The sequence below is a fragment of the Culex quinquefasciatus genome, chromosome 3 (genome assembly GCF_015732765.1).
Source record: "Culex quinquefasciatus strain JHB chromosome 3, VPISU_Cqui_1.0_pri_paternal, whole genome shotgun sequence".
Lineage (NCBI taxonomy): Eukaryota > Metazoa > Arthropoda > Insecta > Diptera > Culicidae > Culex > Culex quinquefasciatus.
The window spans coordinates 30,995,713-31,115,424 of NC_051863.1; the positions used below are offsets into that span (position 1 = coordinate 30,995,713).

Below are 119,712 nucleotides of genomic sequence, written 5' to 3' on the forward strand. Positions count from 1 at the left end.
CGGTGGCCACTGGGGGACAATTCGGGAGTATGCAAGGAAGCATATGATGCGACATATCAAACGTCATGAAATAGAAAATTATGACTATCTAAGGTCATGCCAATATCCTTTGACCCAACCTGGTCACGCCAGAACCGGTTACCGGTGGCCACTGGGGGACACTTCCGGAGTATGCAAAGAACCCTACCATGCGACGTATCAAACTTCATGAAATTGAAAATTATGACCATCTGAGGTCATGCCAATACCCTCTGACCCAACCTGGTCACTCCGGAACCGGTTACCGGTGGCCACTGGGGGACACTTCCGGAGTATGCAGGGAAGCATATCATGCGACATATCAAACTTTATGAAATAGAAAATTACGATTATCTGAGGTCATGCCGATATCCTATGACCCAACCTGGTCACGCCGGAATCGGTTACCGGTGGACACGGGGGGACACTTCCGGAGTATGCAGGGAAGCATATCATGCGACATATCAAACTTCATGAAATTGAAAATTATGACCATCTGAGGTCATGCCAATATCCTCTGACTCGACCTGGTCACGCCGGAACCGGTTACCGGTGGCCACTGGGGGACACTTCCGGGGTATGCAGGGAAGCATAGCATGCGACATATCAAACTTCATGAAATTGAAAATTGAAAATTATGACCATCTGAGGTCATACCGATAACCTCTGACCCAACTTCGTCACTCCGGAACTCATACCGATCATACCGATATCCTATGACCCAACCTGGTCACGCCAGAATCGGTTACCGGTGGACACGGGGGGACACTTACGGAGTATGCAGGGAAGCATATCATGCGACATATCAAACTTCATGAAATTGAAAATTATGACCATCTGAGGTCATGCCAATATCTTATGACCCAACCTGGTCACGCCGGAACCGGTTACTGGTAGCCACTGGGAGACACTTCCGGAGTATGTAGGGAAGCAAATCATGCGACATATCAAACTTCATGAAATAGCAAATAATGACCATCTAAGGACATGCCGCTATTCTTTAACCCAACCTGGTTACGCCAGATCCAGTTGCCGCTGGCCACTAGGGGACAATTCCGGAGTATGCAAGGAAGCATATCATGTGACATATCAAATCTCATAAAATTGCAAATTATGACCACCAAAGGTCTTGCCTACGTTTTTTAATCCAACCTGGCCACTGGGAGACAATTTCTGATGGCAATGTCCTCCGGCCCATCCTGATTAATTTGGAACCAAAAATGAATTGTGAATGGAGGAAATTTGTGAAACATGCAAAGAACCATGTTTGAAGTTTCTTCTCGAACTTAATATTTAAAAGGTTTTAATGGGGAGAGCACCAAATCCTTTTTATTTTTCAAGGAACCTTCCATCCCAGGGTTCGGACTGACGACCTTTGGATTGGGAGTCCAACCGCCGCCAGCGACTCCACCGGAGCAGGCTTGGTTTGGAGTGTTGATTGTACTTATAGCAGGGAGAAAACTGGAATGATCAAATGACCGTACAACAACTGAGGCTGGAACCGACGTTCTACTTCCCCATCCGATAGAAGGCGTGATGACACATTACTCGTCACAAGAAATGTGGACGCAATCACACTAGCAGCTACACAACCGAGCCCGATTACCATTCCGGAACCATTTAATTGATGGCGGTTTGAATTTTCTGTAGTAGATAAATTTAGTTGAACTTTCCAAAATTACCTAACTTACAGACCCTCCGGAAGTGTCCCCCAGTGGCAACCCGTATCCGGTTCCGGAGTGACCAAGTTGGGTCATAGGATATCGGCATGGCCTTAGATCAGTGGTCCTCAGCCAGCTGATCATCACGGGCTAATTTGGAAATTTGCCCCAGAGTCGCGGGCAACATGTAAAATATAAATAAAAAAATAAGTTGTAGAGTAGAATAGTTTGAAATTGAATTTTTGACAAACAACTAAATTTTTGACAACTTAGAAATTGTCACCAATTATACATAATCAATTGAAAAAAATTCAACATTCTTCATAAATTTTTCTCATCATATTTCATGTTTTAAAATATAATTGTTGCACAATTCGACAATATTTCACTTAAAAAATATATTTTTTTGTTGTATTTATAATATTTTTTTTTTGTTGATAATTATTTTCTTGGTTTTGCGTACACATTTGGTTTGATTGTTCTATTTAAGCTTTGAATGTTTTGCTATTTTTTTCAATGATTTTTGAGTGAATTTTGAAGTAACAGTATTATGTTTTGAATTATTCGTATGTTATAGGAAAAAATCATATTTATTGAAATTTAGAAGTTTATTTTACTTCGAAAAATTTGTATTATTGAACAAGATAAAAAAGTGTTTTTTCAACGATTTTGATTTTTTTTAAGATCTTTTCGTACGAAGTATAATCTTCTCGTTTCATTTTGAATCAAAGATTAGGGCACAAAAAAAAACAAAAAAAAAATCAAAAATATAATCAAATAGAATTTTTATTTTCTGTCGATTATGTAGGATAACAAATTTGAACCAAAAAATATTAGCTCGGAATACACATTTTATAATTTCTTAATTCAATATTTCTAACAAGTTTTAGTCAGAAAGTGATCTGATGTTTAGAACTGTTGGATATTTATTTATTCTTAGTATTTTTAGCAACGTGATTCCCAGATAATACAAAGTGTTTGTCACACTATCACATTCATAATTTTATAGTTTTAAAGGAATGAATGCTTCATATTCATTATTTCCAAATTTAGTAATTTAATCGTTTTATGAATTCTTCAGGAAAATAAGGCCCCATTAGTTTATTACTTCCCACGACCTTATAAATATTGAGAAACCTGAAATCAATAATGGTTATTTCGTCAAAAAAAAAAAAAAAAAAATTTTCTTTTTAAAGAAACTTAGTTCATGATTTCTCTGGCAAACTTCATATGAGAACGCAAAGTGGTCCGGATTCCAAAATAATTTCAAAACCATCCCGAAGGCCGTACAGAAGACCTCGGTAAGCCACATACGGCCCGCAGGTCGCATTTTGGTGACCACCGCCTTAGATGGTTATAATTTTCAAATTCATGAAGTTTGATACGTCGCTTGATATGCTTCTCTGCATACTCCGGAAGTGTCCCCCCGTGTCCACCGGTAACCGGTTCCGGCGTGACCAGGTTGGGTCATAGGATATGTGCATGACCTTAGATAGTCATAATTTTCAATTTCATGACGTTTGATACGTCGCATGGTAGGGTTCTTTGCATACTCCGGAAGTGTTCCCCAGTGGCCACCGGTAACCTGTTCCGGAGTGACCAGGTTGGGTCAGAGGATATTGGCATGACCTCAGATGGTCATAATTTTCAATTTCATGAAGTTTGATACGTCGCATGGTAGGGTTCTTTGCATACTACGGCAGTGTCCCCAGTTGCCTCCGGTAACCGGTTCCGGCGTGACCAGGTTGGGTCATAGGATATTGGCATGACCTTAGATGGTCATAATTTTCTATTTCATGACGTTTGATATGTCGCATGATATGCTTCCTTGCATACTCCGGAATTGTCCCACAGTGGCCACCGGTAACCGGTTCCGGAGTGACCAGGTTGGGTCAGAGGATATCGGCATGACCTCAGATGGTCATAATTTTCAATTTCATGAAGTTTGATATGTCGCATGATATGCTTCCCTGTATTCTCCGGAAGTGTCCCCCAGTGGCCACCGGTAACCGGTTCCGGCGTGACCAGGGTGAGTTAAAGGATATCGGCAAGACCTCAGATGGTCATAATTTTCAATTTCATGAAGTTTGATATGTCGCATGATATGCTTCCTTGCATACTCCGGAATTGTCCCACAGTGGCCACCGGTAACCGGTTCCGGAGTGACCAGGTTGGGTCAGAGGATATCGGCATGACCTCAGATGGTCATAATTTTCAATTTCATGAAGTTTGATATGTCGCATGATATGCTTCCCTGCATACTCCGGAAGTGTCCCCCAGTGGCCACCGGTAACCGGTTCCGGCGTGACCAGGGTGAGTCAGAGGATATCGGCAAGACCTCAGATGGTCATAATTTTCAATTTCATGACGTTTAATATGTCGCATGATATGCTTTCCTGCATACTCCGGAAGTGTCCCCCACTGGCCACCGGTAACCGGTTCCAGCATGACCAGGTTGAGTCAGAGGATATCGGCATGACCTCAGAAGGTCATAATTTTCAATTTCATGAAGTTTGATATGCAACATGATGGGTTTCTAGCGATACCATTATTGGAACCGTTTTGGTGGTACCCTGGAACCGGTTCCGGATTGGCCACAGTTGGCCGGAACGATCCCAAACAGTCAGGGGTAGTATGTAGTGTGCGTATGTAATGTTTTACAAAAAATCTGGTTGAAAAAATTGACTAATGTGTTGATTTTATAACAAAAGCTGAAAAAATCATGTTTTTCGGATGTTCCGGGTTAACGGAACCGGTGTCCACTTTTGACAAATAATCTGTACAAGAGCTTAAAGTTGAGGTTATTACCCGTCAAATGCAACTGGAAGCAACCCGCTATGTGTTATCGTTCCGGAGATACAGGTCCTCAAAGTCGGGGCCTCAAAAAAGACTTTTTTCGGTTGTAGCAGGTTCCCGGTGGCCACAGTGCCCAAAACCGGTTCTGCCAGTCGGAATCGCAAACTAGACATTCTAACCTTTCATTTGCGGCCATGACATCCAAAATCGGTCAAGATTCCGAATTTTGGCAGCCAAAAACATTTCTGGGTCATATAGACCCGAGTACCATAAGTGTATGTACGAAACGAAGACCATGGCCAGGTTAACCAAATCAAATTAACAAAAGCCCTCCGGAATTCATTAAGGTGAAAACGTCCGCATATTAAGGTGAAATTTTAAAAACGACAAGATTTAAAGGGTGCTCAAGTTTTTCGATTGTCAAGTGCCCCTCGTCTGACAACTTTGCTGGTTTGGGTGACAGCGTGTTTTACTTCAAATGTGACATGTTGCAGTACATTTTAATAAATGCTGGAATAACTTCATGATCAGCTGTTTTCATTGAAGCTTGTTTGGAAAAGCACTTTTAGCATACAAGTGTCCTGTTAAAGTTTACTGACTTTGCGGAAAATGATAATTTTTGATATGTATTTTGTCCCGAGCATGAAATGTATGATGTTTATGCATTTTATGGACCAAATCAGCCTAAATATAATATCATAAACAAACCATAAACCAGCCGTCGCCCCAAACACTCTGTCAGCCGCCCGTTTTGACAGCTCACGCACACCGGCGCAGGGTGGCACCAATACAGGCGCGAAAAATGAAAGAAATTAACTTGCAGTTGTGGAATGGCGAACAGTATAAATTTGAACTTCGACGATGCAGGATTTCTCTGAAAAATCAATTTTCCCCCTAGGTCGTGGAACGGTAGTGTTGTCAGTGTTGTGCGGTTTTATAGTGAATGGTTCTGTGGATCTGCTGGCAGCTGCCCTTCTTATCACCACCAGCAGGAGCAGCTTTTCAAGTGCACAGGAGGGAGAGGGGCGGCGTACTCGGGTGGCCGGTGGAAAGCCGAAGGTGAAGCTCAAGTGGCCGGGCTACGGTGCTACCGGAAGTGGAACCATTTTTTTCTCCGGAAAGTTCTGAGCGGGCTAGAATAGAATTTTGCTGTGCGCATGGTTGACGGATTGCGGTAGAATTTTTTTTTACTGTGATGCTCCGCATGGAAAATGGAGGAAATTGATGTCCCGTAGACGACCGACATGTTGGCGCTCGACCGGAAGTGGCTCGTCGGAAGAAAAGCAGGCCAGCTGCAGTGTCAGAAGGTTCCGCAGCAGGGGAGGTACGTTTGCACTTTAAGGTCTTTTACCCGCCTTGGTCAGCATTTATTAAGGCCCCTGGGTTTGGTCGTTTGTTGGAGAGGGATATTTACTCTAGCACTCCTCTCTATTTCGACATTCAGCTGAAGTGGGTTAAATTTAGAACGCACGCCACTAGACGGGGCTGGCTCTGATCATATTCGCGGTGGACGGACGCATAGAGTCCACACTCTGTTCTACCATGGTTTGGAAAGGTTCGTGGGAATGTATAGCTCTAGCCGTGGAGTCCGGACCGGACCAGGTCCGCTCTCGTGAGATTTTTCCTCACATATATGCATATTACCAAATGAATGGCCGAGTAGTACAGAAGAAAAAAAAAAACTTCCAACATCACACTGCTAACGTCAATTTACGGTCTTCTCTATGTCAGCAATAAATTTACCCACACTAGCTCAGTGCCTCGGCCGGCTAGAGACTTGCACCGGCAAGCTGGACTTGCGGCGGCTTGTTATTTGTTTGGAGCCGTCCAATGTCCGATGGTGTAAATGTTTGTTTGTTTTTTTTATTTATTTTCAGAAAACTTCATTTGAATTTTATTTGAGTGTTCTTAGCATTGTAGTTTTTAAAACGAATATAATATTTACTATACATTTAGTTCAATCATGTTACATTTTTTGGAATGCACTTAAGAATAACAAATAATAACTCTGTGTAGTCCCAGTGATAATTTGGTTGATTTTGAGCCAGAATCGACTATTGTACATTACCGTCGCATAACAATAAGGTAGGTGATCAACCTATACCTATAAGACTAGACTTGATGACTTGTCGATATTAATTTTTTTGATAAAAATAGAACTCACCTAAATCTATAAAATAAATTTAGGGATTTTTGACTTAGGTTTATTTTTTAACTAGAGAATGGTTCTCCAGTTGATCATTTTTTCAAAAGATAATCCTATATCTTTCTTTTGTAGAAAAATATAAAAATAATAAGTTCAGTGTAAAAAACAACGGTGATAACATGACCTGCAGCACGGAAACTAGAATCAAAACTCAGCCAACTCGTGGGGGGTCAAAAACTGACCTGCTGATATTTTAATAAATTAAATAAATAATCTTCATGTGTGCGTGTATGCGGCGGCGATATGCTGCCTTGCATGGGGCAATTTCAACGAGCAATGTTCAAAGCACTTTAATATCAGTACGTTTTTTTTATTGCGCTGTGTGCCTTTTAAAAATTCAAAACTTCACACCTAAGTCATCGTTTGAGGTTGTGTTTCGTTATAATGACGCGCCTATTTTTAATCTAAGATTTAATAATTCAATCAACAATCTCACCGGATGATAAAAAAAAACAGGCAAACAGAACTGAGATAATTTGGGACTTCCCAGTCTGCTTTCTATTGATGCAAAGTTGCTGCAATCTTCTGCTCAGTATTCACATGATGAGACTAAAAATAATTTATTTCGCACACATGCAACCATTTTCAAGAATGAGCTGCAAAGACGCACATATTTGCGGCATAGATCCTGTTTTCTTTTATTGAATTTTATTGGCTTATTCGTCATAACTGCGTCGCATCTATACGCGTGCGCTAGTGCGACAACGGCACAAGTTCTTTAACTTTTGCGAGCGCGCGCGTTTGTGTGGGTGTTTTCATATAGACAAGTGTGTTGCGTACACAACACACACACACACGCGCGCTTATGATTATCGTATTTATTGCCGCTGATAGGAGTGGCGGCGGTGACCGACTGCGACGATCCGTCAGTAACTATGGTGTTGTGTGCACGGCCTACAACTGGACGGCCGCCGTTGTTGGGTTCTTTGAGGTGTATGGTAAATGTGCGGTGTAGAGCTCTGAGCCGACAGTTACTGTCGACTGCGTCATTTTTGCTAAGAAGTTCAGAGTTAGTGATAGAGCAAGTACCTATGGGACCATCCATAAACCACGTGGACACTTTATGGCCTATCTACAATCACTTAGCTTAGAATAGTTAAGTAAAGTAAAACTTAGAAAATGTACACAACTTACGGCCGCCATCCATAATCAACTTAGAAAATTTGCTGGGCTGATATACGTTGCTATGCAGTTGTTTGTTTACCTTTGATATGGAAACGTCAACTTACCGTAGATTTTGAAATTTTCCAAACCATACGTCAAGTTTCTAATTTTATTCCTTTTCATTGTAGAAGAACAGATTCATTTCCATTGATTCAAACTCCTAAGCTAAGTGAAATTTTCTAAGTTAAGTGATTGTAGATAGGCCATTAGGAGGGGGGGGGGTGTACCCCATTTGGTATAATGGACATTTGGCATAACGGGTTTTCAAGGAGGACGTTTAGTTTGGCATAATGTACGTTTGGCATAATTGGTACAAGAAATCAGGGACATTTGGCATAATGGACATTTGGCATAATGGACGTTTGGCATAATTATTGCTAGCTTTTTTTATTTTGTTAAATTAGTATTTATTTTTTGCAAAGAATAATAATTTATAGCTTTTTCCCCTATTTGTTAAACAGATAATTTTACTTTTAAAAAGTTTTTTTTTAAGAAATCAAGTATCTATTTTCTTTCAATAGATGTAAGTTTTCCCCATTTTGGAATATTTCTTAATAAAACTTTAAATTGCATTTTTTCATAAATTTATTTAAAATAAATGTTTAGGAAGTGTCTATAAAATATTAAGAATTTTCGCCTTTTGAAATACTTTGCAGCTTTTTTTTGTATCAAATTTTTCCTTCTTTTATTTTAAATTCAACTAACAAAGAAAAAATGTAAGTTTTACCAGTCTTTAAATATTTTGCAATAAAGATTTTATTCTATTTTCCCTTTCCATCCTTTTTTGAATTTAACCTGAAGAATGTATGTACATTTTGCTTTCTTTATAAAAATGCAATTAATATTTTTAAAGCAATTTTCTCTTCTTTTGTTTTAAAACAGTGCAGTTTTTGTTTCTTTTCAATATTTTGCAATTATTGTTTTTCATGCAATTTTTCCTTCTTTAATATTCAACCTTAATAGGGGATGTACATTTTTCTTTCTTTAAATATTTGGCAAATGAGTTGTTTTGAAATTTTCCCTTCTTTTATTTTAAAGATTTTAATTCAACTTTTAGAAGGGAAAATCTCTAAAAAATATGTTTTGAATATTTGACAATTGAGTTTGTTTATGAAACTTTCCCTTCTTTTATAAAAAATTAAACTTATAGAAGGAAAAGTTTCTTTAAAGATTCACATTTTGCCACTCTTCAAATGTTAGACAATCGCATTATTTATATGTTTGTCACCTAACTCTATTCAAAAAATCAATTTAATTAGCATTTTTTTTTAACAATTGTCCCTTCTTTAAGATTAGTTTCAAATAAATACAAGAAGGGAAAATTGCATAAACAAAGGAGAATGGGCAAATTTGGTCCAAGGATGTACACGAACGGGACCAACTTTTTTCGAAAGATCTCGCCGAGACATGAAAAAAAGTCTTCTGGACCAACTCTCTAAACCCCGGGGTTTAAAAGTTACATGCTGTTGAAGTTTGTGCATTTTGACTAAAAATATACAAAAAATCGGATTTTTACTATTTCTAAAATCATTTATAAAATCTCTGTTTCATTATGGATTTCGATTTTCTTGACTTCATTCGACGCGTATCAGCAAAAACTATGAATTCTGATATATTTTAGCATGATTGAAACATGTTTTAACTTGTTTTTATCCGTTTGAACCGTTTGTGCAAGAGGCATCCCATAGAAACAAGTCGAAACTTCAAGGTTTTGAAACCGGATCCGACCCAAACTGCTTCAGTGAGTATGAAAGGCTTCAGTGCAATGTTGTAACAGCTTATTGGGATGGTCTGAGTCATCCGAGAACTCCTTGGAGTTAAGACCGGTGAGTCTACCGCCGTAACAAACAAGATGTCGGCGGTTTTTGACCACTGATCATACCCGCATAGCTTCAGTCAGTATTAACTCCAGGGAGTCCTAGGATGACCAAAGACATCTTAACACATTAAGAAAGCAGTCTACCATACTGACTGAAGCTATGCGGGTATGTTCCGGGGTCAAAAACCGTCGACCTCTTGCTTGTTACGGCTATAGCTCCACAGATCATAACTCCAGGGAGTCCTTGGATGACCCAGGACATCCTAACATATTAGCAAAGCAGTCTACCACACTCACTGAAGCTATGCGGGTATGTTCCGTTGTCAAAACCGGTCGACATTTTGCTCGTTACGGTAGTATACCCACAGATCTTAACTCCAGGGAGTCCTAGGAGAACCCAGGACACTCCAACACATCAGCATAGTAGTCTACCATACTCACTGAAGCCATGCGGGTATGATCAGTGGTCAAAAACCGCCGACATCTTGCTTGTTACGGCGGTAGACTCACCGGTCTTAACTCCAAGGAGTTCTCGGATGACTCAGACCATCCCAATAAGTTGTTACAACATTGCACTGAAGCCTTTCATACTCACTGAAGCAGTTTGGGTCGGATCCGTTTTCAAAACCTTGAAGTTTCGACTTGTTTCTATGGGATGCCTCTTGCACAAACGGTTCAAACGGATAAAAACATGTGAAATCATGTTTCAATCATGCTAAGATATATCAGAATTCATAGTTTTTGCTGATACGCGTCGAATGAAGTCAAGAAAATCGAAATCCATAATGAAACAGAGATTTTATAAATGATTTTAGAAATAGTAAAAATCCGATTTTTTGTATATTTTTACTCAAAATGCACAAACTTCAACAGCATGTAACTTTTGAACCCCGGGGTTTAGAAAGTTGGTCCGGAAGACTTTTTTTCATGTCTCGGCGAGATCTTTCGAAAAAAGTTGGTCCCGTTCGTGTACATCCTTGGACCAGCTCCCATACAAATTTGCCCATTCTCCTTTATTGCAAAAAATAAAGCAACAGAGAAAAAATGTGCAAAAATGATAGAAATGTTTAAAGAGAACATTTATAAGATAATGTCCCTTCTTAAGTTGTATAAAAAACATGGGAAAATTTCATAAAAAACTAAGTTGCAAAATATTTAAAGAAAAGTAAAATCGAAATCTGCAAAACAATTAATTTCATTAATTAATTAAAACAGTAAATCTTCAACATGGCTCATGCATCGACATCTGACTACTCTTGTGTCACCAAGCTGTTGTGGTCAAGGCAGTTTAGTTGCTGGGTTATTCTATTAAAGGTCCCTAGTTCAATTCCCGTAGACAACACTTCTGGAGTTTTTTTTTAAATGTCCAATAAACCAAATTTTCAATTTTTTTTGGGTGTTTTTAGAACCGCCTTGAGTCAGGGGTATTCAATAACACCCAAAAAGCAAAAAATGAAAATTTGGTTTATACTGCCCATGTTCGCATAAATGTCCCATATGCAAAAACAGCAAGCTGAGAAAAACGGATTTGAAGTTTGTCCCATACATGAGGCTACGTGTTAAGTTTTCGCGAAAAAACTGGATTCCCTCCTGATTTCTTGAACAAAGTACTGGATGTTATAGGCTCTTTTAAAAGAGCACACAATTTTGAACCAAACTGCATCAATAACTCGAAATCGATGAAAATGCATATGGGACATTTATGCGATCAGGGGCAGTATAGGACCTTTAAAAAAAACTCCAGACTTTTTGTTTTGAAGGATGAACTTTTTCTTGAAATGGACTTGAGGACATAATTCTCTCGGTCATCTAGAACTGTGTTGTCTGTATTTGTAAATCATACCGCTACTCTCGTGTCGGACGGATGCTGCCCAGTTCAGGGTGTTCTTTAGATTAAATTTGAAAAAAGAAGGGAAAAATGTGGATTTATTTAGAGATTTTTCCTTCTTCAAGTTAAATTATGATCAAAAGATGGGAAAATTGCATTATAACAGCTCAATTGTCGAAGATTTGACGAGGTTTTTTCATCTTTAAGTTGAAATTCTTATAAAAGAAGGGAAAATTTTATTCAAAAAATATTATTGCTAATTATATCGAAAGGGGCAAAATGTAAAGCTAACAAGAGATATTTCCTCCTTTAAACTAAATTTTCAATAAAAATATCAAAATTTCATTAAAAAGATTTATTGTGAATTATTAAAAAAGGAAACAATTTACTATTGGGGAAAAAATATAGAGATAATTTCTTACAATTATATGAGAAAGGTAAATAAACAATACATTTTCATTCGTGAAAATGAGAAATACTTATAAAATAAAATAAAAATAAAATCTAGTAATAATTATGCCCAACATCCATTATACCAAACTTCCTAGATGGGTTTTAAACGAGTTATGCCAAACGTCCTTGGACCCGAATGACTCTTGAGTTAAGTGGTCCTTAAACGCAAATAAATAAAAATAAAATGCCAAACGTCCATTATGCCAAACGTCCTTGATGGTTTTTGAACGAGTTATACCAAACGTCCATTATGCCAAACGTCTTGAAAACCCGTTATGCCAAATGTCCATTATGCCAAATGGGGTACACCCTACAAACTTACATTGTCCCATTCATATTGTCTTGCTTCATTTTGAATGCATTCTTATAAGTATTTTGTTTTTGCTTTAAAAGACATGTTGAACATCCTATGAGTATAACACAAATACTGCTGACTTATTTTAACTGTAAAATAGTATTTTATGCAACAAGTTGCAAAAAGAAGATTTTTTTTCAGCACGAGTTGTACATTTATCTAACGAGGTTTACTGAGTTGGATAAATACGATGAGTGCTTAAAAAATCAAGTTTTGCAACAAGTTCCATGCAACAATTTTGAACTTTTCAGCACTTGTGTCGAAAAGTATCTCTTTTCGAAACTTTTGTTTTTAGTAGAGGCCTTTCCGTCATGCTGCTCGGACTGCTCGATATTTGAAAGATTTTTCTGTCAGCGATCATTTCTAGAGTTTTTTTTAAAGGGTCCAGTTATCATATGAAATACAGTAGCTTATATAACCATTAAAACAAAAAAAAAACTAGATTTACAAAAACGCAATTTGATCGCTGACACACAGCCTCTATCACCACCGTCATTGCTTGGTGACGGTCGGTGAACGTAAACACAAAGACGAAACGAACGAAAAATGGGCACCACTCAAGCAGCCGGCCGAACGAGACACGTGCTCTTTCTATCGTTTTTCGTCTGTTTCTTCCTTGTGTTTGCTGCGTGGCGACAGAAGTCGTTTGAACGCGATCATGGGAGAGATGATCGGGATCGCGGTGCAATGTCAAGCGACCGTTCTCTGAGCGAATGTATTTCTAGAGGGAAGTCAATGACTGTGTGAGTGACTTTGCGTCATTCGTTTGTGCGTGAAACGAACGAAAGTACTAGAGTCGAAATTTCATAATTTCATAAATTAGCCTTATTATAATGCTCATAATAAAAAACAAGTTTTTTTTTCAGAGTAGTTAATATGCTAGTAATAACATAAATAATAAATTAACTTGCATGAAAAATTCACCTTTGACCAGTTTTTGATATGGTGCAACAGTAATTCTCGAGTGCAACTGGATCTAAATACACAAAATAGGAAAACAGGTCTGCAAAGTTTCATTTATATGTCTGAAAGGGTGGAGAATGTATGAAGAACTGGAAAAAGATCGAACAATTGTCTTTTTTTGACTTTGTTTATCGAATTCTTTGAAAGTTTATATTTTTGTTTGTTAAAAACTAAACTTTCATAAAATATTCTGCTCTTTTAACTACAAATAATGTATAATCCAGTGTAATCTTACCTAGTGTAACAAATTAATCTGATCCAATGATTCCTGATAGAGTGGTAGAAGTAAGAATCTCCAAAACACTACACTTAAATAGTGAAGCAACTGATTGAAATGCTTGGTTGGTACAAGAACTATACACGAATAGAATTATAGATCAGTTAGAAAGTAGATTTAGTTTTTTGTCAAAGCTACCAATACAGAAAAAAAACTAAAATATTATACTCAATGCGTACAGAACATTACCGCACTGCTCTATCGATGTCAATCTACTTTGCCGCTCTCATCATAATTAATAGCTACTACATGCGGGAAGTAACCATGTTTACAGACCCATTTGATTAGCATCGCAGTATAGTTATTACGACTATACACCCCACCCTCTATACTAATACAGCCTATACCGATAGCAAGGGGGGGAGAGGAGTGAGGGGGGTCTAATGGCCACTTTTCAATGTGATTCCTCGCCGCGATGACGTGGATGAGTCCGCGGACGCGACTCTTCTGTTTGCTCCGTCGTGGCTACACCCCTATACTAATCGTCGTCCTTTGAGCTTAGTGTTGGTGGCCTTCGGCAATTGCGCTCCATGTCGCTAATTTGCACACATTCATCGCAAACGCCGTCCAGTTTCGATGGAAGCTCGACAAACATGCCTCGGTTGGTGTGGTGGCGTTTGGGCCGCACTATTGTTTAGGGTAAATTATGCAATTATTGCGCTGTGTGTGCGATGGTCAGCGGCGTGAAGTGTGTGTGTGTGTGTAGAGTTTTGATATCGAAACTGCAGCAGCAGCGCTTCAACTTTGAACCGGGGAAAGAATAAAGTGAATCATTTTCAGAATATATGATTGAGCTTAAAGAGGATGAGTAGTAGTTATGAAGCAAGAAACCTAAAGTCTAAAAGAAACGGATCAGCCAACCGACAGCAGCAGCTGTTATTGCTGTTGGCGGATGAATATATGTACAAAACGTTATAACCTCGTTCCTGCTGTATATTCTCGCTGCTTATTTAATCAAAAGCCAGTTGGCAGAATAACAAAGATATCTTTGTCTGATTCTTGATACGGGGGTAGACGTTCTCGTTAGTTGATGTTCATGGAGACATTGTATTTAAAGATGGTCGAAGCACTTTACTCAATAGGGCTTAACGAAATTACGATTAGCTGACGATGTTCACAGTACAGAATCAATTATATAAAATTTGGTCTTGTAGAAAAAGTGACGCTTATAGACCAGTTTGAAACGTTGTTTGAACAGATGATTTATTTCTTAAAATTTCTTTGAAAAAGTAGTATATTTCACTAACGCCATTATGACTACCATTTTGTTTACATATTCAGCTACGACAAATGTGAGTAAATTGATTACCTGATTGCATGTTAGTATCCCACTTTTATATTCTTAGTATTCTGTAAGTATTATATTGAATGTTATCTTAGATTTCCGAGACTAGAAATTAAAATAAACTACTAATTTTTAACCGAATAATGCCGAGTCCAGATTTTGAGCTGATTTTCTAAGAAAATTACAAAGTCTGTAAAAAAACATTTTAGTGTAAACATTTATTTTTAACATTTTTTTTCTATCAGCTGTAATTACCTTATCAAACATTTAAGCGTTAATTGCTGTTTGCCTCATGACCTTGACATCTAATTTACGTCTTAATTAGAGCAGGGGATTTTTATTCCCACTCGGTGGGATCCAAGCCTGTTGAGTTTTCACTTTACTTATGGTAGTGTAAGGCGTAATTGTGTCTTCGAAATTGCGTGAAATAAAAGTAAATCAATTTAGATATAAAATCACTTCCTATGTGATAGATATCCCCTAGGAGTACTGAGTTAAAATTTAAATAAGATTTAGTCCGTAAAGTCCGTGCGTTTTGGGTTTTGACAGTTTTGAGCCATTTAACGATTTTTGCATTTTTCAAAATCCTCAAGAGCCTCAATCCTCATAATTCGTGTTCCAGGGAACAACTTTGCCGAAGAGTGCAAAAAGATTTGACGACTATAAAAAAAAGTTACCGAACTTATATCACCACCGCTGAAAGAAAACTTCATCTTTTTCTTCACTCTGTTCTAAATAATTCAAAACCAATGAAAATTTCAAATCAAATCACTACACTACATCCAACATTTTCAGGGTAGTTTCTGAGGACAGAGAAAAATGAAATGTTTTATCTTTTTCATGTTGTTTAAAGTCTTGTACATTTTTGCCTATTAAGTCTATTCTAGAATTTGTTGCTTTCCGGAGAAAAAGAAAGCAACTTTTAAAAAAATCATCTTATTCGATCAAAATCTATTTCGAATAACGTACAATACTCAGCCAAGTTTAAGGTTATATTTTTAAGTAAAAAAAAGGAAAATTCTTATCGCCTTAGGAGTTTATTCAAAATGTCGATGGGCCCTAACGAAATGTTTGGCCCGAATCATTCTCAAATCTCAAATCAAAATTATAAATTAATGTTTGCAATTGAGCAATTCCATGTCAAATAGAGAATCGGTTGTACCCGACCCTCTCCGATTTCAGTTAAACTTCGTAGACATGTCATCCTAGGCATATGTATAAGCCATTTTTGTGTATATGGAGCCAGCTGCACTCGATAATGACATTTGAGAAGGGCGTAAGTGTTTTAAATATTTTTGTATTTCATAATTTAAATATTGCTGTATTTCGAAGCCGTTGCATCGTATCATGAAGTGGTCAAAGACAAACTTGTAGGAAATTTGACGGGCTTAACGAAAAAAAATACACTGATAGAAAAAAACACTCCACTTTTATGAGATTTTTTGATTTTTAAGTTTAAAAGTCAAATTTAAAGGTGAGCCCACGATTTTTTTTCGTTCAAAATTTTTGTGGAAATAGCCTAAGATGTTACAAAAAGACTCACGAAAAATGCAGGATGGAGCAACTCACCTGAAAAAAATACAAAAACCATTTACTCAAACTGTTTTTTATTAAAGTGCTCTAAACATCAGAATTTTCAAAAACCGAACACGAGAGTCGATTTACATAAAAGTCTCCATATTGACCACTGTCCTAAGTCCAATCCTTGTGAAGATACAGCGGTTTTTAAAATAAAAATGTTGAAAAATATGTTTTTTGATGATTTTGGCAATTTCTATAAGACATACTTGATTTTTCAGTCTCGTAAACATTTTTACCGGAAAGCTCGTCGAATTTTCCATAAGTTTGTCTGTGACCACATTTCAATTGGATGTATGGGCTTACAGATATAAGCTAATTACATTGCTCATAACTGCAAACATAATATTTTTTCAGTGTAGTATAGTAGCCTGGATAGTCAATTAGCTTACATAAATATTTAAACGATTCAAATTAAAAAGCTGTCAAAGACAAATTTATGGAAAATTCGACGAGCTGTCCGGTAAAAATATTTACGAGACTGAAAATTCAAGTCTCTCATATAGAAATTGCCAAAAACCGTCAAAAAAACCTATTTTTTCAACATTTTTATTTTCAAAACCGCTGTAACTTTACAAGGATTGGACTTAGAACAATGGTATATATGGAGAATTGTATGTAAAATTGTCTGAAGAATCGACTCTCGAGTTCGGTTTTTGAAAATTTTGATGTTTAGAGCACTTTTGAAAAAAAAAAAAAAAATAGTTCCAGTAAATGATTTCTGTATTTTTTTTTAGGTGAGTTGCTCCACCTTACATTTCTCATGAGTCTTTTTTGTAACATCTTAGGCTATATTCACAAAAATTTTGAACGAAAAAAAACGTGGTCTCATCTTTAAATTTGACTTTTAAACTTAAAATTTATAAAGTCTCATAAAAATGGAGTGTTTTTTTTCTTTAAGTGTATTTTTTTAGAAAGCTCTTAAAATTTCCTACAAGTTTGTATTTGACCACTTTTTGATACGATGCAACGGCTTCGAGATACAGCAATATTTAAATTACGAAATACAAAAATATTTAAAACACTTACGCCCTTCTCAAATGTCATTATCGAGTGTCGCTGGCTCCATATACACAAAAATGTCTTATATATGCCTAGGATAACATGTCTACAAATTTTCATTGAAATCGGAGAGGGTCGAGAAAAAAGCACCTAAAAAATTTTCTTTTGGGCTGGAATTGCTCAATTATGTACAGCACTTTCGTTTCAAAATTCCACGTATTCCGGGACTCGTTCGTAGTTTCCTTTGTTCTACCCTACACAGTTAAAAAAAATCATAGTAATATTACATATGTGAAGGAGTACATCTTTTATGCAAGAAAAAATGTGTAATTTTACCACTGTTCTATTGTAATGTAACTTTTTCGGTCTAAGTTGAGGTAAAATTACACCATAAAAGAGTTAATATTCAATCCTTCCAAATTCATACATTTTTTTTACTGTGTAGCTCATTGCTGGCAAACCAGATTCCACTGAGCTACTAATAGCAACCTCTGATGGAGAGCAAAATGTATGACCCTGCGCACACAGTGCGCGGCTGCGAAATGTCTATAGAGTTGATTCCGGTGCAAATTATTTTGTAATTCAATTCTCGATGGAAATGGAAAGCCCTCCCACGATAAATTCTATACTTTTTCATTTGATAGAGAGAGGAAGAAAGAGAGAGTTCTGGTGCGCATTGTGCGGAACATATCATTTGCTTGTACCGTTATTATAACGTAGCCTGGTGATAACTAAGTAATTGTTTTTTAGAATATTTACTAAATAAAATAATTATAATGTACATCACCCAATTGAAAATTCGGCTGTTATGTAAAGATATTAAAATATATTTAAAGCATTTGCTGGAAACTGATTAAATATCTCTTTTGCATTTTTTCTGGTTTCTCCGGAAATTTTACCAATGCACTCTAGTAATTCTGATGCTCAGTTTTCCGCTCCTATTTTGTTTGCGCCCAGGATTCCTCGTATTCTATATTCGGAACATTCTGTTTGTTTGTGGCACTCATAGGTCTTTCAGCGATGATGTGGTCCCTCATACTTCCACTCATTTGCTGACCCGACCAACCTGTTGCCATAGTTTTCTCATTTTTATCGCAAATTTTGCCTGAGAGTCATTGCGTTTGATTTTCAAACCAGATCCCGGTTAATTGTCGTCGTGAACGGTCACGTGTACCAGATATTAGTGCAACATATCGGAGCTTAAAGGATAAGGATATGCAGGCCAAAATGTTTCAATTTGGTGAAATTATAACTTGATTATTAACGAACAGTGCCGGCTAGTGTGTTTCAGAATAGTTTCACCAACTTGAATTGTCTTGGATTTATGTCTTGTATCCTCGAAACCGTGATTTGGAGAGGAAGTTTGTGATAAGTTTTAAACTAATTTTCATTTTATCTTATCTTTATTGCATCGCAAAAATACCCGTTTTGTCGCAAATTGTTGAAATGACAAAGAACGATTTCGGTAATTATTGCACAAGTAAGTAAGAATTTCATGTATTAAGGAAAACATCGTTGTCTCCAGATCCAGTGAGTTAAAAGGTCTTTTAAAACTCTGAATCCTCTGAATATGAGCATATTAAAAAGTCCTCTTTTTAACTTGGGTAAATTTACGCCAACTCACACGAAATCGGAAAAAAAGTTGCCCAGACTCTCCTTCGATGCGCGTGAAATATTGTCCTTGAGCACAAATCCTAACTTCATGTTTTTTTCTCGTGACGGAGGGGCGGTACGCCCTTCCATTTCTGAACATTCGAAAAAGACGTTTTTTTTAAAATAATTTGCAGCCTGAAATGGCGATGGTTTGAAAATTTGATGTAAAAGTGACTTTTATGTAAAATTTGTCGCCTTTTTTTTTTTTTTTTTTTTTTTGAATTAAATATACTTTATTGAATCTTTCTTATAATAATTACATTTGGTTTACATAATAAGTGGTCAGCTGTGGCTCTTCAGCTTTAGTTTGCTTTTCGTGATTTAAACACTGTTCATATTCATAACTTTAAAAGTATATGATTTATCATTTTTGTAACACTAGGTACAATGAAGAAAAAAAAATTAAGAAAACATAACCTAACCTAAAACTAACTTAATCTTACCATAAACTAAACCAATCCTTGAATCAAGGGGTATTCAGATATAGCACATTTTTCCCTGAATTTCAAACATTTTTCTTGAATCTTCTGATCCAACATTTTTACTTCTGCTAATTCATGAACCTCACTTGATCTAGTCCAGCCAGGAACATTCAAAACCATTTTGAGTACCTTGTTTTGGACACGCTGGAGCTTCAATTTATGAGTTCTAGCGCAACACTCCCAAACAGGTACTGCATACTCAATAACGGGGTAAATTATTTGTTTGTAAACTGCTAGCTTATTTTTCAAAGATAACTTTGATTTTCTGTTAATTAAAGGATACAAACACCTGATGAGAATGCTGCACTTGTTCAATATTTTATCTACATGCTGTCGAAACAATAGTTTCGAGTCAAGTATGAGACCTAAATATACAACTTCCTTTGACCAGGGTATTGAAACATCATTCATTTTAATCAAAACATCATCCTTTGGGACAAATCGGGCCGATTTGGAAAGTGGAAAAATGATGGTTTGAGTTTTGGCTGCATTTATGCGAATTTTCCAGTCGCCAAAGTATTCGGAAAGAACGTCAAGACCCTTCTGAAGACGGCCAACTAAATATCTGGTTATTTTACCCTTATAAATAACGGCAGTGTCATCAGCAAAAAGTGACAACACACCATTACCAGGAAGAGTAGGCAAATCAGATGTAAAAATATTGTACAGAAGTGGGCCAAGAATACTTCCTTGGGGAACCCCAGCATCAATGTTGAATAATCCAGAAGCAATCCCATTCAGAAAAACCCTGAACGATCTCTCCGAAAGATAGTGCTGGATAATTTTGATAAGATACATTGGAAAACCGTATAAATACAGTTTATGTATCAAACCATCATGCCAAACATTGTCAAAAGCCTTCTCAACATCCAACAAAGCCATAGCAGTTGATTTAGACTCAAGCTTGTTCTGCTTGATGATTTTAGTTACTCTCGTAAGCTGATGAGCAGTATTATGCCCCTTTCGGAAGCCAAACTGCTCATTCAAAATTATATTATTATCGTTGGTAAAATCCAAAAGCCTTGAATAGATGACCTTCTCAAAGAGTTTGGACAGACTACTCAAAAGACTAATGGGACGATAACTTGTTGGCGATGTTGGATCTTTTGAGGCTTCAAAATTGGTATGACTTTGCCCAGCTTCCAATTGGTGGGGAAGTAACCAAGTTGCAAACATTTATTGAAAATATTGGCTAGATGTTGAAAGAACTGATCACTCTGTTTTTTCAACACTAGATTAAAATGTTATCAAAGCCAGGAGCTTTCATATTTTCATTTGTTTAACTGCAACTTTGACTTCCTCACCAGAAACATGGGAATCTGCAGGAAATTCAAAGGTAGAGTCATTGATTGTTGAAATACTATTGGCAACTGATGTTTCTTTACGGCTGGTCATGGAAGCGCCAAGATTATGTGAACTAACAAAATGAAGCCCAAGTGCATTTGCCTTTTCCTCGGATGTAATCAAAGGAGAATCCTCAACAATAAGAGGAGGAATAGGCTTTGGTTTGTTTTTAAGAACTTTTGAAAGTTTCCAAAATGGTTTTGAATAATTCCCAAGCTGGCTTACATGTTTTGAAAATTCTTGATTTCTGATATTGTCAAGTCGGTCTTGTATGATTTTGTTCAAATTGTTAACTGAAATCTTTTGTCATAGTCCCCAGTCCGTTGATATTGTCTCCTATAAACATTCCTAAGTCTAATCAAGTGTTTAGTATCTACGTCAATATCAGTTACCTTAAAATTAACAGGAACCTCCCGAACGTTGGCAGCCTCTGCTTGGTTGATAGCCTGCTGGATCACCTCCAGCGAACGATCAATATCAGCAGAAGTTTCCGGGTGTTGATCATAGTCGATGTTGCTGTCTACCACTTGCTGAAACTGCTGCCAGTCAACGTTGTGGTAATCTTTCCGGGTTGGTTGCCGCTGCGGAGTAACGGAAGCTCCAACCTCCACAACCACCGGATAGTGATCAGAACTCAACTCTTCAAACACCTCAGGATGAGCCACGTTCTCAGCCATATTGGTAATGAAGAAATCGATGATTGAGTGATTCCCAGACCGAGCCACCCTCGTTGGACGATCCGGACTCACAACGTTGTAGTATCCGTTTTGCAGATCGTTGTGCAGAATCACTCCGTTCCGATTCCTCCTGCTGTTGCCCCAAACTTCATGCTTCGCGTTGAGGTCACCAGCGATGATGTACTTTGCGCTCCGCCGTGTCAGCTTCTGGATATCGCCCTTCAGTTTTGCTGCTGAACCATCTCTGGCATTCACCTGACGTGGGCAGTATGCAGCAATGAAGAGTACTGGGCCAACCGAAGTGGGAATTTCCACCCAACGGCCTCGATGATGTCCAGCTTAAAGTGTGGCAGCCGGCGTGGCTTGAGATCACGATGAACAGCGACAAGCACACCTCCTCCTCCAGACGTGGTCCTGTCGAGCTGCGTCGCAATCTTGTAGTTTTGCAGATAAACTTTTTCACCGGGCTTCAGATGAGTTTCCGTGATGGCAGCTACGTCGATCTCCTTCTCGCGAAGAAAATCCACCAGCTCTAAGTTCTTCCTCCTAATGGAGCAAGCGTTCCAATTCAGCAGCTTGAGGGACCTACGATCCATACTGGATGACGAACGAGGTCAGCACTTCAATCTGCTGGGTCTTGGTTTTGCATCCACGCAGTGCAGCGGACATCTGTTTGAAAATATTGAGGAGTTCGGTTGAGGTGTAAAGATCATTACCATTTTCCTCAACTGCTGGTTCTTGGGTTGGTCTTGGCTCCTGGCTGAAGCCCGGTGGTGGCGGTCTCGGCTCCTGGCTGGAACCCGGCCGTGGATGATTCATCTCAGCTCTCTTCCTGGGATCCAACGGCAACGGTGCCAAGTTCGGGACCTGGCGTCGCGGTTGAAGAGGTGGAAAATTTTGCTCCACCAGGGCTGGAGGAGTTCTACGACGCTGAGGCTGATTCTTCGTCGATGCTTGCTGCCGAATTTTCACGAACTCAGCTCTCTTGGGGCACTTTCGGTCGGTTGACGAATGCTCACCGTTGCAGTTGAGGCACTTCACCAGCGAATCTTGGATGCACTGGGACGTGATGTGCGCATCAGTACCACATTTGGCGCAACGACGCTTCAGGTGGCAGTTCTTACCTCCGTGCCCGAAGCCCAGGCAGTTGAAGCATTGTGTGACGTCACGATGCACTGGTCGGTATCGCTCCCACGACACGATAATGTTGAAAACCGCTCGGATTGCCTTCAGCTCAGGAAGCGTCGTCGATCCCTTAGCCAAATGCAGCAGGTAGAGCTGGTCACGGTACTTGATGTCTTTGTTGCGTCGGCTCATTTTGTGCACGGCCAACACATCCAGTTTCAAAACTTTTAGCTCGGCAGCTAATTCCTCCACTGGCATGTCGTACAGACCTCTGACGACGATTTTGTACGGCTTATCCATGACGACATCATGGGTAAAGTACTCCGCCTCGTTTTCGGTCAAGTAATCCTTGACCAGTTGATAGTGCTGCCTGGATTGCACCAGCACCTTAAATCCGTCCTGACACAGACGAATGTTGCCTTGGACTTTCCCAGACTTGATGAGTTCAACAAGCCCCGCACGAAAGTCGATCGTTGCTGCTGATTGCCTCACATAAAAAGGAGGCAGTTTCTCCTTTCGCTGTTTCACTTCATTCTCCTTTGCTTCCGCTACCTGGTCTTCGTCAGGCAGTCCAGCGAACTTGTTGTTCTTCAAAAGCTGCTCCTCGTGCGATGAAGAGTTCTCCTCCTCCTCATCCATCGGTACAGTACCGTCGCTCTTTTTCGTCTTTTTGCTGTTCGATGTCACTTCCAAAAGCACCTTCCTTTTGGAAATTCCCGGTTTTTGGCCATCAGTTGAGGCCTCAACCTTCCTTTTGGAAATTCCCACTTTTTTGCCTGCTTGAGCCGCAGGTAGGGCAATATTGCCGGCGTTTTGCGCCGGGACGCGACGAGTCATGTTGATTCAGACAACCTTCACCAACGAATGCTCGGATAACAATGAAAATTTGTCGCCTGATTTGATGGCATACTCAAAATTCCGAAAAAATAACGTGTTTTTCTTCGAAAAAAATTTAAGGGATTTTAAGGGAAATTCAATGTACTTTGCGAATCTGCATTAACCCAAAAGGGCCCTTTTTCATTTAAAACAAAATCTTTCACTTAAAAAAAATGTCTTTTGTAGCTTTGCAGGGTTAATTTTTAAAATTCAATATTGTTCTGAAAAGTTATGAAAAGATATTTACATTATTTCACTCTAAAACATAATCCTGCAAAGCTACAAAATTTTAAAATCAAGACTCACATTTTAAAAGGGCCGAACATGGAATATTACGCCCATTTAAAATGCTGGTCTTGATTTAATTGTTTTTAAAATACTTTTTTTTCGAAAAGATCGGACAATTTCACGAATGTTTCATGTTTTAACATTGAAAATCGGACCATTAGCTGAGATATCGACATTAGAAAATGGTAGGTTTTTGGGTGAGACTTACAACTTCAATTTTCGTGTTTCTTTTTCTTAAAGCCGCTGTATCTCAGCAACCAGAGGTCCAAAATTCAAATTTTCTGAACTTTAAAAAAATATTTTTAGAAATGGTCACCCATGGTCACTATTTTAAGAAATTGAAAAACTTCAAATATTTCGCTAAAATCAAACTTTTTGTGGCTATATCTTGAAAACAGAGCCCTTTATCAAAAAATCTGTAAAGTACTTTTCGATTGGAAATTTAATTTTACATTAATAACGTCAGATTTATTTTTGCATGAAATTTCGTGTTTTGCAAAAAACACTGTTTTTCCAAAAAATCATAACTCGGCGGCAGATTTTTTGACGACGTTTCTCTATGGCTCAAAAGTTGCGGATTTTTGTCCCCTAAAACATATCAAAAAATCTCGAAAATAAAAAATACGTATTTTGCGAAATTGAGTTTTTGTAAAAAAAGTTGATTAAAAAATCTGCAATTTTTTTGTGTGCCATTTTTTTGCTCAAAAGTCCTCAACAATACCTACAACTTTGCCGAAGACACCAAATTGATCAGAAAATTCACTCAAAAGTTACAGTTGTTTGAATATTTACGTACCATTTTTGTATGGACAGCTGCCAAAATTGTATGGAGATTTGTAAGGGTGAACCTATGACACAAAATAACTTATTTGGTCATAGGGAAGGCCCCCACAAAGTTTGAGCTTAATAAAAAAATACAAATAAAATCTATTTCTGGTTTTGGTAGAGAATTGCTCAAAGACAATTTTTCATTTCATAATTAAATTCTTCATCCAAACATAATTTTTGGGAGCTTTTCAGGAGAACTTTCGACACCTCAGAAAAAAAAAAAACAAATTTGATTCGTAGTGAGACGTCCACAGAGGAACCAATATTGCAAAATGGCTTATTGCAACCTAAGATAAAATTTATGAATAAAAAAAAACAAAAAAATACGCAAAAAAAAGTTGCAACAAATTTTATTTATACTTGATTGACATAGCCCAAATTACTGCATACTGATTTGGATTTAAAATATAGGGGATTTTAGTTTTAAACACGGTCCAAACATATCGTCACAAAAAATTATTTTTCAAAACATTGAAGTTAGTTTTTCTTTTCCAAGCTTTTTGGTGTTACAAAATTGTTCAGTACTTTTTGTTCACTGTTTGATTATACCATTCAATTACAGGAAAATGAATACAAACCCCAAAGCAGCAGCGTTTATGATGAGCCTTTGTGTTCGCTGTATGTTTTCTATGGAAATTTCAACGCCATGAAATTTGATAGCCCACACTAGCTCTGAATACCGCGAATCGTCCGTTTTTTTTTCTTCTAACCGTGCTGCACCATGCCTACAAGCTGCTCCGGACTACATGGTTGAATGGCTTCGATGCAAAACGGAACCGATGTGTGGCGTGGTGTGCATCATTGCAGCGTTAGTAGTTAGTCCCAAATGGGTTGATTTATTTATAATTTGATATGCATAACGATGTTGAACCGGACGAAGGGGAAATTGCAATAATTATGATGATTTACATTGTTCATTTGTAAGGCATCGTTATTTTCCAATGTTCTTGGTGCTGGTAGGACTAAGAACAAAAAAAATCCTGATTTATGAATGCCATTAGAGTCATGTGGAACGCTATTAACTTGTCGATAACCCCCTTAGAATAATAATTGTTACCACGGATTCGCCGTCACAACAAGTGCCGAGCCAATGTCTCGGGGCATGCGCAGTCGCTTTTAGTTTCATTAACTCTATATCGGTTCTCGTTTCTTCTCTTTCCGTTTCAGATCGTTGAATGTTACCATTCAGTAGAGTTGTAATAGCTGTTTGAAAACTGCGCCCACAGCATGACTTCACGGTAAGTACAACTAGCCTAAAAAAGAAGGGGATCAATTTGGGGCGTTCTTGAAATGACTGTTGCCATTCCGTTTCGTTCCGTAGCTTGGACCGGTTGTTTATCCTGCTGGAGTCGGGATCGGCAGCGGTCACCCGGAAGGCGGCGGCGAGGTCGGCTGCCGAGCTGCACAATCACGAGCATTTTCGAATGGGACAAACAGGGAAGAATGATGCGGCCATCTCAGAATAACCGAAGGGGATCCGAGGTGATGCGCGAGAAGAAGAAGTGGATCAACTCAGAGTGGGCCCGCAGGAGTGAAAGGACCCGGTGCGACCGCAGCAGAAAGGGGACAATTGATGCCAGGACGATAACGACAACAGAGTGAACGCACTGAGCTAGACGGCCCGCAATTTCCGTGTCGACCGCACCGAAGTAACAACGGTTCCGCCGATGGCGAACCGGACAAGAAACGAGCGAAGCTCGATGCAAAGGGTGAAATTGTGAGCTTCGCCGAACCGGTGCCGGATTTAACGGGCGCGTGGGTAGACGCAACGGATTGGCCGCTGGAATCGTTCTGTTCGAAGCTGTACCTCGATCTGTTCAGCCCGAGGTGGGAAACGAGACATGGTTCCGCCACAGCGTTGCGGGAACTGCTTCGGAATCATTGCGATGGCGCCGGGAAGAGTATTTACATGACACAACAGCAGATGGAAGAGCAGCACCAGCTTTGGCTGGAAGACGCCACGTTGCGATTGCTGTGTGTGCTGGCACTGGATCGATTCGGAGATTTTGTGTCCGACCAGGTGGTGGCTCCCGTGCGGGAAACGTGCGCCCAAGTTCTTGGAACCGTCCTGAAGCAGCTGCCCATTGAAAAGGTCCACAAAACGGTCAACATTTTGCTGACCTTCATCAAGCAAAAAGACTGGGAAGTTCGTCACGGTGGGCTGTTGGGAATCAAGTACATGCTGGTAGTTCGTGAAGATCTCGTTCAGACGTTCCTGCCTTTGATCATCAACGATGTGCTGACGGGTTTGTTCGACTCGGTTGACGATGTCGGGGCTGTGGCAGCGTCTACGCTCATACCGATCGCTTCCTGGCTGCCAAAACTACTGAACAAAGGCCAAGTCTCCCACATTGTCAAGCTGCTGTGGGACCTGCTACTGGACCAAGATGAGCTGGCATCCGCTTGCAACAGTTTCATGGGCCTACTAGCGGCGATCCTATCTCTTCCCAACGCTTCCAGCTGGATTCAGATGGAACCGATGTCGATTCTGGTTCCCCGGCTGTGGCCTTTTCTTAGCCATTGCACCTCGTCGGTTCGCCGATCCACACTGGCCACGCTGAAAACGTTAACACAAAACAACAACGATTCATCGACAAACAACGGAATCAACGGTAAAGCCACCTCCGTCATCGTCAGCACTGCTGAAGCCCTGGCAAAGGCGGCCACCGAAACAAACATCATCCTCCAGGCGGATCCAGCCGAAAATTTGGTTTTAAACTTTGGCGTACAGGAGTGGCCGCCGGCGCTGCTACAGGAAGCATTGCGTCACATATTCCAACGCGTGTTGGTAGAACACGTCGAGGACATTCAATCCCTCGCGGAAGAAGTGTGGAACAACTTGGTAGGCAACGCAGAACTATCCGCCCTTCTGCACGCTTCCTGTCCGTACGTGGCCTCGTGGCTCTGCCTTGCAATGCAACCAGTTCGTCTAGCATTTGATCCATCCTCGTTGATTTACGCCAAACCAACGCAACCGTCCCAGTTGAAAGAACGTCGACGCCAGTTTGATTCGTTCGAATCCACCAGCACTACTCCCTCCCGTCAGAAGCTGTTCCTCGGCGGGTCGGAAACCATCCCGGTTGACATCCGCGAAAAGAACGTCATTCGCGCGAGGATCAAGACTTCCAAAATGATCGGCCTGCTGTCCCGCTACCTGGTTCTGCCGGCTCCCGGTGTGGTGTACACGCCGGAAATAGAAAGTCCCATCGATTGCTATACCAAAGTGTTGTTAGGTTACCTGCAGTCGCGTTCGGCGCTGCAACGACTGATCGCAAGTCTCGTGATTGCGTTCTGGTGCTCGTACGATCCGAGCGCATACCCGGGACCACCGTCGCTGCAAGATCGGCTGAAGGTCTGCTTGAATGATTACGTGTATTACGACGAAGTTGCCATACTTTTCACCAGACTGCTGCAGGAAAGCCGAGACTATCTGGCAACGTTGAAGCAGCACAAGATTCAGTTTGCAGAGTTGGAAAATCTGAAGGTTCTCAGCTTGGATCAAATCTTCCAGCTGTGCACGGTGTTGTCGGAGAACCTAAAGACCCGCTACGGACTGAAGACGAAAATTGCGGAAATGTTGGACGAGCGGCGCCGAGGACTGTTCAACTCCCACGCGAGCACTTCGCTGGAGCAGAACACGCTGCACATCAGCACGCAAGCATCCCTGGCCGGGGCAGTGGTCAGTCTGCACTGCCTGCCGGAGAAATTGAACCCCGTGGTGAAACCGTTGATGGAGTCTATAAAGAGGGAAGAGTGCGAGTTGTTACAGAAGTTGGCGGCTAAATATTTGGCTGAACTGCTAGAGCAGGTGACGGTGCGCAATCCTTGCCCGAACAATAAAATTGTTTCCAATCTGTGCATGCTGTTGAAAAGCGACACGGACTTCACGCCAAAGTTGGTCATTCCCGAGCGGGAAATGCGCCACTATGATCCGGCAAACACGGGCGATACCAACCCGTACCACGGAATTATAACCCTGATGAATCAGCAGAAAACCAAGGAGAACGGAGCGTCGGGATCCCGAGGACCGGGGAGGCCAACGTCGGTCACAACGGACGTGCTGACTGTCGAGGAAACGCTGAACGAGAACGAAGAAACTAGTCGTAAGAATGCTCGAACTCAGCGCCTTGGTGCAACCCACGCCATCACCACGATCTGTTCGTACTTCAAGGAATCGCTGCCGCTGAAGCTTCCAATTGTTTGGCAGTTGATGACGGAGAAAATTCTCATGATAGTGGTCGACAGCTACATCGATCGGTTGAGTCGGGAGTTGATCTCTGCGGAGGAAACCAATGAGTTCATGACCTCGCTGCAGTTGATCGAAGTTTCAGCACGGCACGTCCATCGTTCGTTGCACGAGAAGCTGTTTGAGCTGTTGCCGAAGCTGTGTCTGCTGTTGAGACATCCGCTAAAGTCGATTCGCCACATGGTCGGTCGCTGCTTGGCGACGCTGGCCATGGTTGACACGCAGGTGGTCATGACCATGGTCATTAACGACATCGTTCCGATGCTGAACTCCATCGAGAATGTCATCAAACGGCAGGGAGCTGCTGAGGCGATAGCTTGCATCGTAAGCCAGCTGCAGCTGCAGATTGTCCCTTACGTGGTGTTGTTGGTGGTTCCGTTGCTGGGCAGGATGAGCGACCCGGACCAATCGGTACGGCTGGTTTCGACGCACTGCTTTGCATCGCTGATTCAACTGATGCCGTTGGATGGCATTTCACCGGATGCTCGCGGACTGTCGGACGAGCTCAAGGATCGTAAGCTGAAGGACAAGGAATTCCTCGAGTATTTGTTCACGCCGAAAACCATCCCAGATTTTAAGATTCCGGTCAAGATAAACGCCGAGCTGCGCAGCTACCAGCAGTCGGGCGTCAACTGGCTGTGGTTCCTCAACAAGTACAAACTACATGGCATTCTCTGTGACGACATGGGTCTGGGAAAGACTTTGCAGGCGATTTGCATTTTAGCCGGCGATCACTACCAGCGCAGTTTGGATCCGAAAATTTCCAAATTGCCAAGTTTGGTCATTTGTCCGCCGACTCTCACCGGGCACTGGGTGTACGAGGTGGAAAAGTTCATGCCAACCCGATTCTTGCGTCCGCTCCATTACGTTGGGCTGCCGGTAGACCGTGAGCGGCTACGCAATAAGCTAGGCACATACAATTTGATTGTTGCTTCCTACGAAATAGTGCGCAAAGACATCGAGTTCTTCAGTTCCGTCCACTGGAACTACTGCGTCCTGGATGAAGGCCATATTATCAAGAACGGCAGAACGAAAAGCTCCAAAGCCATTAAGCAGCTGGTAGCGAACCACCGGTTGATTCTGTCGGGAACTCCGATCCAGAACAACGTGCTGGAGTTGTGGTCGCTGTTTGACTTTTTGATGCCCGGCTTTCTGGGCACCGAGAAGCAGTTCAGCACCCGCTTTTCCCGCCCAATACTGGCAAGTCGTGATCCAAAGAGCTCCCCGAAGGAGCAGGAAGCGGGTGCACTGGCCATGGAAGCTCTCCACCGGCAAGTTCTGCCGTTTTTGCTGCGTCGCGTAAAGGAAGACGTCCTGACGGATCTACCACCGAAGATCACGCAAGATCTGCTGTGCGAGCTCAGCCCGCTGCAGGAGCGGCTCTACGAGGACTTTAGCCGGACGCATCTCAACTCGGACATACGTGAGTGCCTCGAGAACATTGACGGTCAGATGGTCAGCAAGAAGACGCACGTTTTTCAAGCACTTCGGTAAGTGGACAAAAACACTTGAGAATCTTATCTGTGCTAAAGTGTTTCCTGTAGTTTGTGGAGTGTAAACTAACAATGACCCTTTTTCAGGTACCTACAAAATGTTTGCAACCATCCTAAGCTTGTTCTACAACCGTCCCATCCCGAGTACCAAAGCATTGTGTCCGAGTTTAGCCGGAACAGCAGCTCGCTGGACGACATCGAGCATTCGGCTAAGCTGCCGGCGCTCAAGTAAGATAACCTAGTTTGCCCTTTGTGTGTACGGATCGTGCTCTATTCACTCCTCCTTAAACTTTCAGACAATTGCTGCTGGACTGCGGCATCGGCACCAACGAGGACATGTCGGTGAATCAGCACCGGGCGTTGATTTTCTGCCAGCTGAAAGCCATGCTGGACATCATCGAGAATGACTTGCTGAAGAAGCACCTGCCGGCGGTTTCCTACCTGCGGCTGGACGGCGGTGTGCCGCCCAGTTCGCGTCACCAAATTGTGACCAAATTCAACGGCGATCCCAGCATTGACGTGCTGCTGCTGACGACTCAGGTAATGTGGTCTTGTATTGGTTATTTCTTTGTGGGTTCTGATGAAAGTCGTTGTGTTACAGGTTGGTGGTCTCGGGTTGAATCTGACCGGTGCCGATACGGTTATTTTCGTCGAGCACGACTGGAACCCGATGAAGGATCTACAGGCGATGGATCGTGCCCACCGAATTGGTCAGAAGAAGGTGGTCAACGTGTACCGTCTCATAACGCGCAAGTCGCTGGAGGAGAAGATTATGGGGCTGCAAAAGTTCAAGCTGCTGACGGCCAACACGATCGTCAGCGACGAGAACGCATCGATGGAAACGATGGGCACCGACCAGCTGTTGGACCTGTTTGCGCTGAGCGACGATAGCCGTAAGTTGAGTAAAAATGAAACGAGTTCTACCAGCGGTGGTGGCTCTGGTGGGGATTCTAACGGCAGCAACGGAGCGCCTTCCACCGTCAGAAATATGCTAGAGAGCCTCCCGGAACTGTGGGACGATAAGCAGTACCACGAAGAGTACGACTTGTCCCAGTTCCTGGAGGGACTGAAGAAAACCTAGTCCAAGTGCGTGTGTTTGCAGATATAATTGGAGCGTTAAAGCTCTACCGCTTTGTTTTAAGATTCGTAATTTAAGCAAAAGCTAAATTTTCGGTCACTGTTTTCTACCGTTTAATTTCCTTTCTATTTTCATGGATTAATCTTCTCCCCACACACCCAACGTGAATATCTTCCATCTGCTTATATAATCTATTGTCTTCTCCATGAATTAGTAATCGTTGCATTGAAAACATCAACTTTTTCTATGACTCTATATAAATTATTGTGAATTATCGTATAACTAAGAAGAATAAATTTTTGAAAGTAGTTCAGAAAGCGCTGCAGTGAAATTATTCGATGACCATTCCTGAAACAATTACATATCTTCACTTTTATTTTTTTCTGCATTGACACGGCATCAGGATTTTAGCCCAAGCCCAATTTGATTTTACATTTCAAAACTTGCAGGCCTGATGATACTCATCGGTTGACATCCCAGATCCTAAGTAATACCATTGACCAGCGAGGGTCAGAGTTGAGACGGCTAGAAGGGAGGGGCGCGTCAATATGGGAAAGGGAAGTAATTTGTGCTTGTAGACGGTATTGTTTTGATTCGCAGTATGTTGAGTCAACTGCTGTGGATGTACCTGAGCATCGCAGAACGGGGTTTCTCTTCTTTCTTTTTTCAGCTACCATCTATCTCCTGTTTTTTTTTTATTTTGCTCTACTGATTCGCACTTCTTCACTGATTATCCTGTTTACCATTTGATTTGATTTTATTATCTCTTGCTTGTCCGCCAAAATAGAGAGAAGATTTCTTAAGCAAAATTTTGTAGAAAGTATGTACTGCCAAAGTTTCAGCCAACTCATCAATGCCAAAAAAAACATTACTGACGGAATTGTCTCAGAATTGTTTCTATGGAAAATCACAAGTCATACGAGATTGACGCACTATTTATTCGATGATAACAATGACATTCACAACAACACAACTTAATTGATATCTGTACACCACAACTTCGCCTAATCTTGCCCCTCCACGTCCGATTCGGGAATCTCGTCGACGGAAATCGAATTGAGCGAACGCGACGCCCGCGAGCAGTAGTCGAAGCCCTCGTACAGCCGAACGTCACTGCCTTCGAGAATGCTAATGTCCGAGCACGTCCGGAACGTTTCCTGGGGGCCGCAACCAAGGGCTCCGGTACCGTCACCACACCAGCCCCAGTTGTTTCCTGTGTGAGAAAGAATGGTTGGGAAAACACACAAGGTGATTCATGAACGGGTTCGCAAACATTGACTACATATGTTTTGCTAACGTTTAAAGGGACGATTGTTTGAACGATGATTCGATTAGAGATAATTTTTAAACTAAAAAATGGAGACGCGTAGTAAGTCTCAACTGCCACATAAGTCCACTGCAAGCTACAATGTGCACAGGTCAGATCTCGTGGCAACTGTACCCGTACCACCGGGACCGTCTGAGATCATACCCAGGTCGACTGGGTGAGAGGCAATCACGCTTACCTCTACACCACGATCCCGGCTTGCAATACGCTTGGTTCATTTTGAATCAGTGCTCATCTATACAAATCTCCATAGAATTTGGCAGCAGTGCATAACGTCATGATTCGAATTACTGGACGCTTCGCAACCCGGACACCTCATCTTGTTTTATCAATTATTTGGATATAAGTTCGCAATGTGAATGAACAAACTGTGTTATTTGATGAATTCTAACGTCAACTTTCATTTAAAGTTTGTTTGAACGCTGTAGTTAATGTCAAACAATTAAATAAATAAAAATTATAAGATTATCAAAAATGCGAAACATTTCACGTGAAATATTTCATAGGCATCCGAAGCACCGAGAAGGCAAAGCAGAAATTTACGGTTTTGATTTCTTTAAATTCTAGCAAATTTTTATAAAAAATATTGATTGTTTTGATGTTAACATCTTATTTGAGACCTAAAGAATGCCATTCACTAACTTTTCAATCCAAATTTGTGCAATTCGACGCCAACATTTCAAAAAGCATCATGTACAAACCATGCGTTTTGAGAAAAACGCATTTGAATGTTGAGCATCCATTTTTAATTCCCATTTTAATATAAAAGCAAAATAAGATGTTCTAATGATAACAAACGATGAAAAACGTTACTTTTATTGATACTTGATCATCCAAATTCAATAAAACATCAGTTCCGTAATTTTATTTGAGAAAAACAAACATAATTTCTTTTGAAATCACCAACGTCTATATCACCCTGCTGTCATTGAAGGGGACGCTTTGTTATGATTCGTTTTTCTTCGCCGAATGTACATGGCGCTTTGTTCATGTTGCTTTTTTTTTCGTCACGAGGTTCATGTAGTCTTTTGTTTGACAGGTTGACAGGGCTATATAAACAGGGACTGCTGATGGCAGAGATTTTGTTTATGTTACTTTATTTAAAATCATGATTATACGGACTTTACTGAAGTAACTTTTGCTCATTTTTGGTGGAGAGGTAGCTTATTAGGAGTACTTTCAGAATATGCAATAACCCAGAAAGTGTCAAAATGTACATGATGCCTTTTGAAATGTTACCGTCGAATTCATTAGCAAAATCGAGTGTCCGGAATTCGAAGCAAAAGTGTCCGGATTTCGAATCAGCCTTTAACAGTGTCCGGGATTCGAAGCACAACAAGTCATTTTAATTTTCAAATTCTGATGAAAAATTGCTAGAAAAGACATATTTTGCATGCTTTCTCTTAAAACTGACTGTTTATACTACATTCTGATGATATTTCTACATTTTCAACTTATTACATGATTTTTTGCCAGCTATAACAAAAATGATATGCTAATAAGTGTCCGGATTTCGAATCATGACGTTACAAAAATGGGACGTAAATATTCCAAAATCTGTATTTATCTCCTGGAGGAATTTTCTGATCGATTCGGTGACTTGGGCAAAGGAAAAATTTATAAAATGCACCTTTTTTGAGATATGGCCACTAATAGTTAGATTTTAACATAAAATTGACAGTAGAATTCGTTTGTGAAATTGTCAGATTTCTTGGTTTATGGATGGTCCCTTAACCCTTTAAAACCCAACCCCGCTTTTTGACGCGTTTAGATTTAAATAAAAATCGCTAAAAATATTTTTTTCAACCAATTTTGGATTTATAAATTGCATTGTAAAAAAGAACTCTAACAATTTTAGAAAAAAATGAGGTTGGAAGCTTGACTTGTTTTATGTGACTTTGCCAATGTTTTAAAAAATGCATTTTTCTTAGCTGTCAACTTTGGTTGTGTTTTTTAATAACATTTACTATATTTTAAGTAAAAAAGCATTATTTTCCATTCGAGAGCAGACAATTTCAAAACAAGCACAACATTTAAAAAGTGACTGTAAAAAGATAAAAAAATAGGAAAAAGGCAAAATGTTATGATTGGAGGTGGAAGAATAGGCCAAATACTACCAAAATCAAATATAAACTAAACAAGATAAATGCAAATTGAAATACTAAAAAATAAAACAAGAAAAACATAAACCGTAAAACAAGATAAGTAAAGTTTTCCGAAGAGCAAAAGTTGCTCAAATTGATTTCCTAAACAAGGAAAAAGTTAAAAAAAAAAACGAAAAAAAATTGGGCAGTAGAGGTTTAAAATTTTCTATAATTATAATTAAAACAATATTCTCTTGGCATACTCTTCGACAAAAGAGCAAGGACCAAAAAAATCTAAAGAAGCTATTACACTACTATAACAGACTCGCATTTTTTGACAGTTTGCCAGTTTACCTGCTTTGTTTGTTTGCCTGGATTTGTTTGTACAAACGTCAGCCTTCATACATTTTGCCTTGTTTGCGAGTTTGCCGCAAACAAGTTTGCGAGTTTGGCAACCTGTCAAACACGAAAAAGTGAGAGTTTTTTGTTTGTTTGCGGTAGTGTAATGGCTCCTTAACTCGTTGCTTTACTCTTTACTAAACAATATTAGACCGATTCTTCGGCTCCTTTTCAAAAAAATCCCAAGTTTTTTTCAGCGTTTTGGCTGTAGTGGTAAAATAAAAGAAGAAACCCCCCTATGTTATTACATATTTGGAAAGATAATTGATTTTCCTACAAAGAAATATCATGCAGAATTAACCATATAGTACCTGTGCTTCCCCTGAAATGAAAATGTAGCGTGACGGGACAACATCGTAAAACTGGACTTTTAAAAGGCACACTACAAAAATCGCTACAGTTTTGCCAGTTTGATTTTTAAAAACTTTTGCTCTTTTACACATTATCACAAATTAAAAAACGAATCTTTTGCTCCTTGAACTGAACGGATTGGTTGAAATTTGAGTTTTTGCCAGCCATTTCTTTTCGTGACGGGACAACGAAAGGAGCAGATTTATGAAAAAAACTCCTCTCTCATTCAATGGCTTGCAGACCATATTTGGTCAATATTTTTGGCTCTTGAGGTAAGAAAACGCATTTATAGCACATTGCAATTATTGAATCATAATTAAAATGAAAACTTTCATATTAAAAATCACATTGAAAATTAAAAAAGTGACATTTTGGTGTAGCTTCGCTAAGAATCGGTCATTAAGAAATGGTAGTGTTAGCTATCTTTAAATTATTAAATTTTGGTGTCGACAACGATGCTCGGTAATCCGAGGTGCTCCTTGAAATTGCAGCAGAATTTTATGCACATTTCAGTTTAATTTTAGTTTTACCAGAAGGATATAATTCCTATTCCTGCTACAAGCATTTTACAAAAAATATTCCAAAGTAGTCAAGTCAAGTGTCAAGTGACTCAGGGAAATTGTTTTATAGCGCTTGCCAGTTGATAACATGTTTCAGGATTATTTTTCAAGTGAGAACATGTTGTCGGAAGTTGGAAGCAGTTTTATAATATCTTGTGTGAGAATGTGAATGCAATCAAAGTAATAATAAATAGTCCCGCAAATTCGAATTTTTGATCAAAAGTGCAATTCAAGTTTAGAATACCAAGTGGCTCCATAAAAAAACGTACAACAAAAACGTATCACATGCTCACCTGCCACATAAGTCCACTGCAAGCTGCAGTGCTCGCAGGTCAGCTCTTTGGGTAGCTGCACCTTGACCAGATATTCACCAGTCGCTGCCGATTGGAGGTACCACTTTCGATTCCCTTTGGCGTCCAGCAGCGGATACTGTCCGTAGCACGCTTCCGTTTCGTTGCCCATCGCTTCATCCAGATCGCACAGGTTAAACTCAAAGTGTCCCATGTGGTTGGCGGTGACCATGACCTTCACGTCTATAACGCCACCCTTCCGGTATTGCTGCACAATCTCTCCCTGTCCGTAGGTGCCGCCCAACTCGTTCATCCTGGGCGTTTCGTCGGCATAATTGTCCCCACACAGGCCACATTTCCCGCCGTTCTTATCCCACTGCGTAAAGTATCCCCCGCAATACAACCCGTTATCGTCGTAATTCCTTGGAGCCTTCCCACTGCAACGCCACCGGGAACCCCGGGCTATCGGATCCAGCACCATGCCGTGGCCACTGATCAGTGGAATCAAGCTTGCCGCCAAGGCAGCCAGGACAAACACGGTTTTCTGCATTTTGTCTCACTAGCTAGTCTACAGGTTCAAGGGATTGTGTTGGAAGCACTTTCTCCGGACACGGCACGTTCGGTACTGATAGGATCGCCAGTGATAACGGATTTTATACCGAAAGCCACTTGAGGGCGTGTTCCACCGACTCCGTATCGCACCCACCTCGGTAGACTGTGGGGCTCTTGAGGATGATCTGCTTTCCAACCCGCGCGTCGTCACCTCATGATTAACGCTCTGATATCGCTTCAACAGTCTGACGAACGGCTGTTTGAATTTTGATATCAATTTTAATGAATATTACGCTTTTTTTTGGCACGATCTAAAGTTTTGCGAGCAATATCAAGGTTTATGGCAGCGTTTGTTGTTAATTATGTTCTAGCTTCGTGGGGGTGCAATCAAGGATAAGACTAAATTTGTTGCCATGGAGGAGTTTGTTTTTTTTCTCACTTTTATTGCAGCTGGAGTCGTGTTTTTTATATTGAGGAAATGCGAAATTTGTAAAATGTAACGAGGTCAAGATCAAAAAAATATTTACTTTTATGTTGAAGTGGCAAAGAACTTGCAATACCTAGCTGAAAAATTGGATTGCTCAAGTAGTACTTGAAATCTCTACTACAGGTATTTTAATTGTTACATACTAGCCTTGAATAAAGGATTTTAAGCATACATGTGTAACGTCTACCTATAGTTTGCCATCAAGACTGAGGTTGTTGATAAGATTGATTAATCGAGTGAAAGGTATATGATAGTGGCGATTTGATTGTAGTTTAAACAGAAAAGAATTGAATTTGATTTGTCATTGCGCATGTAGCACAACATTACTGCAACATTGAGGCCATTTGGTACCTTCGGCAGTCTTGTAGGTTTAGGTAAGGAAATTTCAGGGAAAAATAGTTACATTCTAAAAAACGCTACTTTATCATTTCGCTATCTTGTGGCTTGAAGCGCCTTTTGGTGCGGCCTACAATGCCTCACCATTTGACCTTAACAGATTTGCGAATTCGATTTCACTTCCGAGATATTCAACAAAAACGTGAAAGCCACGTGCAATGTTTGTTACTCTTCACATGAAAGTAGATCTGACCGTGCTATCTTGTCACACAATACAGGTGCGACATTCTGCCCAAGGGAATGTTAGTCAATAGCGTGTTGTCAGATGTGCATGCCCGACTACTTTTTACTTTTTTAATTATAACTCGGGATTCCTGCAAACAAATCTAACCGAATTTCGGGACAAGCCAAAGAACCGTCAGATGACATAACGTATTGTTATTGGTTTACATCGCGTTTTTTTCCTTCTTTAAAGTTGTATTTTAAATAATCTAATCTAATCTAATCAGACCCTAGCGCAGCCAATCTTTCGAAGGGATCCTGGAGAGTGCCTTAGGTTAGATGACGCCTAGCACTCTTCTTGTCATTTATTAAAATTTATAGTGCGCCATTGCATTGAAATGCATTGAAACATCACAAGCGTTAAAGCGGCCAGGCCTACTGCGTAAAGCCGTATCGCAGAGATGACTCGTAATTGGATTGAGTTTGAGCACTGAGTGTTCGAACAACAACACAATTCTTAATCGACAGGGGAGGAAGAAGCGTTTGGACACACCACCATACGCTCCGAGGTTTTTAGCTGTATTCGTTGGGAGCACCATGCTAAGAAGGTTTGGTACTCCGGGACCCTCTGGGATGGGACATTGTATTTCCACGAATGCCCTGGACACTATTTGCCGTGGTCATAGCGCCACAACTCGCTCTCTGTAACAGTATTCCTAATTCCAGTCCTATCTCACCAAGTCGTCATGGCCTATTGGTTAGCATTTTTGCTTACCAATCCAAAGGACGGGGGATTGAACCCCGGCTCGAGCGACTTAGATTTTTCGTTCATATTCATCATTTCAAATTTAACTTTCTCGTTGGGAGCAGATGGGCATCGAACCCAGAACCATTCGCTTACAAAGCGAACACCGTAACCAGTCAGCCACGGCCGCTCCTTTAAAGTTGTATTTTAAATAAAAGATAAAAATTTAATTGCTAATTTTAAAATGAGAAAATTATAAATACAGCTATTAAAATTGCTCTCTACGATTTTGTAATTATTAAATTTCTTTTTTTTTTATGGACTTTGTCCATGCATTTCCTAAGTCTTCTTACATTTTGTATCATTCCATACAATTTTGAGGGCTGGTCGTACAAAATTGGTGTGTAAATGTATGAAATTATGTATCTTGAGACGAAATTTTCTGATAGATTTTTGTCCCTTTTTTATTCATCTTTTTTTATAGGGAGTTAAACTACCAAAATAAGTATTTTTTAATTTGTGTTTTTTTTTATATTTAATATTTTTTGTTAAGTTTAAAAAATAATCTTGAATGAAAAGCACCACCATTTTTTTGAGTGCTGAGAAAATTTCGTACACTATTCTCTAATGACTTTGAAAATCGTACAATTAACATGTCCAAGTTTACTGAAATTTCAGCAAGTTCAGCATTTACTGAAACATTCAGAAGTGCAGTTTTCAGTTAATTTAAGATGAACCGGGAAGGCACCGCCATATTGACACTACGACTCCGAGTTATTAAAAGCAAGTTTATGGAAAATACAGTAACCTACGAAGGTTCTGTCTAAGAACTGGCGTCACGTTCTACCTTAACTCAAATCAGTATTGAGATTTTAGTATGTTAGTTCGATTGATACACCGAAATCCGATGAATTATTTTCAAAAAATAGTTTTCCGGAATCCTATTAAGGGGATACGGAAAGGTTCGCTATATTGACCCCCGACTCGGTTTTTCAAAAGCAGTTTTCAGGAGAACGCCGTCACATAGAATGTTCTCTGTTTTGTAGACGATAAATAATTCGAAAGCAAACAATCGATCGAGTTAAAAATTGGATTTAATTCTTTACGTCATTTTACTTCAAATCCTAAAAAAAATAACGAACATTCACCCCATACAGAACCATGGCTGTATCGTAACCGCTTGTCGGGTTGATGTCAGGCCGACAAGCGAGATACAGTTACATTGCGTGACACTTATTATTAAAATGACACAAGTACGTTACGTTACATTACCTTGACTGTGAACGAATCTTCAAATGTCACTTGTCAGCGGTGGCATCAGTCATCATTATTCTGTTTTGAGGGAGGTGCATTTGCAAGAATCAACCTTGGACATTCGAAACACCCGGCTTTCTTTCGCTGATAAATACTTGTTACAATCACAATGTTTGAGCGATATCTGGCCGCGCTGGAATACCCCGCCGAGGGTGGAATCAACATCGATAGTAGGTATTACCAGAATGGGCCATGAATTCGCTTTAATTCCATTCTACCGCGCGCAGACCCGAAAGAGTTTCGCAACATTGTCCTGTGGCTGGAGGACCAGAAAATTCGCCACTACACCATCGAGGACCGGGCGAACCTGCGCAAGGTGGGCTCCTCGGACGAGTGGGACCCGGCGTACGTCAAGTACAAGCTGGACCTGAAGTTTCCCACCGATCTCAAGTCCAAGTCCGAGGAGCTAACGTGGCTGTTTCTGTACGCCATCAAGCTGGAGTACTCGGACAACGCGGACCGGTACCGGCCGGTGACGGCCGCCCGCAAGCTGGACGAGGAGAAGAAGGCCACGGCGGCGCCGGAGATCAAGTCCACCAATCCGTTCGATAACATTGATTGTGAGTTGGTTGGTTTGGTGTTGAGTTTGGAGGGGGTTGTTGAATCTTATTGTTTATTTTAGTCACTAGCGCTGATTTCGAGGAGGGATCTCGAAAGTTGGCGGAGAAGTTGGGTGTCGCGTACCATCCGGATCACTTGGTGTCGCTGCGAGCCGCTGGACGGGTCATTTCCACACAGTTTAACAAAGAAACACTGAAGGAACCCATCATAACCGGCAAGCCATTCCCCCTCGATGAGGGTGCTGGTATGGGTTTCAACAAGGAACCGGACATGGAGAAGGCGGCACGAATTTTGCGGCTATTGCAAATTCAAAGTGTGCGCAAGCTGCAGACGGCGATCAACGAGACGATCGTTTCTGTGCAGAACATTACCGCCGATCCTCGTACCGATACCTCGCTCGGAAAGGTCGGCATGAAGTAAAAGTTGGGAATGCGTGCGTTCATCCATCCATATTTAAGAAATAAAACAGCAATTATTCATTAAAACTAGCAACAACCAAAAACTATTTTTATTGTTCTTTTCCACTCAATTTGCCAAACGGATAGACGTCCAATAACCGCGTAACGCCCACGCCAGCGGCCACTAAAAGAGGAACAAAATATTCCACTAAAAGAGGAAATAAATATTCACAACACTCCCTGTTCATAACTTACCCGCTGCCACGCTAAACATGGCGTACCGCCCCACTGCTTGGGGTCGCTTCTTGGCCTGCAGCCAAACGTAGGCGCCCATGCCGAGCACGCCGGTTCCACTGACAATCCGGCAGGGTAGGCAGTCCTTGTGCCGGCTGGCGACCACGGATTCGGGCATTTTAAGATTAACTGTTGTCTTCTTGAGCTAGTTAGTCATCACAAAAATATATTTTAAAATTCAAGTAAAACTACACTATTTTGATGCAATATTTGACTCAGTTTGCGCAAACGAAGCACGAGTTATTGAAGAATCAAAACAAATGCCAAATGCGTTACGTGGTACTGTCAACTCGTTATCACTGCCGTTAGCGGGTGTTACTGTTTTGTTTGGTAGTTTTATGTTTATGTTTTTCATTTAAAAAATTAACATTGTGAATTTGAATTAAAGAATGCTGTTAAGTTGACACTTGTAGTGCCCTAACTGTTGAGTAACTGACTTCAACCGAAATGTGGTCATTCGTTAACCTATCTGTTCAGTGTTCCTTTTCTCGGTCCAAAACATCAGGATCACAGTTCTAACCGAATTGTCCACTGCACAAAGGTGATTTAGCCTCACTTTTCTGCACCCTCAGTAAACGTCAATACAATACAAAGTTCCTGTCAGATTGTTATTCAACAGTCGTATCCAATGGAATCCGACATCGACCTTCCGGAATGCTGCGGGTCCGGTTGCACCAACTGCGTTCTAGATCGTAAAACCGCAAAACCGCCCACTTCCGATGCACCAAACATCCTGGACAATAGCTACCGCGCTTTCCAGTGCACCAGCATCGTCAAATGCACGGCAAACACGTTCCTGTTTCGGTTCCGCTATGCCGGAACGCATGTCTCCGACAGGCAGCTTGCGATCCCACCGGGAAGTCACCTGATGTTGCGAGCCGAGCGGGGCTTTCGGGACACGCGTCGTCCCGTGGCCACGATCTTTGAGCAGTGGCGTAGCGGCGAAAGGGGGATTGAGGTGCGCCCACGTGGTCACGTTCCCAGGGTGGAAAAGTACGACAAAGCTGAGCGGGATTTGTACTTTAGCAGACCTTACACGCCGATTCGGGTAGATCGGGAGGGGAAGGCGTTTGAGGTTCTGGTGAAGTTGGAGACGGGGGGTGAGATGTCGGAGTATTTTACGACTTTGGACGTCGGAGTGGTGACGGAGTGGAAAGGCGTTTACGGAGGGTTTAGTTGGGTGCGGAATGGGTGGAAGAATGTGGTGGGTTTTGGGCAGGGTGTAGGACTGGCTCCGATTTACTCGATTATGGCTGGAGTTTTGGACGATGAGGAAGATGAAACAAGACTGCATTTGCTGTACTGTTGTAGAGATCTGGATGGAGTTTTGATGAGATCGGACTTGCAAGCGATGGGAAAGTATTGGAATTTCGGATACAGCATTTATCTATCTAGAGAGAGTTGTTCTTGTGAAGGAAAACTGGCTAGAAGTTGCAAGTGCTTGTCATCAAGGATAAATTACAATGAACCCATTTTCAATCACAGATTGGAAGAAGTTGACATAGAAAATGTATTGAAAAAGCTTGTAAACGGTTCGTTCCACGTGCTTATTTGTGGAAACGAATCCTTCACAAAGTTTGTAGAAGGTTGTGTAACAAGGTTAGGTATAAGCGACTATTATAAATTTTAATAAAAAGAGAACGCACTTTTGTAACACCTACAGTCTATGCTTTTCTCGAGCTGCCCTTGACCGCCGTGTGGCGTCGGACTTTCTCCTTTTCCTTCTCCAACGATCTTCCCGAGGTGGCTTCCTCCAGGCCACCCCGTGTCAGCTGATTGAAGTCTATAATGGTAAGGCAGGGCTTTGGCGGTACGGAAACCATCTCAATGGGGGGCATTTTGTGCTCGGCAGCGGCCATTTTGGGCTTCGGAGTGACCTTGAATCGAAAATCGCTGCTAAAATCCAGATTGCTAAACCGTGCCGCCTGGATGTTGGACAGCGAGTATTGATCCGGCGGTCCGAGGGCACGCATCCGAAAGCCACCGTAGCTCGAGTACATGTACCGAATGGGGGAACCCTCGTTCGAGGTCGAGCTGTCGTAGCAGATGGAAAGATCGGTGTAGCTGATGGGGGCGTGCGTACGGACGGTTTTTGGACGCAGCCGTACCTCGCTGCGCGTCCTTGATCGCGCTCGAGGACGATGCGTTCGGGGTCGACCCTTGCGAGGTCGCAACTCGTCCACCGGTGGAATCGGCAAGATGTTCGTGAACCGGTAGTACTCCAGGAAGGTCCGGGCCAAGTTTCGACCGATTCGCATGTCTGAAAAACGTCAAGACATTAGCTCAAAATAACTCAACTTAAACCACAATCCCTACATCCATCCTCCGTGTACTGCGTCAGAATGTTCGTGTCGTTCAGGTAGTATCCGCACGTAGAAACCTCCAGCGTGTAAGTGTTGACGTTGTCGCTGAGCGCGTCCACAAAGTACCGCCGCGCCGTGCCCGACTTCCGGTCGTCCGCGTTGAACATCATGTGCTCCTGGCAAAAGTCCTCACACTTGGACGCGAACAGCTTCGGAAAGACCAGGTGCCGCTCGTACCGGTACACGTTGTCGTACGTGCTACCGTAGATGAACGTTCCCGTCAGGCTCGAGTGCGCGTGAATGTCTATCACAAAGTCCACCTGGTAACACTGAAAAGAAAGGTTGAAAGTTTAGACTACCCTTAATTGAACACTCACACCCTTACGCTAGAATTGTCATACTCCTTCAGCATCTTCATGGCCGCGGTCAGTGTCGGGTGCGTGTACTGGGACATCTTGTTCCACGTCCTGTTCAAATCGTGCCCGATCACGTTGCACCGATTGTTCCCCAGGAACACCCCGTCCGGGTTCAGCATCGGGATGATCTTGAACACCACGTTCTCGCGCAACGCCTTCGAAATGGGCTGATTCGCCGCCGCCAGGTACTCGATCAGACCCTGAACCACGTACGAAGCTGGCGACTCGCCGGGGTGTATCCGCGCGAAAACGACCACCATGTGGATCAAATTCTTCGGGTCGACCTTTTCCGGCTTCTTAACGTCGTCGAACGTGATCAGTTCCATTTTGCGGTTTTGCTAAAACAACCTTCAGTTACACTAAATCCCAAAAAAACACTTAGATCTACTCACAATGGTCATTCCCAGCGTGGTCCGCTCGAACGAGTCCGGAAACTTGCTCTCCAGTGCGTTCAGGAACGCCTGCAGCTTCGAGTACGAGTACGGAAAGGTCAGCGCAAACTGGTACACCTCGTCCTCCTTGTCGAATGCGAACGCGTAGCTCAGCACGTAGTGATTCTGGTGGACGGCCGACTTGTAGTAAAACACCTCGCACCGGGGCAGCCGCTGCCACTTGGGCCGGCTCGAGGACTTTACCAGCGGCGTCATGCCGTCCTTGAACAGGTTGCGGCTCTTGTTCATGTTGACGATGTTGAAGATGACGCGCTGGTCCTGCTTGACGTTGTCCACGGTAAAGTTGAACCAGAAGCGGTACCGCGGGTTGCACGTGTCCGGCCGCAGAAACAGGTCGTACTCGAACTCACCCACCAGATCGATCCGGCCGAGGTTGCCCGTTTCGAAGGCGGCATCGAAGCACAGGTGACCGCGCTTTGCTTTGCCGCTGTGGCCTGAGAGTTGCAAAAAAAGAATCAATTCCAATTTTCAACAAAAGATGTTGTTTTTTTTTACTAATCCGGAATTACTTGGAGTTTGAGCAAGTAATTCTGTTATTCCGGATTTACTCAGTAATTCCAGAGTAATCCTTGTAATTCCTAATAATTTAAGTAATCCTGGTAATTCCATGATTCTTTTTTTTCGAAAACATACTTTAGAAAATAATAAAACAATAAAAATAACTGTAAAAAAGATAGTCTCGATAAACCTTTTATGAATCTATTTATTGCCTATTAATTTTCACGTAAGGAATCAAAACTGTAGCTAATACGAAATCATTCGGATTTTAACAAGTAATTCAGTAATTCCAGAAAAACTCCGCAATTCTGCAGTAAATCTTGTAATTCTTGAATTACCTAGTAATTCCGTAGTAATTAGTGTAATTCAATAGTTACTCAGTAATTCGTGTTTTTCTCATTAATTCAAGTAACTTTAGAAAGAAATCCGTAAAATTCTTTCGCTTGATGCCTTTTATGGTTGTAGGAAGTACAGAGCGGATTCGGAATGTCCGCTAATTCGAAAGTATTCGGATGAAAAAGCACTCATACGTCAAAATCAGTGTTCGTTGTGCTTTGAATTTTAAATGCACCACAATTTCTCATTCCAATTAGGCTAAGTGATTTTTCACGCTCGAAAATTGCAAATTTCGCGGGGACCTCAATTTCAAAACACAAAATTTCACGCAAATTTCGCGGAAAATGAAAAATGTTGAAATGACTCTGAAATTCCTACGTTTAAATCACAGAAACTAGTTTTTTATGCTTCATTGTGTATTATTCTTCAATAAACTTAAAAAAAACCTTCACTAAACTTGAACGTGACACAAAAAAATTGTCTTAATTTTCAAAAAAATTTCCACATGGTTTATGGATGGGCTCTATATATATTTTGAAACAAAATGTAGGGCATGCGTGCTCTTTTACTGAACTACTTTTTTTCAATATTCCACCAATAAAGCTAAAAAGTTTTCGTCGATTTGCTTCTGTTTTAAAATTTTACATTTTATTAAATTTAATATCAAAGCAATATTTTACAATCTTGTCCAGCAAAAGTTACTAAAATAAATTAAATTTTCTGCGACATTTAGCCCTTTAAACATATTTTAAAAGTTTTCATCTCACTTTTCAAAAACTAAATTTAAAATTTATCAGCCAACATTTGTATAATTTTTAACAAAATCGAAATTTTTATTCTAAATGAGAAAAGAAAACAAAAAAGTACTAATTTTTAAGTTTCACGGGAACTATCCACCCAAATAAACAAATATCGTTAAACTTAAACTGGACTAAGAAAAAATGAAATGTTTTTAAAAGGTGATTTCAAAAATATAACATACTATTAATTTTATTTTGAATAAAACAAGGCTTGATTCTTTTCTTTTTTTAACTATACCTTTCAAATAAGATAGCAGTAAAATTTGTATTACAGCAAATGAAAATATAATTCAGTTAGTATCTAAAAAACTCAAAAATATGAACATTTCTTCATATGGTTAGTAACAAGCTTTTCAATTGAAAACTAATAAAATTTACTTAAATAGTCTTTATGGATGAAAAATGTATTATGTTGTTATAAAAAAAAGTAATTGAGAAAATTGATAAATTTCACGAATTTCACGCCGTCCACAAAATCGTCAAAAATCACTGACCCTATATTAGTAATCAAACCAGGGTATTCACTCGTTTAATTCTACAGTAGTTAATATGATCATTTTTAATCCTATTTAAGTTTGATAAATTATTTTTAGAAAAATAGATACATTTTCACACAAACGTACAATTTCACGGGATTTCGCGGAAAAAGCCAAATTTCGCGGATTTCACGCTGTCCGCGAAATCGTAAAATTTCACTAACCCTACCAATTATATAAGAATCTTAGAAACGGGACCGTGGTGTAGGGGTAAGCGTGATTGCCTCTCACCCAGTCGGCCTGGGTTCGATTCCAGTAGGTCCCGGTGGCAAATTTTGAGACGAGATTTGTCTGATCACGCCTTCCGTCGGACGGGAAGTAAATGTTGGACTCGGACTAACGTAAAAAGGTTAGGTCGTTAGCTCAGTCCAGGTGTAGGAGTCGTCTCCCTGGGTCCTGCCCTGGTGGAGTCGCTGGTAGGCAGTTGGACCAACAATCCAAAGGTCGTCAGTTTGAATCCCGGGGTGGATGGAAGCTAAGGTGTAAAAAGTGGTTTGCAATTGCCTCAACAATCAAGCCTTCGGACACTTAGTTTTGAGTAGGAATCTCGCAATCGAGAACGCCAAGGCAATGCTGTAGAGCGAATAATTTGATTTTTTTGAGAAATATTTATTTTTTATTAATTTCTATATGACATGACTGAACCAGCTTAAAAAAATCGTTTCAATTGTCTAAAAAACAAAAAAGACAACAAATAAAATGATACCAATTTATGTAACATTTTAGAAATGTTTACACTTGCATATTTCATATAAAACAATATTTTTACCAATATTTTCCCAGTTTTTGAAAAATCCCGGGAATTCGTGCCGTTAATTCCAAGCACATGGTTTTGTGCATTTGACAGCTGTCAGTCGATCCAATTCAAAAGACTTTTTAAGTGAAAAGTTGGCATTTGATTAGGGGACATAAAAAAATATATAAAAATAGTGTTTTTTGCAAATCAGGTTTTAGTGACAACAAGTGAAATTAAAACTCTTAATTTTTTTTACCTTGTATCATTTTTTTCAGTGTAGTCCCTACATCTTTGCCGAAGACACCAAATCGATCAAAAATTCCTTCAAAAGTTACAGATTTTTGAATTTTTATATATCATTTTTGTGTGAACAGCTGCCAAATTTGTAAAAAAATTATGGACAAAATGGAAATGGACAAAATAATGAAATTATGGACAAAATAATTATGCAAAATGGCTTCTTTGGACATACCGAAGGGATCATAAAAGTATCAGCCGGGTTAAAAAATACAAAAAGTAAAATTAAAAAAAGATCGATTTTGTAGAGATTGCTCTGTTGCAAAAAGAAATTGTAGTTTTAAAATAGTAGTTTATGCAACAAGTTGCGAAAAGAGGATTTTTTCAGCACGAGTCGTACATTTATCCAACGAGGTTCACCGAGTTGGATAAATACGAAGAGTGCTGAAAAAACAAGTTTTGCAACGAGTTCCATACAACATTTTTTGCAATTCCTGAGTGAAATTTTATGTCAAATTATTTTGAAAAGTGTTGCTATTCGATTCTATTATTTTTGAGACAGAAAAGAAGGCTTTTTCGTCGTTCGAGAATGACAGAAAAAGTAAGTAGTTTCACGACGGAATTGCAAAAAGATTAATTTTTAACAGTTATTTGCAAAGCTATAAGAAAAAGTCAAACAAATCTCGGATGATTATAGCACATTTTGAATTGCTTCAAAAGATCTTTCGAATGAATTTAAGAGAATTAAAATTGATCAAGTTTTACGAATATGCGAGCAATTTTAGGATTTTTCATGTTATTGGACCTCAAAATTCTATGCTCGTTTTACCCCACTCCCGGGCAGACGGTAATAACAAAATTCATGCCAGACCTGCGATTTTTTTTATCTAAAATGTAATTTAAGAAACAAGAAAACCATTTTGTTGAAATTGAATCTGGACATAAAGCTGAGCATAGGGGTGGGCAGAATCGCTCTTTTTAGGAGCCGCTCATTTTTGCATGCGCATTAAAATGAGCCGATCTTTTGAGCGGTTATTTCGCCCTATTTGAAAAAAAAATGATGAAATGGCTAGTTTAAAGAATGGTGCTATTTTTATGGATTTTTAATGGACCTTTATAAATTATTTTAAAAAAAACATCAAATAACGAGAAGATTCGCTTGAAAATCATTGCTTGAAAATTGCTTTAAATTCTACATATTTTATTTAAAGAAAATATTTTGCGAAATCTTTTGTACATTTTTCATCGAGAAGAAATATTCATTTTACTCCAAAATCAACCCATACGATTTCAGTAGTTTTGTTAAAAAAATTCATGGGTTTGGGTATTACTTTTATGTATCTTCATGATCAGGTGTGTATTTTTTCTCTAAATTAATTTGATCATAAAAAATGTTGTTTGCATTCTTTAAGCCATGGCCACTTTTTCAGAAAATATTGTTTGCATAAAGTTAAAACTCATGTTGGAAATCATGTTGAGCCTGTTTTTTTCTAAGTTGAACTTTAGTTGGTTTGTTTTGGGTTTTTTATTTCTTCCATTTTTAGTATTTTATATTTATTTTTTCATTGGTATTCAGAAATATCACTTCAATATAAAATAATTAGCAAATATCAAATATATTGAAATATGACTAATTTTGATCTCCACGTTCAAATAACATTTTTGAATCGTTGGCAAAGTTACATGAAACTAGATCAAAATTTTGTTTAGTTTTGAGATTGAAGCCTGTTTATAAAGGGAGAGCTTCGAATTTCCCGTCCCGGGGAAAAAATTCCCGGGATTTCCCGAAAAAAATTATTTCCCGTTTCCCGGGAAATTTTCCGGGAATTCCCGAAATACAAGCAGAAGTATACATTTTCCTACCTTTTTGGCACCAATGTTTTGAAATCATACAAAAAATAATAATTAGAGAACCTTATTTGATTTTATTAATTTCAATCTATTGTTCATATTGAAATAATCAGCTTGTCTGTAAATTTCATGTCAAGGTTTAATTCAGATAATATTTATTTCTGAAGCATTCACAACTAGAAATATTGTTTGCTTATATGTTGGACAACATAAATTACGCTATTATGGAATGAAGATTACCTATTTTTATTTTTGACAACCTATTTAAACTATTTTTTTTTGTTATAACATTAGAAAATATTCACCATTTTTGTTTCCATTGAAAAAATTGGATGAAACATATAATTGATATAATTAAATTTTTAAAAAAGGGTTGTTCGAGAAGATTTTGTTTAAAAGTATTCGAGAAATAACTGTTTGAAGTTATAAATTTTAAATATGAAAAAATATCGTTTAATTTCAACCACTTTTACACCATGACAATTATTTTTATCTAATTAATTGAAATATTAGGTCATCTAACCATATAACTTAAATTATACCATAAAAGGAGCCATGAAAAATTATTAAAAACAACTACGTATCATATGAAATTCACCCAAAGAATGCAACCATTTTTCAAAAACTCACTTCAAATATTGTAAAACTTTGAGTTGTGATTTCATGAAATAGTGTTTCAAAAAATAAAAATTTTAAAGCAAATTCAACGATCAAGTTGAAAATACTAATTTGCCATGAAAAACATTATTTGTGCATGATATTTTTTTTCATTTCAACTATATGGTCACTAAGACAAATTTAACACTTGTAGCACCAAGGGGGTCAAAACTTACGCGAAGCACCAAGGGGGTCAAAAAAGTTGGAAATGCAACTTCAACCGGCTGTATCTCGGCGAAAACTCAACCAATTTAGATGATTCTTGTTGCATTCGATCCGGAAGAATGTCAAGAATGTAGATCCAAAACAGATGCGTCTACCTTAATTTATAATAAAAAAGGCATTTCCAACTTTTTTCCAAGGGTTGTATGAGCCGGTGAAAATGCATTTCCAACTTTTTTGACCCCCTTGGGGCTACAAGTGTTAAAAGTAATTTTACTGTTGCGGAGCATAGATTTCCAACACTTTGATTAAAAAAATACTTCTCAACAAAAAATCCACTAATATTTTGTTTTGATTTGACACGATTTGAAAGACAGCTTAAAAAATTAGAAAATTCATTACAGTCATTAATTGATCCTCACACTCAGTGTTGAAATTCGAGCGAGAAGAAGGAAAGTATTTCTCGCTCGCGAGCGAGGGAGAGAACTTGTAGTACTTTTCTCTTCTCGCTCGCGCTCGCATTTTCGTTCGCGTTCTCGCTCTCGACGCGAGCGCTCGCGAGCGCCTCTGGCTAGCCGTTCGTCCCATGCTAGCAATTTGTTTATCAGGCTTATGAATACGGACTAGGCGATGGTATAAAGGTGTAACTTCAATCGCTGTGTTGTTTTTGTTCGTTTCTAACACGTTCAACTTCTCGCGAACGGGCAATTCTGGCTCGCGAGAAAGCCCGTTCGCGAGCGGAGGAGAGCACGGGCAATCGGTGAGTTTCTCTCGGCAGCTCGAGACTCGCGGCGAGAACTCGAGAGAGAGAAATTTTTCTCGCGGGAGCGCAATAATACCAACACTGCTCACACTCATTTTGACCATTAAAGTTGCTATTCGATACAATTCTGTTGCAAGATATTCATCAGAAACAGGATCAGAATAATTTTCGTTGAAATTTCAAATTTCCTGGGAAATTTGTTGAAAATTTCCCGTTTGCCGGGAATTTTGTAACCCCGGGAAATTGGACGCTCTAAAAGGGAGTTAAGTTGTAGACGGCTATAATTGATCAAATTCTTGTTCACACTTTCATTAGCGATAAAAAATAAAATAAATTGGGAACATATTTATTCAAACCATTAACTCACCTGGCGGTCGGATGATGACCCGGCTAACGTTTCCAAGTCCTCCCTCTCCATCGCTATCCTCGCTGTCTGCAATAATCCAAATTCACATGATGCGTTAAAAATGGTCAGATTTCAATCACTCCCATCCACCAATATTTTCCACCTTCCTCAGCCCTCTGGTACATGCTGGTATGTTTCAACGGATCACACCCCTCTCCGTACATGATGACCAGGAAAAATGTTTAGATAAAAGTCTTAAAATTTCGAATCATCAGGCACTCGTCACCGAACCGACCCCGATCGCAGTTTGATAGAAAGTAACCGCAATTTTCACCTTCATAGAGCCACTTGACTAGATTTCTGTGAGGGGCAGCGTAAAGGGTGAGTGCGACCTCGCGGGGTAAGGTTCTGATGGATCCTTACGCCTTGTACCTAGGAACGGAGCAATTTGTGGGTGGCCGCACTAGTAAACGGTCACGTGAGGTGAAAACGTGTGCATTAAACGGCGCGTGTGGGCTTCTGGCCGCGATAGGGAGAGTTGAATAAAAATGGTTTGAATGCATGATTGCTATGAGAATGCTCTAAAATTAATTAGTTACCAATTATCTGATTAATTTGGGTGAGCTTCTTAAAAAAAAATCTTAAAAAAGCTTTACCCCATTGAAATGCTACCCTATAAATTGAGGTGTAAAGTATTGTCTTGAGCTTTACCTACACACAGTAGGGATGGCTAATTTATTCGTCTGGTGTGTTATTTTTTCTATTGGGTTTGTTTGGGTTGATTCCCACCCGCACATATGTGGTTGCAATCACGCTAGAGCAATCAAAACGTTTGTGAATGACGCGAAAGTGATATCCTTTTGTGCATTTATCGTACCGTGAGAAGTAATGCACTACACGGAGAAAAAACCGTTCCGAAATACGTGAACAACGTACCACGAATTTGGGAACAACGCGATTTCTACGGTACGAAAACGTACCATGAACACTTTCCATGAACTAAATGCAAATCGTGCACACTTGTTCACGCAGCCAAGCTTTTAAAATCGATAAAGCTTTCAGCTTTTAAGCTTCCAGCTTTATGTAATGGTAACAGCGCCATCTGAATATCGATCACGACTGTAACTCGAAGCTTTTGACCCGCCATCTGGCGGTGGGTAATGTAAGCATAAAGCTTTCTGATTGCCATGAAACGAATTAGTTTTCAAGGATTTTTTTTTGCTGAAGAAAACAAGAAAAAAATATTCAACTTTATTCACAATATTACTGATAATAACATGTCACAATTCGTAAATATTACACTTGAAATTTTAGTTGTTTGCCAGATTCCTCCGTCCACTCGGGTAAAATCTCCCGGCAGTGAGTGGCCACTACCAGATCCATGAGCCGGAACTCGAAACTTAGGCAGTTTGCACACACTTTCAACCAGAAATATCCACCGAAACTTTCCAGCTGCTTTGCTGTTTGTCCACCTTGGTCTCACGATTCCGTTGATTATCGACCGGTTCCTCAACCGGGCGGCCGTGTAAGTACATAATCTGGAACAACGGAAGTTCATGATTCTTCTGCCGGGTACTTTCACGACTCGATGACTGAGAGTGGTTCCTTCCTGTAGGAAATATTCATTGGTCAGTCATAGAAATGCTCAAATGACAATTTAACTTACCAAAATTCGGTGAATCTTGAATATTCCGGATCCAACAATGGCCAAAATTTAAAAAAACGGTCCCCTTCAGCAGAAAATTTGAGGAAATTTACACGTCTGAACTTGTTTTGTTGATTGGTGACGTCTACTGCGTCGTCAGAGCTTTTAATGGGAACGCGCAAAGATAACGCGACGCAGAAATGGAGAACCATTCAGATATTACGTGACGATTTGATTTTGCTTAACAATTAGATTTTTTTGCAAAAACTGTCGAATGTAAATAAAGGTTAAGTATTAGTTGAATAATAGGATTATTTTTAGACCAAATTTTAATTCAATAGGGTCCTAAAACTCATGTAAATTTTTATGTGCAACGGTAGGAAAACGCTCAAATTATATCTGATCACTTGTTTAATGCACTTAATATCGCACTTTATTAATTGAAAAAAAAAAATTAATTCGGCCCAAAATTTACGCTTGAATGGGGTCCTTTTTTTATTTTAATGCAAACAAATATATTGACATGACAACATTTTTCGATCAATTGGCTATGGTTCCCTTGAAACAAGCTGTCAAATAGGATATTTTCTTTTAAGAAGGGTCGCGAAGTTATATTTTTTTTTTATTAAATAAAAATCCATATTAAATCCTTTGCGGTCTCATAAAAATAAGTTTTATCGTTGTGAACAATAAATAATATCACAAATTTTAGTTTAATTTTAAGACCCAATAGGGAACTTAAGCACAATGTAAATATGTGTGTACAACGGTTAAAAACACGTTTAAAACCCATTTCTGATAACTTTTCTTTATTTTAATGCAAAAAAAATAAATTCTCAAGACAACATTTTTTCGATGGATCAACTATTGGTACGTTTGTTTGAAGATCCGGTGCGGCACTGAGTGCCGCTCTCGTCGGTGCCCATTTTGGTTCAAACGAACGTCAGTGTGCGTAGAACTCGCATGAAACTGAAAAAATATCGAGTGTGGCACTAGAGTTTCAGTTCCAAGATGGCGGCAGAACTCGTGCCGAACTAGCGCGAGTTTCTTCAAAAAACGCTTTGACAGCTCAAACGAACGTACATTAGACAGCTCGTTCCACGGGGATGATAGTTGATCCATCGTGAAATGTTGTCTTGTTATTTTTTTGCATTAAAATGAAAAAAATATCGCGGCCCTTCTTGACAGAAAGCATTATACCTGACAGCTCGTTCCAAGGGGACCATAGTTGATCCATGGTGAAATGTTGTCTTGTTATTTTTTGCAATAAAATGAAAAAAAAAAGATTAGACATAAGGGAGCGTTCTTTTATTACGTAACGCAGTAGGGGGGGAGGGGGGGTTGGAGGCCGTGTTACGCTCCATACAAAATTTTTAAAATTTGTATGGAAATTTTGTTACGAGGGGGGGAGGGGGTCTAAAAGTACGATTTTTCGCGTTACGTAATAAAAGAACGCTCCCTTAATCTTTAATCGTGTTTTTTACCGTTGTAGATAAAAATTTACATGTGGCTTTAGGACCCTATTAACAAAACACCATTTGTTCGATGGATTAACTATGGTCCACTTGGAACGAGCTGTCAAGTAAGAAAATTTCTGTTTAGAAAGGCCGAGAAATAAATTTCTCAAAATTGTTCTGAAAATCTATTTTAAACAATTTGTGGTCGTAAAAACGGTCTTTATACTCAGAAAAATAAGCTTTATTGCTGAATCTGGTCAATTTTTATTTACAACGATAAAAAAAACTCGATCTAAATCCATTTTTGATCACTTTTTTCATTTTAACGGTGCACATCAACCAAAGCTTTTGCACCCAGATTTTTGTCACAGATATTTTAGTATCTTCAAAACTACGGGAACTTTCGATTTATTTTTGTATTCATCCCCTAAGCTTAACGATTTACAACAAAAGTTGTAAATTTTTACAATCAAATTATTTTAAGATTGGGTCCGTAAGTTCAACAATTTTAGAATAAGAAGACAACAACTTCCTTGGTTGCTGTGCACCCTTAATGCAAAAAACGACAAGACAACATTTTACGATGGATCAACTATGGTCCCCTTGGAATGAGCTGTCAAGAAAAGCCGCGAAGTTAATTCTTGAAGAAATAATATAAAATCCATTTTAAAAACAAGCGTAATCGTTCTTCTTGATTTCTAGTGCAATACGTTTGGTAAAGTTCTTTGTCACATTGGTCATGTGTAACATAATTACCTACATATTTTTTTTAAATTCTGTTGATTAACTTTTCCCATTTATCTTCAATCTACTATACTGTAAAAAAATACCATCACCGTATTATAATAAGAAAGTATGGGCTTCGCCAATAAGTGAATTGATCATTAGAAACCAGTTTGAACATGTCAAACCTCGTATCGCTCCACACTTAAATAAAAGACTGCGTTGCACTAGTGTGAGTGCATGAAATGTTAGAAAGCTTCCTAGCCCAATCTAAGTTCACAGGTAGGTGGCGTAGTAATTCAAACACAAACTTTTTGTCAGAAAGCTTTTTCTGACATAACATTCAGTACGCGATTTCATGGACTATAGCGTACGATATCGTGTTATTTTCTTCATGATATCATGAAAAAGTTCACGATTTCATGAACAGCGCAAGTACGCGTTGACATGCACATTTGTTCATGAAATCCAGAACGGTTTTTTCTCCGTGTACGTGCGAAATGGTGCACTGCAAGTTCCAGTAGAGCGATTTCGCAAATCGATTTTTTCTGAAAAGGCTTTTTGACTTATTTCTTATACAATTATTGTTAAGATCTACATTACATTCTAACATCCCTCATATAATTCTAAACCAAGTTCACAAAAGGTTAATACCGAGGTTGATGGCTTTTCTAGTACGTCCAACGCGGTTATTTACCACAAACTCCCTGTAAGGTTTGCCCTTTGAGACCACTATTGTACTCAGCATTGATTGAAAGGGCTGCTCCTCCGTCGTTCGTGGTTGATTGGATTTCAAATACTCTCATCCTAGCACCAAGTGTTTCCCTAGAGCTTTGGCGCAAATTAATTGAAAACTTTACCAGCATGGCACGGTAATTATGTACTGCCAGGTATACATAATGCCCGCAAGTGCACGTGTAAACTAGAGGTTCGACAAAGTTAAGAGTTGAACTACTGATTCTGCTGATTGATGGGAGGGATTAGTTTGTTTGAGTTTGCAGGTTAGTTTTTTGCTTCTATTTAATCGGAATGGGCATTTTTTTTAACCTAAACAGGAATTCTACTACAGGTTGAAATTATACTATGCACAATTTTAGTTTTATTTAAGACATGTAAGGAGCCAACCGCTCCCGCCGTTCGTGGAATCGATAGTAGATCTGCTCGACCACCAACAAAATAAGACAAACCACCATTGCCACGGCTAGGATGTAAAACACGTGCACCACTTGGACCACCTCGATTTGGGCCACCTGTTCCAGCGAGTCGCGCGGACAGGCTGGTTTCTGGCTGAAAAATTCCCGCTCGTAGTACGGACCACTTCCACTCTCGATAAGTTTTCGCAACGTCACCCGGAAGAACTGCTTCAGCGGCGAACCCTTGGGCAGCGGTAGATGAAGCGGTTTCTTGGAGTAAACTTCGATTTCCTGCAGGTCGCATATTTCATCATCCGTGAACGTTCCTGGTGGGGGAATGTTACAACTATTGTTTGAAATGAACTAAACTTCACCTTGATAAGCGTACTTTTTATGATGGGATATGCATATCCAATGTCACACTGCATTGCGTAGCCACCCTTTTTGATCTTCTGGATTCCACTGATGACATCCGTGGATGATTCTGAACCAGTTAGTATTTTCTTCTGAAACAGTTCTTCAACTTCTGGACTGGTAGTCCGCTGGAAGTTGTTAAGAATCGGTAGGAAATATTTGACTTGAGTGCTTTGAAAATTACATTATAAAACTCCCAAAGGTAGAACAGATTCTCGATAGTGACTTCCAGGTCACTGGAAATAAGCTGGCGAATTGTGTTGAGATATCTCGGTGGGGATGTTAGCAGAGATCCAATGATGAATGAGCTATAGTACTGATAAATCAGTAATGCACATGAAAGCATCACGACTATGATGACCCTCGAGGCGTTCAAGAATGTTATCCCGGCGAATCCTTGTAAGCAGATAAATCCTAGAATGGTTAAAAGATACTCTTGCGATGTTCTGGAAATATTCCAAGGAAATTTTCGCTCCAGTCGGAAGGCACAAAAGAGGGCCGCTCCAGCTACGGTTAAACCGGTGAACAACCCAAGCCAGGCACTGTTATCGAAGGGTTGCAAGAAGGTGATTCGAGTATTGGAGCGCCTCGGATGTCGAAATACGAACCGGCAGCTGTAGATGAAGAATCTATGAGAAGATATTTTTGATAGAAATTAACTATTTCCACTAACTTGTGCATTGCTACAACAACGCTGTAGTCCACGATAGCTATTCGATCTTGGTACACGTACAACGTATTCACTGCAAGGTCCACTTGTCTAAGTTTCAGTTGTCCTAGCAAACCAGTACTGGTTTTGTGAGCCATGGTAGATTGACTACCCCATCCAGGCGTGGTTATGTACTGGACTCTGCAACAAAAGGAAGTAATCGCACGACTTTGCAACACAACTTAAAACAAACTACCGAAAATTATGCTTCATCATGAGCATCTGTACATAGTGGTGAGAAAATCGCCACAATGCGAAATCTTGTAGAGGCTCATTGGTTTCCAATCGCTCCAAAATTGTTCTGTTATGCTTTCTTTTCAAATCCTGTGGAATTAAAACATCATAACTCATCACACACAATTCACATCCTCAGCTGTACTTACGGTGAAAACAACGTACATTGCCACGTTTTGAAAGTCGTGCCTTCGATCGTACAGGCTCTGCCTGCAGTCAATACTGAATCCGCGCTCCTCATTCCAACGCCCCTCTAATGTAACGTGAAACTTACCATTTCTCCTAAACAACGTATTGTACACATCAAACAGCATAAAATCCCCGGAAGAAGTTTCCTCAGCAAGCACCACCCTCGAATCGACGTTCAAGTTTTGGCGTCGAAGAAGACGAATCGAACTATTGAAGGCATTTCTTGAAAAAATCAGCCACTCGTAGGATGCATTGAAAAACGAATTTCGAGACATAACATTGAAAAGATTCTCAGTTTGGTCACAGCTAGCGTCCACGACCAGTCCCAAATCGTGGCGAATTGAGCTCATTTTGTCGAGGTGAGAAACTTCACCGGAAATGTTGACGATTTGCATGGTACCGTTGAAATAAACGCTAGAATAGTGTACGGCGGAATGAAGATCTGGGATGATTTTACGATTAGTTTCAGGATTAATCAACATCGAAGGAAGTCTAACCAGAAATAACCGTCGAACAATCAAATAGAATGAACGATTTTAAGTAACGAAGAGCGAAAAACTCAACGATGAGTTTTATGTTCACCATTACTGGGCTAGTTATGAATGTCTAGTGATTGGTTGATTGGATTGTCTGAGCTTTATATTAAGCTATCCATGATAAATTCAAACATCGTGCAAACCAACGAGATGATTGATTGATCAATTACTAGTGAAATGTTCTTGTCCGCTTTTGACAGGGATAGTAACATAGTAATTAGGTTTTATTGGTTACTTGCATCATTATGTTTGGGTAGCAAACTGAAGGTATTGAATAAATCATACTTTCTGATTTCGTTACATGCGATTTCAAAACATGCTGTTAAATACCGGTTTTCCTAAATAAATAGTGTTTGAATTATCTATTATTTGTAATCATTAAAAGAATCATGAAACCCAAATTAATGAAAATACAGTTACAGAGCAAAAAATCCGATGGTAAAATCGCATGCAAAAGCATGCACATCTCCTTCGTCAAAATAAACACTTAATATTACACACTGCATGTACAATTTTTGCAAACACAAAAAAAAGTTGCAACCGACGGGATTCAAACCCAGCACCAACAGTGAGGTCTGGCGCCTTTGCCCACTCGGCCATCAGACCGATGAAAAGTTGGGAGGATAAACGCAGATATCAGCTTGACATTTCGGTCAAGTAGGTTTCCCATACTGATGGGCTACATATTTCAGGGTGTAAAATCACATAAAATGGCATAGAATAATGCAATCCCAAGTAACATTTTTTTCCAGGAGTTCTACAAGAGCTCTTCAAGATAGCTACAGCATAGCAGTTTGGACTGCGGTAGGATAATACTCTCTTCAAGTACTCTTCCAAACTCCTGAAGAAGTTTTGAAGAGAATTTTATCCTACCGCGGTCCAAACTCCTATGCTGTAGCTATCTTGAAGAGCTCTTGTAGAACTCCTGGAAAAAAAATGTTACTTGGGATATTTATTTTACACCCAGGCCTTTTACACGCAGCTGGATTACTACTTTTTTAGCTGATAAAACTTTTTTTTTCGTAGAATCGCGATAACTCGTGATGTTTTTGAGCAAACCCCTTATGTTTATATATCAATTTTTTTGTAATTGTCTGCTCTACAACTTTGTAGAACATTGTTATACTCCAAAACTAACCCAGCAAAGTTAGAAAATACACGAAATTTTAAAATGAAGGAATCTGTTTTATATGAAAAAATGACCAATGTAGATTCGAAAAGTACATTAAATTTCTCATAAAATGACATGTTCCAAAAAATTTTACAGTCGTGTAACGGAAAATGGCAGAGTTTTTAAAACTTTTTTAGTGTTTTTTTCGATGAAAAATACAGTGAGTCAAATATTTGTCCGTACCCCCCCGTACGGGAAATGTTTGTGATATAAAAGTACATAAAATTCGACTAAAGTGCCATGTTTTATACATCAATCGACGCGGCAAAATGTCCTCTTTAAGACATTGTCATTGGATTTGCAAAAAACTTTTTCTTGAAAAATACAAAAATTGTTTACTGAAAAAAGTCAAAAAAAGAGGTCAAATAATTGTCCGTACCCCTAGTAAAAGTACAAAATCTGATCGATTTAAGTGAATTCATTTATGAAATGTTGTTTCAGTGTCAAATACTAGTACCTTTAGCCAGTTTGTGACAACTTTGAACTTCTGATAAGTTTGTTTAGTTAATTTATATTAAAAATTGGATTAAATTTAGTTTTTAAAGTAAAACTTATCAAAACATTAGTTTATAAACAACTATTTTTATAAAATTGCTATTTTGTGTTGTAAGAGTCTCTATTGAACAAGTTTCAACAATATTTGTTCAAAATATACATTGTTTTCATCTTTTTTATTGACATTTTTCGACCAAAAATACTGTTTCGAAACAATACCGTTAAACAATCCGGATTGTCCCGGAACCGGTTCAACCCCTCGGAGGGAAATTTTGTGATGATCAGATAGAGGACAAAAAAATCCACCTCTTGCAATTTGAAGCATCCAATTTCGTCCACTACAGCCCGATTACGAGTCCCTAGTCTGAAATTTGAAATTTTCACTTTCCGTGCTGAGAATTTATGTACCGTTCTGGGTCAGAATGTTTTGCTTGGGGAATTTGAAAATTTCAAATTTCAGACTAGGGAATCGTAATCGGGCTGTGTAAATATCACTTCTTGTCACTAAAACTGGATTTTCAAAAAAAACACTATTTTTTTTATTTTCTGGTATGTTTTAGGGGATATCAAATCTTCGGTTGTGTGCTATCTTGTGACAACGACCATTTAGTACTTTTCGAGAAAATCGATTTTTAAAGTTTGGTGATAACTATTTTTAAAACTATGAATGATAGAGCCACACTTTTTGAAGCAATCGGTTCGTATACTATCGCTTAACAAACGCTACAAGTTTCAACTAGTTTGGTTACACCAGTTAAAATTTTCCCCAAGCAAAACATTCTGACCCAGAACGGTACAGAAATTCTCAGCACGGAAAGTGAAAATTTCAAATTTCAGACTAGGGACTCGTAATCGGGCTGTAGTGGACGAAATTGGATGCTTCAAATTGCAAGAGGTGGGTTTTTTTGTCCTCTATCTGATCACCACAAAATTTCCCTCCGACGGGTTGAACCGGTTCCGGGACAATCCGGATTGTTTAACGGTATTGTTCCGAAACAGTATTTTTGGTCGAAAAATGTCAATAAAAAAGATGAAATCAATGTATATTTTGAACAAATATTGTTGAAACTTGTTCAATAGAGACTCTTACAACACAAAATAGCAATTTTATAAAAATAGTTGTTTATAAACTAATGTTTTGACAAGTTTTACTTTAAAAAACTAAATTTAATCCAATTTTTAATATAAATTAACTAAACAAACTTATCAGAAGTTCAAAGTTGTCACAAACTGGCTAAAGGTACTAGTATTTGACACTGAAACAACATTTCATAAATGAATTCACTTAAATCGATCAGATTTTGTACTTTTACTAGGGGTACGGACAATTATTTGACCTCTTTTTTTGACTTTTTTCAGTAAACAATTTTTGTATTTTTCAAGAAAAAGTTTTTTGCAAATCCAATGACAGTGTCTTAAAGAGGACATTCTGCCTCGTCGATTGATGTATAAAACATGGCACTTTAGTCGAATTTTATGTACTTTTATATCACAAACATTTCCCGTACGGGGGGGTACGGACAAATATTTGACTCACTGTACGTTTTTTTGCGGTATTCTGAGTACGCCATCAAATCGGGACATAAAAGTCTTTGACACCAAATTTCTATCTCATCACCGTTTCAGGCTGCAAATTATCGCATGTTAAAAAATGGAAGGGGTCGTACCGCCCCTCCGTCACGAGGTATCAAAAAACGGACCTCGGATTCGTGACCATGGACAAAAGTTACCCCTTAGGACAAAGTATCACGCAAATCGAAGAGGGGTCGGGGCAACTTTTTCCGATTTCGTGTGAGTTGGTAGAGAATTATCCATGGACGGTTAAAAGTCGGATTTGATCCACTCTAGGGCATATTTAATATGGCTTTTATTGGACGGAAAAAACATAGAAATTCGAAGATATATTCTTATCCTTTTACAATAACAGAGATCGTAGTGGAAAATTTTGCTGAAAATCCGAGATTTTACACTCGTAAAGCAAATCATGGCACTTAGAGAAAATAAGAATTATCCCGAGTAGCAACATGGTCAACGTAATTTCAAAACATTTCAAAATTTTTTGAGGAACATTGAACACATATTTATAAAGCTCATAATGACATTATTTTTTAAGGTTTTAACCTGACCTAGAAGCCGTAATTTGCTAACAATTTTCGTTAATTATTGTTCAAAGACAACTATAACTGGAACTCACAAATTTGTCTAATGTATCTACAGGTCTTTCCAACAAAATCAATTACCACTCTTCTGTTGACAGCTTAATGGTCCTTCTAGCATACTTAAACCAATAAATTGGTTACTTATATGCACTACCTTGCGGGAATATCATCCATTTGCCGTGTAAACTACGATGGCAATGTATTTCTTTGTCTTACTTATATTTACTTTGCCTCTTGGGTTAACCTGCGTTCAATCTTTAATCTTGGAACTAATCCGTCGAGAACGTGTCAACGTTTTAATATCCTTCAATTGCCACAACTCGGAAGTTGAAATGTTTCGATATCTTAACGAACACTTTTGGGGATCGATCCACAGCTTCGACGTTGCTGATGAACGATTCTTCGACGACCATCATCGGCTCATGGTTACCCAGCACTATCGACTGGGCGTGGTTGCAGATCTCCGGTGTCACACTTGCGACACGTAGTACAATTTCCCTTTCGAAACACACTTGTGACACGAGGTTTTCAGATTTTTGTTTACATAATTTACTGTATCTTTTAACTGGTGTAACCAAACTAGTTGAAACTTGTAGCGTTTGTTAAGCGATAGTATACGAACCGATTGCTTCAAAAAGTGTGGCTCTATCATTCATAGTTTTAAAAATAGTTATCACCAAACTTTAAAAATCGATTTTCTCGAAAAGTACTAAATGGTCGTTGTCACAAGATAGCACACAACCGAAGATTTGATATCCCCTAAAACATACCAGAAAATAAAAAAAATAGTGTTTTTTTTGAAAATCCAGTTTTAGTGACAAGAAGTGATATTTAAAATTGCAGGCCAAGGCCGAATGATGCTGATGATACCTCTTCAGTTGACGCTCAGGCGAGGAACATCCTGGAAGGAGCGTCACTGACTACGTCCGTAGTCCTGTTAGATCATTCTTGATCAAGACAGTATAGCTCTGGTTCCTTGCAAGTGTCCTATTTTCTTACCATCACGTTGGCTTGGTTTCGTCATCATGATGACAAAGTGTGACTCTGCTGGTGGCCTGTGGAAACGGCTCGTAAAACTTTGACCGCCGCGGGTCAGAATTGAGACGGCTAAAAGAAAGGGGCGCGCCAATGTGGCACAGGAAAGGAATTTGTGATTGTGGGCGGTATTGTTTTGATTCGCAGTATGTTGAGTCAACTGCTGTGGATGTACCTGAACATCGCAGAACGGGGCTTCTCTTCTTTCCATTTTTATCTACCATCTATATTCTGTTTATTTTGTTTTACTGATTCTCTAACACGCCTTCTGTTTATTATCGTCCATTTGTTTTCGATTTTACTTTCTTGATTCTCTTATTTCTCAACGCTTTTCCACTCTATTTACTAATTAATGCTGTTGTAACAAACTGTCTGTTTTCCCTTAATTTGGCAGTGATGTCAATTTTGTGCCTTTCTTTATTTATCTATTTGAATAATTTCTCATCTTCCTGTAAGTTGCCCTCAATACAATCTAAGCTTGTTTGTTACCTCTATTTATTAACTATTGTTAATTTCTTTATCTACTTCATAAATTACTATCTTTCTTTTATTATTGATTCTTTACATAGTATATTTCCTTCACTGTCCATTGTTTTGAAACTTCACCTTTTTCTTAAGCAAGTGAGGATCGAGCCCTTACTCAATTTATGGAATGATTAAAGAATCAACACAAATATTACTATTGTACTTTTGAAAAACTTTTATAAAATGCTTAGGACCAAAATATTGTAACAAAACACCGCGACAAAAGATTTTTTTTTGCTCTTCATTAACGACATCGGGAAGCTGAAACTCAAGGGGACAACACGCCTGTTTGCCGACGACACCTCGGTCTTTTACCGCGGAAAAGACTGTGCTCTGATTCAACGCCAGATTACCCAGGACTTGGAACTCCTTGACGACTTTTTCCAAACAAACCTGCTCTCCATGAACCTGTCCAAGACAAAGTACATGTTGATTCGATCACCCCGGAAGCAGCTCCCAGCTCGCCAGCCTGTAGTCTTCAACGGTCAACAGATTAAAGAAGTTAACCAGTACCCGTTCCTTGGTCTTACCCTTGATGACACGATGAGCTGGTTAACACACATCGACCTGTTGAAAAAGAAGCTAGCTCCAATCTGCGGAATACTTTGGAAGCTGTCATCGTTCCTGCCTACTAGTTGCCTCAAAAAGTTATACTTCTCCCTTGTCCACTCCCGCTTAAACTACCTTGTCACGACCTGGGGACTTGCTTATGCTGTACACCTCCATGACCTGCAAGTGATACAGAACAGGTGTATCAAAGCCGTCTTTCGCAAGCCGTACCTGTACCCAACTAGCCTCTTGTATTCCAACCCGACCGACTCACTCCTTCCTCTTCGAGCCCTCCTAAAACTCCAAATGCTGACCCACGTCCGAAAATGTCACCTGAGCACTACCACCGCTTCAACGTTTCCAATAAGAGAGCAAACCTCAGAAAATGATCGAGCTACAAGACAACTAGGTGATTTCATCTTGCCCCTACCGAGAACCGAGTTCGGTATGAAAAGGGTCGCTTATGTTGGGTGCAAGCTGCATAACGAGTTGCCGACGGTTTGTAAAAATGCGAGTCAGGGTGCATTCCAGCAGTCGTTACGGAACCACATCAAGTCAAAAATAATTGACTACCTTGTCTAAACACCCGCCACTAAAGAGTTTTCTTCTCTGCTTTCCGGTCGCCACCGCCAGCCGCCCACCACCCGCCGTCCACCGCCCACCGCCCGCCGCCAAATTTGTATGGAAAATTAAATGGACAAACTAATGATGCAAAATGGCTTCTTCGGGCATATCGAAGGCACCAAAAAAGATTCGGATTAAAAAATACAAAAAAGATCGACTGACCGAAATCTCAAAAAACTGTAATTTTGTAATTTAACTCAGTTTAACTAGATAATCATGTCGTTAAATGTTTTCAAAACTGTTTAATTAAGGTAAAAATAAATGATTACTGTATTAGTAGTCGTAGGCATAAATGAATTTCTTCGTAATTTTGTTTGGTTATGAACAATGTTCAAGGCTACGGGAATTGATAGTACTTCTGCGTGACTCGCAATCACTTTTTCCCTTTTATGGCTTTTGTTATTCTCACTTTTCACAAAACTAAAAAAAAGTAAGAATAATGTTTTTCACTGTGTCAGTATAAGAAACCAGAACACACTGTCAAGGCAATATCAACACAGTCACTTTTTCAGACCACTTATCATTTATCAATGATATCAACGATGACACTCTTAGGGTGAAATTTGAGTAAAATATTCATAATAATCAATTCGGCAAAGCAGAAAACATTCAAACAATGTTTTACCACGAGCGGTGACTGAAAACATTGCAGTTTAACAAGGGCCGAGCAACATGCTGCTTCTATCGTTTATCCTAGTTTCTTTTCTATCAGTTATTGAAAGCCAATCTGGTCTGATTTTAGAAATTATGCAACGAGAACGAATCAATGTGGCACTATTGCTTCAATGCAATGTTGTTACATCATTTGATATTGTCAAGCATCTTAGCGCTAATTTTACTGGTTTAATTCAAATTTTGCATATGAACTCAGATCGCTTTTACGAATATCATTCGCGGATTATGAGCACACGACATCATAGGATGTGTGTATTTGTAGATCTCGAGTGTCCTGAAGTTATGAAATTGTTGAAGCTTAGCTCGCAGCATGCATATTTTAATGGCTCTTATCATTGGATACTCTATTCACGAGCACGCCTGAGAAGTGTCATTGATAAAATGAAGAATCAAAATTTAAATGTGGACTCAAAAGTTACAATTGCGTTGTACGATCAAACAGATGCGGAAAGATATAGCTTGTTTGAGATATTCAACACAGTTAAAAAGCAACATGGTAAACTGAACGTTACTTTCATTGGATCATGGACTCCGGCTGAAGGATTGCAGTTGATTTGCAATACCAAGTCTTATCTGAATAGAAAAGATTTGAAAGGCATAACTCTAATAACGTCTGCCTCTGTATGAGTGCAATAATTAAATAAAAGTACTGCCATCGAAAATTTATTGATATTACAGGTTTTGGGAGTCAAATGGAATACCACATTAGAAGAACATTTACAAAGCATGGATCCTCCGAACAAATGGGCTGTGGACAGATTTGGATATAGAATAACCCACTTGCTTAGTCATCATCACAATTTTAAGTAAGTTTAAGATGTTCCTACCAATCAATTAAAACATAACAATTTGTTTGTTATTTCACAGAATGAAATTCATCATAACGTTAGGTTGGGGCCTGCAATACCTCGGAACCAACTCAACTAAGGGCACCGTGGGCCAGTTGCAGCAGAATTTAGTGGATATTTCTAGCGTGCCTCTGGCACTACAATTGGATCGACTGGGTTCTTATGCAGCGGTTGGAGTTATATCAGTAGCTAAATTTATAATCATTTTTCGCCATCCCAAGTACAGCTCGACGACGAACGTGTTTTTCCAACCGTTTGAAAGCTTTTTGTGGTTTGCAATTGTTGCAGCACTAATAACATCCGTCATTGCTTTCCTAGTGGTCACCAAATTTAGAACAAGAGTTGATGTGCTGGATAAAATTAACGTGACATTGATAATATTTGGATTCTTCTGCCAGCAAGGGGTTTCAATCAAAACAATTCAACTTTCTTTTCGAATGATTGTTATTGCTTTACTTTTGTTCAGTGTTATAATTTATCAATTTTATTCATCTTTCCTTCTTGGATTTCTATTAGTTCTACCTGCCAAAACTATTAAATCATTAGAACAATTGCTGGAAAGTGATCTTCACTTATCGATCGAGGAAACTTCTTACAATCGACTGTTTTTCAATGTATGTTTATTTTTTCACTTAAAATTTAATCGTTAAAAAATCCCTCTGTTTTAGAAAACAAAAGATCAAACTGCAATTGAATTGTACGAGAAAAAAGTTTTGCCCAATAAGTACGGATTTGTCGATGCCAACACCGGACTTGCCCTCGTAAAACGTGGAGGACATGCATTTCAGTGCGAAGTATCTTATGGGTACAACATAATTCAAGGTCTGTCAAACGCATTAAGTGCAATTTATTATCAATAACAAAATTAAAAACAATCCTCTTCCCAGAATCGTTTGACCTTCAGGAAATTTGCGAAGTTCAAGAAGTGATACTATTTCCGTTTCGGCCGCTGCACATGGTGCTGCCGCTGGGCAGTCCGCTCAAAGAACTCTTCCGGGTTAGTGTGCGACGTTTGATGGAAACGGGTGTAGCACAGTATTATACGAATAAATTTTACGCTCAAAGACCCCGGTGCGTTCAGAACAGTTACGCCGCCGTTCAGATCAAATTGAGCGACATCGACGGACCATTTTGGATGCTGGCGTGGGCAGCGGGTGTGGCTTTTGCTTTGTTGGTGGTGGAAAATGTTGTACATAGGGTTAGCATGTTTTTGGAGACGCGCAGGGTTTTGAGACATTATCCGGTGTGGCTTGAATAAATAGGCGGAAAGAATTTCTAGGCGGCAAAATTAAAAAAAAAACGGAAAAGTAGTTTGGTAAAGTAATACAAATAACACACGATAGTTTGACTAGGACTATTTGTTTTTTTTAATTATCATTTTGACTTGCTTGTCATAAATAAAATTTCAGACTAAAGTCCTCGCTCTTCAGTTTTCTCTTTCCTAAGTATGTGTGTAATTCTCCGCCAACTCACACAGCAGTTGCCCCGACTCCTCTTCGATTTGCGTGAAACTTTGTCCTAAGGGGTAACTTTTGTCCCTGAATTCGAGGTCCGTTTCTTGATATCTCTTACCGGATGGGCGTTACAGTCCCTTCCATTTTTGGTGTCAAAGAGACGCACCAAAACTTGTGTCATGGGAAACACGATATCTAATCGGTTCCTCAGAGAAAATGCTTCCCCGAATCCGATGCAATCGACAGAATTTGATTTTATGTCCACGCGGACTGACGCGAATGTGGAGGAGCGGCCGTGGCTGACTGGTTACGGTGTTTGCTTTGTAAGCGAATGATCCTGGGTTTGATTCCCATCTGCTCCCAACGAGAAAGTATAGGAAATATAAATCTTGAAATTCTGAACATGAACGAAAAATCAAAGTCGCTCGAGGCGGGGTTCAATCCCCCGTCCTTTGGATTGGTAAGCAAAAATGCTAACCACTATGCCTTTGCGACTTAGTGAGCTATAACTGGAATTAGGAATACTGTTACTATCAACTATATACGCGCTGGGTCCTTGTCCATCTGACAAGGGTTCGGAAGTTCTAAATAACGTTTGAATCTTATTGGTCCAAACGTTCTTCAGGGCGGGGCTTGTCGATAAAGCTGAAGTACCTCGCGCTCGGCTAGCCAGCGTAGAAATGGGTCACCGAAGCTCGGCAGAGCTAACACCTTCCAAATGCCTATGCGAGTTATTTGCATGTATAGAATGTAGATCTAAAAATACATGGAAACAACTCAAATCGTACAATTTAAAAAAAACCATGCGTCTCCTCCCAATTATATGAGCCATCTACAAGAATATGGAAGCGCCTGGTGCATAGCCATTTCCTTTAAGCACAACGGAAACAACCAATACAAATGTATAAAAAAGATTTCAAGTTCGGGGGGTCCACAGCTAGCATTTTTTGTACGATCATAAAAATAAATATTAAATGTTTAAAATTAAAATATTTAAAAAAAAATTTTAAATTTATTTGTTTACTAAAATTTTATGTATCTCAAAGGTCTATGGGTACTTCGGGATGTCCCGAATCATGTGCGTATAGCATAAGTGCATATGCAAAGCAAAGCAATTCACTTTAACGACCCCCGGGTCTTTTGTGGGCTCTGTTGCAAGTTTCTGCTCATTTCTAGGCGTCCGAAGGATATGTGTGGTGAGTCACCCCAAACCTCTTTTACGCAGTGCATATGGTAGACTACTATATGAATGTAATGGGATGTCCATGGTCATACAAGGGCTCCCTGGAGTTAAGATCTATTAGTCTACCGCCGTAACAAGCAAGAGGTCGTCGGATTTTGACCCCGGATCATGTGCGTATAGCATCCGTCCCGTGAAAAAAATCCCGGGAATTCCCGGGATTTCCTGGAAAACATATTTCCCGTTTCCCGGGAAATTTGTAAATTTCCCGGGAATTCCCGAAATACAAGCGTAAGTATACATTTTCCTACCTTTTTGCCATCAATGATTTGAAATTATACAAAAAATAATAATTACAGAATTTAATTAATTTCAACCTTCATATTCATATTGAGTTTGTCTGTAAATTTTATGTCAAGGTTTAATTCAGATAATATTTATTTATTTATTATTTAGGAATATTGTTTGCTTATATGTTGGACAACAAAAATAACGCTATTATGGATTGAATATAAAATATTTTATTTTCGACAAGCTATTTTAACGATTTTTTTGTTATATCATTCATATATATTCACCTCTTCCGGCCAGGAATAACATTGAGATTTATTTGACATTTTTGTTTATTGGTTGAAAATTGAATTGATATAATTAAATTATTCAAAAAGAGTTGTTCGATAAGAATTTGTTTCAAAGTATTCGAGAAATTACTGTTTGTTATAATTTTTTAAAGCACGTTAGCTAGCAAATATAAATAAAATATCGTTTGATTTCAACCACTTTTACACTATGAAAATTATTTTAATCTAATTAATTAATTAGGCCATGTAACCATATAACTAAAATCATACCATAATTGAAACCATGAAAAATAATTCAAAATAACTTCGTATCATACGAAATTTACATGATTTTTTCACTTTCAACTTTATGGTATGAGAATGAATTTGCTTTTAACTAAAATGATGCAGCTAGTTTTAATCGCTTCTAGAAGTGCATTACGCGTTTCAAGGCAATATTATATCGATATATTACAAATTATCCAGAGTTATCATTAAAGGTTGTTTCTTAATGTTGTGAAGATGATATGCGATTTTGTAAATACAATCGTTGATATTATACATAGTGGAACAGCATCTAATTCCAGCGTGCCTCTAATGTTGGCAGGTCAGAACTTTGACATTCAATTAAAGCTAATTAAAAGCGTTTTCAACTGAAATCGGGTGATAATTAGCTGAATTAGAAGTGAGCAAGAAAGTTTCAATCATAAGTTTTGTAAAATTAGTTGTTTAAATAGTGAAAACCAGCAAATTGGATGGAGTTAGGAGCGAGAGCTTAACCTGCCAAAGATACGAGAATTTCCCCTACATCAATTTGGACTATTCAGTATTTTTTTTTCACAGCATACCAGAAGGCCGAAGAAGCTTTTAATTACTTACCCGAACCAAAGTCCCCCATCCTGTTTGATTATTCCCCTAGACAACGACGGTTCTGGCCTTCCTAATCGCTTTCCATGCTGAACATCCGTGGTGTCGCTAGTCTAGCAGCGACGTTTTTATTTTAGTGACGATTGATTTTTGCCCACCACATCGGATGGCACACTTATCCACAAGGACTTGCAGAACCTTCTTCGGCGAGCTGTCGAAATGGCTTATCCCGCATAAATCTAGATTTTGCCCTCGACACTTTCTTGCGCATGCAAATTTTGGCACTTTCGTCAAACGGTGTGTTGCACTCTGGGAATCGAACTTTCGCGGGTAATTTATGGCCACCAGTCATGAAACGCTGAGCTGAACTTTTTATTTTCTCTCTCTAATCGTACTTGTGCAATCTGCCAAACCTCGTCAAAACAACGTTCAACTTGTACCGGGTGCCGGTATGATATCGTTTCCGGTTCCGGGGAAAAATCCTACTTAGCGCGGCCAGCTCGGTTGACCGTCTGGCACCGGAATGCTCCCAAATCTACGTTGGTTGTTTGGTCGACTGACTCGCGCCCTGGAAGTCCTTGCGACTGCAAACACCAAATTGACAAACTACCTTCGGCTGTTTAGGGCTAATAAATGTGTCATTTTTTTTTCGTTCGTTGTTTTATGTGCGGAAATTTGGAATATATACGTGAGGAATTTATAATTCCCTTAGCAGCGGGCGGAAAAAAAAGTTTGATCGATAACAGATGGCGTGGCGCACGCCGAGATCCTCCTCCGACCGACGGGGCGGAAATAGGTCTCTGCACAGTCAAAAGTCTGCTGCCAGGACTGGGCGGGTGGGAGTTGCAGTCTGGCTAAAAATAGCAAACACGCGTGCGACCTTCTCGGCGGATGTTCGGATGTCGGTCCGCGGGGCGTGATGAAGACTTCTCGTCAGTCAGTCTGAGACTGGCGATGTTTTGGGTTGGAGCTTACACGGAGGGAATAAATGCAAGAGTTTTTCTACCACATTTTTAAAATTGTACATTTTTTTTCTTCAGCAAATACAGAAATTAAATGGTTTGTTTAATATGTTTAACATCAAATTTATAGAAAAAAAAAATAAATCCATCAAAAGCTCTTACGGATTCTTTGATAATAATTGAAACCTTGGATCGAAATATTAGTTTATGCAACAACCAGCGATGCCAGGTTGCCAGATGTTTCGAGTTACAAATTGTATAATTTAATGCTTCCAGACTTTGTTAAATTGATGTATGATGTTTATTTCGTGAAGCTATAATGTATAATGAGGCTACCAACTGTACGGATTTTCGACCCTCTCCGCGGATTTTAAACAGGCTGGAATTTTTGTACGGAATTTTTCGCATGGTACGGATTTGTACGGAATTTCAAAAACTTTTTAAAAAAATTCATAGCTTTTTTGATTTGGTCAAAGCTTTTGCTTATTAGACATTTTTATTTAACTGTCAGTTTGATTTTAAAGAGATAACTTGCATAATTTTCCGGGTTTTCCTCAGTTCAAACTTGATTGTCAATAATTGTTCTTTTCAAATTCCTTACAAAACATATTTATCAAATAAAAGATCAAAAGGCTTTCTAAAGCTTGTGAAAACCTTGTGTTGTGCTTGTATTTATAGGACCTTTCCAATATAAGCTCTAGAAGCTCGTAAAAACTCTGACAAAGATATTATTCATAAAAGCAAACTTGATATTTCGTAATCTTTTAAACGTTTAACAAAAATATTTCCAAATTCCAAATTTATCTAAATAATTCCTGGACATTTTTTGTTATACCATGGTGTCATGTCGGTAAAGTATACGGATTTTTGTTCAGCAAGAGTTGGTAGCCTTAATGTATAAAAAGTGAAAATATACCATTTTTGAGCACAATGTTGCTCATTACTTTCTGGAAAGTGCCTTGCCAGTTTACTTCCAGTTTTGTTTTGACAGATTTTTTTTTGTTCAGACCTGGTAACCCTGGCAACAAGGTGCCAAAAGTAGTAGACGTGTGTGACGTGCGCGCTAAAGGCATCGTGCCTCGAGTTGTTTGACGGATGGAGGTGGAAGAGACCTCCGAGACGGATGATTTCCAACTCATCCCCGGAAATCGGAAGCGGAAGAAGACCCCTGAGATCACCGGAGCTGTCGTCGGAGAAGGAAAAGAGGAGCAGAATGTGCTCAATACAGGGTGACCACTCAAATTCCATTTTCAAATTCCCGACTTTTTCCCGACTTTTTTCCAGACTTTTCCAGAATGCTCAAAACATAGAAATTTCTTATTTAAAGAATGATTTCAAACAAAAAACCTTCTATAAGAAAAGTCAATATTAACAACCGAAAAAAAAATCTCAATGAATTAAAAAACCCAAGTGTAGGTATTATTTTGTAAATATAGAAACTAAACAACAAATAAAGAAAACTTTAAAAATGTAATTTCATTATTATGATTCAGAGTAGAAACACAAACAATTAGTCTTTGAAAAAATAATCAAAAGTACAACAATACTTATAACTTCCATGGTATTTTTTAAATTGGCAAATGTAATGTTTTTGATATTTTTGTTTAACTTCATCATCATTTTAAATCAAAGAATTCGCAAAAAAATAATTGCTGTTATTATTCATTAAAAGGATTTAGAAAAATTTCAAGGAATTCATAAAAGAAAATGTTTTTGCCAAGTTCCCTTTTTAATTTTGTAATTTTTGATATTGATTTTTTAAATCAATGTTAATTTATCGATATGGTATGCAGTATTTAACTGTTTTTTTTTTTCAATGAAAATTCAGTTTGATATGATTTTATGTTTTCCCACTTATTTTAAGCAAAATGTTTGAAGAGACAATTTTTTAAACAATCAAGCAATAACTCAAATTTTTTTGGATTTTTTTGCAATTTCAATATTTTCTTTATGTTTTCAAAACGTAAAAAAGTTTTCCAATTTCGGATTTTATTCGATATTTAAGTTTTCCGCAAACTGAAAATCAAGCTTTATCTATGGTAGGTGATTTATCCATACTCACAAAAAAAGTTCAAGGGCAACATTTGAAAAAAAAAACATATTTTAAATTACTCAATGAATTTAGTTAAACAATTACAAATATTTATCCAAAAAAACCATTGCCAAACTCAAGTTTAAATATTCGATTATGTGACAAAATCAAATAGAATCACAATTCTAAGCTGGCCATTAGGCTCTATTTTTATATTAGTTTTTCATTAACTTTACCTCTTGTTTTATGAACAAAAATTAATAGCGATCATTTGATTCATAAAAAAAGACTTGATGAATAAGATTTTGAATGTCTCAAACCATACTCAAATATATTGAAATAGTGAAATAATGTCTCAAACCATACTCAAATATATTGAAATAGTGCAAAGAACCTTAAATTTAAAGTAAGTTACTAGAACAGAAATGAGTGAATTCAATTTGAAAATTGTACAAAATTATTCAAGGGTTAAAAAATAATTTTCAAACAAGTATGCTCAGAATTCCCGACTTTTCCCGACTTTTTGACAAAAAATCATAAATTCCCGACTTTTTCCCGATTTTTGGCGGATTTTGGCGAATTCCCGACTTTTTCCCGACTTTCCCGATTTCCCGACTTGAGTGGCCACCCTGTCAATAACAACAAGTTCAGCCCGCTAGCGGAAAACGAAAACAACAACAATGCCAGCCCAGCAGGAGGAGGAGACGCCCCGGCGGTTTCACCACCCGGCCAGTCGGCAGGTAAACAAAAGCAACCACCTTTGGTGGTGAAGAGCACCACGGATTTTTACAAGCTCGTGGCAATAGTGGAAAGTTGTAAATTTGGTTTCAACCCGATTTACAAACAAACCCGATTTGGAACTAAGGTGACCTGCTTCTCTGTCAATGATTTTGACAAGTTGCAGGAGCTTCTCCAGAGGAAGAAAGTGGAATTCTCGCCCACGAACGGCGGAGCGAACGAAATCATCGGGTAGTTCTTCGTGGTTTACTTGATGAACTAAAACCGGACGAGGTCAAGTACCTGCTGAAGAGGGATCTCAAGCTGGACGCGCTGGAGGTGCATGTCATCAAGCGGAAAGAAAAGTTCACTGTGGACGAAACTCCGTACATTGTGGTCTTCCCCAAGGGATACACCAATCTAAAGAAGCTCTCTGCAATGAAAGTTGTGGCAAGCACTATCATCCGGTGGGAGGCCTACCGGAACAAGCGGCCGAACGTGACCCAGTGCAGGAACTGCTTGCAGCTGGGTCATGGAACCAGGAACTGTCACATCAAGGGGAGGTGCAACAACTGTGGGGGTCCCCACAAGACGGACGAGTGCAAAGTCCAGGAAGCCCAGCCAAAGCGGTGTGCCAACTGCTCTGGAGCTCACGAAACCACGGACCGCAGCTGCCCCAAGCGTGCGGACTTCATCCAGAGGCGCCAGCAGGCGTCGAAACCGAAACCGCCGGCAGGGAAGGCGGAGAAGCAGAGTCCAGCAGTTCCGGTGTTCACGCCGGCGGAGTTCCCTCCGCTGCCGGGCGCAGTTCCGCACGGAAAATTGAAAGATCGCTCTCGCCCCGCAGGAAAAAGCCAAGGAAGCAGTGGCTCCCGAGACGTTGGAACCACAAAGGAGGAAGCCGGGGAGGTGCTCTACAGTTCAGCTGAGCTGTTGGGCATTTTCTCCGAGTACATCGGCAGGTTCAATACCTGCAAGACCCGCTTGGACCAAGTAACCCTCGTCAGTTACAACCTGGTCACAGCACCTAAAAGGACCTAATAAAAATAAGTTATGAAAAAAAGGTGCCAAAAGTAGATTTTTCCATGCAACATTTTGTTGCAATTCCGAAAACACCTAGTGAAAGACGTGCACTAAGGGGTTACATACATGTAGAAAAAAAATCATATTACAGAAAATTTAGTTCATCCACCAAAAACATGATCTTCGATCACTCCTAATAGTTTCCTTAAGATACTTTATGATTAAATTGAGCAAGAGACGATTTAAGTTCAAAATTTTGCTATGCGCAAAGCTGACTGTCAAATTTTGTGAGCGCTTTTCTCTAAACACCCTTAACTGAGTTGATTTACGGGTGCCACGATATCTCGAGATGGGATAGACCGAATTGGCTGTAATTTGAGGTGAAAATTCTCAAGACATATGCCGTGTGTCTGGCGAAGCCCGATTTTTAAATTTAGCTTTCTGAAAAAAAAAGCGAAAATCATAAACTGACGATTGTTTATATGAAAAACATAAAAAAAATATTTTTATCTTCATTCAAATAAACTTTTTGAAAATCGGCCTTCGGCATGCACACGGGACCGGAATAACGAGTCTTCACCAAAATTTTGAGCCGATTTGGTAAAGGCAGTGTTGAAATATCGTGGCACCAGTATTTTGAAACTGCTAACTTCAAATAGCTGTATCTCGGCAATGATATCAACTTGTGACATTTTCGCCAATTTACATGTATGTTACCCCTTAATTGTTGCGAAATCAGCGTTTAAAAATATGATGAGTTTTGTAGACATTCAGCTATTCTTTTTTGTTTTGTTTTTGTTGACATTCAGCAATTCAGAATGGATTTTCTGAATGATTTGGTGTTTTCGTCTAAGTTGTAGGCGAGAGAAAAAAAAAATCACGGAAACAATCGCTTCCCGATTTTTTATTTGAAGGGATTCAAAAAGGCATCTTTCGGAAAATCTGGTATTGTATTTATATTATTTTTGAAAATAATTGTGATTTTTGAAAACAATCTAAAATATTGTCCAACAAAATTTCAAAAACCAATCGAAGATATTACACGTTTTTACCATAAAGTGCACTGATTTCTAGTTATAGACTTTTAAAGGTGCAATTCAAATAAAAACTTCATATAGGAAAAGCATCTCAGCCAGATTTGTTTTTTTTCAACTGAGAAAATTTCCTGCAATTTTCGTTTGTTGACTTCGATAATCGGAACGCTGGTTGCTGAGAAACAACCACTTTTAGCTTGAATGTAGTTTTTTTTCTCAATTTAATCTTTTTCCCCTTATTTTTCAACTGATGATATCATGGAAGCTGTTGGGAAGATTTTCAATGTTTGAAATTAAACTTTTGTAAAGTTTCTTACTGTTTCCAATAAAAATATATTCAAAAAAATAACTAAGCCTTTTTTGTGAAAATGTTTCAACCTAGTATTTTCACAATTTAAGATTGTGACAATTGATACTTAAGGTGTTATTAACACTCAAACGCTCGGGTAGTAATTTGATCCTTATTTTTTTCTTGAAATTGGTAGAATTGACCAATTTTGAAGCTTCCGGTTGCAAAAGATCCAGATTTGTCGATATTTTTGCTGATGGTAGCGCGACGTACTTTGCGGATGAAGCCTAACGACAGAAAAGTGTAAATCATGTAGAACTGAACATCACAGGTTTTATAACTCAATAACGTATAACTAGTCAATCAAAATGAAAATCAAGACAAATCGATTGTTGTTACAAATCCATCATTTATTTAAAATTATGAAAGTTCGGAATTGTCAACATTTCCTCTGAAAAACTTGAAAGTAAAGGAATCCAATTAACATGGTCCACATTTCGGTTAAAAACTCTATTTTCCAACTAAAGAATACATTCTCTTAAATTGAGGCATCCACGAGTCGCTTTACAACGAATCTCCACGGTTTTTCGAAAGTTTTCCTTTTTCCCTATTGCTCATTGACAAGATAATTTATTCTACCCACTGGAAGCACCCTTGTTCTGTGGTATAAAAGTTTGCGCCGGCAAGCAGCTCTTTTAGTGACAAAAACAGTTTTGTTATTTTTACACCATGTTTCTTTTTCTGTGGATGAGTTTGATCCAAGCGTCTAACGCCATCGTTAACTACTCACTTATAATGGAGTTTACCAAAAGAGAACTGGCAAACACTTTGATTATGTTCAGCTGTGATGGTTTGGACTACAAGCGACTTGGCCAAAATTTCGTGGGTTCCATGCATCACTTTCAAATGAATGCGGAGCGATTTTACAACGATCACCAACGGTTCATGACAGTTGGTCACTATAGATTGGCTGTGGTAGCCGATTTGAGTTGCGATTATAGTGGTGAATTAATGAATTTTTGTTCTGAAAATGAGTACTTTAACGGATCATATCGATGGTTATTATTTTCGGAGTTTAATATGAGTAAAACAATGGATTCTGTCAGAAAACAGAATTTGAATATCGATTCTCGTGTAACGATGGTGGTTGAGACCATTGAAGAAAATTTTGAATTTTATGAAATTTTTGGTACAGTACGCCGACGAGGAGGTAGCACACATGTGATGAAAGTTGGATCCAAGACGAAAAATAGTGGCGTTGTTTGGACCTGCACTACGAACTCATATTATGTGCGAGATAATCTTGGAGGAGTGACATTGCTAGGTGCTGTTGCGGTAGGTTAATTGATGTTGAATATAGTGTTACCGTAATCCGGGGTGACATAGCTAGGATTTCAATATATTTTTGTAGTATTTTCCAACTGGTAAGGATTTTCTCAAGATTATTATTTTCAAAGCAAAAAAAGTTTTTTCAATAACGTTTAAAAAAGCTACGATAAAAAATCTTAGTTTGCATTCCGGAGTGACTCTTATAGCCATGTTAAAAGCAGATGTAAGGTGTTCAAACTTGCTTGCTTGCTCATACATTTTTTAAGAAAAAAACAATGATTATGTTTAGTTAACTAAGTTTTTGCGAAGCGATAAAATTTTTTAGGTAAAATTTTTCAAAAGACAGAATTTTGTTTGAAATTCTTTAAACTAGTTTTTGCCTTCCTCACGTTACTGAGGATAAATCACTCAAAAAATGATCCTCTTAATCAGACCTCCTAGACCCACCTTCATGTATACCTATCGACTCAGAATCAAATTCTGAGCAAATGTCTGTGTGTGGTGGGATGTTGATAAAAAAATTGTCACTCGATTATCTTGACATTGGCTGAACCGATTTTGTCCGTTTTGGCGTCATTCGATCCGTCTTGAGGTCCCATAAGTCGCTATTAAAAATTATGCAGTTTAGTTAAGTACTTCAAAAGTTATGCTAAAAAAACGATTTTAACAAAAGTCCGGAAGATTGTAAAAAGGGTGGTTTTTGTAAGAAACCCCGTCATGCTATACATTTTCAGAAAGGTTCCTTTCCAACGCGTTCAAGACATTGAAGATCTGACAAATATATCAAAAGCTATAAGCACTTAAGTGTTATTTATACGCTTTTTGGAGGCCGGATCTCAGATATGTTGATGAAAACGTTGTCCGGATCTCTCATGCGACCTATCGTTGGATTGGTATTCAAAAGTGCTTTCCAACGCTTCCAAAACATTGAAGATCTGACAACCCTATCAAAAGTTATAAGCACTTAAGTGTTATTTACGCACTTTTTGCATTTTGGATAGCACCCTTTAAATGTGAAGAAGGCGCCAACCACCTAAGGGTGGATTAAGTAACGTTTTTTTAAATAAAATTATCGATTTATATTGAATTTTAAACTGAATTCGAAGCAAGAATAAATATTTTTAGTTTTGTATGAAATTTGAGACTTTGTTTGATTATGTTTCAAAAGCACATAATGTTTATTACTTACGAACTTATGTTACCTTCTAAGAATCCAAAAATGCATTCCGCCTTCCGATTAAAAATCATGTTCATTGAGCAAATCATGATACTTTAAAACAGTAAAATAATGCAATTCATCAACATTTTCTTTATTATAGTTGACTAACTTTTTAAACACTCCTTAATTTTATGAAAAATTCTTCCTGAGGTACTCGAGCACTTCTCTACCGCAGTCAGTATGATTCCATACCATTCCATACGTATTTAATTAGTACTCTATATTTTGCGGGAAAATCTCAAACCTAGCAAAGTCACCCCGTTTTACGGTACATATAATTTTTAAATATACATTTTACCTTTTAGACACTTGGATTTAACAAGCAACTTACCGCCAAGGAAAACATGCGGTCTTTGCAACCTCCGACAAATTACATAGGCTCTCGAATGTGTTATCAAATAGTTCAACTGCTGAAACGTCGGCTCAACTTTCGGTAGTACAAATCGTAACTAATACAATGTTAAACTTTAATTTGCTCAATTTTTTTTAAGAACTCAACACTTCATAGTGCCAGATTTTGGCTTCGACCTCATCGGGACCAACTCATCGAATGGGGTCGTTGGGAAACTGCAGCAAAACTTGATAGATTTGGGATTTTCTCCAATGGCTGTTACAAAAGAAAGGCTTGGAGTTTTCGATCAAACCGTACCGATTGCTACGGTTAGAATAACGATCATCTTTAGACATCCCAAAAGTGGGGGAACGCGAAATCTTTTCTTGCAGCCGTTTGACAATCAGGTTTGGACCTTAATTGGTGCAGTTTTGTTGGTATCAACAGGTATTTTGTCAGTTATTCTCTACGTTAAGCAGCGAAACAGTCGTTTCCATTGCAAGTATACACTGATTGTTTTTGGAATTTTCTGCCTTCAAAGCTATTCGGGAAGAGTATCAATCATCCCGTCGAGGATCACGCTTTTCACAGTGATCCTTTTCTCCGTCCTCTTGTATCAATTTTATTCATGCTTTATTATAGGATATTTGTTAGTACTACCACCAAAAAATATTCGAACTTTAGAGCAGCTTCTTGCAAGCAATCTCAAACTTTCTGTTGAAAATATTTCATATAATCATGATTTTTTAAAGGTAATGAAAGAATCTTTATTTGTGTATCGACTTTAAGTGTTTTACTTTTACAGAGAACAAATGTTGATGTCATTCATGATTTATATGAAAGAAAGGTACTTTCTCATGAATTTGGATTTACAAATGTCAGTATGGGAATATCTTTGGTCAAAAGAGGTGGATATGCCTTTCACTGTGACAATTCGTATGGAAATACTTTTATCATGAGTAAGTCAAACATATTGATCATGTTGATGTAATCTTTTTATATATTTTTATTCAGGAACTTTTTCCGATCATGAAATATGCGAGTTGCAAGAGATGAGTCTGTTCCCGCCTCGAGCAGTTAACCTTAACGTACCGAAAGGAAGCCCATTGAAGGAAATATTTCGCGTTACGCTGAGACGACTGCTGGAAATAGGGCTAGCCGAGTATTATCAAAGGAAATTGTTTATGAAACGACCACCCTGTCTGAGGCAGAACACTGCCTCCGTGCAGGTTCGGCTTGAAGATATTGGGGATCTCTGTATTTTGCTGATGATTGGTGTTTCTCTTAGTATTGCAATTTTAATGGTAGAAATAGTTGAATTTCGCGTGCGAAAGTACTGGGAGATGAAACAGTTTGCCAAACATTACACTGGATGGTTGGATTAACTAGAAAAAAATGCATGAATTTACTTTGTTTACTAAACCGAAACAAAAGTTCTCCGATCGAGCTCAAAATTTTTTTGGACCCGTATTTTTTTTGTTTTGCCATTAGGGTGACCTACATCGTTCTAGGGTGGTTCAAAAAATGGTAATTTTCGTAATTTTTTGCAAAAACCACTTTTTTCGTGATACAAATACGCAACTTTTGGTACCCTAACATGTATAGGTCATCGCTGAAATTTTAAAGTTATCGCAGTTTTAGTCAAAAAAGTTTTTTTGTCGATTTCGTCATTTTTCTGTTTATGCACGTGGTGCGTCGAAAAACTTAGTTTTTATTTTCAAAAATCATATCTCGGAAACGTTATGTGAAATTTTCCGAGGAATCCGATAAAAATATTTTCAGACATAAGCTTCTTGGTCCAAACACGGTTAAAACGCAATTTTAAGTTTTCATACGACTTTTTCAAATGTTAAAATAAAAATAGCCAAATAGCCTGATTGGAGAACTTTTTTTTCGGATTAGGTCCTTCTCAAATTTAATTATTATATAAACAAAACAATAAGATGCTTTCCTGGGTTCGTACAATGAGTAGGGGAGAGGGGGTAATATGCACACCGGGGGCAAAATGCACCCCCTGCTTTTCTCGGTATTGAGAAGAATTTTCCGAGAAAAAATCATAGAAATTGGAAGCTTAACATTGCAAAACTATGCTGGAAAAATTTGAGCATCGTAGTATAAAAACAGCTTAAGTTATTTGTAAAACTTTTAAAATGTTGTGTTTTCATCTAATTTTCATTGAAATCATATTGAAAGATTTTTGGACAGTATAAAAAGCATTTATTGATATTGTAAATGTTGATTTTTATAGTTTTTGCCATAATTTTTATTATTCATTAGATAGATGAATCCAAAAACATAAAAAAATGTATTTTTAATTAAATTTTCTGCAAAAAGCGTGATCGGAGCAAAATGCACCATCACAGCGGTAAAAACAGCGGTGTCATCTAGTGATGACTAGTGAAAACTGCTTTAACTCGGTGACCCGGTGCATTTTGCCCCGTTGTTGTAGTGCATTTTGCCCCAAAAGGTTATTTGAAATGAATCAAAAATGTTTTTAGAAATTTTATATTTTCGATCAATTTTGAGGTTTTTAAAGACTTTTTTGACATGGATGACGAAGAATATTAGTTGTTTTGGAACATCGAACAAAATTCTTCCGTAGAAATTCTGTTATAGTTGAGAAATCATAGTTTTCCCTTAGAGGGTGCATATTACCCCCTCTCCCCCTAAAATGTGTTTCACCGTGATGACAACATACACAGTAATTTCTGTTGATGACACCATCATATTAGAAGTGATAAAAGTGATGCCTTATGACTAGTAAAATTGAAAATCTGATTTCAAATTCAAATTACCTTCAGTGGAATGTTCGGTTACGGAAACAAGATAATTTTCTTAAAATGAACGCTATATAAAAATTTTCCCCGAAATATTTAAGTTGCATAGTAAAAACGTTCTGTGAAGACTCTTACCGATTGAGTCTGAATTGATTTTCTTAGAAAGGATGTTGTTTCTCGTGCTTCTGCTAAATGTTGTTCAAATTTCATTTTCGTTAATTGATTACTCTTTAGTTAAAGAGTTTGTAAAAAAAGAACATGCAAACACAATAATTCTGTTCGATTGCGAAAAATTAAATGAAACAAAAATCTACAAACAGCTAAGTGAAAATTTCTTTGGATCCATCCATCGCTTTGAAATGGAGAAAAATCGTTTCAACAGCGATTATCGCCGTTTCATGTCTGCTGAGCATTTTCGATTTGCGGTTATTGCAGATTTGAGTTGTAGAAACAGTTATGATCTTCTCACCTTGTGCTCAACAAACTCATACTTTAATGGATCATATCGGTGGCTCATGTTTGCTCAGCACGATTTGGATGTGACAATGGATTTTATGGAAACCCAGAATTTAAACATCGATTCCAGTGTCACCATCGCTGTTACTTCAGAAAAAAGTAAAATTGATATATTCGAGATGTATGGTACAGTCCACAAGCGTGGAGGTAGAATAAACGCGATGAAAGTTGCTGAATACAGCCAAGGTATTATAAACTGGGCATGTTCTACAAAATTATATAGCGTTCGAAGCGATCTGAAAAGACTTCGATTAGTTTCTGTTGTAGCGGTACGTTCAACAAATAATTGATATAAACTTTCCAATAATACTAAAGTTTGTTACCAGACACTTGGCACAACCCTTAACGTCACGCTTGAGGAACATTTGCGATCATTGAAACCAGCCAGGAGCTATGCGTTTGATCGGTTTACCTATCAAATAGTGCAACTATTGCGCCAACGACTTAACTTCAAGTACCATCACTGTAAAGCATCATTGATTAGTGCTTTAATCAAACCATTTTTTTCAGAGTTGACTTTCTCAGGACACGTGACTACGCTTTGGAAGCCATTGGAACTAATTCAACCAGTGGAATAATTGGACAGCTTCAACAAAATTTAGTGGATTTCTCAATAACTCCTATGGCAATTACAGCGGAACGAATAGGCTCATTTGATCAAACGGTAGGAATTTTAGATGTGAGAATCATGACAGTGTTTCGACACCCGAAGGATTCAGGAGTACGGCACATTTTTTTGAAACCGTTCGAGAATTTAGTGTGGGTTGGAATAGGAGTTATTGTGCTGGTATCGATTTTTGTATTGGCAATGGCATTCGGCACAAAACGACGGTGCTCTTTGGACTTTTTGCAGTGTGCAACTGCTGTTGCTGGCATGATTTGCCAACAAGGCAGTATAGACAAAACAGCATTCGGATTATCTAGGATAGCGACAATTGCAGTGGTTGTATTCTCAATATTGATTTATCAATTCTACTCATGTTACTTCATCGGATATTTTCTAGTGTTGCCACCGAAACCTATTCGAACGTTAGAGCAGTTGCTCACCACCAACATTAAGGTATCAGTTGAAGATCTCTCCTATAACCGTGATTTTTTCAAGGTGATTTGTCATAAAAAGAAATTTTCAAATTTAAAACCAGTTTATATTTTATTACAGAAAACAAAAATTGCAATTGCTCGTGAGTTGTACGACAAGAAAATATCCACCAATGAATTCGGTTTCACAAACGTCAGCATGGGAATAGCTATGGTAAAACAAGGTGGATATGCCTTTCATTGTGATACGACTTATGGCTACAGACTTGCATTGGGTACAAGAAACATTAACTGTAAAAGATTTATTTCAATTTTTGTTTCTTTTAGAAACATTCACTGAACAGGAAATATGTGACCTACAAGAGGTGTATTTGTACCCGGTGCGTTCTATTCACATAAATTTACCAAAGGGGAGCCCATTGAAGGAACCGTTTCGAGTGACCCTGAGACGATTGAAGGAAATCGGACTGATGGAATACTACACAAAGAAATTGACGACAAAGAGGCCGGCTTGTCTGAAAAATAATTCCGGCTTTCTTCAGGTCTATTTGGCAGAGGTCGTCGATTTGTACTGGATTTTGCTGTTTGGAGTTGGCACAAGTTTTGTTTTTTTCGTACTGGAAATGTTGAGCCGTCGAATATGTGCTTACATTGAAATGAAGAAATTTGCTAAGAGTTACAGGGGTTGGATCAATTGAGAATCTTTGAGGTTAAATTTTACGATTAACAAGTCAGCATCTCACCACGCAACATGTTTAATAAGAGTTTAAAGCACCATTTTCCTGCAATGTCTTAAATGAATGCTGAAGTTATAACTATTAGTCAGGATAACTTTCAAAGCGCTTTAGCAAAAAGTGACTACAGAAAGAAATACATATTCATACATATCATATTCAAAAAACTGCAAACGCTACCAAAACCATCTTTAGCAAATAAAAAAAAAAATCAAATCGTTTTTTTTTGCAAAAAAATGTGAAAATATGCCACAGTGATCCGAAACCGAAATCTAGCGTGACAAAATTGATAGCGGCCACACGTTAAGATTTAGAGCTGACAAGGACAAATGATCAGAGTCAATTGGGGCATCTTATGGTATGGTAGACATTAGGGTGGTCCAAATTTTAGGGTGGTTCAGAATTTTTATTTTGGCGGGATGACGAGATAGCGCTTTGGTGTCTTCAGAAAAGTTGTAGGGACACCATTCTGAGCAACTTTGCTCAAGAGCACAAAGCACTATCTTCAAATGGGAAGTTTCTAGAGCCATTTTTGTAATTTAGGTTGAAGTATTTATGAAAAAAATAGTTTTTTTTTATTTATCAACTCAGGCTTGTGTCTTAGCGAGTTGGTGTCTTCTTGACATTTGTAGAGCTTATCAAAACACACATTTATCTTCCAAAAGAGCAAAAATCGGACCTTTTAAACGAAAGTTATAGCCAAAATACGACGAAAAAGACGCCATTTTGAAATATAAATAACTCGAAAAGGTGGTGGAGTTTGACCTCGCTCTAAGAAGCATCTAAAAGTACACATTCTTGAGTACATTTGCTGAAAATATTGAAATAGGTATTTTTTGTTTAACTTATTTAATCTCAATTTGAAAATTAGCATTTTTAAATCGTTTTTTGCTCATAACTTTTGATAGAATTGATCAAAAATCATTTTTCAAGAATAAAAATGTTCATTTTGACAAGCTCTACAATTGTCTAGAAGGGCCCAAAAATGTACAAAATGATCTAGTGGTTGTAAAAAAAGAAACAAGTATTGGCTGAAATATTTCAGGAAAAAATTAATTATTTTGTTAATTCCTGAAATATTCATAATGAACATTTTTATTCTTCAAAAATGAATTTTGGTCAATTCTACCAAAAGTTATGGACAAAAAACGATTTAAAAATGCTCATTTTCAAATTTAGATTAAAAAACTTAAACAAAAAATACCTTCGAGATATTTTCAGCAAATGTACTCTAGAATGTGTAGGGTAGAGTAGTCATCAATGAGACACGGGGAACAATGATAAAATGGCTCTCACAAGTCGTAGTTTCAACCAATCAGGCTCATATTTGGTGGAAAGGTGTGTCTACTGGATACACGTCTGCCATATAAGTGGCTTTGGTTATGGACGCTCCCTTGAAAAGTTATTCATAAATGTTTGATTCTGGGGTGTAAAAGTAAATTATGGACAAAAATTACTTTTTCGCTCGTAGGCTGCCATTAACACAAAAACTAATATCTCTTCAAAATTCTTTCGACGTTCCATAGGGATTGAGTTGGGCTACAATGTCCTTTCATTAGGTTTGGCCAAAATTTAGAATATACCCAGTATCCAGGACTGTCTCATTGTTCCCCACTCATTTCAGCTCATGGGTAACAATGAGACACTTTGATTTTTCTTCATAAAACTTTTCAAAATCCATGGAAATCTTTCAAAACATAAATTAAACGTGATTTTTGGCATATTTGTGGAGTTTTAACTTCATTTAACCAAAAATACAAAGTTATTTGGTATCAATATACGGATTTTACAAAATTTAAATACTTTTTAGTATAACTTTTGTTAATTAATGTTTCATGTTGGCAAAATTGCTCTAAAATGTTCAAGGCAAGTTATCTGCAATGGAACAATACAAAAACATGATGTTTTACTAGAAAAATCTTGATTTTCGTAGTGTGTCTCATTGTTCCCCAGCTGTCTCATTGTTCCTGCCAAGTGCGTCTACAATGAGACAGTTGAATAACTCTGGCTGTAGATGTCGGATCGATCTCATATTTTGGTCAATGTTAGAACACATTAAAAGAAAGATAATGCAACAAAAAGCTCATTAAAACAAAAATACAAAAATCTTTAAAAGTTGAATACCAAAAGTGTCTCATTGATGACTACCCTACCCTACTTTCAGATGCTTCTTAGAGCAAGGTCAAACTCCACCACCTTTTCGAGTTATTCAGATTTCAAAATGGCGTTTTTTTCGTCGTATTTTGGCTATAACTTTCGTTTAGAAGGTCCGATTTTCGCTCTCTTGGAAGATAAATGTGTGTTTTGATAAGCTCTACAAATGTTTAGAAGACACCAACTCGCTACGACACAAGCCTGAGTTAATACATTAAAAAAACTATTTTTTTCATAAACACTTCAACCTAAATTACAAAAATGGCTCTAGAAACTTCCCATTTGAAGATAGTGCTTTGTGTTCTTGAGCAAATTTGCTCAGAATGGTATTCCCTTCAACTTTTCTGAAGCCACCAAAGCGCTATCTCGTCATCCCGCCAAAATAAAAATTCTGAACCACCCTAAAATTTGGACCACCCTAATGTCCACCATACCAAAAGATGCCCCAATTGACCCTGATCACTTGTCCCCGAGACACCAAAGCTCTAAATCTTAACGTGTGGCCGCTATCAATTTTGTCACGCTAGATTTCGGTTTCGGACCACTGTGCAGTGGCATAAAAAATACAAAAAAAAAATGGATGGACTGATTTCTGAATGCATTGTCGAAGGACACATTTTTCTGAAATTCCGAAATTTAAGAAAATTTGCAATGTAAAAGAACGTTATTTATTTGTCTAAGCAACCGTTTTTAAACTAAAGTAATTTGATTTCCATGTTTGTTCATTTCAGAAATGTTGTTTTCCCGAATGTTGAAAAAAATCCCAAACATTGTAGGCTAGCCAATAAAAGAATTGAGTTTAACCATTTAAAATGGTCCTCAAACAAATATTCAATAACAACTTTTGTTGTGAATTGGAAATCAAAGCTTTAGTTGTGTCGAACCAAGCTTATATTTAGGATTTTTTGCAAAAATTACAATTTTGTAACTTCTGGTATTTGAACAATTCCGTTATCTGTTTCATTAGAGAACACTTTTCTGGAAAATTCTGGATCTGAAATGTTCTTATCATCATACGTAACAATTTGGAAATTTGCTAGGAATGTATGGTTTTGCAATTGTGCAATTTGCAATTGCTGCTTTAAAATTCAAATTGTCTCGCAATAATTTTATATGCACGAGGTGCAATGATTCAATACACTTGTGACAAGATAATATGCCAAACTTAAAAGTTATGCAACATTTGCACGATTTTTGCACAATAAAAGCCGATTTGCGAACAAATTTTCCAAGTCTGTGAGGTATTGCTGAGAAAATATGTTCCACTTAGTGGTCATTTTGAGTGTTGCTAAAGCAGCAAGTGCACTCATTGATTACCCGTTGGCAGCCAAATTTCTGCAACGAGAACATGTGAATACATTGATTCTCTTTGGTTGTGATCCTTTAGATTCGTCAAAATTATATCGGGAATTCAGTGAAAGCTTCCCGGGATCGATTCACATGTTTGATATTGATTCGGCTCGTTTTTACAATGATCACCGTAGATTTATGGAAGTTACACATTTTCGATTGGCTGTTGTAACAGATCTGAGCTGTGTCAATAGCTATGAGTTGTTAAATTTTTGTTCGATAAATTCATATTTTAACGGATCGTATCGATGGCTTATGTTTGCCAAAGATAGTTTGGATGTAACGGTTAACTTTCTAAGGACTCAAAATTTGAACATTGATTCGAGTGTTACTGTAGCTGTTCCCACTGTCGACGATGGGAAATGTGACATCTACGAGGTTTATGGTACAATTCATAGACGAGGAGGGAAAGTTCATGCAATTAAAGTTGGAGAAAATGATCAACAAGCCGTTTGGACTCGAACGACTAAAGCATTCAACGTTCGAAATAATCTAGAGGGAGTAACATTAATGTCTGTTGTTGCGGTTCGTTTGAGATTTCTTTATGTCAATCGGTGCATGAGAAGAATACCATTTTGCAGATTCTTGGGACTCGTCTAAACACAACTGCGGAGGAACATCTCAGATCTCTAACGCCTCCAAAAAGCTATGTTGCACATCGGTTCTGTTACCAAGTTGTGCAACTATTACGCCGGAAGCTCAATTTCAGGTAACATCTTATGTCACGATTTTTGTAGTTGATAAATACAACATAATTTCCTAGTGTTGACCACGTCAGGGCAGCCGATTACGGTTTAGAAGCGATAGGGACCAACTCGACGAGAGGAGTCGTTGGGCAACTGCAGCAAAATTTAGTTGATTTGTCAACGCTTCCGTTGGCATTGATGCCGGAACGAGTTGGCTCGTTTGATCAAACGGTGGCGATTGCCGATATCAGATTCATGACCGTGTTCAGGCACCCGAAAAACTCCGGAGTGAGAAACATATTTTTAAGTCCCTTCGATAATCTGGTGTGGATTGGAATAGGGGTGATCCTCCTAATGTCGGCGTGTGTTTTGTCGGTGGCTTATTTTGTTAAAATCCAAAATGGATCGTCGAGGATATCGCAATACTTTACAATTATCGTTGGTCTGTTTTGCCAACAAGGCTATCATGGCAAAATGTCCATTGGGTCTTCGAAGATAACGATTATTACAGTGATTGTCTTTTCCATACTTATTTATCAATTTTACTCGTGCTTTTTCATTGGATATTTTCTACTGGCACCCCCAAAAACAATCAGAACACTGGAGCAGTTGCTTGCCAGCAATCTCAAGGTGTCGATAGAAGACCTCGCCTATAACCATTATTATTTTAAGGTGAGAACAACGATGTTGGAATGTTTGGTGCAATTTTATGTTTCGTTACAGACAACTAATATAACCGTTGCTCAAGAATTGTTCAAACAGAAAATCGTTCCCAACATGTTTGGGTTTAGTAATGTAAGTATGGGAATAGCTTTGGTGAAACGTGGCGGATATGCCTTTCACTGTGATACAACATATGGCAATAATTTAATATTGGGTAAGTTAAATGTCCAAACAATGGTTTGCAGAGTTGAAGAAATGGAAATCGATTTGTAGAAACCTTTACCGAGCACGAAATCTGCGAGCTGCAGCAGGTGGAGCTTTTTCCCATGAGACCGATTCACGTGAATTTGCCAAAAGGTAGCCCGCTGAAGGAACCATTTCGTGTGACATTAAGAAGATTTATGGAAGTCGGTGTGATTGAGTACTATCAGAGGAAGTTGTTTATACAAAGACCCACTTGCGTGAAGAATAACAGAGCCTCGGTTCAGGTTTATTTTGAAGACGTCATTATTTTGTATTGGATTTTATTTGGAGGATTAATTGTTGGTTTTGCAGTTTTGGTAATTGAAGTTATCGAGTTTCGCATAAAAGAATATTTTGAAATGAAGGAATTTGCGAAGAATTATAGAGGCTGGATTGAATAATTGCTCAGAAAAATGCTTTGTCATTCTTATTAGCTATGAAGTTGCGATTAACCCTGTACAACCCAACCCCACAATTTATTATTTTTAAAAGGTATTTACGAAGAAGTCTTTAATATTAATATTTGGGTTTGGTTGATTTGTTACATTCCAATTTGGCAATGTCCTGTTTAAGTATAGGAGATGTTGAATAAAAATTAAAAGAAGAAACATATAAAATGATAGCAGTAAATTGTCTCATGGAACAATCTAGATCAGAGAACCAAACAAATATTGGAACAAAATTGTCTCCGTTGAGGGTTAACCATATTATAATAGATATCGTTAAACCTTGCTAGAGCAAATAGAACGTACATGATGAAATATCCAATGCTATTAGCTTTCAATTAGGCTCATGCTTGTTGGTTATGCTGACAGCATGATAACCAGCAATTTTTAAGCGAATTCAATGTTTGCTTTATATAAAACAACAAGGTATGGTTTCCACCTTTTAAGTAGCAAGCTGCTGAACAGACAATATACTACCATGCAAATAGTTACACTTCTTAGCAGCATTATCCTGGTGAACTCACTTTCAATTTATCCGTTAGTTAGAGAATTCGCTCAACGAAGTCATGCATCTTCTATCACGCTACTGCAATGTAATAGCTCAGAGTCCGTAGAACTGTTTAGAATGCTTAGTGCAAACTTTTCCGGAACAATCCGGAGCGTAGAACTGGATACGGGTAATTTTGCCGAGCACCATCAACGATTTATGGCTGCTGAACACTCGAGGCTAAGTTTGGTCCTCGAGCTTAACTGTTCACGTGTGGTAGAACTGATGAATTTTTGTTCTGTAAATGGTTACTTTAACGCATCCTATCGTTGGCTCATGATTAGCCGCAGTAGCTTAAGAGGTAGCTTAGATTTGCTGAGCAAGCAAAGTTTGAACATCGATACTCGAATAACGTTGGCCGTACTAGACTCGAAGAGGCCACAGCATAGTCTTTTTGAAGTTTACGGAACGATTCATCGAAGAGGAGGTCAACTCGACGTGATGCAGGTTGGAATTTGGAAGGAACGTGAAGATGTTGTTTGGAACTGTAGTTCAGAGAAATACAGTATGCGTAGTAATTTTAAGGGAATCACACTTTGGACGAGCGTTACAGTGAGTAAATATTGTGCAAAAGAATGGTCAAACTAATCTTATTTATTGTTTCTTACAGACTATTGGGATTCCAAAAAATCAACCCTTGCTAGAATATTTGCTATCCTTAGAGCCACCCAGAAATTACGTTGCCAATCGACTTGGATATCGAGCAATATTGCTGTTGAGTGCACACCTTAATTTCAGTGCTAAATTCATCAAAACCTCCGAATGGGGACTCGACATCATCGGGACCAACTCGACGAAGGGAGTCATCGGGCAGTTGCAGCAGAATATGGTGGATTTTTCCACAACTCCACTAGCGTTGGCCACGGAGCGATTGGGCTCGTTTGACCAGACAATTGAAATTGTTACAAGAAGGATTATGACCCTGTTCCGGCATCCCAAACTTAGTGGAACGAGAAATATTTTTCTTCAGCCGTTCCAAAATTGGCTTTGGTTTGGAGTTTTAGCTACGCTGCTGGTGTCGGCTGCTGTTCTATTGCTGGCATTTTATAATGAACGCCATAGAGGATTGCTTGAAAATTGCCACTTTATACTTGTAACTATTGGATTTTTCTGTCAACAGGGATTCTCGGGGTCACCATCAATTTATTCATCCAGAATCATAATGATAACGATGTTACTTTTCTGCATAACAGTTTACCAATTTTATTCATGTTTCATAATCGGCGCTTTGCTTGTTTTGCCACCAAAAAACATTCATACCCTGGATCAATTGCTTGCAAGTAATCTTAAGATGTCTATCGAAGAGGTGGCTTACAATCGGGATTATTTCAACGTAAGTATAGATACTTGAGCAATTTCTACAAGATGTCGTAATTTGAACAATTGCAGAGAACAAAAAGACCAATAATTTTACAATTGTATGAACGGAAGATTCTTCCGAACGAGTACGGCTTTGTCAACGTATCGCTTGGAACGGCTTTAGTTAAACAAGGAGGACACGCTTTCCATTGTGATACTTCGTACGTCAACACCTGGATAATGGGTAAGTTGGGATTTGTTGAATACTTGTGTGAACATTGATTTCCTCTAATTTTCCCAAAGAAACATTCACGGATTATGAAATTTGTGAACTGCAAGAGATCGAGCTGTACCCCATCCGACCGTTGCATATGGTTCTGCCGAAGGGGAGTCCGCTGAAGGAACCGTTTCGCGTTAGCATCCGGCTGATGATGGACACCGGCCTGTTGCAGTACTACCGAAGGAGATTTTTCCTCAAAAGACCACCCTGTTCGACGGATAGTTTTTCCACCGTTCAAGTGGGGCTTGGAGATGTTGCAAGTTTGTATTTGTTGTTGACATTTGGAGTGGCCATAAGTTTTATCGTGCTGGCCGTCGAAGTGATTGAATTTCGCGTGAGAATGTACTTGATTGATAAGAAATTACATAAATTTGGGTGGATAGATTGAGAAATTATTTGCAAATTATTGTAAATGTTGAACATTTGAACTACGAATTTGTTGTTTTAGAGTAGCAATTAATAAAAACTGTTGTTTGAAGTAGCAGAAGGTTATGGTTAAATATTATATCTTTAAATTGAATTACGCATAACGCAAAAACCCAAATTTGTGTTTTTTTAATGATAATAATTACCCCTAAAAAGTTTAACCAATTAAGCACATGATTGCACACAAGCAACGAGTTGCATATTTTAATATCATCGAACCGAATTTGACTTCTATTTTTCCAGACATTTTCATATACCGTCAGTGGGGGTGACTATGGGTCAAAAAACGATACACCTCTCGTAATTTCTTAGTAACAAAAACAATTTAAACAACATCGAAAATCTTTCAACGTAGATTTGTTCTTACATAGTTTACTGATATTTTCCCAAAATATGGTGGATTTTGATGAACACTACCTTATATGCCAATAGTTTGAAAATTGACCCAATCTCACCCCTTAGAGGGGGTGACATTAGGTCAAATGAAACTAAAATGATGCTCAAATACAACGATATGGTAAAAACAAGTCATTCAACAGTGTTTCTTGTTCGAGGGAATCGTATTGACATGCTACAATGTTTGAAGTGGAGATTTTCAAACATTTGGGTAGTTTTCGAGCAATTCTAACAAAAGTATTAGAAAAATGATTTTTCGAGAGGTCATTTTTGGCCAACAACGTACCTCAACTTTAGACAGCTGCCAAAATAACAGGATTTGTTCTAGGAATGAGATTTTTTCAGTGAAGTCATCTTAAGATGTCCCCTACACAACCCTTTTAACAGAATTCAGTTTCAATGAGAAGAACCTGAGAAATAGTAAAATCCGTAAAAAATCACTTTGACCCAATCTCACCCCCCAGACCCAATTTCACCCCCACTGACGGTAGCGGAAATATACCTATTTTAAGCCTAATACACGGAGAGACCGGCCAGGGCAAATCTAAGAAAATCTTGGTTAATTTAACTAAAAGTGTGGGTTAATTTTTTACACAGCTTTTTTTCAACAATCGATTGTTGATTTTGTTAACCCGAAATTGCTGACCACCTGTAACTAAAAGTAGCTAAAAAAATAGTTAGAATTGCCATTTTTGCTGGCTAAATGGCCGAAAAAAAATTCTAGCAGTCGACTGCTAGAATATTTTTTTCAGAAAATTAACTATTTTTTTTGTTTTCAGCTGAAATATTGTGGAATATTCCGTAAAAAACAGGCTAGACCATATTTTTCAACTATTTTTTAACAATTTTTTTTCGTTGTATCAACCGAAATATTTTTGCATGCAGCAAATTATTAGTGGTTTTTAACAAAACATTACCTTATTGTGGGTCTCGTGTCGCAGGGGTAGCGGCTTCGGCTCCCGATCCCGATGATGCTATGAGACGCGGGTTCGATTCCCGCCTTATCCACTGAGCTTCTATCGGATGGTGAAGTAAAAACGTCGGTCCCGGTTTCTCCTGTCTCGTCAGAGGCGCTGGAGCAGAAATCCCACGTTAGAGGAAGGCCATGCCCCGGGGGGCGTAGTGCCAATAGTTTCGTACCTTATTAAACATTATTTATGTTAGTTTCTATGTATATATTCTTTGATTATTAAACGATAAAGGCTGGACCGAATTTGTAGCTATATTTTTAACTAATGTCTTACTTGAACACAGAAAAATATTCGTACATGTAGTCAGTAATTGGGTACTAAAGCCCTATGTCAACTTTTATGTACAACGGTAAAAAAACACGATTAAAAACCATTTCTGATCGCTTTTTTTCATTTTTGCAAAAAAAATTTTTGACAAGACAACATTTTTTCGATGGATCAACTATGGTCCCCTTCGAACGAGCTGTCAAGTAGGAGCTTTTCTGTCAAGAAGGACCGCGAGGTTAATTTTTCAAAATTGATTTAAAAATCTATTTTAAACTCTTTGTGGTCGTACAAAGGGTCATTGTACTCAGAAAAATTAGCTTTATCGCTGTAAACAATAATATCAGCAATCTAAGCTTCATTTTAGGACCCAATTAGCTGTTATTAGCAATATTTTTATTGAATTTGCAGTAAATTGTATAATAATGCCTCACAAATTAATGCTGGGTGTTTTTATATTCGCATTTATTCTGCCAAAAATTTTAACTTTTGTACTAATTGTTTTTTTGCATGAAGTTATTAAATAACTGTTTAAAAGCATAAAAACAAAACTATTATAAAACATGTAAAGTTTAATTAATGTTTTAAAAAAATTTAATAATGAAAGGATTTTACAAATTTTGTTAAACATATTTAAAAAAGATGTTTAATTTCTCGTGAATTCCTTAAAAATAGAAACCGAGCAAAATTTTCACCAAAGCATATAATTTTATTATGTTGTATAAAATTAAGTGTTGTATTCACTTACCATCACTGTGAAATTATCCGATAAGTCATCATCATCTACAACGGTCTCAGGTTTAGTTATTTTTCTTGTGGTTGGACACAGAATTCACACCAAAAGGAACTTTTTGCTGCAAATAGACATATGAAATGTATTAGTAATTTTATACAAAATTTTTAATTTCGGCTATAAACTGAAAAAGGAACGAAAATTAATGTAATTATAATGAGGAAAGAATAAATATGAATAATGCTACTTACCAAGCTTGCATTAATATAACAACACACTTTCATTGCATTTGATTCAATTTATTCAACGTACTCCGATTCCTGAAAACAACATTTTGAGTTTTACTTACCAGTTTATTGAGCAGTCTTCTTTAAACAGCATTTTTAAAATATTAATATTAAAATATTAAAATTTTCTTTTGTATATCTTTTATAAATTTTAGTTTTTAGACATTTCCCATCATCGAATTTTTATTTTGATATTATTTGTACGCATTTCTATGTATTTTATGGTTGATGATTCTGAAAAAATAATGGTTCATTAAAATTGTATCCATCGTAAGCACGAAGGTTTTTGATGATTCAGTTTTCCAATTAAAATCACAATAGATAAATTGTTATGTAAAAATAAACCCATACTTTCTTAGATTAACCAACATTTTGTTAAATTTTCCCGTGCATGAGTTCGCCGGCCTCTTCCTTTCACTGCCCTTCCCTTTACTTCAAACATTGTCATAAAGTCCCCTCGCATCAGAGGTCCTCATTGCGAATGTCCTCGTCTTGCTCTTTATAGTTTATCACCTGCAAATAAATCATCAACAAGCTTACTCACCAATTGCACCTCCACAGTTGCAACAGTGTTTACTTTGATGTTGCTCCCTTTAACATTAACCAAATAGTTTGATTTGCACCTTTCACATCCTCTCACTACATAACTAACAACACAGACTCAACAAATCGACCGCTCTTGTTCGAATCCTGACTTCAAATGACAGACGTAAACAAACCCAAGTTCATCTTTTATATATTCAACCAATTGTTAATTATATTCAACCAACAAAATTCTTGATTTTTCTAAAACCAAAGCTAACAGTCGAGCACGTTCATTCGAGTTCGGGAAATCTGTTAGCTTTTTGCCTTTAGCATTTTCAACAAACAGGTTATTAAATTAATACTGAATTTTAGCTATTTTAACTGAATATTGGCAGTAACAAGTACGTTTTTGTTAAAATTTAAGAAAGTAAAATCAACAATTTTAATTGTTAAAATTTCTGGGCACAGTCTCTCCGTGTAAGCGGTCGTGTTTGAATGATGCTGGATAACCTGGAGTGTTACTTGAAATTTACTAAAACCAAGTACACCAACGAGTAGAGCAACTTTTTGTGAACATTTATGTTTATTTTCACTTTTATTAAAAGTTATGCCATTCCTTTTACATGCATTTAAAAAAAATATTTCCCAAATGCATTCTAATCAGTCGAGTGCATTGGGCCACGCCCATTTTCATATTTTCAGCTTAGTTCTTTTTTTCTTGAAGAGCTCTTTTGGGTCTGCTTAGGGCTGCCAAAATTGATGAAAATTTAAGCGAACACTCACGAAAAGTAGCATTTTTAAATTTCCTGGCATCGCTGGCTCACTCCAACAGGCGTTGCTGGTGGTGTTGGTGGCCACCTTTTGTTCTTTATTTGCCTTCGCTTCTCGCTCGGTTTTCTTTAGCCTTCGATTGGAATGGGTCGTCAAAATTCAAACGTCAAAAGACTTGGCGCGTTTGTTTTTTTGATGGCGCTTGCTATTTGTTTACATGTTTCGGGTTTATTTTTCAAGTGGGTGACTAACTAATGTGTCAAAGAACTTGTTGCCGGTAGTTGGAAGCAATTTTATATCTTAAGCGCTTTGAAATCGTTAGCACAGGTGAAAAAATATGGATGGCGACTTTCGTAAAGCAGTTAACCTCTCATCTTGCGTGTGGATGTGTGTGCCACCAAAACGATGAGAAATGGTCTCGCAAAATAGAAACTATGATCAAAAGTGAATTCAATTTGATCTTTTTGGCCAGTAAGTGGCATAAATTTGCGTGATTACTCGAGGCGGTGCTGTTGCTGGTAAGTTCATAGCCTAAATAGTATTTTTGGAACTTTAATCGATAGGTGTTTGATTACAAAGGGTATATTTCCCCTAGTGCATGATGGACGGGTTGTTTTGGAAAGTGTTTTGAAAATTGTCCAACTATATTTTTCCCACGTAATTTGCCCGCTGAATCTGAGGGATGTATTAGAATATGACAAACAAACAAACTCGCACTTTTTTGTGTTTGTCAGTTGTTTGCCAAACTCGCAAGTTTGTCTGCGGAAACCTCGTAAACAAAGCAAAATGTATGCAGGCTGACGTATTTGCAAACAAGTGTAGGCAAATAAACAAAGCAGGCAAACTGTTAAAAAATCTGTTGTTTGTTTGTTTTTTTGTCATAGTCTTATACCTCCTTGAATCTGCCTCCAGAATTGAGTAAAATTTTCATGATCGATTTTTGGTCATATTTTAAGTTTTTTATTGTTGATGATTATTTTACATATGCTAAAATTTGTCAAATTAATTTCTTGAAATAAAAAAATTATTTGAATAAAAATGTGGTTTCTTTGGAGTTTAACTTTGCTCAAGAGAACTGCTCAATAGATGGTGTATTTCAAGCAAAACAATGCAAATGGGCCAAAGCCGAAGAGTAAACAAAGAGTTTGTCCTGCTCATTCCTAATGTAAACATCCACTGACGTAAGCAGGGCAGACTGTTTGTTTACACTTCGGCTTTGGCCCATTTACATTGTTTTGCTTGATTTGGTTATTTGAATGATGAACAGTTTGTTTGAATTTAACTGGAACAATTAGCTGTAAACAGGCTTGCCACAAATACAGATTTTTTTGGCACATACCAAACACTCAATCGAGTATAACTTTAAAGAATAATATTCTTACCAAAAACTGAACATGCCAAAAGATGCTAACAATGTTTATCTTTTTGGCCAATTTAACAAAAACTGCTCAAATTTATTTTAACTGTAAAAAAAAATTCGTTTGTGTTTCGGGCCTGTGCTGAAAAATCTGTATTTGTGGCAAGCCTGGCTGTAAATGACAAGGTAAATGATGCTACTGTTGGTTATTACTGATAAATAGACAGCATAATCGGTGCTGACTAATTATCCTCGAAATGGCGATTTTTATTTGAACAAAATGTTCGGTTGTAACATTTCTTCACCAAATACCCTGCAATTGTCTGTAATTCAATATCATGCTTAGAATTTTCATACTTGATTACCTAGTTTTAACTGCAGCTCTTCTAGATTACTCACTTATTAAAGAGTTTTCACGTCGAGAAAAAACAAACACCATGGTTTTGCTATATTGCAACATGTCAGAAACAATAGAAGCATTCAGGCATCTAAGTAAGAATTTTTCAGGATCAATTCATGCGCTTGAGCAAGGTGGCACACAATTTATCAACAATCATCACCTTTATATGGCGACTCAGCATTTCCGGCTATCGGTGATAGCTGATTTAAGCTGTCCGGCAAGTGTTGATTTGTTGGACATTTGCTCTGAAAATTGGTACTTTAACGGATCGTACCGTTGGCTTCTTGTAAGCGCCGATACCAAAGACTTAACTTTTAAACTTATGAAGAATCAAAACCTCAACATCGATTCTCGTGTAACTTTAGCAATGGCAAGTTTTGAATCAGAAGCGGAAGAAGCTCAATATGAAATTTTTGAGGTTTACGGTACGGTGAAAAAACGTGGTGGTAAAACTCATGTAGTTAACGTGGGATTTTGGAACAGTGCTGTTGATCACGAGTGGAACTGTAGTACATATTCTTATCGTACTAGAAGCAATTTTGGTGGAATTAAACTAAGGTCAATTGTATCTGTAAGCAGTTTGTATTTTTTTTTTGAACAGTACAAAAATACAGATTACATACTTTTTTTGCAGGTTTTGGGTGCTCCACATAAAATTACAATGGATAACTACTTGAGCTTAACGGAACCTGCAAAGAACTACGTGGCAAATCGTCTTGGATATCGCACGGTGAAACTATTAGGTGTTCTTCTAAATTTTAGGTAAACTTCTTTCTTTTTGCATTTTGAATAATTTCGGAGAAAACACTATTTTACAGAGTTGTACACATTCTAACCACCGAATGGGGCTTCGATGTAGTCGGAACCAACTCAACCAAAGGCATTATCGGTCAACTGCAGCAGAATCTTGTAGATCTGTCGTCGGCTCCACTAGCAATCACTTCAGAGCGGATGCAATCCTTCGACCAAACCATCGATTTGGTGACCCGAAGAATTATCACAATTTTCAGACATCCTAAAAATGGGGGATCAAGAAATATTTTTCTACATCCCTTCCAGAATATGCTCTGGTTTGGAATAATTCTAGTTCTGCTATTTTCGAGTGGTTTTCTTCTTTTTAGTTGTTTCGTAAAACGACAAAGGAGTCAAGGTAGATGTTCTCATTTTTTGCTGCTAGTTTTTGGATTTTTCTGCCAGCAAAGTTATGCTGGGTCAACGGCGATTTCCCCTTCACGAATGGTGCTTCTCACGATGTTGCTGTTCTCATTGACGGTTTACCAGTTTTATTCGTGTTTTATTATTGGCTATTTGCTGGTATTACCCCCCAAAAATATCCGAACAATTGAGCAGCTGATTGAAAGCAACTTGGGATTTTCCATCGAAGATGTTCCATACAACCGGGATTACTTCAACGTACGTAAGGCATTTTATGTTATGCAAAACGAAATTTTCATGAATAATTTCAGAGAACAAAAAATCCACTTGCTCGTGAGCTGTACGAGAAGAAAGTTCTTAACAGTGATGTTGGATTCATAAACGTAAGCTTGGGAGTTGATCTTATCAAACGAGGAAAGCATGCGTTTCACTGTGACACTTCCTACGTCAACACCTGGATTATGGGTTGGTTCACATTTGCAAACTGCATAAAACCAAATAAAACAAGTAAATTTTCAGAATCATTCAGCGATTACGAGCAGTGTGAGCTTCAGGAAATTGAAACCTATCCCACAAGGCCGCTTCAAATTGTGATCCCAAAGGGAAGTCCGCTGAAGGAACCGTTTCGGGTTTCGATACGGCTCATGATGGACACCGGACTGGTGCAATACTACCGAAGGAAGTTTTTCATGAAACGACCTCCCTGTTCGACCGATAGCTTCGCCACGGTTAGGGTGGGATTCTGGGATATTGCGAGTCTGTTTTGGCTGTTGGTGGCTGGGTTTACGATTAGTATCTTTGTGTTGGCGGTAGAAATTTTGGAATTCCGTGTGAGGATGCATTTTTGGGATAAGGAATTTTTGAAGCATTATACTGGTTGGCACAATTAAATAAATTATTTGAAACAGTTTATGTGCGGTTGAACTTTCTTTTGAAGTTTGCCTGAAAATTAATGTTGTGTAACAATTTATTGGTTGCTTAATGAATAATCGTCGCTTGTGTGCTATCACGTCTGCTCTAAAAAGATAGGACGTGTCACAAGATAGCACACAAGTGACGTAATATCAATGATAACAAAAATTCTTCTTAAACGTTTTCTCAAGCTTCCAATAAAATTAAATTAGGATTACTTGAAAGATTCCCTCAAGACATAAACGTACAATTTGAAATAATGAGTGCTTTACAAGCAAAGTGGTGTTTTCTAAGAAGCAATTAAAAAATATTTTGACAAAGAACTTTGTCCTAAGGGCACTGTCTACGGGTGTCAATCCAAAATTTCGCGAAGCGAAAGTGTAACGATTTGAGTAATTGTTTGAACGCTTATATCTTCCACCCAATTCAAGCAATCTGCATGCTTTATCCACCAAACGAAAGGGGAAGTCTTAAATTGCAAGTAGACTTCCTCACAAAGTTGATAAAACTTTGTTAAAGTATTCAAAAGTTAAGATGAAAATAAAAAATGAATGCAGGAAAAATCCCGGCTGCTGATTGGCTGAGAGCTATTTACAAATTTTGCCTTGCCTCCTGCTTTCGTGGAACTGTCACGCGAGAATGTTGCACCACTGTTGCCACATTTCATGCGAACTATTTAAGCTAGCACTTAGCCTCAGAAAATTTCAGTGCCTTCCGTGGTTTCATCAAAGACGGATTAACGGTGGTAATTTTATTGCTCACACACACACACGCACCCATTGAAAGACACAGTTTGTGCACTACATTGGGAGGAATTCTGTTCTAATGAAGATTGTTATGATGGTCACCGGACAACCAGAATGATTTGGGGCAATAGGGTTGGGACCAATCTGGTAGGATATTGGCCACACCAGGAGTGGCCAGTGCCCTGGGGAAGGTTCTACCGGGGGGACATTAATCGAACCATAAGACTTGGGGCAATATTGGTATCAAAATTCATGGTTGGCCATTTTAACCGGATTTGCCACACCCGGAGTCACCCGGAGTGGCCAGTGCCCTGGGGAAGGTTCTAAGGGGGACGTTAATCGAACCATACGACTAGGGACAATATTGGTATCAAAATTCATGGTTTTTGAAACTGGTGATGAAAATGGCCATTTTAACCTGATTGACCACACCCGGAGTGGCCAGTGCCCTCAGGAAGGTTCTACCGGGGAGACATTAATCGAACCATACGACTTGGGGCAATATGGAAATCAAAATTCATGGTTTTTGAAACTGATAATGAAAATTGCCAATTTGACCGGATTGGCCACACCCGGAGTGGCCAGTGCCCTCGGGAAGGTTCTACCGGGGGGACATTAATCGAACCATAAGACTTGGGGCAATATTGGTATCAAAATTCATGGTTTTTGAAACTGTCAATGAAAATGGCAATTTTGACCGGAGTGGCCAGTGCCCTGGGAAGGTTCTACGGGGGACGTTAATCGAACCATACGACTAGGGACAATATTGGTATCAAAATTCATGGTTTTTGAAAGTGGTGATGAAAATGGCCATTTTAACCGGATTGACCACACCCGGAGTGGCCAGTGCCCTCAGGGAGGTTCTCCCGGGAAGACATTTATCGAACCATGCGACTTGGGGCAATATGGGTATCCAAATTCATGGTTTTTGATACCGGTAATGAAAATGGCCATTTTGGCAGGATTGGCCACACCCGGAGTGGCCAATGCCCTGAGGAAAGGTTCGACCGGGGACTTTTATCGAACTATGCGACTTGGGGCAATATGGGTATCAAAATTCATGGTTTTTGATACTGGTAATGAAAATGGCCATTTTGACAGGATTGGCCACACCCGGAGTGGCCAGTGCCCTGCGGAAGGTTCTACAGGGGAGCATTAATCGAACCATACGACTTGGGGTAATATGGGTATGCTGATTGATACCCATATTGCATCAAGTCGCATGGTTCGATTAATGTCTCCAGGTAGAACCTTCCCCAGGGCACTGGCCACTCCGGGTGTGGCCAATCCGGTCAAAATGGCCATTTTCATTACCAGTTTCAAAAACCATGATTTTTGATACCCATATTGCCCCAAGTCGTATGGTTCGAATAATGCCCCTCCGGTAGAACCTTTCCCAGGGCACTGGCCACTACGAGTGTGGCCAATCCGGTCAAACTGGCCATGTTCATTACCAGTTTCAAAAACCATGAATTTTGATACCCATATTACCCTAAGTCGTATGGTTCGATTAATGCCCCCCTGTAGAACCTTCCGCAGGGCACTGGCCACTCCGGGTCTGGCCAATCCTGTCAAAATGGCCATTTTCATTACCAGTATCAAAAACCATGAAATTTTCTGAGACTATCTGTTAGCTTAAATAGTTCGCATGAAATGTGGCAACATGGTGCAAATTTTGCCTTTTCTCTTGCTGTCGTGGAACTTTCACGCGAGAATGTTAGTCTCAGAAAATTTCAGTACCTTCCGAGGTTTCGTCAAAGACGGATCCACGGTGGTAATTTTATTGCTCAGACACACACATCCACACATTGATAGACACAGGTTGTGCACCAACTTGGGAGGAATTCTGTTCTTATAAAGATTGTTGGACGGTCACCCGAAAACCAGAATGAGTTAGGGCAATGGGGTTGGGACCAATCTGGTAGGATTTTGGCCACACCCGGAGTGGCCAGTGCTCTGGGGAAGGTTCTACCGGGGGGACATTCATCGAACCATAAGACTTGGGGCAATATTGGTATCAAAATTCATGGTTTTTGATACTGGTAATGAAAATGGCCATTTTGAAAGGATTGGCCACAACCTGGAGTGGCCTGTGCCCTCAGGGAGGTTCTCCCGGGAAGACATTTATCGAACCATGCGACTTGGGGCAATGTCGTTTTTGAGACTGGACATGAAATTTGCCATTTCGATAGTGGTTGTAAGGTCCATGATTTCCGGATGCCGTTTTTCTGGAAAGATAGACATTTTCCGAACCATACTTGTTTTGGCAATAGTTTCGTTTTCTGGCAATTTATTTTCACAGAGATGTCAATGATTGAAGACATAAAATTAGTATTAATTATTAAGGATTAAATAAATTGGCAAAGAATTAAAAAATATAAATAACAATAGAATGATTTTTTTGAGTTTTGTACAAAGTTCTTTGTCTTATTGGTCATGTAGAACATAACCACCTGCACCTTTTTTTAGTAGAAAGTTGCAATTAGACCAACTTTAATGATCCAGTTGACAGAATAATAACATCTTTTAAAATTTATTTGTTTTATCTTTAGGATTGTTTACCAAAAAAGGTATTAGTTTACAAATCCATTACCAAACACCATCTCCCCAAGAATACATCTTACACTATGCACTGGCTGTACTTGCTGTACCTTCTGTTCAATACCACTCACCTTGCAAGGTCGTTCAAATTCTACCCGATAATTAAAGAGTTTTCTTCAAGAGAACACGTGAATCAGATGCTGCTGTTTCACTGTGGCCAACCGGACTCGGTGGACTTGTTCAAGCAGCTTAGTGAACATTTCACAGGATCCTTGCATAGCTTCGACTTTGATTCGCACCGCTTTTTCACCGATCACAGCCGGTTAATGACGACTGGACATTTCCGGCCATCGGTGCTCGCAGATCTCAGCTGTGAAAAGATTGAGAAGCTTCTGGAAGTTTGTTCCGAAAACGCATACTTCAATGCATCATATCCTTGGTTGTTGTTCAGCGGAGCCGACATTAAGGCCTCGATAGATCTTCTGAAGAAACAGAACTTGAACATTGATTCGCGGGTCACAATAGCTGTTGAGACTTCCGAGGTAGACGAGAGATCGTATGAAATATATGAGATTTACGGGACTATCCATAAGCGTGGAGGAAAAATACACGTTGTTAAAGTGGGATCATGGAGCTCAGGTGCAGTGAACTGGACGTGCAGTACAAATAGTTATAAGCAGCGAAACAATTTGGAAGGAATTACGCTGTGGTCTAATATCAATGTAAGCTATCTCTGAGATAATAAGATTTTATGTTTATAAAATCTTATATCAATTTCAGAAAATGGGTGTACAAAACAATTCGACTCTGATCGAATATTTACAGTCAACGGATCGACCGAGAAGCTTCATGGGAACGCGCTTCGGATACCAATTGATGCGATTGTTGAGTCGTCATCTCAATTTCAAGTATCAAGCATCATAATAGTACAATGCAAATTTCATAAGCTTCTTTCCTTTGTAGAATTCACCACATCATAACATCGGGATGGGGTTTCGATTCGATTGGAACGGATTCAGTCAAAGGAACGATCGGACAACTCCAGCGCCACGTGGTAGATGTTTCTACTACACCACTTGCGTTGACTACGGAACGGACTGGTTCGTTCGATCAGACCATCGTGATCGCTACGGCAAGGTTGGTGACAATCTTCAGACATCCGAAGAACGATGGGACGAGAAACATCTTTCTTCGACCGTTCCACAACGGACTCTGGATAGGAGTTGGCACAGTCCTTTTGGTATCAACTGTCTTACTTTTAATCCATCTTTGTGTAGAACATCGAAAAGTCCTCAAATGTAGTTCGCGTTTGATTTTGATCATTGTAGGACTATTCTGTCAGCAAAGCTCTACCAGCAAGATATCAATTGGCTCTACGAGAGTTTTAATCCTAACTGTGATTCTGTTCTCAATTGTAATCTACCAGTTTTACGCATGTTTCATAATCGGATACCTACTAGTGTTACCACCAAAAACAATTCAGTCGTTAGAGCAACTACTGAAAAGCAATCTAAAGATCTCCATCGAAGATCTTGCTTACAACCGTGACTTCTTCAATGTAAGATTCACGAGTACTTTGTAAGAGTGACTTTTTTCACGTTATACTGTATTACAGAGGACAAAAAGTGCCATCGCCCTTGAACTGTACGAACGAAAGATTCTACCGAACAATTTTGGGTTCGTGAATGTGAGCACAGGGATTGCCTTGGTGAAGGGTGGAGGGTACGCGTTCCACTGTGAAACTTCCTATGGAAACACCTGGATCATAGGTTTGTAACATTTGAAATATGCGCGTATAATTTTTAACGAACATTTTTTTTTCCAGAAACCTTCACCGGTCACGAAATGTGTGAACTACAAGAAATTGAGCTGTATCCACTGCGTGCGGCACATTTGATTCTGCCCAAGGGAAGCCCGCTGAAGGAACCGTTCCGAGTGACGCTGCGCCTCATGATGGACACGGGAGTGATACAGTACTACCGCAGAAAGTATTTCCTCAAAAGGCCACCTTGCTCGGTTGAAACTTTCGCAACGGTGAAGGTGGAGTTTGCTGATATTGCCGACATATTTTGGCTGCTGTTGGTGGGAATGGCTTTGAGTTTTGTGATATTGGCGGTGGAGGTAGTGAAGTTTCGAGTTTATGCGTATCTGGAAATGAGACGATTTTCCAAGCGACATCTAGGTTGGAGAAATTAAATTAATGTGACATAAACTGCATTGTTATACGAAGATTTCGTTTAATTTGATAGAATTATGAAAATAGAAAAAAATACTGCAATTTCTGCAAATTGATTTCGCCTTATGTGCTAAGTGATTTTCGATAGGTATTCCACAAAATTGGTGTTATTACACCTTCATAGGGACTATTTCGTTCAATTGGAGTTGACGTAATTTCTCGAAGATTTGATTTTTTCCTTCCTCACCGTGAGGTGAGGAAAGGCTATAAAATCAATCAAAAAATGAACTTGAGCAACTCTCTACGAAATCGGCCGATTTCGACCATTTTTATTTTTTGTATTTTTTGATTTGACTCAAACTTTGTGGGGGCCTTCCCTATGACCAAATAAGCTATTTTGCGTCATCGGTTCCCCCATACAAGTCTCCATACAATTTTGGCTGCTGTCCATACAAAAATGGTATGTAAATATTCAAACAGCTGTAACTTTTGAGTGAATTTTCTGATCAATTCGGTGTCTTCGGCAAAGTTGTAGGTATTGTTGAGGACTTTTGAGAAAAAAATAGGTACACAGAATTTTTTTTTTGATTTTCGAGATTTTTTGATATGTTTTAGGGGACAAAAATCCGCAACTTTTGAGCCATAGAGCAACATGGTCAAAAAATCTGCCGCCGAGTTATGAATTTTTGAAAAAATAGTGATTTTTGGAAAAAATTGAAGTTTTATACAAAAACAAGTTTGACATTACTTTTTAATGCAAAATTGAATTTGCAATCGAAAAGTACATTACAGATTTTTTTGATAAAGGGCTCCGTTTTCAAGATATAGCCACCGAAAGTTTGATTTTAGCGAAATATTTGCAGTTTTTCAATTTTTAAAAATAGTGACCATGAGTGACCATTTCTAAAAATATTTTTTTTAAGTTCAGAAAATTTGCTATAAAATTGTCTACGAGACATTGAAGATTGGACCTCTGGTTGCTGAGATACAGCGGCTTAAAGAAAAAGAAACACGAAAATTGAAGTTTTCTAAGTCTCACCCAATCAGCCCACCATTTTCTAATGACGATATCTCAGTAATTAATGGTCCGATTTTCAATGTTAATACATGAAACATTCGTGAAATCGATCTTTTCAAAATTCGTGAAATCGATCTTTTCGAAAAAAATATTTTGAATTTTTTTTAAATCAAGACTAGCATTTTAAATGGGCGTAATTTTCAATATTTGGCCCTTTTAAAATGTTAGTCTTCATTTAAAAATTTGAAATATTTTTTTCGAAAAGATCGGAAAATTTCACGAATGTTTCATGTATTAACATTGAAAATCGGACCATTAATTGCTGAGATATCGTCAGTAGAAAATGGTGGGCTGATTGGGTGAGACTTAGAAAACTTCAATTTTCGTCTTTCTTTTTCTTTAACCCGCTGTATCTCAGCAACCAGAGGTCCAATCTTCAATGTCTCTTAGACAATTTTATAGCAAATTTTCTGAACTTTTCAAAAAAAAAATTTTTAGAAATGGTCACTCATGGTCACTATTTTTAAAAATTGAAAAACTGCAAATATTTCGCTAAAATCAAACATTCGGTGGCTATATCTTGAAAACGGAGCCCTTTATCAAAAAATCACTAAAGTACTTTTCGATTGCAAATTCAATTTTGCATTTTAAAACAAATGTCAAATTTGTTTTTGCATGAAACTTCGATTTTTTCCAAAAATCACTATTTTTTCAAAAATTCATAACTCGGCGGCAGATTTTTTGACCATGTTTCTCTATGGTTCAAAAGTTGCGGATTTTTGGCCCCTAAAACATATAAAAAAATCTCGAAAATCAAAAAATACGTATTTTGGGAAATTGAGTTTTAGTGAAAAAAAAATTGCTAAAAAAATCTGCAATTTTTTTTCCGTGTACCTATTTTTTTCTCAAAAGTCCTCAACAATACCTACAACTTTGCCCAAGACATCAAATTGATCAGAAAATTCACTCAAAAGTTACAGCTGTTTGAATATTTACATACCATTTTTGTATGGACAGCTGCCAAAATTGTATGGAGACTTGTATGGGTGAACCAATGACACAAAATAGCATATTTGGTCATATGGAAGGCCCCCACAAAGTTTGAGCTAAATCAAAAAATACAAATAAAATCCATTTCCGGTTTTGGTAGAGAATTGCTCACTTCTTTAATAGGCCTTGTAGACCCACCTTCGCGTATACATATCGACTCAGAATCAAATTCTAAGCAAATTTCTGTGTGTGGATGAACGTAGATATTTTTTTCTCTCTCACTTTTCTCGGAACTGGCTTGACCGATTTTGTCCGGATATATGTTTTCAGATCCGTCTTCAGGTCCCATAAGTCATATTTTCATATCATTATGTTTAGTTAAGTACTTCAAATGTTATGCTAAAAACGTTACTTAATCTACCATTAGGTGGTTGGTGCCTTCCTCACATTTTGAGTGTAATGCTAGGTAGTATCTGAGATCCGGCCTTCACAAAGTTTATAAATAACACTTAAGTGCTTATAACTTTTGATTAGAGGTGGGCAAAACTGCTCTTTTTTTGGAGCCGCTCATTTTCGTTCGCTCATTAAAAAGAGCCGCTCTTTTGAACGGCTCTTTCGCTCTTTTTCAAAATATAGATGAAAAGGTTATTTTTAAGAATGCTGTGATTTTTAAGGTTATTTTACATTGGAATTATATAAGTTATTTGAAAAAAATAAACTAAAAATGAAGTTGCCCTTGAGACTCATAGGTCTTGGCGGTCTCCATGTGATTATTTCTACTCGAACCTAAACGTTCGAATAATTGAATGACATCCAAACTCATTTTGAAGAAGTTGCTGTTAATTTTTAAATTGAGTTTATTTCTGCCAAAATTTAACTAAATATTTTATCTAGAGAAAATAAAAAGTTAATTTTTCTACATTCTGATTTGATCGATAAAGTCTATAATCGCTAAAGTTCAATCGGCAAAGAAGATTTATTTTTTCCAAAAACTCTAAGCTATTTAGTAGATTTTTGGTAATATTATACATGTTAAGTAATTTGAAATGCTCAAATTTGTATTCAGGTTATACTTAAATGTACGATCAGTGGTAGAATGAATTGTTTTTTTTTTCAATTTGTTTAGGAAATTATTTACTTTTGTAGTTTAAAAAAAGAGGAATTTGTAAATATGAGTTTGAAAGCTATTCGTTGGTGTTCAAATCATGCCTATTGAGAGTCTTTCAGTATGTATTGATGAGAAAGTTGCTATAGACACCGCAATGAAATACAGTCCAGACGATTATCCGAAGTGAAATTTTTCCATGGCCTTTGGATAATCGAGTCTGGATTGTATGACGATTCGGCTCTAAAAATGTCAGGAAATAACCCCTTTTTCACCTGTCTTTTTTATCCTAAAGTACTTGAAAAAGTACACCAAGGTACAATGTTGACATTATTTTTTTATTAGCATTGAAATATTTCAAATTGCATTTTCAATTCTCAAAAAACAAATTTAACACTACATTTTTTTTTTTGAAAATTCATTAAATTTTATTTATAACAAGTTTAAAATCACTCCATCTTTTAACGGTTCTTTCAAAAGACCGGAGTTTAAAAAAGAACCGCGGTTCTTTTTTTGTGAGCCATGGTTCGTTCGCTCTTCTTAATGAGCCGGCTCTTTGAGCGGCTCGCTCTTTTTTTGCCCACCTCTACTTTTGATAGGGTCGTCAGATCTTCAATCTACTGAATTTGTTGGAATGGTCTTTTGATTACCTATCCAACGACAGGTCGCATGATAGATCCAGACAAAGTTTTTTTTTTCAAAGTATCTGAGATCAGGCCTCTAAAAAGTTCATAAATAACACTTAAGTGCTAATAACTTTTGATAGGGTTGTCAGATCTTCAATCTATTGAACTTGTTGAAAAGGTCTTTTGAATACCTTTCTAAAAATGTATAACATGACGAGGTTTCTTACAAAAACCGCCCTTTTTACAATCTTCCGGACTTTTGTTAAATTCGTTTTTTAGCATAACTCTAGAAGTACTTAACTAAACTTTATCATTTTTAATAGCGACTTATGTGACCCCAAGACGGATCAAATGAGACCAAAACGGTCCAAATCGGGTCAGCCAGTGCCGAGATAACTCAGTGCAAATTTTTTTGATCAACATCCCACACAGACATTTGCTCAAAATTTGATTCTGAGTCGATATGTATACATGAAGGTGGGTCTAGGAGTTCAAATTAAGAATTTCGTTTTTCGAGTGATTACTCAGTAAGGTGAGAAAGGCAAAAACGATTATGACTTAAGTTCGTAAGATTGTAAAAATGTGTTTTTGTAAGAAAATCCATCATGATATACATTTTTAGAAAGGTTTTTGTAAGACCTTTCCAAAACATAAGCACTTAAGTGTTATTTATGCACTTTTTGGGGGCTGGATCTCAAATTTTTTGTTGAAAATGATGTCTGGGTTCATCATGCGACCCGTCGTTAGTTAGATAATCGAAAGACCTTTTTAATGAGCCGTAAAATCAAAGATCTGACAACCCTATCAAAAGTTATTAGCACTTAAGTGTTATTTATACACTTTTTGGAAGCCGGATCTCAGATATTTCAATAAGATCTTTCCAACGAGCCTAAAACATTGTAGATCTGACAACCCTATCAAAAGTAGGACCTTTCTGTCAAGAAGGGTTTTGTAATATTGTAGATCTGTTAATCATATCAAAAGTAATGAGCACTTAAGTGTAAATTATGAAATTTGGGAGGTCAACTTATCAAAAATACGTTTGATTAACGTCATCTTTTGAATTTTTAAATTAAAAAAAATATTTTAAATTTGAAGAGTGTACATTTAAAGGCTGGATGATAGAGAGGAAGGCATCAACCACCAAAAGGTGGATTAAGTAACGTTTTTGTTTAATTTTTTTCTACAAAAGAATTCAAATCTTTGACAGGTTCAATGAAAGGCACTTACCAGCAATTTGAACCGTTCAGTAAAGCAATTCACATCAAATATTCAATCAATTTTCCCCTGTATGCGCTTTATATTCATGCGTAGTGGTCGTTCCACAATCACAATACAATGAAGCTAAAGGGAGTCATTACGTTATTACTGGTCCACTCGGTTCTGGGTCTCTTCGATGTGAACCTTCTGGAAGATTATCTTCGCTGGAAAAGGCTTAGAGTTGTGGTCGTTTTCCACTGCCTCGACCAGAACCATGGTAAGATATCTGGACATGGGTTACGTAACTGGAGTTAAAGTTTGTTCTAAAACTTCAGACACCCTCAAGTTATCTGAAAGGTTGAGCTATTCCTTCAATGGGAAGATCCATTACGTGGACATTTCTAATTTGACCGTTACCTGGAATCATTCTCACTCCATGATGTCCAGCTACCATCTATTAGGTGCTACGGTAGATTTACAGTGTCCAGCGGTGTCACAACTCTTCGACGTCATCTCCGATCATGGGTACTTCAACTCTTCATACCATTGGCTACTGTACGGCGAAACAGACTCGCGGGATTCAGCTTCATGCTTGCTGGACGATCAAAACTTGAACATCGATGCCAAGGTAACACTGGCGGTTGAGATTAATCGAACGGAATCTGGCGGATATTACGACCTGTACGATGTGTACAGTACCTTTAGGAGACGTGGAGCCAAGCTTAACGTGACTTTGGTTGGAAATTGGAGCACCGGCAAAAGTTTTCAACTTGCCAGCAACCAAACTGAGTACGAGCGGAGGATTGACTTTGGTGGGATTTGGCTAAAGGGAGCGATTACGGTTCGTATAGGTTATTAAGTAAATCAAAATTGGTAATACTGATCGTTTTCTAGGCACTGGATCAAGTTCATTACGAAACATTGATGGAACATTTGACCAGTGACGCTCCGGTTGAGGCGTATGCCCTGCACCGATTTGGATACAAAATCTGGGAACTAATAATGCAGAAACACAACTTCACGTAACTTTCAATAACAATACCCTAATCAAAATTCCTGTTAAAAATGGATTGATTCCAGAATAAAACTGCTTCGAACGCCAGCGTGGGGCATTGCTACCAGTGAAAGGGATTCCCATTCCGGTATCATTGGACAACTGGCATCGAAAGAAGCTGATCTAGCGATCAACACGCTGACCTACACCAAGGATCGAATCTCCATAATAGATCACACGGTGACCGTTGCAATGTCCAAGATGCTGCTGGTATTTCGTCATCCCAAAGTAACCGGAAATCGGAACTTGTTCCTGCGACCATTCGAAGTCGACGCATGGATGGCTGTTTTGGGAGTGATCGTTCTGGCAAGTATCGTACTGTTCGGAAATTTCTGCGCAGAAAGCTACAAAGAATACTACGACAAAGAGGTTCATGACAATCGTTCGCTCGTTTTCTTGACTGTCTTTGGCATCTTGTGTCAGCAAGGGTTTTCCTCCAAAACAATGTTCAACTCGACAAGGATCACCCTCATAAGCACGTTGATCTTTTCGGTGCTTCTTTACCAATTCTACTCTACGTTCATCGTCGGATACCTGCTGATAATACCACCGAAAACCATGTCCACCTTACAGCATCTGCTCGACAGCAATCTGAAGGTCATCGTGGAAGATTTGGGCTACAACATCGACTTTCTCAATGTAAGCTAAAATCAGCAAAAAACCAAAAGACCCCTACTAACAACCAACAACTTTCAGCAAACCAAAGACCCGCTCGCAACCCAACTCTACCGGAGCAAGATCCTCAACGGAGAGAACAACTTCCTAAACGTGTCGGAAGGGATCGCCCGGGTACAGCAGGGCGGGTACGCGTTCCAGTGTGACACCGCGTACGCGTATCCGCTCATGAAGCGCACCTTCACCGATAAGGAGATTTGCGACCTGCAGGAAACCGTGCTCAGCCCGTTCCGGCAGATGCACTTGCCGCTGCCGAAGGGGAGTCCCTTCAGGGAGATGTTCCGCGTGACCGTTAGGAAGATTGTGGAGAGTTCGGTTGGGTTCTACCAGCAGAAGCGGTTCTTCTGCGATAAGCCCAAGTGTGCAAAGAGCGAGCTGGAGCCGATCGATGTGGACATGGACAACGTTTCGTCGCTGTTTATTGGGATGCTGGTGTGCCTGGCTGGGTGTGTGGGGCTTTTGCTGGTCGAATGGATTACTTATTCTTATTTTAAAGGGCACGGTGAAAAGCTAAGTAATATTGATTAAGCTTTTGGGATAGATTTTGCAATTTATTATTCTTAAGAAAAAAATGACGGATTTTTTAAATTATTTCAAAACTGAATTATTCTGAGCATCTGCACTAATAAAAAGTTGCGATCTTCTCTAAGAAAGGTCATTGCAAATATTTTTTGAAGTTCATGTTCATCGAATCTGACCAATGTAGAGGGTTGGTGGTTGGGCAAACAAATTAAAAAAATATGAAAAATTTAGCCATGGTGTTAACCCTCTAACGCCCAGAGCTGTTTGCTTATAGTAAAAATAGTAAATGGTTTAATTTTGGTACAATAATGCAGGAAATACTTTACTTTGACCCACAAACATCGAATTGGGGCAAACACGTAGAATTTGAAGTGGTGCACCAAAGCACCATCAGGAAGATGAGCAACTTTTAAATTGTTTTAAAATGCATATCTACTATTCCAGCTATTTGCAATTCCAGCAAAACGATGTAAAAGGACCAAAGCCGAAGTGTAAACAAAGAGTCTGTCCTGCTCGTTCCTTATGTAAACATCCACTGACGTAAGCAGGACAGACTGTTTGTTTACACTTTGGCTTTGGTCCATTTACATTGTTTTGCTTGAATTATTAGTTTTCAAAATATCTAAGGCCATTTCAAATTTTATTTCAAGTTCGCCTCCTTCTTAAAACTTCACAAAAAAATAGGGGAAAAAATATTTACTAAAAACTGTGTGAGACCAGATTCCGCCCGGGAAATCGTCTGCCGAGGATGACCAGTGCGGACTGACATCCGATCTGGCCGAGCGTCGCTCGAGGAAAGAGGACGAGAGCTGGACCTGCTTTGCCAGCTGTCACCGAACCGTTCGCGTGGCTGCGTCCATGCGCTGTCAGCGCTTGGCTGTGTCGAGCCCAGCGTACGAGGGGCTTATTCGACTACATCCAATGGAGTGCGTTCGCATTCACCGCAACAGGGTGTATCACGCCACACATCTCTCTCTTCTCCATAAAAACAAAATCTTACATGAGCCACATACTACTTTTGGTCCACAATCGGCTCGCTCTTTAGCTGCTAGTCCATGACTCGGTCAACTGTTTTCCCATCTCGGCATTAAAGCTTTCGGGCAATTTTAGAGCAAGCCCAATAATGTAGTGGTAGTTCATGAAATATGCCGCGATATTCAAACCTATCCAATATTTCTCTCAAACTCTCAGTTATACAAGATTAAATAATAAGCATCAGATAAACATCATCAATCTCTTAAAAGATCAAAAAAAAAAAAAAAAAAAAATTACTACTGCGGGAATGTAAACATACATAATCGGACACCCAAATATTGCTGCCAATCTACATTTCTCTCTCTCTCTCTCGTTCTCTCTCTATCTACATTTCTCTCTCTCTCTCTCTCTCTCTCTCTCTCTCTCGTTCTCTCTCTATCTACATTTCTCTATCTAGCTTTTCTCTCTCTCTCTTTCTACCTTTCTCTCTCTCTCTATCTACCTTTCTCTCTCTCTTCCTTTCTCTCTCTCTACCTTTCTCTATCTCTCTCTCTATCTTCCATTCTCTCTCTCTACCTTTGTCTATCTCTCTCTCTCTACCTTTGTCTATCTCTCTACCTTTGTCTATCGCTATTTCTACATTTCACTCTCCCTACATTTCTCTCTATCTTCCTCTCTATTTCCCTCTCACTGTTTTTGGTTCCTTCTTTATATGCTATGCTTGTTCTCATAATTCTAACACATTTCCTCGAAACGCAATTCTTCGCTACCTTCTAGCCCAAGTTTACGCTTAAAAGTTCACTGCTAAGCGTATCAATAACATCCTATCACAGCTTTATAGTTTATAGCTAAAATAGTAACAACAATAGCGGCATTTCAGATTACCACGTCAAACCGGCCTACCGTGCCAACGCAACTCAATCTTATCTTATAACAATCGCGGCCTTTCAGGCTATTTACCACGGTGGGCTCATCTGACCCACCGTGCCCAACGCGATAAAATATTCCACTAATCGCGGCCTTCCAGGCTACTTACCACGGCAGGCCCATCTGACCTCCGTACCCAACGCGATTCTTTTTCTTGGAACAATCGCGGCCTTCCAGGCTATTTACCACGGCAGGTCAATCAGACCTCCGTGCCCAACGCGATTCTTTTTTTCTTGGAACAATCGCGGCCTTCCAGGCTACTTACCACGGCGGGTCAATCAGACCCACCGTGCCCAACGCGATAACGTGTTCCACCCATCGCGGCCTTTCAGGCTATTTACCACGGCGGGTCAATCAGACCCACCGTGCCCAACGCGATAACGTGTTCCACCAATCGCGGCCTTCCAGGCTACTTACCACGGCAGGCCCATCTGACCTCCGTGCCCAACGCGATTCTTTTTTTCTTGGAACAATCGCGGCCTTCCAGGCTATTTACCACGGCGGGTCAATCAGACCCACCGTGCCCAACGCGATAACGTGTTCCACCAATCGCGGCCTTCCAGGCTACTTACCACGGTAGGCCCATCTGACCTCCGTGCCCAACACGATTCTTTTTTTCTTGGAACAATCGCGGCCTTTTAGGCTATTTACCACGGCGGGTCAATCAGACCCACCGTGCCCAACGCGATAACGTGTTCCACCAATCGCGGCCTTCCAGGCTACTTACCACGGCAGGCCCATCTGACCTCCGTGCCCAACGCGATTCTTTTTTTCTTGGAACAATCGCGGCCTTCCAGGCTATTTACCACGGCGGGTCAATCAGACCTACCGTGCCCAACGCGATAACCTGTTCCACTGATCGCGGCCTTCCAGGCTACTTACCACGGCAGGCCCATCTGACCTCCGTGCCCAACGCGATTCTTTTTTTCTTGGAACAATCGCGGCCTTCCAGGCTATTTACCACGGCGGGTCAATCAGACCTACCGTGCCCAACGCGATAACCTGTTCCACTGATCGCGGCCTTCCAGGCTACTTACCACGGCAGGCCCATCTGACCTCCGTGTCCAACGCGATTCTTCTTTCTTGGAACAATCGCGGCCTTCCAGGCTATTTACTACGGCGGGTCAATCAGACCCACCGTGCCCAACGCGATAACGTGTTCCACCCATCGCGGCCTTCCAGGCTACTTACCACGGCAGGCCCATCTGACCTCCGTGCCCAACGCGATTCTTTTTTTCTTGGAACAATCGCGGCCTTCCAGGCTATTTACCACGGCGGGTCAATCAGACCCACCGTGCCCAACGCGATAACGTGTTCCACCAATCGCGGCCTTCCAGGCTACTTACCACGGCAGGCCCATCTGACCTCCGTGCCCAACGCGATTCTTTTTTTCTTGGAACAATCGCGGCCTTCCAGGCTATTTACCACGGCGGGTCAATCAGACCCACCGTGCCCAACGCGAAAACGTGTTCCTCCAATCGCGGCCTTCCAGGCTATTTACCACGGCAGGCCCATCTGACCTCCGTGCCCAACGCGATTCTTTTTTTCTTGGAACAATCGCGGCCTTCCAGGCTATTTACCACGGCGGGTCAATCAGACCCACCGTGCCCAACGCGAAAACGTGTTCCTCCAATCGCGGCCTTCCAGGCTATTTACCACGGCAGGCCCATCTGACCTCCGTGCCCAACGCGATTCTTTTTTTCTTGGAACAATCGCGGCCTTCCAGGCTATTTACCACGGCGGGTCAATCTGACCCACCGTGCCCAACGCGACAAGATGTTCCTCCAATCGCGGCCTTCCAGGCTATTTACCACGGCAGGCCCATCGGCCCACCGTGCCCAACGCGATTTTCGAAAATGATTTGACTTTCTGTCAAATTCAATTCCACCAAAAACTTGCTCTAACCATTGAGCAAACTTCCGCACACAACCACAAATCTTTATTTCACCGATTCTTGTCCACTTGCCACACTCTACTTACGATGAAAACAAAATTGCCAAAACCTTCTTCCGACAACTTTCCTCACACACTTCCCTACTTTTCCACTTTCCTTGGCAGACGATTTCCCGCAGATTCTTTTAAATTGCAAATAAAAATGCAACTCCGTCACGGTCGCCAATGTGTGAGACCACATTCCGCCCGGGAAATCGTCTGCCGAGGATGACCAGTGCGGACTGACATCCGATCTGGCCGAGCGTCGCTCGAGGAAAGAGGACGAGAGCTGGACCTGCTTTGCCAGCTGTCACCGAACCGTTCGCGTGGCTGCGTCCATGCGCTGTCAGCGCTTGGCTGTGTCGAGCCCAGCGTACGAGGGGCTTATTCGACTACATCCAATGGAGTGCGTTCGCATTCACCGCAACAGGGTGTATCACGCCACACAAAAACAAATTTCAATCGATTTTTGCTGTCTTATACGCAAATGAAGGGTGCTGAATTGGCCTTTTAAAGAAAAATAGAATGAAGTTTCAAAAATCTAGCCTAACATATGAAAAGGTCGTATGAAACTTCAAAATGCCGTTTTGACGGTAAAAGCAAAGCAATCCACTTTAACGACCCCCGGTCTTTTGTGGGCTCTGTTGCAAGATTCTGCTCATTTCTAGGCGTCCGAAGGTTATGTGAGTCACCCAAAACCTCTTTTACGCAAATGGACCGACGTTTTACTTCCCCATCCGATAGAAGGCCAGGAGGATAAGGCGGGAATCGAACCCGCGCCCCATAGCAACATAGGGATCGGCAGCCGAAGCCGCTAACCACCGCACCACGAGGCCCCGTTTTGACGGTGCCTGGACTAAAAAGCCTATGTCTGGAAATATCTGGAGTTTTTTTTTTTTAAAAGGTCCAATAAACCAAATTTTCAGTTTTTGCTTTTTGGATGTTTTTTAATACCCCTGACTCATAGCGGTTTCAAAAACACCCAAAAAGCAAAAACTGGAAATTTGATTTATTGGAACTTTTTTAAAAAAAAAACTCCAGATATTTTTTATCAGATTCACCTAAACATGTATGGGTCTCGATAAAATTTTAATGTTATCGCAGTTTAAGTGAAAAAAGCTGTTTTTACCCGCGCGCAAAAACGGAAAAAAACAGAATGTTGTACCGTAATCTGTGGTCAATCGGGACACATGGGGCAAATTGGGACAGCAGTTTTAACCATGTTGGAGTACAATGTTTTGATTTTTCTGGTTGGTTTCGGTTAGAACAGACTCAGGCCAACAAAATGTGTACATCCATTTCCAAATTTAAAAGCTTTAGGTGCTCTAGAAACTGCTCTCCCTATTCAGACTGTAGTCCCGATTCACCCCAGATTACGGTAGTAATTTTCACCTAGAAATGTTGAAAACCAGTCTTGAAGGTTGAGAATTATGGGAAATTCTCGTATGTTTGGCAAGTTAAGCACTCGCTCCTAACTCAATCCAATTTGCTGATTTTCAGTATTTAAACAACTAATTTTGCAAAACTTTTGATAGAAATTTGCTTGCTCACTTCTTATTGAGCTATTTATCACTCGATTTCAGTTGAAAACGCTTTTAATTAGCTTTAATTGAATGTCAAAGTTCTGACCTGCCAACATGAGAGGCACGCTGGAATTAGATGCTGTTCCCCTAGTTAATTTTTTTCAAATTTCGATTTGATTTCAGTATTTTATACTTTTATTTTCATCAAATTTTGAAGTTATGTAAAAAAATTATATATTGATTTTTGATTATATATTGATTTTTTTATAAACTTTTAAATTACATAAAACTCATAGTTTATCCGCATTTTGATCTCGATTGTACGACACAATTATTTTTTTTAAATCTCAAAATTTCGTCAAAATTTTCATAAAAATATTTTCAAAATGCTGGTTTCACATTTTCTTAAACGCTTGGCATGACTCAAATCCCTTACCCGGTCGGAAAATAATCTGGTAAATTTGAGTGTCTGGCGCAGGCCGACCTTTCCCAGTCAAATCAATCCGAATTCTGAAACGGAATCTAATTAGAATCGTACACAAATTCCTTTTCAAACGCAACAATCGGTTCGAACACGGAATCGGTTGTTGCGTTTGAAACGGAATTTGTATACAATTCTAATTAGATTCCGTTTCAGGATTCGGATTGAGTTAACTGGGTTGTCGTGCCGTTCAGACACACTTGGCACACTTATTCTTGCCAATTTTTGCGTAACGAATCTGGCGAAAATCAGGCGAAATCAACCGGTTCAATCGGTTTCACCGTACACGACCGGTTTATGTCATATTCGCCAGAAATAATGGCAGAAATCTGGGACAAATCTGGAGGAAATTCTGCCAGATGGCGTGAGTAAGCCCCCAGACGAACGCCAGAATTGCACCCGCCTTTTCCGACCGGGTATGTTCTAAACATAGTTGAAGTTTTAAGCATGGAAAAAGTTTATAGATTTGTGATAAAATTTGAGAGCTATTTGTGGTACAAAAAGAGGATCAAGTCTCCCCACCCTCCTCTAGTATTTAGACTGTCGATCATTTTGCTGTCAATCTTTCAAAAATCTTACCTGGTCAACGACTTGTTGAGGGATGCCTGCCATCGATCCGTTTTTTGTTGGGTCTTTTGATTATCAATTCACACATTACATCAATC

At 38.9% G+C, this 119,712-nt stretch overlaps 15 protein-coding genes and 1 long non-coding RNA gene across 22 annotated transcripts; 12 read left to right on the plus strand and 4 right to left on the minus strand.

Moving 5' to 3' along the window:
- Window positions 1-4,999: 4,999 nt before the first annotated feature.
- On the plus strand, window positions 5,000-26,068 carry LOC119770719. The gene is made up of 3 exons (XR_005278962.1): window positions 5,000-5,799; window positions 25,846-25,916; window positions 26,000-26,068. It is a non-coding gene; the product is annotated as an uncharacterized LOC119770719 (long non-coding RNA).
- Window positions 26,069-26,121: 53 nt separating this feature from the next.
- LOC6035005 (TATA-binding protein-associated factor 172) lies at window positions 26,122-31,812 on the plus strand. Its single transcript, XM_038260718.1, has 5 exons — window positions 26,122-26,209; window positions 26,295-30,414; window positions 30,505-30,645; window positions 30,714-30,957; window positions 31,019-31,812. The coding sequence occupies exons 1-5, from the start codon at window positions 26,122-26,124 to the stop codon at window positions 31,496-31,498; spliced, it is 5,073 nt and encodes a 1,690-aa protein (XP_038116646.1). The 3' UTR covers window positions 31,499-31,812.
- Window positions 31,813-32,412: 600 nt separating this feature from the next.
- Window positions 32,413-37,147, minus strand: LOC6035004. Its single transcript, XM_001845197.2, has 2 exons — window positions 36,510-37,147; window positions 32,413-32,708 (listed from the first exon to the last, which is right to left on the minus strand). Exons 1-2 carry the CDS (start codon window positions 37,054-37,056, stop codon window positions 32,500-32,502), a joined length of 756 nt encoding a protein of 251 aa, XP_001845249.2. The 5' UTR covers window positions 37,057-37,147; the 3' UTR covers window positions 32,413-32,499.
- A 3,019-nt stretch (window positions 37,148-40,166) lies between these two features.
- On the plus strand, window positions 40,167-41,225 carry LOC6035003 (RNA transcription, translation and transport factor protein). Its single transcript, XM_001845196.2, has 3 exons — window positions 40,167-40,332; window positions 40,390-40,722; window positions 40,785-41,225. Exons 1-3 carry the CDS (start codon window positions 40,272-40,274, stop codon window positions 41,141-41,143), a joined length of 753 nt encoding a protein of 250 aa, XP_001845248.2. The 5' UTR covers window positions 40,167-40,271; the 3' UTR covers window positions 41,144-41,225.
- LOC6035002 lies at window positions 41,196-41,676 on the minus strand. Of its 2 annotated transcripts, none has more exons than XM_038259827.1 (2): window positions 41,377-41,676; window positions 41,196-41,329 (listed from the first exon to the last, which is right to left on the minus strand). In XM_038259827.1, exons 1-2 carry the CDS (start codon window positions 41,531-41,533, stop codon window positions 41,232-41,234), a joined length of 255 nt encoding a protein of 84 aa, XP_038115755.1. In that variant the 5' UTR covers window positions 41,534-41,676; the 3' UTR covers window positions 41,196-41,231. The 2 variants fall into 2 exon arrangements, with proteins under 2 accessions (XP_038115755.1, XP_001845247.2); XM_001845195.2 differs by having other exon boundaries at window positions 41,196-41,305; window positions 41,377-41,674.
- Window positions 41,677-41,728: 52 nt separating this feature from the next.
- On the plus strand, window positions 41,729-43,075 carry LOC6035001 (NADH-cytochrome b5 reductase-like). Of its 2 annotated transcripts, none has more exons than XM_001845194.2 (2): window positions 41,729-41,956; window positions 42,035-43,075. In XM_001845194.2, the coding sequence occupies exon 2, from the start codon at window positions 42,044-42,046 to the stop codon at window positions 43,043-43,045; it is 1,002 nt and encodes a 333-aa protein (XP_001845246.2). In that variant the 5' UTR covers window positions 41,729-41,956; window positions 42,035-42,043; the 3' UTR covers window positions 43,046-43,075. The 2 variants fall into 2 exon arrangements, with proteins under 2 accessions (XP_001845246.2, XP_038115754.1); XM_038259826.1 differs by having other exon boundaries at window positions 41,730-41,956; window positions 42,020-43,075.
- Window positions 42,888-71,301, minus strand: LOC6035000 (cytosolic carboxypeptidase 6). Of its 2 annotated transcripts, XM_038259817.1 has the most exons (7): window positions 53,175-53,388; window positions 51,672-53,117; window positions 51,530-51,595; window positions 44,527-45,020; window positions 44,104-44,472; window positions 43,732-44,047; window positions 42,888-43,675 (listed from the first exon to the last, which is right to left on the minus strand). In XM_038259817.1, the coding sequence occupies exons 2-7, from the start codon at window positions 51,730-51,732 to the stop codon at window positions 43,080-43,082; spliced, it is 1,902 nt and encodes a 633-aa protein (XP_038115745.1). In that variant the 5' UTR covers window positions 51,733-53,117; window positions 53,175-53,388; the 3' UTR covers window positions 42,888-43,079. The 2 variants fall into 2 exon arrangements, with proteins under 2 accessions (XP_038115745.1, XP_038115746.1); XM_038259818.1 differs by lacking the exons at window positions 51,672-53,117; window positions 53,175-53,388 and adding an exon at window positions 70,703-71,301.
- On the minus strand, window positions 55,927-58,609 carry LOC6034999 (ionotropic receptor 75a). The gene is made up of 7 exons (XM_001845192.2): window positions 58,510-58,609; window positions 57,973-58,454; window positions 57,786-57,913; window positions 57,554-57,730; window positions 57,065-57,494; window positions 56,855-57,008; window positions 55,927-56,792 (listed from the first exon to the last, which is right to left on the minus strand). The coding sequence occupies exons 1-7, from the start codon at window positions 58,595-58,597 to the stop codon at window positions 56,437-56,439; spliced, it is 1,815 nt and encodes a 604-aa protein (XP_001845244.2). The 5' UTR covers window positions 58,598-58,609; the 3' UTR covers window positions 55,927-56,436.
- On the plus strand, window positions 65,770-67,983 carry LOC6034998 (ionotropic receptor 75a). Its single transcript, XM_038259821.1, has 5 exons — window positions 65,770-66,402; window positions 66,460-66,587; window positions 66,649-67,243; window positions 67,298-67,451; window positions 67,517-67,983. The coding sequence occupies exons 1-5, from the start codon at window positions 65,779-65,781 to the stop codon at window positions 67,885-67,887; spliced, it is 1,872 nt and encodes a 623-aa protein (XP_038115749.1). The 5' UTR covers window positions 65,770-65,778; the 3' UTR covers window positions 67,888-67,983.
- A 6,158-nt stretch (window positions 71,302-77,459) lies between the features above and the next one.
- On the plus strand, window positions 77,460-81,085 carry LOC6034997 (ionotropic receptor 75a). The gene is made up of 5 exons (XM_038259825.1): window positions 77,460-78,082; window positions 79,601-79,728; window positions 79,787-80,378; window positions 80,432-80,585; window positions 80,641-81,085. Exons 1-5 carry the CDS (start codon window positions 77,477-77,479, stop codon window positions 81,009-81,011), a joined length of 1,851 nt encoding a protein of 616 aa, XP_038115753.1. The 5' UTR covers window positions 77,460-77,476; the 3' UTR covers window positions 81,012-81,085.
- A 1,081-nt stretch (window positions 81,086-82,166) lies between these two features.
- On the plus strand, window positions 82,167-84,875 carry LOC6034995 (ionotropic receptor 75a). 4 transcript variants are annotated; one of them, XM_001845189.2, is made up of 5 exons: window positions 82,167-83,188; window positions 83,246-83,373; window positions 83,430-84,021; window positions 84,079-84,232; window positions 84,285-84,875. In XM_001845189.2, the coding sequence occupies exons 1-5, from the start codon at window positions 82,571-82,573 to the stop codon at window positions 84,653-84,655; spliced, it is 1,863 nt and encodes a 620-aa protein (XP_001845241.2). In that variant the 5' UTR covers window positions 82,167-82,570; the 3' UTR covers window positions 84,656-84,875. The 4 variants fall into 4 exon arrangements, with proteins under 4 accessions (XP_001845241.2, XP_038115750.1, XP_038115751.1 ...); XM_038259822.1 differs by lacking the exons at window positions 84,079-84,232; window positions 84,285-84,875 and having other exon boundaries at window positions 83,430-83,862; window positions 83,924-84,021; XM_038259823.1 differs by lacking the exons at window positions 84,079-84,232; window positions 84,285-84,875 and having other exon boundaries at window positions 83,430-83,859; window positions 83,924-84,021.
- A 3,968-nt stretch (window positions 84,876-88,843) lies between these two features.
- Window positions 88,844-90,405, plus strand: LOC119768921. Its single transcript, XM_038260719.1, has 4 exons — window positions 88,844-88,904; window positions 89,151-89,169; window positions 89,478-89,758; window positions 89,818-90,405. The coding sequence occupies exons 1-4, from the start codon at window positions 88,844-88,846 to the stop codon at window positions 90,186-90,188; spliced, it is 732 nt and encodes a 243-aa protein (XP_038116647.1). The 3' UTR covers window positions 90,189-90,405.
- Window positions 90,406-90,548: 143 nt separating this feature from the next.
- LOC119768763 (probable glutamate receptor) lies at window positions 90,549-92,903 on the plus strand. The gene is made up of 4 exons (XM_038259816.1): window positions 90,549-91,332; window positions 91,391-92,113; window positions 92,170-92,323; window positions 92,383-92,903. The coding sequence occupies exons 1-4, from the start codon at window positions 90,634-90,636 to the stop codon at window positions 92,745-92,747; spliced, it is 1,941 nt and encodes a 646-aa protein (XP_038115744.1). The 5' UTR covers window positions 90,549-90,633; the 3' UTR covers window positions 92,748-92,903.
- A 5,507-nt stretch (window positions 92,904-98,410) lies between these two features.
- On the plus strand, window positions 98,411-100,556 carry LOC119768765 (ionotropic receptor 75a-like). Its single transcript, XM_038259820.1, has 5 exons — window positions 98,411-99,060; window positions 99,124-99,251; window positions 99,308-99,902; window positions 99,956-100,109; window positions 100,164-100,556. The coding sequence occupies exons 1-5, from the start codon at window positions 98,428-98,430 to the stop codon at window positions 100,532-100,534; spliced, it is 1,881 nt and encodes a 626-aa protein (XP_038115748.1). The 5' UTR covers window positions 98,411-98,427; the 3' UTR covers window positions 100,535-100,556.
- Window positions 100,557-103,914: 3,358 nt separating this feature from the next.
- On the plus strand, window positions 103,915-106,082 carry LOC119768764 (ionotropic receptor 75a-like). Its single transcript, XM_038259819.1, has 5 exons — window positions 103,915-104,565; window positions 104,624-104,751; window positions 104,807-105,401; window positions 105,459-105,612; window positions 105,669-106,082. Exons 1-5 carry the CDS (start codon window positions 103,930-103,932, stop codon window positions 106,037-106,039), a joined length of 1,884 nt encoding a protein of 627 aa, XP_038115747.1. The 5' UTR covers window positions 103,915-103,929; the 3' UTR covers window positions 106,040-106,082.
- Window positions 106,083-111,096: 5,014 nt separating this feature from the next.
- LOC6034994 (ionotropic receptor 75a) lies at window positions 111,097-113,418 on the plus strand. The gene is made up of 5 exons (XM_038260720.1): window positions 111,097-111,235; window positions 111,294-111,799; window positions 111,853-111,980; window positions 112,039-112,651; window positions 112,709-113,418. Exons 1-5 carry the CDS (start codon window positions 111,097-111,099, stop codon window positions 113,213-113,215), a joined length of 1,893 nt encoding a protein of 630 aa, XP_038116648.1. The 3' UTR covers window positions 113,216-113,418.
- Window positions 113,419-119,712: the final 6,294 nt, after the last annotated feature.

Excerpts from the sequence above, each read along its gene's own strand:
- LOC6035005 (XM_038260718.1), top strand. The coding sequence starts at position 26,122 with ATGATGCGGCCATCTCAGAATAACCGAAGGGGATCCGAGGTGATGCGC. Across the intron at positions 26,210-26,294 it reads CTCAGAGTGGGCCCGCAGGA|ACGGCCCGCAATTTCCGTGT; the intron begins GTGAAAGGACCC and ends GCACTGAGCTAG. Across the intron at positions 30,958-31,018 it reads TGCTGCTGCTGACGACTCAG|GTTGGTGGTCTCGGGTTGAA; the intron begins GTAATGTGGTCT and ends GTTGTGTTACAG.
- LOC6035004 (XM_001845197.2), bottom strand. The coding sequence starts at position 37,056 with ATGCAGAAAACCGTGTTTGTCCTGGCTGCCTTGGCGGCAAGCTTGATT. Across the intron at positions 32,709-36,509 it reads GCAGTGGACTTATGTGGCAG|GAAACAACTGGGGCTGGTGT; the intron begins GTGAGCATGTGA and ends TTTCTCACACAG.
- LOC6035003 (XM_001845196.2), top strand. The coding sequence starts at position 40,272 with ATGTTTGAGCGATATCTGGCCGCGCTGGAATACCCCGCCGAGGGTGGA. Across the intron at positions 40,333-40,389 it reads GGGTGGAATCAACATCGATA|ACCCGAAAGAGTTTCGCAAC; the intron begins GTAGGTATTACC and ends TACCGCGCGCAG. Across the intron at positions 40,723-40,784 it reads TCCGTTCGATAACATTGATT|TCACTAGCGCTGATTTCGAG; the intron begins GTGAGTTGGTTG and ends TGTTTATTTTAG.
- LOC6035002 (XM_038259827.1), bottom strand. The coding sequence starts at position 41,533 with ATGCCCGAATCCGTGGTCGCCAGCCGGCACAAGGACTGCCTACCCTGC. Across the intron at positions 41,330-41,376 it reads CATGTTTAGCGTGGCAGCGG|TGGAATATTTTGTTCCTCTT; the intron begins GTAAGTTATGAA and ends TTCCTCTTTTAG.
- LOC6035001 (XM_001845194.2), top strand. The coding sequence starts at position 42,044 with ATGGAATCCGACATCGACCTTCCGGAATGCTGCGGGTCCGGTTGCACC.
- LOC6035000 (XM_038259817.1), bottom strand. The coding sequence starts at position 51,732 with ATGTACGGAGAGGGGTGTGATCCGTTGAAACATACCAGCATGTACCAG. Across the intron at positions 44,473-44,526 it reads CCACGCTGGGAATGACCATT|CAAAACCGCAAAATGGAACT; the intron begins GTGAGTAGATCT and ends AGGTTGTTTTAG. Across the intron at positions 44,048-44,103 it reads AGGAGTATGACAATTCTAGC|TGTTACCAGGTGGACTTTGT; the intron begins GTAAGGGTGTGA and ends CTTTCTTTTCAG.
- LOC6034999 (XM_001845192.2), bottom strand. The coding sequence starts at position 58,597 with ATGGTGAACATAAAACTCATCGTTGAGTTTTTCGCTCTTCGTTACTTA. Across the intron at positions 57,914-57,972 it reads CAATGTACGTTGTTTTCACC|GATTTGAAAAGAAAGCATAA; the intron begins GTAAGTACAGCT and ends TTAATTCCACAG. Across the intron at positions 57,009-57,064 it reads ACCTTTGGGAGTTTTATAAT|CGGACTACCAGTCCAGAAGT; the intron begins GTAATTTTCAAA and ends AACAACTTCCAG.
- LOC6034998 (XM_038259821.1), top strand. The coding sequence starts at position 65,779 with ATGCTGCTTCTATCGTTTATCCTAGTTTCTTTTCTATCAGTTATTGAA. Across the intron at positions 66,403-66,459 it reads CTCTAATAACGTCTGCCTCT|GTTTTGGGAGTCAAATGGAA; the intron begins GTATGAGTGCAA and ends TTGATATTACAG. Across the intron at positions 67,452-67,516 it reads TGGGTACAACATAATTCAAG|AATCGTTTGACCTTCAGGAA; the intron begins GTCTGTCAAACG and ends TCCTCTTCCCAG.
- LOC6034997 (XM_038259825.1), top strand. The coding sequence starts at position 77,477 with ATGTTTCTTTTTCTGTGGATGAGTTTGATCCAAGCGTCTAACGCCATC. Across the intron at positions 80,379-80,431 it reads ATAATCATGATTTTTTAAAG|AGAACAAATGTTGATGTCAT; the intron begins GTAATGAAAGAA and ends TTACTTTTACAG. Across the intron at positions 80,586-80,640 it reads TGGAAATACTTTTATCATGA|GAACTTTTTCCGATCATGAA; the intron begins GTAAGTCAAACA and ends ATTTTTATTCAG.
- LOC6034995 (XM_001845189.2), top strand. The coding sequence starts at position 82,571 with ATGTTGTTTCTCGTGCTTCTGCTAAATGTTGTTCAAATTTCATTTTCG. Across the intron at positions 83,189-83,245 it reads GATTAGTTTCTGTTGTAGCG|ACACTTGGCACAACCCTTAA; the intron begins GTACGTTCAACA and ends GTTTGTTACCAG. Across the intron at positions 84,022-84,078 it reads ATAACCGTGATTTTTTCAAG|AAAACAAAAATTGCAATTGC; the intron begins GTGATTTGTCAT and ends ATTTTATTACAG.
- LOC119768921 (XM_038260719.1), top strand. The coding sequence starts at position 88,844 with ATGTTGCACATCGGTTCTGTTACCAAGTTGTGCAACTATTACGCCGGA. Across the intron at positions 89,759-89,817 it reads TGGCAATAATTTAATATTGG|AAACCTTTACCGAGCACGAA; the intron begins GTAAGTTAAATG and ends ATCGATTTGTAG.
- LOC119768763 (XM_038259816.1), top strand. The coding sequence starts at position 90,634 with ATGTTTGCTTTATATAAAACAACAAGGTATGGTTTCCACCTTTTAAGT. Across the intron at positions 91,333-91,390 it reads CACTTTGGACGAGCGTTACA|ACTATTGGGATTCCAAAAAA; the intron begins GTGAGTAAATAT and ends TGTTTCTTACAG. Across the intron at positions 92,324-92,382 it reads CGTCAACACCTGGATAATGG|AAACATTCACGGATTATGAA; the intron begins GTAAGTTGGGAT and ends ATTTTCCCAAAG.
- LOC119768765 (XM_038259820.1), top strand. The coding sequence starts at position 98,428 with ATGCTTAGAATTTTCATACTTGATTACCTAGTTTTAACTGCAGCTCTT. Across the intron at positions 99,903-99,955 it reads ACAACCGGGATTACTTCAAC|AGAACAAAAAATCCACTTGC; the intron begins GTACGTAAGGCA and ends GAATAATTTCAG. Across the intron at positions 100,110-100,163 it reads CGTCAACACCTGGATTATGG|AATCATTCAGCGATTACGAG; the intron begins GTTGGTTCACAT and ends GTAAATTTTCAG.
- LOC119768764 (XM_038259819.1), top strand. The coding sequence starts at position 103,930 with ATGCACTGGCTGTACTTGCTGTACCTTCTGTTCAATACCACTCACCTT. Across the intron at positions 104,566-104,623 it reads CGCTGTGGTCTAATATCAAT|AAAATGGGTGTACAAAACAA; the intron begins GTAAGCTATCTC and ends TATCAATTTCAG. Across the intron at positions 105,613-105,668 it reads TGGAAACACCTGGATCATAG|AAACCTTCACCGGTCACGAA; the intron begins GTTTGTAACATT and ends TTTTTTTTCCAG.
- LOC6034994 (XM_038260720.1), top strand. The coding sequence starts at position 111,097 with ATGAAGCTAAAGGGAGTCATTACGTTATTACTGGTCCACTCGGTTCTG. Across the intron at positions 111,981-112,038 it reads ATGCAGAAACACAACTTCAC|AATAAAACTGCTTCGAACGC; the intron begins GTAACTTTCAAT and ends GATTGATTCCAG. Across the intron at positions 112,652-112,708 it reads ACAACATCGACTTTCTCAAT|CAAACCAAAGACCCGCTCGC; the intron begins GTAAGCTAAAAT and ends AACAACTTTCAG.